The sequence below is a fragment of the Gymnoscopelus microlampas genome, assembly GCF_963454915.1.
Source record: "Gymnoscopelus microlampas genome assembly, chromosome: 3".
Lineage (NCBI taxonomy): Eukaryota > Metazoa > Chordata > Actinopteri > Myctophiformes > Myctophidae > Gymnoscopelus > Gymnoscopelus microlampas.
This window is the reverse complement of record NC_139940.1, coordinates 20,851,876-20,996,054: the sequence shown is the minus strand read 5'-3', so window position 1 is coordinate 20,996,054 and position 144,179 is coordinate 20,851,876. Positions and strand designations below refer to the sequence as shown.

General features: G+C 41.8%; 7 protein-coding genes and 1 long non-coding RNA gene across 16 annotated transcripts in view; 3 read left to right on the top strand and 5 right to left on the bottom strand.

Moving 5' to 3' along the window:
• LOC311041765 (uncharacterized protein) overlaps positions 1-2,584 on the bottom strand; it is a gene marked incomplete at its 3' end in the record, with an annotated part of 17,379 nt that extends 14,795 nt beyond the window's left edge. Inside the window, exon 1 of the mRNA XM_084052252.1 lies at positions 2,514-2,584. Coding sequence (XP_083908378.1) covers positions 2,514-2,575 — 62 coding nt within the window. The 5' untranslated portion in view covers positions 2,576-2,584. The remainder of the gene's footprint in view (positions 1-2,513) is intronic.
• Positions 2,585-2,993: 409 nt separating this feature from the next.
• LOC311042704 (uncharacterized protein) lies at positions 2,994-14,922 on the bottom strand. 2 transcript variants are annotated; one of them, XM_084053618.1, is made up of 9 exons: positions 14,777-14,921; positions 14,548-14,627; positions 12,451-12,792; positions 10,864-11,130; positions 9,531-9,818; positions 8,980-9,084; positions 7,677-7,738; positions 5,533-7,509; positions 2,999-5,100 (listed from the first exon to the last, which is right to left on the bottom strand). In XM_084053618.1, exons 2-9 carry the CDS (start codon positions 14,585-14,587, stop codon positions 5,077-5,079), a joined length of 3,105 nt encoding a protein of 1,034 aa, XP_083909744.1. In that variant the 5' UTR covers positions 14,588-14,627; positions 14,777-14,921; the 3' UTR covers positions 2,999-5,076. The 2 variants fall into 2 exon arrangements, with proteins under 2 accessions (XP_083909745.1, XP_083909744.1); XM_084053619.1 differs by lacking the exon at positions 8,980-9,084 and having other exon boundaries at positions 2,994-5,100; positions 14,777-14,922.
• Positions 14,923-15,744: 822 nt separating this feature from the next.
• Positions 15,745-23,626, top strand: LOC311042099 (uncharacterized protein). Its single transcript, XM_084052652.1, has 6 exons — positions 15,745-15,768; positions 19,522-19,581; positions 20,468-20,845; positions 21,879-22,118; positions 22,783-22,885; positions 23,147-23,626. The coding sequence occupies exons 2-6, from the start codon at positions 19,530-19,532 to the stop codon at positions 23,208-23,210; spliced, it is 837 nt and encodes a 278-aa protein (XP_083908778.1). The 5' UTR covers positions 15,745-15,768; positions 19,522-19,529; the 3' UTR covers positions 23,211-23,626.
• A 12,464-nt stretch (positions 23,627-36,090) lies between these two features.
• Positions 36,091-85,708, bottom strand: ago3a (argonaute RISC catalytic component 3a). Of its 5 annotated transcripts, none has more exons than XM_084053515.1 (19): positions 84,978-85,708; positions 63,375-63,549; positions 62,154-62,274; positions 61,375-61,583; positions 60,012-60,148; positions 57,538-57,672; positions 57,259-57,361; positions 56,403-56,550; positions 55,452-55,571; positions 53,028-53,171; positions 51,654-51,787; positions 49,912-50,096; positions 49,056-49,215; positions 46,771-46,861; positions 46,002-46,196; positions 44,064-44,198; positions 42,983-43,084; positions 40,961-41,160; positions 36,091-40,730 (listed from the first exon to the last, which is right to left on the bottom strand). In XM_084053515.1, exons 1-19 carry the CDS (start codon positions 84,994-84,996, stop codon positions 40,622-40,624), a joined length of 2,622 nt encoding a protein of 873 aa, XP_083909641.1. In that variant the 5' UTR covers positions 84,997-85,708; the 3' UTR covers positions 36,091-40,621. The 5 variants fall into 5 exon arrangements, with proteins under 5 accessions (XP_083909641.1, XP_083909644.1, XP_083909643.1 ...); XM_084053518.1 differs by having other exon boundaries at positions 53,049-53,171; XM_084053517.1 differs by having other exon boundaries at positions 57,259-57,346.
• A 1,747-nt stretch (positions 85,709-87,455) lies between these two features.
• On the bottom strand, positions 87,456-110,991 carry ago1 (argonaute RISC component 1). Of its 2 annotated transcripts, none has more exons than XM_084053789.1 (19): positions 110,838-110,991; positions 106,430-106,616; positions 103,412-103,532; positions 103,056-103,237; positions 101,740-101,876; positions 101,207-101,356; positions 99,520-99,607; positions 98,465-98,612; positions 97,494-97,613; positions 96,327-96,449; positions 95,532-95,665; positions 94,753-94,937; positions 94,329-94,488; positions 92,970-93,060; positions 91,757-91,951; positions 91,445-91,579; positions 90,852-90,953; positions 90,490-90,689; positions 87,456-90,235 (listed from the first exon to the last, which is right to left on the bottom strand). In XM_084053789.1, exons 1-19 carry the CDS (start codon positions 110,860-110,862, stop codon positions 90,127-90,129), a joined length of 2,592 nt encoding a protein of 863 aa, XP_083909915.1. In that variant the 5' UTR covers positions 110,863-110,991; the 3' UTR covers positions 87,456-90,126. The 2 variants fall into 2 exon arrangements, with proteins under 2 accessions (XP_083909915.1, XP_083909916.1); XM_084053790.1 differs by having other exon boundaries at positions 101,222-101,356.
• Positions 110,992-113,026: 2,035 nt separating this feature from the next.
• Positions 113,027-123,714, top strand: dhdds (dehydrodolichyl diphosphate synthase). 2 transcript variants are annotated; one of them, XM_084053029.1, is made up of 9 exons: positions 113,027-113,053; positions 113,869-113,938; positions 114,489-114,605; positions 115,172-115,314; positions 117,005-117,121; positions 118,752-118,853; positions 119,388-119,502; positions 120,826-120,933; positions 122,885-123,714. In XM_084053029.1, the coding sequence occupies exons 2-9, from the start codon at positions 113,876-113,878 to the stop codon at positions 123,125-123,127; spliced, it is 1,008 nt and encodes a 335-aa protein (XP_083909155.1). In that variant the 5' UTR covers positions 113,027-113,053; positions 113,869-113,875; the 3' UTR covers positions 123,128-123,714. The 2 variants fall into 2 exon arrangements, with proteins under 2 accessions (XP_083909155.1, XP_083909154.1); XM_084053028.1 differs by having other exon boundaries at positions 113,027-113,065.
• A 1,593-nt stretch (positions 123,715-125,307) lies between these two features.
• LOC311041991 lies at positions 125,308-129,402 on the top strand. Its single transcript, XR_014600448.1, has 6 exons — positions 125,308-125,468; positions 127,524-127,544; positions 127,659-127,688; positions 127,952-128,002; positions 128,264-128,320; positions 128,574-129,402. It is a non-coding gene; the product is annotated as an uncharacterized lncRNA (long non-coding RNA).
• A 1,575-nt stretch (positions 129,403-130,977) lies between these two features.
• LOC311042132 (putative nuclease HARBI1) lies at positions 130,978-133,385 on the bottom strand. Of its 2 annotated transcripts, none has more exons than XM_084052685.1 (2): positions 133,148-133,385; positions 130,978-132,276 (listed from the first exon to the last, which is right to left on the bottom strand). In XM_084052685.1, exons 1-2 carry the CDS (start codon positions 133,322-133,324, stop codon positions 131,242-131,244), a joined length of 1,212 nt encoding a protein of 403 aa, XP_083908811.1. In that variant the 5' UTR covers positions 133,325-133,385; the 3' UTR covers positions 130,978-131,241. The 2 variants fall into 2 exon arrangements, with proteins under 2 accessions (XP_083908811.1, XP_083908812.1); XM_084052686.1 differs by having other exon boundaries at positions 133,151-133,385.
• Positions 133,386-144,179: the final 10,794 nt, after the last annotated feature.

The window sequence follows — 144,179 nt, the reverse complement described above, 5'->3', positions numbered from 1 at the left end:
TTTAAGAGTTAAAGCTCTATATTCTGATCGAATCATTGTTATATAGAGTGTTTTATTCAGCAACAGGGGTCTCCTCATCTCTACAGCTATTTAGTAAACAGAAAATACATTTTCAGGTGGGTTTACCAATTTCATTCACTATTGGTATTGTAGGAGAGAGAACCAATTTATTAGCTTCTATTTTATTGTATTCCAATTCAAATTCTGTCTGCTCTTCTTTTTCTTTTCTTTTTTTTATCTATTCCAATGTCACTTGTTTATATGATTTCTCTCTCCTGATTGGATGAAACTGGTATCCTGGCCTGAAAATGTATTTTCTGTTTACTAAAGAGCTGGAGAGATGTGAGACCCCTGTTACTGACCAAACATACTATAAGCAGTGATTGCTATGGGAATATAGAGCTATTTATTTTTGTAAAAACCACACCACCTCTTAATAGAAAATACTCTGCACAATAAGATTTTAATTTAATCAAAGTGGTATGAGAAATAATTACAGCTCTAGGACCTGTATTGAATTTTAATCACCATATTAATCACCTCACCTGCAGTAATTCAGACGTGACCGTCTTTAAATATACCCTGCTGCAAACAACACCATGCTTTTCCAGGATTGTTTGACTGGTGGACTTCTGTCAAGGCTACGTTTGCCTACGGCATGCATTTTGATTTAATGTCATTGAACAAGGAACCAAATCTAATCTGCACAGATGCTGAAGGTCTGAAGGAGGGGCAGTGATCGATTGATAACCTCAAAGCTCAATCCTCTCTCTTGGCTCCCTCTAGTGGGACATGGAGGTGTGGAGTGGAGTCTCCTCGTGTGACTGCACTACATCAGTGATTCTCTACGTTTTTACGGCAGTTTGATATGCATTAGGGATTAGGCCACAGAACAGCATTTGATAAGATTTTTTATCTCTGGGATCCTAATCTACACTGTAAAATCCCCAGTGTTAATTTAACCCATTAAATCCGGGAAAGAATCAGTGTCATTTTAGATTTTTGCGTTGGCTATTCAAAAATAGCAGATACACAAGCTCACAGATTTTTTTTTTATCGCGAAAATGTGTGCAAATCTTTGAATATATACATATTTTAAAGCGAACATTTGCTTCTGGGGGTCCCTGGAACAAAATATTTTGAGATGGGGTTCGCGGCCAAATGCATATCATTTTGGGTGTCCTTGACATGAAAAGGTTTGAACACCACTGATATAGATAGAAACATAAGTTTCTCAGAAAACTGTTAGGATTTAGAAGACATTTGTAGAATCGGCCTCAGGTCTTAATGGGTTAAGTCTTAAGAGTGTTCAAATGGACCCGTAATGGTGCATTTGGTTCCATTTTGTTACAGGCCCGCAAGGGTCCATTTGGTTCCTAACTATCAATAATTTAGCTGGGGACCCCCTGGGGTTCCTCAGACCCCACTGTGCACTACATAACACTTTAGTGTATTGCAGAAAGGGGCTAAATGGCCTTTCAGTCAAGTTTTTCCCCCACAAACCATTAGGTCACCCAGTCCAATTACTTGTAACATCTTATGCCTAGCTTATCTATGTATGCGGATCTCCTGTTTAAATCAGCGCTTATTACACCCTTAGTCAGAAGGACTGTGTATGGGGGGCAGACACATAGGCCTACACCAGGTCGGGCATTCATCAATAGGAAAATGCAGAATTTGCACACGCCACCGTTGAATTATGTTTAGCTTTAATTTATGCCTCCAAAGGGATGCGTAAACAATTACAATTAGTTGCAGCAGTCACAGTAAATCATAGTGAATCAGGGTACCAAAACAACAAGGGTGGATTTACATGCAAATTGGGTCTGGGGAAGTTGGCCGCATCAGCATTTGAGGTTTACTGTATATTCAGAAATGCACTGTGTCTTGTAATTCTGCTCTAATGGCTGTGCTTTATAGAATGTAGTCCATTCACAACGCACACAGTAGCTACTCGTAAGGCCCTACCACACCAAACTGGCTTGTACTTAGGCAATTCTAAAATACTATACAGTAGTAGAAGGTCTGTTGACAAAAGAGCAAAAATATGTTTTCACCCATTTCCAGTGAGTAACATCATATCCTTGACAGTATTAAACCCTCCAGATGCACTTGATACAACGGAGTAGCTTCAGCCAAGAAGTCTTGGCTGCTCTGCCAACTCTTGTGGCAATGTGGCAACTAGTGAGAGATCTATTTTCTTGTTTGTTTTTTAATTCATATTAACAAATTATGCTTTAACCACTTACAAATCCTATAGTAGGCCCGACACATTGTGAGCTTGTAGATCTGCTATTGTTGCTGAATGTTCCCCTACCTCAGAATAGGGATGCTATAGGGTTCATGTGGTTAAATAAAGGGATACAAGTCAGTGCAGATATTTCCAGAAGCTTTGGTAACCACTGTGATTACAGCCACAAGGTGATGAACCCAGGTAGGTAGGCTATGAGGGTGCTCTCATACACCATCTAGGCATTAGTGCTATATACACAGAGCAGCCATTTTGTTCTTACCTCATATGCTGGGGGTATTGGGAAGTGCTTCCAGTGATAAGAGCATCTTTGGAATTGTTCATCAGGGGTGACACTCAAGTGGAAGCTGGTGATTGGCAACCGGATGGAGTGATCCAAACCCACTGGACCTCCACAGCAAGCTGGGTGAACAGATTGGGCTGAAGAGAATCAATAGCAGGCTAGCAGTACACTACATGGACAGGTACTTCATAATTAGCACTACAGATCAAAGTAAACGAAAATATGGAATCAAGCTGGAAAAAAAGGTCTATCGATACAATTAAGGCATGTATTTTCGATGGCGGACTCATCAAGTAATAAGTATTTCAAATAACAAGCAAAAGAAGCAGAAATGAGCTCCTTGTAAGGCATTTGAATGAAATAAGATGTGATCTCTTCTGTCAAGGAAACTGAATTAGAGCTTTACCCTGAAACATTTGTTCGACCAGTGTATTATAACCTAACCCACCCATTTACGTACACGACTAATACAGTAAAAAAGTTTTTTTTATTAAAAGCAAGCATATTTGGCCCATTAACAACCTATTGCTGTTGTATAATCCTAAGATTCATATTTGCAGAGGTAGGCAGAGATTCAAATGTGTTTTACCAATATGGTACAGTATTAACAAATATTTTGTTTTCTTGGCCAATGAAATTAAACTTCAATTAACATTGCAAATGCAAGGTGATGTCAAAGGTTTTGCTCTTTAGCAGCTGAAGTGCCTGCTGTACAGTACAACTGCCCAAATCACCCCATAAGTTCCCAGTAAGTGCTAAGATATCCTATATGGACTGTAAAGGATGAGGATCAAAGGCTGTTTTGGGGTCCTCATTCCTCAGTAATGTTATCTTAACAAAAAGAATAGACGAACTAATCAGTTTTCATAAAACTTTTGGTTATATCAAATGATATCAAAACAATACCCACCTCTACATGTACATTCATGTGCTTAGACAAAATAAGGAATAACAATAAAACACAGTAAATGCATAATCTGTACGGCAACATAATAGAGCTATATGTTGTGTTATCCGTGGCATAAAGAGACTGTCTACTCCCTGAGTGAATTGTTACAATGTGATTTTGTTCAGGGGAAAGACTGGAACACCCGGCCTTTTGTGCTGTGACCTCCTTCATGCACGGGTGTGATTATTTTCCGAGTCATTTAAGTCACATAAAGGCGCTTAATTAATAAGCGCTCATCCATTTTTAGGGGGTCCCCTTCATAGTCAGCTGAGCATTGCGGTCACGCGCCACTGAGGCAAATCCCCCTAATTGAGAACAGTCAAGAGAAGCATCTGTAAACAGGAGACGTAAAATAAATAATTCAGTATAAATACATGGCCGCTACAGTGGGTTTTCCTTCTTCCCTCATCATTTTCAGTTCCCAAGGGACATATTCCTCCAATCTGCCGGAATCCATCGATGGCTCTTTCTCCTTTACGCTCACTGTGAAGTCTGCTCTTAATGAGCAAACAAATATATTTGTACAAACATCTCAAACACGCGTGTGACCTTAGAATCGGAGATCTGTCGGTTTCCTCAACTTCCTATGTAATCAATGTACTGCAAAAACAAACACCAATTCATATCTTGCATCTAGTTAAACATTTTCTTTTTAAAGTAAAAAAAAAGACTATATCAAACATTGGATTGAGATAATATCACTTGGTTCGGTATTCAGCCTGTTTCAAGGTTTTTCTGAATAAAGTGACAAAAATATGATCAGCTCTATTGTGACCAATTAGTCACAGTATGATATCACTGAATATCATAACATCCTCCCGAATAATGTTTCTGTCAGTGACAAGGGCACTGACAAACTGCACAGTTCGATCAATGCAAGTTTCTTTAATAAAACAAAATGCCACGCTTTTGGTCGTCAGGGCAAAGGTGCTTTGCCCATAAGGTCATCTGACCAAAAGCTTGGCATTTTTATTAAAGAAACTTGAATTGATCCAAGTGTGCAGAACCTCCTCCTATATTATATACTGTTCACTTTTTCTAGCACCATGGACCATTTTATAGTCTGCCGTGAGTGCAATGATTTTCTACTGGTAAGGCATATATAATAAAGAAAATCACACCTGTGTGAAGGTAGCGGCGCCTTTGATACATTTTGTCATCAATAAGTGTTTATAATGTGTTTATAGCCACGTGTCACGTGAAGCTTGACCAATCACTTTGTTGACGTGTCTGACCAATCAGAACGTTGACGCAAAAGCCAGGTATAGAGGGCTAATATCCGCTCTATACCTAAAGGTATAGAGCGGCTAGCGCCGCTAAAAATAGATAACTTACACGTTTCAATATATTGACACTTGTTTCAATGACATTCTAATAATATGTTTTACACTAGAACAAGTGTAATTACCTCATCCCAATGTCAGATGTTTTCTACTTGTTAAAGAGGGGGAAAAAAAGGATTTTAGGACTTGTGGGATATGTGGCAGCAAGTCAAGCAAGTCAATCTTGCTGGCTTTATAGTGAATCCAGTCTGTCAGCTGTTGCTTTTGTTAGAGGCTATAGGAAGATACAACGTAGGATGTCGACATCTCATCATTTTGGCCTCCCTCTGTGAGCCTGTTGTTAGAAAGACAGAACAAGCCCTTCATTACAGACATGTCATGCATGAGATGCCATGGTCTACTTTTAACATTGTGACAATCGTACCAACAATTCTGTAGTTCCGAAAAAATAAGACTAAATGCATTTTTATGGCAGGGGGTGGCAGAAAAGACGAGCTTCACTAAAAGATGCTGTCAAGCATCCTTCAACAAATGCACATTCGAAGACAGAAACACAATCTGCCAGAGGGCGTGTGTAGGGGTAGAAGCCTGGCAATAAAAATACACTTTCCCTCACTATGCAAGTATACGCTGGAAAGATGACAGGATATGACAAGCATAAGTGCACATCTGAGATAGAGAGCCATGTGGTGGAAATCTGCAACATCACTGAACATATGGCATGCGTTGGCTACAATATAAAACTATCAGGCTGTGTTTCAGTCACCTGGCGAGGGTGTGCTGGGTGGGCAGGATGCCTGTGGCCAGGTGCATGGCCATGCCTATGTGCATTGCCATGTGCGTGGGCATTTCCAGGATGGTGATGTGGGTTCACATGCATGGCAGCAGGGTGGTGGTGAGCATTCAGGTGCTGGTGCATGTGTGGGTTCCGCTGAGCCATGGGGATGTTAACAGGGGGCCTAGGGCCCCTAGTTGGGGATGTGTGCCGGGTGTGTTCCTTAGGGAGTGCCTGGAACTGGGCCATGGGGATGACCGGAGGTGGGTTTGGAGGGCGCTGGACCCCGGGGGTATTAGCTTGGGGCTGCCGTCCAGGGTTGAGCAGGGCAGCCTGGGTCTGTTGGTTGCGATTCTGGAAGGTTTGGGCCCTCTGTGTGTGCATCTGTAGTGCATCCGATGTGAGGTTACTAGGGCTTGCAGAAGGATATGGGACTGTAACAGTGTTTCCTTGGCGAGGTGGATTGGCACTCTGTAAGCCAGGCTGTGTCTGTGGATCCAGGCCCCGCGATGCCTTCTGTGTCTGTTGCTGTGCCATGTATGCCTGTGGGAGATGATTAGGATCAGCCAGAGCTCTTGTATCAGTGCCCTGTAACACAGGCGGTCCCTGGAGTGTAGTAGCTGCTTGTGACGCATTAGCGTGGCCTATGGAGCCCTGCAGCGCCTCGGGCCTACTGCTGTGTACATCTGCCTGCCTGGGGGCATTGTGGCTCTGAGGCATGCTTCTGAAGTCTTGCTGGGAGCTATCCCTTTGTGAACGAGGTCTTGTGTGCACGCGATGGTCAGCCTCGCGCCGTCTCGTATCAGGGGTGTTTTGTCCCCGGAGGTTGGTTCCATGAGATTCTCTGCCCGTCGGTGGTACAGTTTGAGGGGGTGTACCTCTGCTCCCTTGGGTGGTCTGGTTTGGACGTTGAGGCCGAGTCCTGTGGGGGGTTGTCGCCTGCCGTGTGGGAGGCTCGGAGGTGTAGTCAGTACTATAGCCTGAGGTTGAGTGAGGCAATGCCTGCCCTCTGTGAGCTGCATCATTGGGATACGCCGGTGTCCCTCTGAGACGATCCCATGGCATTTGGCGACGGTGGGAACCGGCACTCACCGAGGCACCGTGGGGCAGGGAGCCGCCATCGCGTGGCACGGAGCTACCATCACGTGGCATAGAGATGCCATCGCGTGATGCAGAGTTCAAATTGGGTGGAATCGTGTGTCGTGTGGTATTAGTTACTAGGTCTTGTGGGCAGGTCTGCGTGTTGCTATGTTGCTGTGCAATGCTGTGCCTGTTGACGTGCGTGTGTCCAGTAGGAATAAGGCCAGCAGGTGGTTGATGATCAGTCTGCTGGTGGTCATCAAGATATGACAGTCCTCTTTGCTCAGTCGCAATCGAGTTCTGTGGGTTACCGTTTTGTGAAGCGTTATGATTGGCTACAGAATTAAGAGGCAACAGGGTTCTGTCTTGTGGGTAATTACTGGGTGGGAGTGACTGATGTGTTGGTTGGCCATTGCTCGGATATGAATTTAAATTGACGTGAATGGTAGGCAGCTGTGCACTGTTGTTTTGCTGGGCAGTTGGTGGCAGAGAGTTAAGGTTAACATGTACCATTGGGGGCTGGGCACCGCCCTGGCCAGTGCCAGCCTGTATAAGAATATTAGAGCTCTGCTGCTGTGTGTGAGGAAGTGTGTTTGCGCTATGAGCAAATGCGTGTGTGAATGCTGGGTTATCTATGCCATTGTGCGGGTATGAATTGCCATTCTGAATGACATTGTGTGGGAGTCCATTTGCGTGAGTAAGGCCATTGTGTTGCCGTGTGTTAGAGTTATGTGGGCCGTCCATTGGTGGCGAATGTCGGTTCCCATGGCCTTCACGTGGGATTGTGTAGAGGTGGTTATGGTTCTGTATGTGTGTGTTGGAGTCATGGAGGGGTGGATTGGGACTTTGTTGCAATTCCCTTGTACCATGTGGCAGTGGATCTGGTGGCTTAATGGGAGGAGAGGAGAGACAGAGTGGAGGGGGGGGAGAGAGAGAGACACACACACACACAGAAAGGTGTTAGTTCTGAAAAGCTCTACAGCACCATCCCATGGTCAAAGGAAAATGGCAGACCAATGATGCATTGTTTGCTTGTCAACATTGCAGTGTCTTACTATAAGCCTGGGGTTTTGCCTGGACTTCAGCACTGGCAAAGAATCTCTCAACCTTCGGTTTGCTGTAATAACAGATATGACAGAAACAAATGTCACTTCAGCACCAGCAGACACAGGCCACAGCCATATTACTGTGAGTACACATTTACTCACACACAAAATGAATTACGTTGACAAAGCCTATGACTTAAAAAAAAAAAGAGAGAAAATTAAATGGATTTGTTGAATTTCGTCAATAAAACCAATCTGTTGTCTGCTACTGTACTTCTGAATAGCAGACCAATGTTTACATTACTATAGTAGTGGAAGCTTGTAAGCTAATGGAACAATATTTTAATCAATATTTTGCATCTAATTGTTCATTTTGTTCGCAAGTAGCCGTGTAATAAGCGAGATAATGTACAGTGAGGCATTCATTATTGGGAAGTAAACCTTTTCACTGCCGCAGCACCAACACTTTGTGTTGGTCCTGCGTCAACCTGTGGGGGTTCATTTCCCAATAATTACCGCATCATTGTACAATATCCCTTACTTAACCCATTAAAACCGGGAAAGCATCTGTGTAATTTTAGATTTGAGCTAAAAAGCATTATTTTATACTTTGTGTTGGGGCGAACTAAATAAGGGAATAGTTCTTGTAGTTAGATTGCTGGTAGCAGGTTGCCCAGAGCGTCGCCGATTAGAACGATACCTCTCGGGAGCCCTAGTGATTGGGGTTGGTAAGATGAAATCAGGTAGAAGAGTAAATGGTTCGTAAGGCCTTCACTCTTTCTTAGTTAGTTATACTTATAGTTACTGAACTGGAATATTTCTGATCTGATCTTCCCTGCCTCAACTCAACCTTATATGGTTGGTAGGTATCATTGTCATGATGTCATCCTACACGTTCGCCATATAAGGACGACCCTAGAGCATAGCCGTTTCGTTTATCATCCAAGTATGGATGCCTAGGAGGTGCCGGTATAGAGGACACCTCTGTAACACTTTGGCTATTCAAAAATAGTGAAACATATAATATATATATTTTTAAAGCGAACATTTTTAACTCAAATCTTTGCTTCTGGGGGTCCCTGGAAGTTGGAACAAAATATTTTGAGATGGGGGTCGGTGGCCAAATACATACACACACATTTTGGGGGTTATTTGAGCACCAATAATATAGCAAAATACGTTTTTCACAAAAGTGTTTGGAAGGCATTCGTAGGATCGGCCACAGGTCTTAATGGGTTAACAAATGGTTAGGCGGACATTAGCAGAGAAACACAGACACAGTCATGTGTGGAAACCCACACAGGCACTTAACTGTTTCTATAGCACACCAGTAACACAATGGCCAGGATGATTAAGATCAGCGCAACCAAACAGCCAATCACGATCCCCGCCACTGCCCCTCCACTGAGACATGTGCCTAAAGAGAGGAGAGGAATTAATAACGATAATGAGTCTGGGCCTCAGACAGGCAGGAGAGGGGTGGGGAATAGGACAGAAGAAAGATTCTAAAAAAGGGTTGATGAATTGATAGCGGAAAGGAAAGGACAACACAACACACAGAAATGGCGAGAGAGCGATGAAAATAAAAGTAATGTGAGCAGAGAGTCAGATTTACTAAGAGATTGAGAGGGAGAGAAGAGAGTGGAAAAAAAAGAAAAGAGGGCAGAGGAGAAGAAAATAATTGAAGGAAAAATGGCTGAAAGTCACTCAATGACTTTGACCAGATTTTGACCAAATCAGTCTTTCGGAGTTACACTCTGGTTCTCCCTCCCGTCATAAAGATGGATACAGCAACAGAGACCAAAAATAACAGCAATCATTACTGCTCACATACAGTAGGAGTTGATGTCCACTGTAACTCACCCACAATGGACAAGTCTGTCCCCTGCTCGGACGTGCCTCCAGTTATAGCATTCCTGGCCACGCAGGTGTATCGGCCACTCTGATTGGCCGAGAAGGTCTGGACGCTGAGCACACCGCTATCTGGCTGGCCGGAAGCCACGGGCTGCTCGTCGTGTTGCCACGAGAAGAGGGCGGGGGGAAGCGAATCCGACGTGCAGGTGAGTCGCACGGTTTGTCCCACCACAGCATCCCCTCCCCCAACACACTCTGCCGGGGTGGCCTTGGTCAGCACAGGGATGTCTGGACCATCTGGAGTCGGTGACAGTGTGAAGACATCAGAATCAGCACCACTTCAACCACTTTCAACCTAGCATCCCCATTTTGGTCATGTCATTATAGGCATAAAAATAATCGACACAGTTATACGACGAAGTATGAAATAGGGTTTAAGTGGTTAATAAGAAGGGTTGGATAAAAAGCCTCTGGGATGCCACATTTTCATCCCTGAGCATTCAGGGAATTTGGTGGAATAATTCCGTCTCCTATGGTGTGTGATGGGTGGGAGGTGACCATTTGATAACCTCTATGGACGTATTGTTCGCAATCTATTAGCTTAGCATTAAAACCAGGAGTTTACATCAGTATTTTCTCTAAGTACTCGTTACATTAGATCAGATTTATTGCTAAATGTAAAGGCATTTATCTTGGTGCCTTTTGACAGCTAACATAAAGCCAGAACAGGGACCTCTTGTTCAGGATTTCACCAACAACATTCTGTACGCACTGCTGGCCACTAAATGAAGTACTGTCAAATCTGTCTTTGTAACAATGTAGGCCCCAGCAAATAACATTGGAAAATTATGTTATGTCAGAATCAGTGATGTGTTCAGGACAACATAAAAAGCAGCAAAGAAGAATCCAAAATTGAGACCTCAATGTGTGGCTTCAATAAACCATGGAAAAAGTTGACTGTTTAGAATGAAGGACACACAACTCAGCTGCTCAGGAGCAATAGGCAATACTGTGAACCACAGGGCCAATGATATCCATCATATTCATCTCAGTGTGATAATACACTCCCTTAAGGGGCACTCGCTACTGTAATACAGCTACAGTATGTGGTGCAAAGTAATTAGAATAAGCAGTTTGTTCATCTACTGGGTCCGCATTGGCTACAGTAGTTTAGCTGATATTTGTAGGTGTTTTGATACACACTAGATAGCACTACATTTTGTATTGAACTTATCATCATGGACCAAAATTATGTATCAAAAAAGGAAAGCATTCCCGTATTAAAGTTGTCCTTTATCAGCAACCCCATCCCAGCATTTGAGAAACACCTGCACTAACTTACAGTAGACGGTGAGGCTCTGCTTAGCAGTGCGGGCGCTGACAGGGTTGCTGACTGTGCAGCTGTACTCCCCGGCATCGCCCCGTCTGGTTGGGTTGATGACCAGTGAGCCGGCTGAGATGGTGATCCTGGAGTCGGGGTTGATGGCTGATCCCCCTTTACCCCACTGCACGCTGGTATCAGTGCCAGCCGTCCACGTGCAGCTCAGAGACACGTTGCCTCCTTCCAGAGCCACTGAGGGAACAGACAGACTCACCCCTGCTACTGCGTCTAGGACAGAGAGTACAATTGTGGTAAATGGCTTCACTGAAGATCGACCAAGGATGAATTACTACTCAGAGAAGGGTTAACAAATGTGACGTTATTTATACATTATCTCAGATGACAGACCAAAGAGAGAACATCAAAAGTCACGAGTGACAAGAAAATGCAGGCTGTATTTTTGTGTTTTCGGCTGAGACTAATTTGGTGCAATCAAAGTAAATGAAGGTCGAGAAAGGATGCATATACAGGGCACGGGCGCAGATGGCGAATAAAGGGGCAGACGGTACGAGTGGTGGCTGAGATGCCACTTTGGCTAGCAGCCTAAGACGAATAATTGGAGTGGGGGAAGGCAGTGTATGGATGGAGGAAGCTGTGACTAAAAAGAACAAGCAGCAAACGAATATATGCAAGGAACTGGTGAGCTGCACTAATAACTTTCGCAGTACATTCTGCACCCCGCCTTTTGCTAAGACCTGTGATCCTCCCAAGGTAAACATTGATGTGTGACACACACACACACACACACACACACACACACACACACACACACACACACACACACACACACACACACACACACACACACACACACACACACACACACACACACACACACACACACTAAATTGAGTGTTACTCAAAATCCAGTGAGGGCTGATGAGTTGGCCTGATATACAGTATAATGGGGGGAAAGGCAGCTGCCCACTGGACTGATGCCACATTAGAAGAATATCTAAGGTAAATGGGTTTCCTGACCTATACATCTGAGTGCGCTAAATCTAAACTGGTTTTGTATGTCACCTTATCATGACTGAGCTTGTGGACAACTGGGAAAACCATCCAAAAGTTATATTGCTTTGTTTTGCTATTGACAACTTGTCCGACACTCTGTCTGAACTGTACTCATCATTCACAAGCAAGTACCACTCAATGGGTGCTACTGTATGTGCAGCATAAAACTAAAATTAGAATGCTATTTGACCTGAAGTCTATTGGTCAGCAGTCCTTGATCAGCTCTCCTGCTCTGTGTATCTTAATTAAGCTAAGCCCAGGGACTGAGTTAAGATGTAAAGCCTTGAATTTGCATAAAAATCTAAACCACTTGTATTAACACCCAATTTTTCCTTTAGTTTTACCTCTCCTACAATGGGTCACTCATTTCATTATACCTTTAACCCAAACACTCCTCTCTTTTCTTCAACCTCTTTCTCCCTCATGTCATTGCTCCTCCTGAAACAGTCTCTTCTATGGAGAGGCCTGTCCCTCCCTCCTCCTTCCTAAGCCCTTCATACCGCCTTCACAAGCGATCCATCCTTTATCTCTTACCGAACACCCTCAGCTGTATCGAACGGGAGTTGGTGTCAAGTCCTGTGGTGGCCAAGGGGGCCACTACCACCGAGTAGTTCCCAGCATCTCGGAGCTGGGCATCGCTGATCCGGAGCTGGGTGGCACTGATGGTGACCCTGCCCTGGTACTGAGCCACGTTGTTAATAGCAGGCCCTCCGTTCACCCAGAGACCCAGGGACGTGTCCCCACCCGGGTAATTCCATGTGATGGTCAGGACGTCTGACACAGTCAGCACCGTGAAGACTATCTCGGTACGGGTCTGGACCAGCACCGGGTCGATCTGAAACCCGATGGGAACTGGGTCTTGGCTCATGACAGCAGCTGGGGGACCAAAACATTTTCAAAGCGATGATGAGGAGAGAAAGCTGGAGGTTATTAAAGTGGGATTAAAGACTTACAAAAAACAGAAAGGAAGACAGTTTTCTGTGGAAGTAGGAATTATTTCTTTCAGTGGGTTTTGAAAAGCCTTAGGATGGAATTATCACCAATATGTTCAATGTTGATGTTTTGTGAGCGGAGATTCTTCAAATATAACTTTGGCATGTCAATATTTTTAGCAGCAGAGATATGACAACTACAACACAAGTGGGGGAAGGAAAGTGTAGGCCTCATGTAGAGGCCATATCCAATGAGAAAACAAACATTTTAGATTATATTTATTTTTACCCACACAGTTTTGAGGTATAGGTATGCATCTTGATGAGACAGATAGGTCTATGAAAATCATGACATATAGCGCTATTACTATATTATATTCTGATTCAATATTCCTGAACCCCGACATAAAGCAAGTTCTCTTTGAAATGCAGTTTTCAGTATAAATGTCAACCAGCATTTTACACTTTCAACACCAAAACCCATTAAAACCGGGAAAGCATCTGTGTAATTTTAGATTTTAGCATTGGCTCTTCAAAAATAGAAGATATACGAGCTGACAGCACATCACTTTGTGCCGCGCTGCAAGCTTGCATATCTGCTATTTTTGAAGGTGTTTAAAAAAAGATCTTGTAAGTGTGAGAACAACTGATTTAGAAGGCATTTGTAGTTTTGACCTCAGGTCTTAATGGGTTAAAAAGTCAATATTTAGCTTTTGCAACCAATTTGATTTTGAATTAAGATGTCCTCCAGTATTAAAAATAAAAACTGTGTTTTGCTTGTGGACCTAAGGTGTACTGTATGTTTACGTTATATCCCTAGGGATTCCACCGAGGGTAATTTTCTGTCAACGGCACATACACTGTGCAAGAAAGCCCACACTATAATGAATTATAGAGAATCAAATCAATATAGTCCTGATCAACCTTGCTGGAATGTGTTTACAAGGTACACGCAACAAAGAGCCGAATGACAGTGTTAACACTGAGATGGATTGCACAGCACAGGTTCTCTGTATTGATCCATGACTGTTTCAAAAAAGTTTATTTTAGTGGGCAATACCTGATTAAAATAATCCAGTCTGAAATGTTTTTTCCACGCGGACACTGGAGTGGAACAAAATAAAGTCCTGAGAGTCACAAATTAAACTGGTAATTTATAGAACAGCAGCACGGTGAGCAGACTGGAATGCAGTCAGGCGGGTTTAACAGCAGTTTAGGAGTGACTTTCTGCTTGTAATGTTTTGTTTTAAAATATGCATGGAATACTGTAGTACAGGTTCTCAACCAGTGGTCCGGGGACCACCAGTGGTCCTTGAGGGGTTTACAGGTGGTCCCCAGCTAAATGATGGAGAGTTTGGTAACCAAATGGATCCTTATAGATATAACTCTTGAGAATGTAAAATGAAACCATTGACGCTCTCAAGAGTTAAACTATTGTTAAACATCTGCATTACTTAATTAAATAATTGTTATTTTGATCAACGTTTGCTTCTTATCTCTCCTATTGGTACCACATCAATAAAGCATGGAATTGTGGGCCAAATCTTAGCCAAGACAACAACAAATGCCGAAAGATAATGGACCTTGATATGAAAAGGGTTGAAAATCACTGCTGTATATAGCTACTGACTCTCTCCGTTTCCCACAGAGGAGTCCAGAATCTCCTGGCTAAAAGGTGGCCCAAGAAAGAGTCTTTTACCTGCCAATGACAGAACGAGAGGAAGAATATGTCCCTTCATCTCCTCAGTAGAGATGCAGTCTCAAAGGGACTGAATGCGGCTGTGAAAGAAAAAAGAAAATATCCCATTAGCCATATTAGTGCTAAAGACATTCATTGTGTGACAAGATAATACACCATAGCATATTCAATTAGCCCACATTTAGCTAACACATTTGTGTCCCCTAAAGCACAAAGGCTTCAGACTTACGAAAGCGTTTAGCCGCAGCCGTCATGTTGTTCATAGTGGCACCATCTCTGTTTATTTGTTTTTACAACTAATCGTCCACTTCACTTCCTGCTCTACCTGCAGTCAAGAAGAGAAGACACACCTGTTGCCTTAAAGGAGCCACAGCCCATATGTGTGATCTAGTATGCATATTTAATTACAGCCTAATAATAATGACATACAGTAAGTTAGTCATTTTGAGGTAGCGTTTATTGTATCATAACAGCAGGATGTCAATTAATGTCCGTTGCAAGTAACCCCTCCCTCCTCCTCCTCTTACAAAAGGCATGTACAGTGGTTCCATAGAGGTATAATATTAGCTCCATAAAGAACCTCTCACTCCGCTATACAGCTCCGAGATGAGGTTCTATGTCGTCCTCTCCCAGGATCGGTCGAACGTCCGCCAAGGCTCCGCTGTTTACCCTTTTGTAAACGTCGTATCCCAAAACTAATGGTAGATTCCAAATCTCACGGATGTTTTAGGTTTGGACCGGAGAATAATATTTTAGGTCCTGGGCCAAACTACCCGTTTAAATCGCTTATTTAGTCAGCCTGTGGCCATGTTTCCCATTCAACCCGGAAACCCCCCCTACGTCCGCTGCCAGTACTGCTCCCGGTTTGGCTACAATGGGAAACATGGCTACAGGCTGACTAAATAAACGATTTAAACTGGTAGTTTGGCCCAGGACCTAAAATATTATGCTCCGGTCCAAACCTAAAACATCCGTGAAATTTGGAATCTACCATTAGTTTTGGGATACGACGTTTACAAAAGGGTAAACAGCGGAGCCTTGGCGGACGTTCGACCGATCCTGGGAGAGGACGACATAGAACCTCATCTCGGAGCTGTATAGCGGAGTGAGAGGTTCTTTATGGAGCTAAATTTAGTCAGGCATAAACAGGTTTAGCTATATTCTAAGGTCCCCTTTCTCACTTCCTGGTTTAAAAAAGTCGGGAAAGCTGTGGAAGCTCTGGTAAGCTTTTTATTTTTTGATAAGTGCACTTAATAACATTACTATCTGGTGTGTCCTAGCCTTAGATCAAGACTATCGTAGATGTATTTAATCGAGTCTGACTTTTACTTTCGTATCTACGAGAGTCTTAGCGACCACCCCCTAGTTTGCCCTGAAATGTCACCAGCAAAGCCCGTATTTCTCCGAACATGTACAAATGCAAAATATAAAGTGCTTACCCGCGTGCCCCAAGTGTTAACTAGGTGTCCGGAGTATTTGTGCAATGTATTAGTCCATATTTTTCAATAAAGAAGTGTTTTAATCCCGTCTGTGGACGATTCTGTCTGAAGTTTCCAATGGGCTGTGGTGACGGAGCGCATCCGGTGAAAGCCGGAATTACACTAAATGTAAACTGGAAATAAATTACGGGTGAAAAATGGCGTTCGGCCATAGACGGGATTAAAACACTTCTTTATTGAAAAGTAGGGACCAATACATTGCACAAATAGTCCGGACACCTAGTTACCATTTGGGGAAAGGGGGTAAGCATTTTATATTTTGCATTTGTACATGTTCAAAAATGTCAAAATCGATAAAATGCATCTGCGAGAGTCTTGATCTAAGGCTAGGTGTGTCCCAACCATAACATGTCAACTCCGTCAGTCCTTTAAAAACAGACTAAAACTTTTTATATGTATTAGCATTTATAGAAGTTTAAGCAACTTTGAGTTGACATCTAAACAAAAAACGGGTTATATGGGTTAATTAACAGTCAACACTTTGATCTGTTCATTTTTATGGAAGACACAAAAAAGGGGATATTTACTCACGACCCATACAAATTGGTCCGCGACCCAAACATTGGTCCCGACCCACTGTTTGGGAAACTGTATATGATGATTAGGCCTACAATTCATGACGACAACTTTCTACAGAACCCTAATTTATTTGTAACAGCATACAAAGCAGAAAACCAACTCAACACAAGGCATAGAAAGGAGGGGGGTGCTCCCTGTAATTACCCCTCTCTATCACAGTGATGCGACAAATACACTTATTACAACACATAATACATGAACCCCATGACACATTAAACCCAATAAACACGTTGCCTTGCACATACTTACTAAATAATAAGCACAATAAAACATAACAGACATAGAACACGCCCTGAGGCATTCTGGGAAGTTTCTCCTCAGCCACTATCAGCCCAGCTAGGACGTTACAGTATGTAATTCCCTTTTATTGAACACATTTCTCATATCTCACTATTATTTTCATTGGGGCAGAGAAAAATACTTATAAAGTTTATAGGATGGAACTAATTATATTGGTTGCTAGTGAAATGGTGTTTAAATTCCATTTAAATTCCATTTTGAGCCATACTACAAGGAACATTTTTCATTCCCCAGAGGAAATATAGTTCAGATGAGAGATGTAGAGAGGTATATGGTATCTCGACTCTAACACAAAGTTAACCTCCAAAGTGAAGCCACTGGAGTTGAGTTGGTGGTGGTGGTCAATAGACAGGGGTATCTTAACTTTATAACACTTTAACTTTTTTTCAGGATCTGTGTGGTTGCAGGAGATAAATTATCTTGGATTTAATTGACTTCCAAAAATATTCCCATTTGTGAACGATTTAGTATTATGACAGAGTCCGACCAATGCCAGATTTTGGGGTCCAATGCCGATCCTGTTTTTGGAGAGTCCTAGACCACCGATTACTGATGTATTGACAAATATTAAATAATAATAATAATGGCCCAAATAACAGACTGATATATCGGACTATACTATACATGCACATTAGATTACAAAACACACTACTGTATGTGCCCTGTATTGTTCCCTGTCCTATAGGCTTGTTTGTTCTTGTTCTATATATAAAGTGAATAAAAAACACTTGCAGAGACTGTGTCTTTGTCAAAGCTTTACTGCTCATTGGTAAGCCATGTGGACCATAAGGATATAGAATAAACGTTATGAATGTTGCGCCAAGAGCCAGATTTATTACCCCAAAACATTCAATGTTATCAGTCTAAGATGCATTACAAAGTTGAGGTAAGGACAAAGCATTTTTCATCTGATATATTAGTGCCACCCACTGGCCATGTCCAGCTAACAAGACCTTTTTCTAGAAGAACAACTCAAAAGAGAGAGACAACATTAAGCAATTCTCTTGTTAATCACATGTCTGCCAGGCCGGGGGGTGGAGATTATATTTTCGCCCCTGTCAGTGTGTCAGTGTGTCTGTCCATCTGCCTGGCACTTTTTTAGTTGTTGATGTATTTTAATTGTTTCTCACTGTGTCACCTCGGGGGGGAAAAGCACTAAGAAGTTTGAGTATAAAATAATACTACAATATGCATAACAATGCATATAACCATTAACACCATATTTTTTCTGAAAGTATATTTTAAATAGATAAAAATGATTCTCAGACTATCCAATCTAGAAGATAAGTTAAGAAACAAAACAAAACATTTCATGCCATAACATTCTAACATTTTCAACAGCTAACCTTTAAAATAATGTAATTTTTTCCATTCTATTTTATTTATGATTCTGTTTTTATCTACAGGTCTGTTTGATAACAGTGACTCAGTATGGCTGGAATCCACATCCACACAATCGAACTTGTTGCATTGTTGTGGGAGTGTGTGCTCGGCCAAGCTGCTGATAGAGGTTGGGGATAGAAGGAAGGGAGTGTGGGGGGTTATGTGGGGTTATGGGTAGGGCTGTTATTCCACTAGAGTGTGTAACTATTTAAAACTCGGCGCAATAGCGGTGGCAATTACTGTACAGGAAGGGGTAGAGGAAATCGCACAGCATGGAAACTAGTTGACGCCTAAGTACAGAACCTCTCACTGCATGGACCTGACACACAGACAAAAGCTCAGAGAAGCACAAGTTCCTGGGGCCTTTAGTTGTGCTCAAATGGACATTTTGTCACATGCCGTAAACATCTAGGTTTTGGCATGCTATATTCCTTCTTTGGAGCGGATATCTTCAGCTATATTTTGTCCCTGGATATCTTTTGTTGACAGAATGGCAAGTACATTGAAGACCTGTCTGATATTGTTTTATTTGGGGCCATAAAACTGCAAGCAGACATTGTCCCACACCTTACCCCTGGGTAAAGTCTTCTGAATGTGGAGAGGAAATTCTCCCAAGACTCAGAACAGCTCTGACTCATCTGTAGTGTGTATCTACGTGCTGGGAAGGTAGGTGAATTCCATTTTAGCAGGCTGGCTTTTACCTCCTGTGCAAATTACTGTATTGAGCTGGACAAATTGAAGTACCGTTTTCATATAACACCCTTCAAATAGAACATGACATTTCAAGTTACAGATATTTGTCTGTATAACAAAGCTTTGGCCAGTGTTCCTCTACTACTGCTGGGAGTGTTTTCCCTATGATTTTGTGTACTGTAACAGCAGTGCTCCAATGTACCTCATTTGTTTTTGGCCCCATACACATTAGTCTCTGTTCTGGTTTAAGTTGTGGTTCTACTGCAGGTTGCAGTGCTGCAAAGTGGTGGTGTTTATAATGGAACACATTCATTCTAAACGTTAGGAGAGTACTTAACAGGGTAACCAGCAAAATTGTAGTGTTTATTTGTAATTCTTTGTATTTTTGTGTCTGGAAATGGTGTTAGTGTCCTTGCTGTGCTTTGCACAACACTCCCATTGTGAATATAGAGAAAAATTGTTGCAAAAAAATGTGAGGTCACAGACTAATTCCTTCAACACCTTTTCTGTCTTTCATCAGCAGGTATCATGGATCTTCATTATTTCCAATGCTGGAGAGTTGCCCTGCTCCTTCTCTTAAGTAAGGCCTTTGCAAAAAAATAAAAACAGTGTTGAGGTTTTTGATTAAATCAGGAGTCTAGCCAGGTTATTGTCTTGAAATATAATTTCCTCTATGTACTTCACCCAGTACTACCGTTCATTCAGTGCTGTAGATTGTTTAAGTTCACTGCAAGGGAGACATTGCAGAGCTCCCTCTGAGGTCATCTGAGGCTAAGCCATAGGTTTCTGTCCACATGCAAGAATGTAAATCTGTTTGTAGATAATAGATGCCAGTATGTAAATGCATTGTAGATTATAGATGCAAGTATGTAAATGTATTTAGAGATTATAGGCACTTAAACAGCCTTTTACATTTGTAACCCGAGTGCATTACTTAGCATGTCCCTGTTTCTCATGTTTCTACCAAGCTACTGCACACTGGGGACGCATTATTAATAATTTCCCTGAGTGAATACAGACCTGGTCCACTGCAACTCTGTGAATACAGAGGGGCTTACTGTACCTGGTCCGCTGCAACTTTGACATAGATTTTAGCGTACTAATGTGGTTTGATGGATATCACATTAGGCACAGCTGTCGTGGTCCATAAATCACTAGCTGACATTGCCTGACAGAAAACAGGCATACATATTCATAAGGCTCATGCTGAGGAAAAAGTTGTGGAAATGACATCCTGGTATGCCAGTCTAAATTGACAGAACCGTGTAGATTACTTATAGCAGCTGGCAGTTTTAGTCGTCGTCTCAATGCACTTCCCCTGGGCGAACCGCCAAAAGCATATAGAATGTAAGTCAACCACGTAGTCAACTATTCATTTATCACTATACAAGTGCACAAGTAGACAGTCCTCAGAATGCCGTTATTAGGCAGGAGAAATAACAATGATACTCAATCTCTGTTGTCAGTGCCGTGTGGGTACCGGAGTATGTCTGTGCACATCGTGGATGAGGACCCTGTCCATGTAATCCCTGGCACCAGTCTGGTTCTCCAAGCCCAGATCAGCCACGGACCCCTGGAAGAGATCTCCATGGTTACCTGGGAACGGGAACCCGAAACTGGAGGTTCCCCCAGCAAAGTGACAGTGGCCACGTGTCCTGGCAAAGACATAAAGTGCGCTGATAAACTCCCAAATGCGCATGTGAGTGCAGAACTGAGTGCAGAACAGCAGGGGACAACACTGAAGCTGGAGGGATACACCCCAGCAGACAGCGGTGTTTATGCCATAACCGTGACGGATCAAAAAGGAGTGAAAACCACGGCACAGTGCATTGTCAGAGAATATGGTATTATCAGAATCCCCTTTTCTGCACACTACAATCTCCTAGGTTTTGTTTCTGGATTATTTCGTCATGCTACGCTTATTCGTTTCCTCATGGAGGATTAGGTTTTCAGTCAGTTCTGGTTTAGCTATTTTCCTTTTTAAAGTATCCTTGCTCTCATTTTCATCAGCCTCTGCTACCTCTGTCAGTTTATCAGTTCTACTGTCCCCTTTTTATCTATCATCTCAATTTCTGTGCTTCTCCATTTCATTCCTACCCCTAACATGAAATCACACTCATCCCTTTTAGACATCCTTCTACTTTTATCTGAGGAATATGCACACTTTCTCTAGTAATAAGATATTCTCCATATCTCACCATCATCTCCACGCATTACAGTTTGATGGTCTCCAGTTTACACCAGTTTAGTTCAAAAGCAAAGTGATACAAAATGAATACACAGACAGATGTAAGCTGTTAACTTTTTATTTTATTTTTTCTAACCCCACAACTCCACCCCACAAAAATCAAAAAAAATTGTGTAAAAATGTGCAAAAATGCGACTGAACTGTGTAATATTTGCAATTGAAAGAAACTGCAACTATTACACAGGGGGGGGGGGCAGGGGTACTTGAAGGGGATCCAGGGGGTCCCCAGCAAAATTAGTTTATCATTATATCGCACTCTGAATCCATGCCTCTGCTTTTCATTTCCCCCCCCCCTCTCTGGCCATTCATTTTTAATGCTGTTTTACCCCTGCTTCTGGTCAGACAGACTGAATAAAATACATGCATTTCCTTTGGGGAAATGGACTGTCTGATAGGTTTGATATTTATATTTGGTAATATCATACGTAAAAATCTATGTATATTAGCCACATTAACCCTGGCGTCCCTATTTTGGGCAAATACATTGTTTTCTTTCCCAAAAATAACGGAAATAGATGTGACATGTTGGGAGCTTGCAGATAGGGATTAAGCGGTTCATTAAAATGTCCACCCCTCTGTCTACCCCCGCCCTCCCCAAAATCGAACTCTGCATCTATCTATCTTTGCAGAGCCTGTGCACCACGTCTCAGTGAGCCTTAACGTCTCTCACTCCATCCTTGTCTGTGGAGAAGCCTGGGGGACGGACCCACACTTCAGCTGGCTCTACGAGAGAGACGCCATCAGCAAATCTGTGGGGAGTGTGTCCAAAGATGGGAAGACCCTGTATGTCTCCAGCACGCCCATCTGTGGGCACTTCACCTGCATGGTTACTAACAAGCTGGGCCACAGCGTTGCCACGTACACAGCAGGTACTGTATCGCTTCAGGCTGGTTCACTGACCAGTGCCATCCATCTGCTGTTAGGTCAGACGCTAGCAATGCGGCCCTTGTTATGTGCACGGGGTTCATTGCATTTTATGTTAAAATTCTGAACCGAATGTTTATTCGGTTCAAGAATAAAATGGGGAAAAAATACCTTTTGTTCTGGTATGTGCATGTTAATATGACACGCATCAAATCAGTTTTATAATGTTAATAGAGCTTCAGAGTCTTCTGGTGGCTGTCTGTGTAGTGTCCTAATATTGTGCAGTGTCTTAAAAGTGCTTGGTTGTGTGTATTATATCATAGCTGTTCGTGCTATAACGGGATTTTCCGATCTGGGCTCAGTAACATAATAATACAGGGCGTAAAACTGTACAACCAGAAACTGCTAATGCTAGAAGCCTACTGCTGCTACCAGCACTACTGCTGATACTGTAGCTAATGACGCTAAATAAATGCACATCTTCCCATCTGGTAAAGCAGCAGTGTCTTAGCAGCGTCACTTTCCTCTTGATGCATTTACGGTAATTAATGAATTCATTGACTGGATAGTGTGTTCTTTTTCTGTCTTCTGTGAGAGTGTGTGTAATGTGGGTGTATCTGAACTCTGTCTGAACTGTTGTATGCCTTTTTCTGTGCCTGACACCGACAGCACCATGTGAGACAGAGGGCAAGGGCCGGGCTACGACGGCGGCCGTGGTGTGCCTTGTCATCCTCGTAGCGTGTGGAGGAGTATTGGCTTTTCTCCTGTGGAGGTACAGTACGTTTGCCTGCTGACACTGTGGGCCAGGAGTCACACTGCACAGATACACATCTCACTTCAAAGCCGCTCTTATGTTAGAAGCTTAAAGCACTGCTGTGAGAAAATCTGAATGTTGCATAGATTCTTTCCATACGGTCGGGGAAGCGATATATGAGACATGATAGTACCGTCTTTGTTAATTATTATGTTTTGTGAAGCTGGTGTATCGCGTGCCAATTCTGCTTGATAATGATGTATTTTGTTTTCTCTTTAGGAGGAAAAGACGACACAATAGCAGGGGTGAGCGGCTGCATGAATATTTGTGTGACAACATCTGAAAAGATGCAGCCTGCACATTTACCCCCAGTGCCTTTGAAATTGGCAAGCTACTGTATACGTTCCGGTTTCTCAGCCCTGCTATTGGTGCCGGGGGACTGAAAATGGACCCCACTCCTTGGGAGGAACCTCCAGTCCTGTGAGCAGCATGACCTCGTGCTTGAATTTGACAAATGTGAAGAGTGAACTGCTTGCCGGCAAATGATAGTGTTCCATTAATAGATTTGTCAAGTATTGTCTGACTCCTTACACTGTGCCGACATCTTGTCCTTACATGGCCTCTTGTTGAGCTACTACTGCTGACATTATTATGCATGCAAATATGAAATAGGAATATTTTTTATGAAACAATATTTGTTTTTACGTACTGTGTATTGTATTAAGCTGCACTGTCCTTGTAATAAAACCTTCAACAGCATGGGTATTGACTCAAATATTGATATTTGAATTAGCTAATTCAAATAGAAATCTCCACAGTGGCATGGATGGGTCTGTAGTATGTTAGTCTTGTATACAGTATGTATGTATGTATCTGGAGAGCATCAACTCCATAGAAGAGTTTCCCCAGAGGGTTCTGTTCTCTTGCCTTTGGGAGTGAGATGGTTTCTTTTCCATCCCAGAATGCAACGTCTCTATTTACAGAACTCGTTACCTGAAATTCATCATAAACTCATCCTACTGTATGTACTTCTTTGACCGGTGTCCCTCAGGGGTCAATACTTGGCCCTTGTTTTCCCTCTACACCAACTCGCTTAGCCGAAAATAGCCGATCGACAAGATCACGTGTTGCAATGCAACGTCGCGTGTTGTGAGCTTGTAGGTCTGCTGTTTTCGCAAATGTTATGACATGTACAGAATAGGGATGCTGGGGGTTATGTGGTTAATCCTTCCAAGTCAGCCATCCAACCCATGACCCAAAATTGCATTATAAAACAAAATGCCAGACGCCAGAGGATTTTAACAGGATTAGTGCCATGTCCTAGTGCAAGTGTTCCCAAAACCTTTAAGGCTGTGACACCCCAAACTAATCATATTTGAACTGGGGACCCCCCACCTTGACAAGCACTTGGAATTGTTGGAGTTGAGGCATTAAATGTAGTTTGACTCGGTTCCACAGGTAAATACTGTGAAAATAGCCGAACTAGGTAATATTTTACAATTTTTGTTTGTTGATTACTTTTGACGTACTTTAGTAATGTCTCATTAGTTTATTTTAATTTATTTTAGAGGTATCAAAAAGGTCTTAAAAGTCCTTAAATTGTCACTTTAGAAATGTGCAGGTACCCATACACTTATACTGTGTTGGTTTGTTTACTGTTGAGTGAAAAACAATGTTGCACATTAAGCTAATCATCTGGGGACCCGCCTGGGGGTCCCGACACCCAGAACCATTGTCCAAGTGTACATACTGAGCTACAGAGGACCACATGCAGGAAAACCTACACTAACCAAGCAACCAAAAGTCAAATGATGGATGAGTGTGGGGGAGGGGGGATGATAGAACATCTGCCATGAAAGTTTAGGTGTTCCTCTGGGAGATTTAGCTAAAGATCTTGTCTGCTTAAATTGCTGACGTTTTGGGATCAGTCAGGGCTATATGGGGCTCCATTTGTTCCATTACCAGGTCACCTTACAGGACCTTAACTCAGATCCAAGCAGAGCACACCACAATAGTGCCTGAGGAACGCATCCTGTGGGTAAAAAGGTGATGATGCAATATAATGAAAATAAAACGAACACTGAACAGTGCGAGGGGGCGTGTAAGGCAGGAGGATTACACTCTCTTATACTGGATCAGTGTTCAGTTTCTATGGAGGTCTGCGTGTCCTTGTTCCGACTCTGATCCAGAGGCCTAGGATGGATGAGAACGAAAAGAGCACAAAGTGGACACGATACATCGACTTTTGAAATCCATGTCCTGCCTGGCACAGTCTGGGGAAAACTAACATGTAATTCTCCTCCCTCAAACAGCTGCTGCTGGATTGGCATTTTTGCAGTCAGAGAGATGCCCAAGTTGCTCTCTATCGAAGGTGTAATTGTTCTGGGTAGTTTCTAAATGTGCGAGTGTGATTTTGTGTTTAGTACTCCCTCTCTTGCAGATATTACGTACACAAAGTCATTACCATACAGTAAATAACATTGTGAAAACAAAAACCCCACACAGGTTTCTAGAATGGTCCATTATAATTCCTACAGCCCAGAGAATAAGTCAAGACAAATTGAAAGGTCTACTGTTACGGGTCAATATCTTATCATTATCTCAATTCTTCGTGACTCTTACCCGGCCCACCAAACACAATAGATGATTCATAGTTCCTCCTTGTTTGGGGAGATGCATTGTACATACAGGAAGCAGTAATAAAGAGCAGTCCAGTGATCCATTGCACATTCATGAGAAACATTGGCAGCCACTCTTCCCTGTGTTGAGCCCACTTGTTTAATGTCTCTGTGCATTCCAGTTTCTGTTCTTGTTATTGCTGCTGAACTTCCTTCTCATAACTATATGTACTCATGTTTATAGAGATAGGGACCAGTGGGGTGCCAACAAAAGGAAAATAGCTGGTGAAAATGGCTGTTTTGATTAGAGCGCAGATCGGTGGAGGAAAGTGGCATTGGACACACACAGACAGCCATGGGGGTAGTGTAGAAAACCTGATAATGTTGTATATGCTGATAAGAAATCCCTGCCTGAAGGAAGGAAGGTGTACATGTTGGGTATCTTTGATAAGGCTTTTTGTGACGGCCCTTGTGAGAACTGCATGGTTATGTTAGTGCCAGGACGCCTGTATAGTAGGGCGTTAACAAGGGCCTAAATGTCGTTGTGCTTAAAGCTAAAACATTTGACAGAGACAGTGTATTGATTAAAACCAATTTCTCTGCAGTGACATGTACTTGATTAACCTCTTCATTAAATTTGCAATGTCCCTATAAAGGCTCCATCTCCACTTTTCAACTGTCAACAACAAAATTCAAAATGGAAACAACACACTCAAAGCCAGACAGTGAAATTGCATGTTTACATATACTGCATATTTTGTGTAGATACGATGATGTTGTGTACATGGGTGGATTCACCGATACTCCCCTCTGCTGCAACAGAGAAGGGAAATTACACCAGAATCAGAATGAGGAACTGTTTATTTGTGCTACAACATCAATGCACAAGATACAGTAGATTAGATTAGACTACATGTCCAGCAGAGGAACAAGGAGCACAACTGCACATAACGTACAGTATACATATGAAAAGAGGGCAGCAGGGACTTAAATGCAAAGTGGTACATTATAGTGTGAATAGTACAGTAGCTGAGGTGTATATAGAATATAGTATAGATCAAATCAGACACATTTAGATAGGGAATAGGAACTTCATTTAAGGCATGCAGTAAAGTAAAATCGCTGCAGACTATGATCAATATAGAATAAAAACAAGGCACAATACACAAGTAAACATTTTTTGCAGCAATAGTGATGAAGTAATAAAGTGAAAGTGTATCAAGTAAGTGTGTAAAGTGTGTCAGTATGTACTTCTATGTGCATGTACAGTGTGTAAGTGTATCCAGGAATAACCAGATTTGTGTGGAGAAAAAAAAGGAAAAAAAAGTATCAATACAGAGAATTTATATAGCTGCTGCAGCCAGAGGAAAAATATACAGAAAATAATTATATACAGAACATAATGGGAGAATAAATTAGCAAGCAGGATACTGTATGCATCAGAAGGGTGTCCAAAAGCATACATAGGCCTAGTGCAAAAGTACATTATGTGCATGAGATGTGCAGCAGAGGGCTCATCACACAATCCTTGGAGGCTCGGGTGTATCTGCCCACCACCTGGCAGTCAGGAAATATAGGATCCAGGCACACGGCGAGTTCAGTCCCAGGTTAGATGTCTTCACAGCAATCCTGGTGGGGACTGAAAGAGGCGATCAACAAGCTCTCCACATGTAGCAATGCGATGCGTTGAGAGGTTGTATTTTGCCTATTTTCGTCAAATTTGTTGTAGAGGGAAAATATTTGAGGACAAAATATCTAAAGTATAGGGCTTAACCCATTAAAACCGGGAAAGCATCTGTGTCATTTTAGATTCTAACCACTTTAACCATTATTTTATACTTTGGCTATTCAAAAATAGCAGATATACAAGCTCATAGCGCGTCACTTCGTGCCGCTATCACGGTGCGAGGCAGAGCAGAATGCAGAGAGAGACGGAGGCTGGACAGGTCAGTTCAATGGGTTTATTAACTCAAAACGAAGGTATACAAACTAATAGGAACGGAACTCAAGACTATAACACACCTAACATAGACAATGAACTGGCAAGGACGCAGTGCAAACACAGAACATGTCACGGATCGTGACAGCTGCGCTATATATAAGCTTGTAGATCTGCTATTTTTGAATATATATATATATTTAAAGCGAACATTTTTAACTCAAATCTTTGCTTCTGGAGGTCCCTGGAACAAAATGTTTTGAGATGGGGTCCGCGGCCAAATACATATAACTTTGAGGGGTCCTTGACATGAAAACGTTTGAGCACTACTGATATAGCAACATTTCAGAAAACTGTTGGGATTTAGAAGACATTTGTAGACTCAGGTTAAGTGGGTAAAAGCTGATCCGAAGTTAATATAGCTTAACTTCCCCCCCAACTTGGTAAGGTTCTGGGGAGAGAGGAGCAGATGTAGCCCTTAACTAGCGTTCTTGGGCATGGAGACCCATGCGGCCCTCATGGAGCATGTGGGGACAACAAGATCATTTCAGGTCTTGCTGACCTGCCCGGAGATGCCATCTGGGACAGCTGCTTTCCTGGTGTCCACCCGTTTCAGCACCCTATCTCTAAAATGTAAACATCAATATCCTGCGGTAAAGAGAGCACGTACAGCTATATCGTATATACATAGTGCGCCTTTGTTTAGGGAGATGTAAAATGAGGATAGGCTCCACTTAGTGGAAATCATGTCATGCAGTGACATCCATTTCCAGTCCACAAATCTCCACCCACACTTCCACACTCCCTCGTGTCCTTTTATGACTCCTGCTATGTTTCAATCTCAGCCTGGATACTGATTTCCTCCAGGATTAACACAGAGCCTGTCCTCATATACACCTCCCCGCACAAGGGCACACAACGTAATGTAGCCTAGTAAGCCTACTGCTGTACGAGGCCTTGGGAGTTCCCCAGCAGCTCAGAGGCCTGTGTCTCCTCTTCTGCACAGGCCAAATTGTTCTTGGTGAAGTGCTCCTCCTCCTGGTCTGTGATGGGACTGCAGGATCAGTACAACTAGAGTCTGACTGTAGTTTAGTTTTTATTTTAAAGAGGTATATTGGAGGTATGTCTGCAGTGCAAGCTCATACTTGAATTCATACTACCTGCTAAATTTGTTTTTCTCCAAACAATCTGTTTACTTGCTTTACAATTCACTTCGGTGTTCTCTGCTAATATTATTCACTATTCCAAACGAGTGTGTATACTGTATAAGATACATTAAATAGGCATACGTTTTTAAGCAAACCCTAACGTCTGATTTTGCATGTAGCCTACTGCATATTGATACGGCAGAAAATATATTATAGGCTATTATGTCCTTAAGGAGGTCAATCATCTATTCCCCACTAAGTGCCACTATAGGGGTGATCGTTTTGTGAGGGACAAACCAAATTTATTTAGGCTCTAGTGTAGTATGCATCGGCAGACAGGCTCCTACTACATGGACCATAGCGGTAGTTGGAGCCTGTCTTATGGCTGATGCATACTACCCTAGAGCTTAAATAGTTATGGGTTTACTCATATTCTTCAGGCCAGAATTGATGTGCAATTCCCACTCACACTTTGCAGATTTTGAGAGTAAAAAAATCCCCATAACCACATTAAACCTGATGTCCCTATTTCTTTTTTTCAAAACGTTTAAAACTTTCAAATGTATAATTACTTACTTACTTTTATAGTGAAAATAGCCGATATACAAGCTCAATGTGTGCATGGCCCACAGTATAAATCAGGCTTAAGTGGTTCAACTTCCCACTCATTTAAAATGCGTTTTATTTTATTTTAAACAAAACATTTGTTTTAAAAGTTAACCACTAAAACCCTGCAGACGTAGTAAACTGGACCCTAGTTGGCTCTGTCCAGAATATGAATGCAGTGGAAAAGGTAGTTAAAGCTCTACTGTATATTCTGATTGTAATCATTGCTATAGACTCTATAAGCAATGATGTAATCACAGGCAATGCCAGTCAAATATCCTGGACAAATATCTGACAGTACATCCACACTGGGTCCTTGAGTACGGTATCTAGTCAATAACTGCACACCTTGTTGAGGAGTAAGCCTTACATACAGTATGAACAGCTTTTTATTTTTAATATATTACAAGGCCTTTGAACGCTAAATATTCTTTCATTTGATCCCTCTAAAGTATGACAGTATCACAGGGTAAAGCAAAGCTTTTTATTGCGAGTATTAGTGAAAGATACACTTCAAACTGAAGCAAAGCAACACTAAAAGGCCAACAACCTAAGAGTTATAAAACAAGATAGAGAGACATTGAACTGAAAACTGAAAAGAAATCAAAACCGTTGGTACAACGAGTCTTTGCAACATACAGAGGGACAGAGACATGGATCTCATGATGGTAAAAGGTCACTGTTCGACGCAAATCCATTTGCTGGTGCCACACTCAATGGTATCAGAGCCTACGACCTTCAGTTTGAATTGACAATGATAACCAAACGTCATGCTACATTGCATATGCCCCCAACAATCGAAGAATGGACATACAGTACAGTCACGCTTAATGTAGCATCCTTGGCCACTGAAAAACATCACCCTTCAAACCAATGGCCATATTCACATGGCAGCCCTTTTGCTCTTAGTTATGCATGTCATATGGCTGCCATGTGAATATGGTCAATTGTGTACACGTGGGAAAAAAACAGCATCAGATAGCCTAATCTCTTGAGCAATATTTGGTTCATAGTCATTATTGGAATGCTAATGGACTGAAAATAAATTAACATCTGATAGCTCAGGGAAGTAAACATTAGAGTAAACATACATTAAACCAAAAAAACAAAAACAAAAACAAGATTTGGCTTAATGGATTGAGGTCGGGCCTATTTGCTTTTAAAGAGGATTGACAACCCTCCAAAGCTCCATGTCTCTGATCCCGTGATGAAGAGGGAGACAACCAACAGACATCTAAATTAAAAAGGAACAATTCATCATCACAACACCTTGGTTCAATATACAGGCACAGGGTCTCTAATCCAGCACTTTGAGGAACACCTCTGGTTCCAGGCAGACCCATAGTCAAATAGCACTAATAGTACTTTTCGTGATTTGCTCTATTTTCTGGATGCCACGTCCATGGAGGTTGCCACATGTTAGGACAATATAATGAGTGTTTCTGTGACTGAGAAATTAGCTGACGCGGTCAGAACAGTCCTGATGTGGCATACTCCACACCGGCAGCATCCATGCAGGCTTAAACAAAGACGTTTTTTTAATGTAAAATACAATTTAACTGAAATGTGGTTCCTGTTTGCACAGCCATTTAAAGCATAAAGATGAGTCAAGTTTCAAAAAGCTTGCACTTTTTCATAATGTCAGAGCTCACCAGTACTGGTTAGTGGTTAAAATGAAAGACACAACCAAGATGCCTATTGGGGGAATGAGGGCACACACAGTAGGTAGTCTTCCCAGGACAGGAATCCCAAAGTCACACATGAATCTAAAGAACCCACTTAAGGCGGAGGCATGTATTGTGGAATGAGACCTACTTCTGCTGTAAAAAGTTCTGGCACAAGAAAAGAGCTTGACAAGAGACAATTAAAGAGGACAGAAGCAACTCCTACAATAAAAAAAAAGACCATAGTTCATATACTTCTGCCGTTAAAACAGTTTTCGTTCCTTCCCGCTATTCTCTATGCTCTCCCACCAGCCCTGTACTGGCTTTGGGATTTACATGGCTAATGTACAAACTAGCAGCTTGGGATGAGAAAGTCAGCTTTTTTTTAACACTCAAGTCAGTGTGGTTCAGAAATGGTTCCCTTCGTCAACAGAGATGAGCTGCAACATGTTGGGGGTTGGCATTCTGCCTTCTCAGATGGTTAGAGAACGATGGAGGGTAAATAGTACCAAAAAAAGAGGAGGGTGAAGAACTGACCCGTTCCCTTTTCTGTGACCAAAAGTGAAACTGCTTGACACAGGGCTATATGCCTGATAACAGGTCACCTCAACCCCCTCCTCAACTCAGACCCCTTCCATGTTGTTGTGCTTGCGTGTCTAGTAGGGAGAATAAGGCGTCAACATGGAGGGGGAGGGGCTTAAGGCCTCATCCTCCAAGCGCCGCCCCCACCATGCTGCAATGTGATGCGGAGACTCCAGCCGCTTATATGCACTCTCAATAAATACACCATAAAATATTTCGCATATATATTTCATATATATATATTTAAAGAACAACACATTTAAATAGGACAACAAAATAAAGTCGGCTCAAGAACATGTTTTTTCGAAGTCGAATAAGTGTTAAGACAAAACAAAGAAGATATTTTACAGTTATACTTTTTTTTTTGTCTCTAAAATAGTTATAAGAATATCGCAACCAGGCATTACTCAAGCATTGAACTGTCATAATAAAAGCAATATTTGCAGTTTTCTCTCATGTAGTATAACATATGCAGCATACCTAGGTAAGTGAGGTGCAGTGTTTTGAGATCTCTTGTATTAGAAAGTTTTAACCCCCTGGACTCACAAGGTACCCACAGAACGACAGACCACCCTCAGTCTGCACACTACCGCTCCAGGACAAGAGGAACTGCTGTGCTCCCACCACCCCCAACCCTCTAAGGACAACATGGCAGGGCATTGCACTAGGATGAAAGAATGCCATGGGCTGTTACTAAGGCTGGGTATCGTTGAAGAATTTGATACCAATACTGGTCTGTCCCCCCCCCCCCCCCCTCCCATACTCGACATGTTGAGGACATGTTCCATCATGCAATAAAGTAACTTAAGTTTCACATCCATGTATCCGATTCTCGACATTGTACTGCTTATAATTCCTCAGAAAGATGCCCGTAAACAGGAACAAAATTTAAATTCTTTCTCTAACAATCATCCATTTTCAATGCCTTATGATGCTTTTTAAAAAAAAGCTAAACGAAAAAGCAAGACAAAATCTGTAATGACAGTAATCTTCTTTCTTAACACCCAGCCCTAGATGTTATGAATTGTGGTGTCCGTGTGAGTTGGGGGTACTCAATCGAGCTGTCAGTGAGGTCACATGAGCATGAGGCACACTTTTAATGACTGACTGCTTTGTTTGGTATCACCATCCCTTCGGCTCATCATTCACATCTTTGAGTCTTTGATCCTTTCCTAACTTGAACCTAGCACGAAGGGATTGGAGGGATAGAGATCAAAGGCTCTTGGCCATGTGTCTGTGTGAGAGTGGCAGTCTATAAAGTGCTGTGCTATGTTTGTCATTCATGGGCTGGGATGCGTCACACCACACCAGTGTTACTATGCCCTCTTTTTTTACATTTTATTTGAAATTCCCTCAATGCACATTCTACTGTACCAACGACACCATTGGTCCAAGACACTAAATGCAAACACTAAGCAAAAGCTCAACCACAATCACATACTTGGCATATAGTCTACTTATATGTACGCTTTAAGTCTTAATATTTAGGAACGCCAGTTTGCATCTTCAATTCATCTCCAGAAAATAAACTGTGTACTGTATACGCGTGCGTGTGTGTGTGTGTGTGTGTGTGTGTGTGTGTGTGTGTGTGTGTGTGTGTGTGTGTGTGTGTGTGTGTGTGTGTGTGTAAATGCAGCCATTTCTGCATTGCAATGCGTTCTTGAAAAAGGTTTTTCTTTGAATTGATGTTTGTCTTTCGTTTGCAGCACCATCAAGAGGAAAGGCACTTTCAGTGGATTTTATTTTCTCACTTCTTTACTACCTTCCACACCAAATACAGAAAAACCAAAAATCTGGGATTTTTACTCATGAAATACACCTTTACTTAAGCTTACGGTGACATTTTCAAATTGTATTTGGGCTATTTTTCTTCCCCAGATGTCTGTCACATTGTGGGAAAGGTTTGCTTTCACACCCAAATGTCAAACCTTTATAACCACATGACAAGTGTTGGTGGGGAAAAAGGCCACAAAAAATGTCTAGTGTACACAACAGACCCCAAATGGTCTTTCTCATGTTAGGTCACTTCTCCACTAGCTAGCATTTGCAAAGCAGAACTGATGGTGGTTTCGGCAAGTTGTAAGCCAGGCAAACACATTTGCTATGTAAACATGTGTTCAATTGCACTCAAGAGTTTAGTTTGGACACAACTGCATCAACATCCATCAGAAACAGCAGATATTCAGTTTTAACGGCATACCAATACTCGCATATATCAAGAACCTTCAGTGGCATACAGACCAGACTTCTCCAACAAACAACATGACCAACCGCACACACTCAGAACAAACTATAATCAGCATAGATTCTGAACGAATTGCACACCGTGCTAGAAAATACCACAGAATCCATTGGATCATACACTTAGGCTCTGTGTCCACCGGCACAACTTTTCTTTAAGCAAATAGCACGAGACATATACTTGGTGGAAGCGCTCCGAGCACCAAAGACTTATAACATGCCATGCTCTCAGCACTATTGCAAAAAATGCATTGTTTACATTGAAACAGTGCATTGTTTACATTGGAAACAACAAGGTCAACAATCCCAGGTACATACTGCAAGCCAGAGCCGCGCTTCAAAGGGGAAAGGCAGAGCTCTAAAGGGGACGGGCGTAGGTTCAAAGGAGGATGGATTGGCAGAATTTTCACTGACTAGGACCAATCAAGGCTAGCCTCTCTGTTCCAAATCAAATGTTTTTTTGTTTTTTTTTTACAAATGCATTGAAGCAGGTTGAGCCCACTTCAGTGAGAAGGCCCCTCTGTCAACTCAACGTCGCTAAAAATAATAAATAAATCCAAGTTGCATACTGATAGGTGGAAATAATTTACAATCAATTTTGAAACAAACCTACCAGAGAGAAGTTTGCAAAGTAGGAGTGTGAATGTTGGGTATGTGTGTGCACTTGTGCCCTTGTGAAACAGCATTTAGCATTTAGTTGTTTGTTCTTATTGCAGAGGTTCTATTTCTTTCAAGAAAACATTGGCACAGAAGATTAGACATCAGAGGAAGAATGTTGAACCATTCTGTCTCAATGGCTGCCTCGACTTAAGTTTTCAAAAGAGTTCTCATTTGAAGAGAAAGACAAAGGATATTATGATAGTATCTTAGCCAACCTCCCCAAAGCCCCAGAATTGAGGAAGTGGTTGGAAGGCATTACTATACTATTATTAGCGTTTGGGAAATGAACAGAAAGGAGCGTATTGCCTTAAGGTTGGAAGGTACAGAGAACGAGGTACACCCATCTCTGTCGCCCAGCCTGATAGCCAACCGGCTTGAGTTATAGCTGGTAAAGCGAACGATCAGAGGTCTTGGGACGAAACTATCTCAACTTAATCTCAAACTTTAAATAGGTAAGAGGCCCAGCTTAATGGATTGGAGTGGGCCACTTTTGGTAAGCAGAACAGGTGCTGCGGGATTAACCGGTCCCAGCTTTTTTTGTGTTATGGAGTACCCTAACCTAAGATTTTCACAATGAATGTACTCGTACATCCAAGTGACAATAAACTCTCTGAATCTTTGGGTGATGGTGCAGCACAAGCAAGCGGTGTGACCGTCCCGCAATGTCTAGTCATCCAAGAACCCTCTGAGGATTCCAGCCACCAGGGATTAGTTATCCTACTATAATCCTACTATAATTCTAGTAACCTCTGTGCGTGCGTTTGTAGTGGTGGTGGTGGTGAAGCTACCCGGTTCTCCCCACTGGCTGGACCAATTGCTCTGATTTTGCACACAGCCATTGACCATTACCATCTGAACTTAACTGTGAAGCCCGTTTTTCAATTTAATCAAATCTCAGCTTCTTATTAGCGTTTTTGTGTCAAAGAATGTCGTCCCATAGCTGCGGCTGCCCAGCTATGGGACGAACTGCCTCCCGGGTTGCCAGATCATGTGCGTATATCCCCCCACGGCTGCGCCGACCGGGTATGGTCTAGTTATAGATAATTATTACACGGCTTGGTTGAATGCTCGATTCTGATTGGTCAGTCATCGGTCATTATTTCTCGATAATGACCGCTGAGCTCAATAACGGACCGCTGTCTAATCAGAGACTCAGAACATCTGCTCATATCAACCTGCGCTGCTTGATTTTATGCTTTATCCAACATGACAGCCATGTAAACAAACAACCAATGTCATTTACAACTAAACGTTGCTCTCAAGAATGTTTTTGAAAACATTTGAAGTGAGAAATAGACGATGCAATAACCGAAAAGTCATGATCCACTACGCTTCCTTGTTTATCGTGGCGCAACAACGGGGGAATACCAAAACGCTCGCCCCAAAACACAGTCGCCCCGGGGCAAATCCGGCGGTATTACAGGCAAATCGGCAGTAAATAGAATGGGGGGCGAGTGTGTTTTGGGGTGAGTTTTTTTCCATTTCGTCATTTGTTTTTGCGAGGCGAACTTGTCCGCCCAGCCCAATACTTATGGAATACTTTCATTGCCGTAAGCAAGGAAATACTTCGTTTTGTTGTTACTTTTGGGTAAATGTATCTATGTATTTATTAAGTAGCCGTGTAATAAGCTGGATAATGCATGGGGAGGTAGTCATTATTGAAATTTAAAGCCCTTCAGGGCGATTAACCACCTCGGCTGCGCCTCGGTGGTTAATCGCCCTGTCGGGCTTTAAATTTCAATAATGACTACCTCCCCATGCATTATCCCTTGCGTATAAGTATATAGAAAGAGACTCAATGTTGGCCTGCTGGAGAGAAAGAAGATGAAGGCTGACTACGTTCAAGTCATTGAGGCGGGAATCAACACAAAGTCACATTACTATGGAGTAATGGACCAGTTTGAAGTGGCTAATGTGGCCCGGGAAAGGGAAGTCTGGGATTCTCTGTTGCAGCCGTTACCGCCGTAACCCTACTCTGGATAAGCCGACAAAGATGGATGGATGGATTGACATTATACTTGAAGAAAATAAATGAGACTAAGTTTCATACGGATAGGGTGGGAATCAGTTATAATCAATTTCAAAAGTGCACATACTGTAGTACAATAAAAGTAAACAAGACTAGGTTGAGTTGACAATGTTTGCATCTAGAAATGTTGATATGAAATGTATTTCATGACATACAGGCGAAATAGAGATTGACAAAGAACTTAGTTATTGCCTTCCAGTTTTTACTTTGTGTTAAGCTCTACCCCTTTGGAGCTCGGTCCCTCCCGTTTGGAACTGCTCTGAACAGCAGAACAAAGAATAATCCAGAGATGCTGCCAGGTGGACACATGACCTTATACTGACCAAACCTCACTTCTGTCCTTCTATCCTAATCTTTCCTATACATCCTATGGGATTGGATGGGACCCCACTGGCTGTGGAATGTAGTCCTCTGGCATTGGGAGTGAACAGTCAGCAGTGAAGGGAACCATGAGACAATATGAGATCATAGTCACTGCAGTTGTACTTTGTAATGCACATGGAAGTGCTCAGGTGAGGAGAGGAGGAAAACAACCAAGGTTACATGCTGACATAACCCTACATTTTAAAATAAAAACAACAAACCCCGCCGGCGAATTATTCTTTCATCATACGTTGTCCTTGAGACGTATCAAGGAGCAGCCGAGAGCACCAGTTGATTAAAATAATAATAACATAACATTCAAGAGCAGGAATTATGCTCTTTTAATTCAAGCTACCCCATTTATACTGTACTGTATATCATTACCATATAATCACAATAGGGAGAGGCTTGCAACAATACGTTTCAAGATTCCAATATTCCGTACCACAGACCTCTCTCTGAACAACTACAAAAAAGGGACAAATAAGAATTTAGAAGCTCACCATCTTTTGTTTTTTCTTCTTCCAACAAAAGCAACAGGTGGCCAGTCCACAACCTTACTAATAAGAGCTTAACAGTCCAGACACGCTTTACTAATAGTAATAATAACCCCATAATTGTACATAGAAATACACTATACGTAATACAGTGACACAGGAACAAGTCAACAGTCTATTGGAATAATAAAACGTCATTATACTTTTTAACCGTAAATTATCATGATACAATTATTACTAAGATTAATAACTAGACTACATTTTTTAGAACTTTTCTGTTAGCAAAAATAAGTAGTGTGCATTACATAATTTAAAATGTACAAATATACTTTCAATCTGGCTTTTAAAAAGGCTTTCGGACACTAGTGAAAATCGTGAAGGCTCAAACCCCTTTGGCTTCCACAGCGGGAAGGCTAGCCTTGGAAAGGCATTCAAATGCAACAATGCAGGACAACGGGGAAATGTACCCTAATCCTACGGTTACATCTCACTGTCCAGCCAAGGGGCAGTCTTTGCCACTGTACCATTTACAGATTTTTGTTTTTGCTGACTGTAACTGCTGAGCAAAGTCCTAAATCCAGAGTTTGTCTGCACAAACAATACCGGGAGGACCTTCTCATACACCCCTCAAAGCATTATGTTAGCTATTTTTATCTATACGTTTTTGTACCGTGCCCACCCCCCACTCCCTCTCAACGCAGAAACTCCAAATTCAGAGTGAATAGCACCACGCCTGTGTTCAGTCTGATACACATGCTTCATTTAGTGCAGATTATCGTTATAACTCCTTAAAACACCACAAGACAAGCTTCAGACCACAAAGAGCACAGAGGAGCTATGTGGTGAGTACATCCTCCAACACAACCCTGTCATTTCATAGGAGTTCTGACAGCTGGCTCCCATTAGATAGTTAGGTTTCTTCTAGTGAAGATGCAGTCAGCCACTTGGATCCTCTGTTTGGGTCTGAAGCCAGTCCTAAACCCTTACTTACTAGGGACTGGTTTCACCAGACATGGATTTCAACTAGTCTTCCAAAGAGTGACCTCCACTGAAATAAATGGCCTTTGGTCTTAGGCTAAGCTGAATCCATTATGTGAAACTGTCCCTATAAGTACTAAACAGAAGATAGCAGCCGGATCCATGTCTGATGAAGATTAAACAAACGCCAGTGCAGCTTGCTCTGCTGGAATCTGCTGCTAAGCAAAGACGACAGCTTCAACTGTTGTATAGGCAAACACTATACAAATTTGTCTTGGGACGATTAGAATGAGATGTATGGAACAGTCAGGCGATGGAATTTACTGCACAATCCAAAGCTCTTTGAGGAGAGTAAGAGGCAGTAGCAGACGCTGGCTTACTCCAAACTGAGTTACGCTGCCCATTTGTTCAGAACACAAGTTTGTTCATTTAAATAGTTTCGTTCCATAATGAAAAAAACAAAAGGGACATTTTCCATTTCAAACTTATAACACATTAAAACAATGGTATTTTGTAAAGAATTATAGGTCATTGAACTATTTAATTGATAACATGATGACACTTAAACAAACTGGATCCTCTATGTTTTAGAGATGATAAACTTCAGGTGATGTTTTCCCTAAGTGGTTGAACAGCGTTTTAGAAATTAACTCCTAATTTGTCCCTATTGAAACGGGACCCTCTTAAAAATCAGTTACACCGGTTTCAAAACACTAAACCCTTCCCTCCTTCCAGGCACTTGACTACCACCCCATTATGGCATAAATACACTGTGTATTGTTGCTACTGGGTGAAAACCTTGCATCTCCAAAATGTCAACTCAACAGGAATTAAGAAATGCCGCCTCGTAAGGCCGCCTGCCATGCATTTGTTAATTTATACATTGGTTTTAAAGGGGCTTCATAACATCAAGGTCAGAACATTTTCTCAACCCAGAAAAGGTCCATGTAATCCTCCCATTCAAGTAAAACATGAAAAATCACCAAAACTAGAGTTACCGGGTTTTCACCTAACAATGTAACCATAAAAAAATAACTTCCTCCAAGGACCAATAAATAAAAGTGCCTAATATGTGGCAAACTTTGTTTTGTTTGTAAGAAAATGCGTATTTGTCAAATGAGATGTGCTACTTTTCTTTTGATCCACTACACTCCCCTAATATCTCCACCCCTCTGTTAAATGATTATTGCACTAGAGGAAACTCTCAACATGATCTGTTGAACTAATTAACCCACTGCCACAAACTCTGGAGGTTTGCGCAAGATAAAATAACAAGCACAGAGGGAATTAAAGCAGCAATGAATACCAATAGTAAAAACACAAGCTTGCCGGCTTGAGAGAATTAATAAATATTGAAAAGCCTGATTATAAAAATAATAATACAATTTAGTTTCATATAGCCATGTTACACATTATAAAGCCCCATAGATGGCTGTTATAGAGCAATTGCTATTATACCATCATCCAATATGATCTGTGCCACTGTTTAAATATGGCAGTTCACTGCTCAATGCGAACGGAAATGAACCCTAAATCATATAGAACAACCCCGTTAATTGGGTATTTAAACCGTGTAGCCTAAAGGTGGCACTGTACTCCAAAATAATAGCTTGTTTTGTACACATAAGTGATGGATTGACACTCTCGTGGCAAGTCCCCATGGGCTAAAACAGATTAGACACAGGAAAAGAAAACAGTGGATGTCTGGTGCACCCATCATCTAATGCACCGAAAAATACGCTATAATCACCACTTTATCACCCCAGAAACTGACCTCTTCTTATTCTCTGCTTCAACCATTCAAAAAAACTAAACAAACAAAAAAACTCAAAACAAACAGTAAAACTGACAAGAATGCAAAAAAGTGCGGCTGCTCAAATTGACTTTAGGTAATGTAAAAGGGCATGATATTAAGGGGGGGTGGGGGTAGATTTGTGGATTTTAAGTAGTGTGCCAAGCCGCAGGCCAGCCGTTGAGGGGGGAGCAAACAAACAAGAAAGAAATATCTCCTGGACCAGAAGTGAAGTGAAGGCAGGCAAGGGAGGGAACGTGGGCGTTGGATCGAGGGGCCCTATATGAGACGAAGGGAAAATGAAATAGTTGGCTGGTTTAATATTGCATAATAGTGCCAAGTTTCTCTGGTTTTTAAAGCAGCGTTTGAATCCTCAGTCCAGTGTGGAGGGGACAGCCTCCTCTCCCTCCCTCCTCCCTCTGCACAGTGTCAGGTCCGGATTGACTAGGTGTATGGGTGTGTGGAAGGGGCATCTCATACCTACAAGGACTCCTTGACTGGCAGGCCAGCTGTGTTATAGGGGAGTGTGTATATCTGTGCATTTATGAGAGATGCGTGTGTGTGTGTGTGTGTGTGTGTGTGTGTGAGAGAGAGAGTGTGTGTAGGATGGCGATATCTGGGGAGGTCTGATGTAAGCTTAGGCGAAGTACATGGTCCTCAGCGTGTCGTGGTGAATCTGAACAGCTTTGGCCAGCGCCTGAGGGTCCCGGCCGTTACTCTGACCGGATACATGGCTGCCCTCCGCGCTGAGGACAGGAGAAAATGGGAAACAGATGATCGTTAATCACAGTCCCCAAAATAGAGAAGGGAAACGAGTGCAAACAAGGTCGCGAGTGCAAGCTGCACCTCCTACGATGAGAACTGAGCTATAAAGCGAGCGTAGTGGGTGGAAGAGGAACCTAGGAGACATAAGCCATGGGTCTATTTTTAGCTCCACCTCCACTCCCTTGCTACAGTACCTCCTTCACCGCCTCACCTGTCGTGCTCTTTGTCCACCAGATGGTAGCGGGCACGGAAGGCCACCAGGTGTGCGTAGTAGGCTGGCGCAGGGATGGAGACAGAGCGGGTACAGCGCACATAAGTGTGGCACAGCTGGTAAGTGAGCAGCTGGAACTCGTCAGCGGTGAAGCAGTTGTCGTCCCACAGCACATGGTAGTGGGAGGGCCGACTGGTGCCCTTGGGAGAGGCAGATCACATGTGGTTATGAAATAGAATGTAAAATAAATACTGTTGGATTGCACACAAACGCGCGCACACACACACGCGCGCAATTTATAAATATCATTATAAACTCTCATGTTGGCGGGATTTCAGCAACCAAAGAGCTTTCAATTCTTGCTGCAGTAAACCCCTATTTTCCTCTTTTTTTTGCCTATGGGGTTACCAGATTGCCTCAGACCAACTGTGTTCTACTCTGTGTTTTGGTTCCAGCACAAACGAGGGCTAAGATAATATAGTGGTTTTAAAATATTGTGTGCCCAAGCCAAAGCACACCAATGGGCAAGTAAAAATCTCAAGGCACACCTTGAGTATTCATAGCAAAAATAACAGACATGCCGTGACGCATTGTGAGAAATTTTCACTATTTTAGCCATCTTAAAAAAAAATAATAATAATAATAATAATAATAAAATACATTTAAAATATTGGCCATGATCAAAACAGGGACACAAGGTTAAATTGGTTAAAATATATATATATTTTAGTATAAAGAATTGCCTCTGTATTGGACAAATATCAGCAAAATACTGATATAGTCATTACAAATATTATAACTGTTTGTATAGTGTAAATTGCAATAATAATCTGTGGTTCTCATAAATTCCAAAGGCACACCTAGACTTGTCTCACGGCAGACAGCACACCGTTTGGGAACCACTGATGTAACAGTTGCAGAAGCACAAAGAAGCTGTTTGGTCTCTATTGTCTTTACATTGGCTGGTACGCCTCCTTTTATTCTGGCGTGTTACACATTGACTAGGGACCTCTAGGTACTTTCTAATAGGAGATGTTGGAACTGTGGCGAGTAGGTCAGGCGTGAATCCTGAAATCAGAATAATTGAGATTCCTACTTAAGACACGAGAACGGAGAGATTCAGAAACCGCAGTCCATCAATGTCATGCTCTCTGACTAAAAGCTACATAAAAGGTACTAGGCATTAGGCTACATACAACAACAGTCTTTCATCAAAAGAGAATGTGAGGGTTCCTCTAATATAAGTCTTTACAGTATGCAAGTAATTAAGTAAGTTCAGGTAATAAAAAACAAAATGGTAGTAGCATCCGCTGCCCCCATCCCTCCTTTTTCTGTAAATATACCTTTTGCTACTACTGAGCTTTTACTGATATGTATTGTATAGTATTAGCCTGGTTCCAGATGAATCTGCCATTGCAAAAAAAAAACGCCCGTGGCAGATTAGGTCTGGCCCCTCTCAATAGAGATTGGATTTCTCTCCCTCCGAAGTTGTGAGGGACCAATCAGGGCCCAGTAGGCATTTCTTTTAATTTGCCCCTCAGAAATGCAGGTTCCACACAGAGATTCCAGACTAATATCTACGCAGTGATATTAGTCTGGCCATGCCAGGCTAGTATAGTATGTACTGTAAGTAGTCTTACTAATTGAGTACATTGGACCTGGGGCTTTTTGTGTTATCCTTTTAGCATAACCTTTGACTATACTACCTTAACTATTAACAATCTTGCAAATAAAGTATTCAATCAATAATCAATCCACCATCAATACAAAAATAACAAAGTAAATAAATACTGCTTTTAATGAAATTTCTCCCAGACATTTTTCTGCCTTTCTCAACTCATGTCTTACATTTTTTAACGGTATTTTTAACACCATTTGTCAACTAGAATGCATTGCTCCACAAAAGCACAGAGCCTGCAGTCTTTCTGGCGGCTTTTAATTGGATTTCAGTGATGCACACTGCATTGCAGATTAGGTAGACGGGCTAGGGAGAGCAGATGGTGCATGGCTCTACGCCGGTACCTGTATTCCAGCGTGACTGCAGAGGTAAAAGTCAAACTCGTAGGGGTGCGTGATGTCCGTGTCAACGGTGGTGCCGGCAGGAATGTTTCCACTACGTCCGACCTGACAGAGAGGAAGAGGAGGACTGTGCGTTAAAATCAGGGTTTCAATTTCTTTTCAACACTGGCCCCTTTCCAATGAATTTTCACAATTCTCTGTATCAAACTGAATATAACTGGAAGAGTAAAATTAACATAAAGCCAGGAGACTGGTCCATTTAATCATGTCTGTAAATGAACTAATTGTTTAGTGGTTGCTGTAGTAACGCTGACATCTTCATAAATGGAACTATGTTTGATTGACATGTCCTGGCGTCAGCTTAGTGACTACTTCCCAATCAACCAATTAAAAGCCTAATTCTCTAGTGAGTGGTTTGGCCCACTGTTTGTGAGAGCCTGCACTGTAAATGAGGTTGTTAACTAAGGGGAGTCTTGCTGCGGGGACCTTAAGTGCCACTCCAGAGCTCTGGGTTTGCATTGGGCCCTAATGCTTTAATCGAATATAATTACAGGGGATGGGGTGGAGATCAGACCCACTGACAGGAAGGGTAATTAAGGAGGCCCATTTCCAACCATTAAAGTGCTAGTAGGGAACAGTGCCCTAACCTCAATGGGGGCCATTTCCCTAGCCTGGAATCCAGACTGATTTGCTCTGTTCAGCTGACTTTTTTTTTCTCACTTGGCTTCTCAGTCTGGTAAGCTTCCCATGTGCAAGGGACGGTCTCGGACGCCCAGGCGCCAAGGGCCAAGGATTCTGATTGGTCTGTGAGCAGGGCGGATCGGAGCCTTCCAATGCAAAATTCAAACCACAGAAAGAAGGGAAGTCCCTTCTTTCTGTGATTCGTTGAGCACTATCCAATCAGCAATGACATGCCTACGTAACAGGTGACAAAAGGGAACTGTTCTGGAGGCCAGAAAGCAAAGTAAAAAATAAAATAAAAAGTTTGCTGAACGGAGCGAACCAGTCTGGATTCCAGGCTACCATTTTTGTGGCATTTGACATACCGGTACTCTGTGTTAGTTTGTTTGTGTGTGTAGGTTACCCTCTCGTTTCGGTCGGCACAGAAGAGGCGTGTATGGTGGCGTTTCTGCACAACGATGTAGGTGATACCTGGCTGATATTCCTTCTCCAGGGCGATACAGGCCTCACGGATGGCCAGCAGCTCATAATACAGCACCTGGAGATGAAGAGATGAATACAGTACATTTATATGTTTATTACACATACCATGATTGGCTTCAAAGAAAAGAATAATACAAGAAAAACTTTTTTAAGGCACACTAGATTCCAGAAGAACAGGGTTTTTTTCTGTACATCTCCACAATAGAGTGGTCCAGGATGACGTATTTCTTTAGTCAGAAGACATTCCTTAGTTGGTATCTAAACAAAAGTCAATGCTTGTGTGTTCAGCATGATGGGGTCTGACTCTTATGTCCTCGACAACGTCTGTAGTGTCATTTAGCTACTTGTCTTTTTTTGAAAGAAACATAAAAGTTTTCAAAAGTGGGGTATTTATTTACTTATGTATTTACTAATGTATTTACTAATGCATTTTATGTCGTTGAACAAAACGTGACAATTCCTTAAGCCTGTGTTAAACACAGACCTTATTTCAGGCAATTAACCAAAAGAAAACATACAACAAACAACAGACATAAGCCAGATTCCAATACTAACATTTCTGCCTCCTCGCTTCTATTCTGGCGGTGTTACATAAATTGAAATGGGTGACATGCCGAAATCAATCATCAATGTCCAAACATAAATCACCGCTGTTTATTAACAGTTAAAACTAGGCCTCGTAATGCAAGACCTCAATGTGTGTTATGTGAAGTTATCTTCCTGGCTGCGTGTGAAAGTGTCGATGAGCAAGATAATTTTTTCCCTGCGTTACAAATAAAATCTATTATTATTACTATTATTACACTGAACTCCTAACTGCACCCTATGAGCAGGTTGGTGCCTTGCATGGTTTCCTCCACCATGATGTGTGTGAATGGGTAAATGTAATGCAAATTGTAAAGTGCTTTGGAGACAGGTGCTATATACAGAGAATGCACCATTTTACCATTTACCAAATGAGGCATACAGCCATAAACCTTGCCAAAACTAGAGAGGTGTACTGAGTAGAGCGCAGAACTCTGCCAGGCGGCATGTCTTAACAATAATGTATGCAGTTAAATTCCCAAAGACAGCCATGAAAGAGTAACACAGCATGTGATTACCAGTTATACATCGTCTCTGTCTCTACTCTCTCCCTCATACACTGTTGTTGCCTCACACCTGGGACAAGTTCAGCAAACAGGACAAATTGTAAAACAGTCGAACATGAATGCCAAAACCTTTGTAATGACTTAAGATTGGAGGTTGGCTGCGATTGGCTAATGCTGGTCCATAGTCAGACAGGACACTTATCTCATAGCCTAGAGAGGTGCAATCTCTCTGCGATTATAAATACAAAAATAATTACATACAGTACTGTAGTTGAATGATTAAAAAAAAAAAAGAGATCCTTGGCCTGCTGACAGACTGCACAGGAAATATGACACTGATCAGCCAAGTAGTATGCAAGATTAGATGTGGATACGCACGCACGCACACACAGATGCAATCTACTGGCAAAGATAATGAAAGGCTCAAGATTCTAGTCATGCTGTTGTTTAATATACTACAATCAGGTAGTCACCTGTATCAATATTTAATTCTACAGTATCTGTACAGATGTTAATTCTTAATTTCAGGGTTAGCTATGTAAAGCCAGGCCTTTATTGGGGACAGACTGTTCACCAAAATATGAGGATATGGAACTGATGATAATATGAGTTAACTGGCTGTACAGGTGTAATAGAGTACGCAGCATTTTAACTTGAAATGGACACTTGGTGAGGTCACGGGACACGTTTTCATCTGTGGACAATTGGGTATGCAACCATCATCTTAGGGAGCTTAGGGACAGGGTCACTCAGGGCCAAATGCTGACCTGTCTGAACTGGCCTTCCGACACTCCGTCCCTGTAGAAGATGATCCTGGTGGGCTTATAGCGGGTCGACTTGTAGAACTGGATCAGCAGCTCACGCACCATCGAAGCAAGGTCCTGGATCACCTCCTGTCTGGGCCTCTGGACCCTCACTGTGGCACAGTACCTGCTGGGGTGGGCATCCATGCTGCCTACCACCTGGAGGACAGCGGGTAGAGCAGTGCGTCTCAAACATTTTCATGTCAAGGACTACCAAATTGACCAAATTGTGTTAGGCCGCAGACCCCCATTTTGTAAAGATTTTGTGCCCGGGACCCCCATAAGAGAAGTTTTTGTGGCGTTAAATCTTTTTTTAAATCCCCCCCCAACAAAACTATTACGTTTCGAAAATAGCAGTGTGTCGTGATGCGACGCATTGTGAGCTTGTAGATGGGCTATTTTTTGAATACCCAAAGAATAAAAATTGGTTAAACAAATGTTGATGCTGTATTAATACATTTGCTGGAATCCCCTCAAGGAACCGTGGGGTAGAGACTAGAGAGTGAAATTACGATGAGAGAGATAGGGACAGACAGTGTAGTGTGTAGAAGGCAGAGAGTGCATCAAAGAGTTGTGAGGGAGCAAGAATGATTGTGACGACGCGAAAGCTAACCACTCACTTCAAGATGCTGCTCACAAAATCCCCTACACTGCACTGCACTTTTTTTAGAAAGAAAAATGTATATACTGGCAGATAAGGAGGGAGGGTAAAAAAAGGGAAGCTGAAACTTACGGCTGCGATAGAGGGCTTCTTCCCGTCTCCTGCAGGGGGATGTGTGACGTCTGCCCCGAGGAAGATAACTGGCTGCTGGAACACTGACGGCCTGTGAGACGGGACACACAGTCAGTACAAACAATATTATAGTTGTTTATTTATTTTACATATCTTCACTGAAAGAAAAAGTGTACGAAAAAAAACCTGTGTTCCAATGTACAGTAGCTATTGACAAGCTTTTGTCCATATTTTTCATTCGTTAAATATTCATTAAACCCACAGGCAGACTTTTAACCACTTTCATGCTGGCTTTCCTATTTTGGGCATATGATTATAGATGAAAACTTTCGACATTTATTAAAAAAATGGTCAAAGTAACAGATCTTCAAGCTCACAACGCATCGCATCGTGTTGTGAGCTTGTAGATCGGCTATTTTCACACAACACTGTCATACGACAAAGTATAAAATAGGGCATTAATTTATGGGGAAAAAAACACAAAAAGATGAAATATGGAGTACGAGATTTCCCCCCGACAGCAACGGTATACTAGATTGTCCCCTGGCACCCTATATGAGGTCCTGTTGACCTTGTACTTGCACTTATTTTTCACTGTAGATCGTCAACATATCGAATTGCACCTGCACCAATGTCACCTACAAAACCCCTGCACACTTATGGTACATTTGTTATCATGGAAAACTGGCAGAAATAGACTCGAGACCTTAGTCTCGAGTCTCGAATGCTATAGCACTGACGAAGGTCCCAGGACCGAAACGTTTGCTAATTTCATTCACCACACACTATGAGCACAGAGCACTTTATGAGCATATAAAAATAAAAGAAATACTATTTTCTTAAGTCTCTGTCTAAGGAGTTTTCCTTAATATTTTATGCAGCGAGCGAGTCTTTTTCTGCCAGTTTTCCTTTATGTTTTTGAGACCAGCACCTGCAGTCAACCCTGAACAAAGGACAAAGAAGGGCGCAACAGTTTTCCCTGTACATTTGTCATCATGACAGCTCTGACTTATCCAAGGCACTCTACAGCATGGGTTCCCAAACTTTTCAGCCAGCGACCCCAAAATAATGCGGCCATTGACTCGTGACCCCACCTAACCCTGGAGGTAATTTATGCACATAAACTTGCACGTTCGGTGCGCATTTGTAATGTATTAAAATGGTAAAATGAACTATTTGTAATTTTTTTTTTTGTTTGTTTGTTTTTTTAATGACCCCAAATAATTTTGCGACCCCACCGTCAGTGTCCCGCGACCCCAACTTTGGGAACCCGTGCTCTACAGCACTGGTTCTCAAACTTTTTAATGTCAAGGACCCCTAAATGAATGTGTATTTGGCCGCGGACCCCCATCGGAAAAGATTTTGTGCCAAGAACCCCATACAAGATCTGTGGTGTTAAAAATGACAAAAGATATTCAAACGTTTTCAAAGAATGTCAAGATATTTAGAAAATAGCTGATGCATATAGGGTCCTGGGGGTCCCCGGACCCCATTTTGAGAACCCCTGCATTAGACCATCGACCACCATCTCTGAGTTACAGCCACATGGGTCCATTTAGTTCCTAACTATCCATCATTTATCTGGGGACCCCCTGGAACCCCCTCAAGGACCCCTGGGGGTTCCCGGATCCCACTTTGAGAACCACCGCTCTACAGCACTGGTTCTCAAGGTGGGGTCTGGGGACCCGCAGGGGTCCTTGAGGGGTTTCCAGGGGGGTCCCCAGCAAAAAATGGAACAAGTTTAAAAACTTAAGACCTAACAAAGACTTAACAAATGTTCTCTTATGGGGGTCCCTGTCACAAACTCATTTCAAATGGGGATCTACAGCCAATAACAATTTGGGAGTCCTTGACATGAAAATGTTTGAGATCCACAGCTCTACAGTAACACAAGGTACAGTTTTTTATTTTCTTTCTTAAGCATGGGTGGTAGTCACCTAACACTGGGCAGTGTTAGCTCTATGCTCTACGCACTGACCTACAACACTGTACTTAGCCAACAATATGATTCTGGTTGAAAAATACAGAAAATAGCAGATCTACAAGTTCACAATGTGTCGCGAATGCGATGTGTTGTCTGTATTTTTGCACAACACTGTCGTACAATGATGTAGAAAATAGGGCTAGTTTTAGTCAATTATAAAAGATCTATTGGATTCTTTACGCGTCGATTCATTAAAAAATGTTAGCGATAGAATAATCGCCAAGAAAGTAAATCGATAGTTGCAGCCCTAGTAGAAACGCTGATGAGAAGTGATGAGAAGGAGAAGAGTGGTTTCCCTGACCGTTGATGAGGTACCAGGATGTTGTTGATGCCTCCCAGCTTGACATTGATTTTGAGGCAGAGGTTGGAGAGGGTCTGAGGGGACGTCTTCACCACATTCTTCACCTGGACGCACTGGGTGGCCATGCCCAGGAGGGTGTCTCCCACACGCTTCACCTCCGCTGTGAGTAGGAAGGAAGAAAATTAGGTTAAAGAGACAAGGAAACTGTACCCAAGGAATAGCTTATTTTGTACTCTCTCTGATGTTCCTTTAAGTGTGTCTGGCAATACACAACTGTGGATCTCCTCATTTAAAGTGTCAGGGAAGTTCAAAGTATTTCATGAGAATCAATGTTTAGTCCTTTGCATGGAGATTGAGAAAAGCACAGGCATCACTTAAGCCCTTTTTTTTTTTTATATCTCCCTGAGTGCCAGGATTGCCAGAATTATTTCAGAATTGATTCTGAAAAGTGCCAGAGTTTTTTTCACAGAAAACAAAAAGTGCTTAGGAAGCGACTATTTTTTCAAAAACACGTTAATGGCACCCAGCGCCATAGCGGTAAAAACACGTGAAACACGTTAATGGCACTCAGTGAGATATTTGTTGTCCAACGGTGTCATGCAAAAAGAAATTTGGTCTATTTTTGAAAGATTTTGAAAGTGTATGAAAAACATTTGTAAATCTTCGCCTATGACGACATGCATTTCACAAGTGGTGAAACCCAGTAGGCATAGTGGCTGAGGAATCAGGATATGAAACAGACTTCACCAGTACACACAGTTTGGGGGAGTGAACGAAAAAGGAAGAAAGTATAAATAAAAGGAGAAAAATATAACACAAGTCAAAACACAAAACTGCTTTCAGATACTGTTCCTACCGTAGACTGGAGTCTTTCCCGGCAGGATGACGATAATGAGCTGCAGTCCAGAGTAGGTGTTCTTCAGGTGTCTGAACATGGGCTCCACACTGTCGGCCCCCTGGGCATATTTACAGAAACATGGCTGGCCCTGGATCGGCATCCCAGCATCCTTAGAGATCTTACGCAGCTGGTCTGTGAAACCCCTATACGTATACGGTGCAAGGAGGAAGAGAAGATGGAACCGTGTAAAGAATAGTATCTCATTTAGGTAATGTGCAGTAACCAGACCCTTAAAGGCCATTCTGTGGTATTTTAAGATCGTGGGGGTTAGTAATAAATACACAAAAATACCAGGTCAATACTTGTGAGCTACAGCTAACTTGGTAGTGTTTCTCTTAATGGCCCTTAGTGTTAAGTAGTTATTTCATTCAGCCTTTAAACTGTGTAGAAGGGGGAAAACACGTGTTGTAGAAGCCATCATGACTTTAATATACTGCAACGAGCCAGTAAAAATGTCTAGTTAGATAACGGTACTGTATATCCCATTGGTGCATTGGCAAACATCTAAAGATACACAGCTAGGATGAAATGTTAAACAGAGCCAACATCAAGTCAACAACAAGTTGTGACGCAACGAGTTGCATCTTGCAACCACCTGCAATAGAATCCTAAAACTGTGGTTTGCAATGATGTCAAACTGGACAGTCCACACCCAGGCGCCAAGGCATGAACGGCCATTATGGTATATAAACAACAGACTGGGCCATCCATAAACCGGACAGTGACAGTCGGTGACGGACACATCAAGGCAAGGAACAGAGATAGTTTACCGTTTCCATTAATCTATTATAAATATATATATATATATCGTATACAATGTGATATCATAAAAATATGGAATAATGATATGCTCTCTTTCCTTTCTCCCATCCGCTTGCTCTATTTCTCTCTTCCCACAGGTGTGTGCGGTAAAAGAAAGAAAAAAAGAGACTCACGCTGAGAGGGAGAGAGGAGAAGAGAGGAGAGAGGAGAGAGAGGAGAGAGAGAGAGAGAGAGAGAGAGAGAATATAACGTTACTATGGCAAATTAGCGTGTGCAACGTGTTTGTGCTCAGAAATGAGTTGCATCTTGGTGCTTGCGATTAGACAAGTTGAATCACTTGCGACTCAATGAGCCGGCATGCACCGACATTGCAACTTATTGGTGTGGACTGGGCTTCATGCACAACATACTAAAATATACAGTATATGAAAGAATGAGTTTTTATTTTTGTGTTCTCTCTTACGACCCTACACTTTGAGGATTATGGGACGCCCTCAACAACCGCAGAGTAAATGCTTTACACAAAGAGAAGAAACATTGAAATAATAGTTGCATCGCATGAGCCAAAATAAATGTATGACAGATAAATAGATGGAGAGAGAGATAGAGTGAGAGAGAGAGAGAGAGAGAGAGAGAGAGAGAGAGAGGCAGACGCTAATGTTATACAGCAGTGGTTCTCAAACCTTTTCATGTCAAGGATTCCCAAATTGACAATTATTACGGACCCCCATATAAAGGAATTTGGGTCTCTGGGACCCCAATTTATATTGTAAAATCAATGTCAATTTAACTCAAATGGACCCGTACGGTGTCCGTTTGGTTCCATTTGTCCATTTGTGCTCCCTCAAGGACCCCTGGGGGTCCCCGGACCCCACTTTGAGAACCAATGTTATACAGAAACGCGGTTGTAAAAAACGGAATCAGTGAGTAGTTCTCACTTGAGGATCTCTTCCCGACACTGCCTCTGCGTGGCGAAGCAGGCGATGGCCCACATCTTGATCTCCACGCCCGTGTGGAACTGTTTGCCCCTCATGTCCCACACCCCATGGCTGGGCGTGGCTACGGTGCGGTTCTGAAACAACAGCATGCCGTTGATCTGCTGCCAAGCCTCACCGGAACATGCATGACTGATATATACTGTGTTATGCATGATATTATATGCATACGTTCACATTCGTACCATCCACGCACGCTCATACTGTATTGTGCTTACACAGACCCACAGACACGCATGCAAACACACACACACACGCACACACACACACACACACACACACACACAAACACAAACGCACCTTTTAGCAGAATATTACACACCTTTCAGTCCTCATCAATACATTCAAGCACTCATTTTTATACATGCACACTCAAATATAAGACATATATAAGACAAATGACTGATACAGATGCTACACACATACAAATAAACACGGCAAACCTAAATTTAACATGCATATTGTATGTGGGTAAACTAACTATTGTAACAATGTATATATGTTGTCTTTTTTAGCCAATGCCTAAAATGTGTTTTACATGTGTATTTATTACTGAAATGCAAAGCTGGTATGATGCATGGTTTCAAAATCAGTTAAGAATATGCACACTCAAAGAGTGCCAAAAGTGTCATAAATAGTTAGATATAGAAAAGCACACACCTAGAAGTCCAATAGTAAAAGGTGTGTCTCCTTACACAGTGCATTTGTAACTCTCAGAGAGTACAGATGTACATACATTTCTACACTCAGAGTTAAATGAACACTGAGGGTTTTTCTTTGTATTGTTTGCGCAAACTAGATAAGTTGAAGAAGTGAATGTTAATCCACACAGTGGATTCAGTCTCAATGAGTTGCTTCTTGATTGAGTTCCAGAAAAAGAACTTGATATCAGTCACAAGACGATTATTGGTAAATGTTTTATTTTGTCTTCTACCTCTTTTTTTGTGTAAGAAGAGGTATAAAAGCAATCGAGCCGGCAAAACTGCCCTGATAAATGAAAAAGTCAAATTTCCATCTGTTTTTATCCCCCAAATACATTTGAAAAAAAGACTAACAAATTAAGGCCCGAATCAAATGAATAAATAAATCAAGGCTATACTTTTGAGACTCAACCACATCAATAACAATGCACCAAACAGACACACAAGACGGACGGACAGACGGTTGCATCAAGTCCAGACAGAAAGCAAAAGCCTGCATGTGTTAGTGTCCTCAGTGAGAGTGGAGAGAGAGGCCGCGTGGGGCCGGAGGAGGAAGAGGAGAAGCGTGTCAAACAAGACAAACAGAGAGAATGGGCGTGATTTAAAGGAAGGGTACCATAAAGTGCTCTGTGCTCACCCTGCCGCCGTATTGCAGCATGGGGGCGGGCAGCACACGGCCCGTCACGTGGGCCATCTCGTCGCGCACCTTGAACTGGAACTCCTGCACGAAGGGATCAGCCTCGTAGTTGGCACTGCGAACCTAGAGGTGACGGGGGAGAGGAGGAGGAAGGCAAAAATCAAAGTGAGGCCACACTGTGAGTTGGAATCTGTGTGTGCGTGTGTGTGTGTGTGCGTGCGTGGTGGAAAAAGTAATCAAGTTTTTTACTTAAGTAAAGGTATCAATACTGCAATGTAGAAATACTCTGTTTCAAGTAAAAGTCCGGAATTAAAAAATGACTTGAGTAAAAGTACAAAAGTATTGGTATTAAAATGTACTTAAAGTATCAAAAGTAGAAAGTACTCATTCTGCAGAATGTCCCATTTCAGAAGTTTTCAAATGTATACAAATCTTTTGAAAATAGCTTGTAGATCGGTTCTTGTTCTTGGAATGTTTTTTGTTGGGATTCTTTTTTGTCTTCCACCCCAAAAGTATCTGGCTCTCTGGAACCTATAGTTAGTTAGAAAACTTGGCAGATGGGCTCAAAAGTTTCATCTGCTTAACACATCTTTCTCTAATGGTCTCCTTCTGAGTCTGATGCATATGAATGTCCATATTTGATTTTCTGCCATTTTGAATTTTGTCCAAACCGGTTTTTCACTGCTCTTCCAAATAATTTTGTCCAACCCCTCTCCAAGTTTGGTACACCTTCTCTTTCCACAGCTTTTTTATATTTGATACTATATATTCATTTTAGCTATACTTGGCTTCCAAAATCTGAACAAATGCTGTGGGGGTTGGGCCTATTTTACCAACACTGTCATAACTCATTCATGCATCATGCCATCTTAACCAAATTGTGCAGGGATGGCTTTGAAGTGTCATGCAGAATTGGTGTAATTTCACCAATAGATGGCGCAATAGCAACATAACTTTATCATATGTCATTGGTCATAATAGCAGTAAGTAGTAAGTAACAAATAACGATTCCCTTTGCATTTTTGCACAATTATCATCTTCTAAAAGTCATCTTCAGGCAGACGTTTGCTGCATGTCACTCCCCAACTCTCTTGTTTCCTGCCAATCTCCACTGTGTTATCATCAAAGGCAGAAATGCCAGACAAAATAACAAAAAAAGTAATCTCAAGTCACATTGGTGTATTGTGCTTGGATCCCATTAATTGCTGCTCGCAGCTTGATCTTGTTTTTTGATCACCTATCTTCATAACATATTACACAGTATGGGGAAAAAGAGAGATAACCCATGATGTAGAAACACACATGCCCGCCTGCAAGGTTTTGTGCTCATTTCATTTCTAACGCAGCTTATCTCAATGTTTTGTCCTTCACATCTCATCCACTTTCTGCAATACCATCAAGTTCAAGGAAGCACACATCTAAATGAAAACACAGACGCAGTGCTGTCTCTATCGCGTTATCTTGACAGCAGGCCCAGTCTTTTCATTCCCGAGTTGGAGACGTGAGGAGAGCCTGTTTTAATAAGGTGACAAGGGCCTGGATATAAGTAAACAGCACTAATCTGATGGTGGTTGGAGGCAATGTACTGTCTGTGTCAGTCCATCTCCGGACAACACACTGCAGAGACAGCAGCGCAGTGACTTCATACACATACACATTAAATCCATTATGGCCAGGGCAATCTTCTGAGCCAGGTAACTACTGGCATCCATAATACAGCAGTGCTGGCATTTAATTGTGACACTAATGCAGGATGAGCAGTAAGTAACTACTGTACAAGTACAACAGTTTGACGATGTACTGTAACCACGAGTGGCGAACGCCACAAGAAGGACATACTGTATACTGCAGTAGCATCATATACTAATGTGTTCATTTGTCATGGCTATACAGTCAAATCCTCAGTGTTCATTTAGAGTATACAAATGTACACATGTGCTCATGTACAAAGGGATAAATGATCAGGAATTAATTTACTTTGTAGGGTCAACATTCAGTTGGGCATGTTAATAATGCTGCACTGCTTGAGTGTAGTACGCCGGAAGGTGACTAGTTCTGCATACTAAATCCAGCAAGTAGTAACGGTTTTGTTACAAGGAGTTGCGACTAATTGCATTGGTGTGGACTGGCCTTAACCTTAACACTCCAAAGCATCCTACCCCCCCCCCCCTTACTAGTAAGAATTAGTAAGTAAGACATTAATCACACTCCTTTCCATGCAGTATTTTTTTGGATCATTCAAAATTAAGCTAAAGTACAGATACAGCTTAATATAAGGTAAATCCTACTACATTTTGATATCATGTTTGAGGAATACATTTGGAGGAATTGGAGACGAGTCTATGACTACATCCATGAGGGCTTAAAGCAGGCCTCCGTCCACTTGGGGGCTCCACCACTCACCAGTCTGCTGATCTCCTCCTGCCTGTCGGGTGCAGAGCGAGCTGTGGCTTTGATCATAGTGGAGGTCTGATTATCAGTCAGCTTCTTGATGCACCGCTGACCTGCTACAATGTTACACACCTGCAGGGAGACAATGGCAACATCTTTAAGAAGTAATAACTATTTATAAGGTATTAAAATGCAACATATAATCATGACTATGTGTATATTTAAGCCCATATTCATTTGTTTCGACTGTTTTTAGCACTGCCCTGCTTCATGTGCATACCGTTATGCACATTAACATCTTGGGAACCACCCAGTACAAAGCATACAGTAGCACAGATGTTACTCTACACATCATGGGTCTTCAACAGGGGGGCCTCAGAGTTACTTAAGGTGGGCCACAAAATCTTTGTGTAATATGAACGTTTTTATTTTATTTTCTACATGAACCACTTGAAGCCTAGCATATGTATTACGGGGGGAACATCCACTGAAAATAGCCAATCTACAAGCTCACAACGGGTCGCAGCACGAAGCATTGTGAGCTTGTAGATCGGCTATTTTCGTCAAAGAGGTTTGGTGTAGAGGGGGAAAAGAGCAGACCAAGTAAAAAGCCAAATGTCAAGTTTATTAAGTAAACTGCAAATTAACATGAATGCAACATTCATAGAAAAGATGTGTAAACAAACAAACAAAAAACATCAGTATGATGACAGTATCATGACAGTACCATGGTCAGTATCATAGTCAGTATCATGCTAGTGTCGTCATGTCAGTATCATGTCACTATGAACTTGAAGCTATCAATGAAAAAGTTGAATGTGCAACACAATTTTATACAGTATGTAGTGGGGGTCCCTGCTTCATCTGTCTCTCAGCTAAGGGGTCCTTAACCTGAAAAGAAAAACCGTTGAAGACCCCTGCTCTACATGGATTGGACAGTTTGAGGTCATTGTTTTTCCTCACCTCCAGGGGCAGGTAGGTGTGCTTCTGTTCCTGTCCCACCTGTAGACATGGCAGGTGGGGGTATTTCAGCTGCAAGTTGTACTTCTCCCTGAAGTACTGAGCTACAGTGCGCTCTACTGTCTGACCATTCTCCAACTGCAGGGGGAACCTGTCCACAACAGAACAGAACACATATTTAAAAATAAAACAGTGAATCAAGAATTAACTGTTCAGCTCATCCACCTTATGTTGTTTAAATAATGTATATCATAGATGGCACAGACTATTTACTGCCGTCTGCTAAGAGCATAGAGCAGAACCTTACAAACGACATGATAGGAGGACGCATGTTTAGGCGGGACATTTGCATTTAGACCCTATGGGTACATGAAAATGAAAACAAAACAAACACTAGGCTATCATTCACAATATAACTGTTTATATACAGTCTCAACGGCCCAACCAATATGGTAAACAGACATATGATTTACTGTGATTTTATCAGAACCACCGGTTTAGCTGTAGAGATGGCCGCGTGGTGATTAAATAGTCTGCAATGAATAAATAAATAAAAATCATAATAGTGTCAAATTAGCCCTGCCTAAAATATGACACAGCAAAGAGACAAGCAGTTGCATGCAATAATTACCCATGATTTATACTTGGTTGCTCGCGGTGCTAAGTAAGTTAACATCACTAAAGGATGACTAATGCCTGTTTTCTGGTTTGGCAATCGCATGAGTCAGCCATTATGTGGTGTTGTTGGTGAATTGGTGATCAGACCCTGTCCCACTCAAGTCACCACACACACGCTCACGCAGCCCCACACACACACACAGAGAGCATCCTCCTCTGGCCCCTTCCCTCGCTGACTCACGTCTGATGGCTGGCTGGCCGGCGGGTCACGTTGCACACCCGGTACTTCCTCCGCATGGTTCCACAGTGCGTCACCTCCACCTTCAGACCTGGTGAGTAACAGACTGGGTTGGAGTAATGTGGGAGGGTGAGCATGAGCCACATGTTCAGAGTACACAAACGCACGTAAGCGCCATCATAAGCATATACACAGTACACACACAAACACAAACACACACGTGCCATCATCACGCCAAAATGAACGATCAGCATGGCAGTGTTTTTGAAACATTTCTCTCACCCTTGATTTCTTTGGTGAATTTGACCCGGTGTGAGTCGGTAAGGGGGCGAGGCTGCTCATCTATGTTGTGGATGTCCAGTACTTCACACATGAACTGGATCACTGGCTGGGCTTTATAGAAGGCGGTGGCAGATACTGCAGACAAGAAGATAAAAGACAACGGTCATCGACAACATGGAGTTTGATCAAGCTTTAATACAACAGTTCTACTCTAAACAACTATTTATCAAGTAATGGGATACAACCACTTATGATCCACCAACAGTTCCTTCAGCAATCCATCAACAACATAAGCAACAAATAAACAGTTAGCCCCAAATGTTAGCTAACCAAAGCTAGCTAACCAAATGTTAGTTAACCAAATGTTAGCAAGCAGAATAACACATTTAATTAATTAAACACCAAGTCTTTTAGCATGACGAGATTCAACAAATTTGTATTTTAGCTTATAATGTTTGTCTGAGGTCACGCAAACGAATTGGTTCAGATTCTAGGAAGTGGGGCATCTCCAGTGGCCGGACATACGGCTCTGCTTGGCATTCATGCAGGAGAGAGCAAACATGGATCCAATGCTTCGTATTCATAACATCATACGTTCAAGATGGCAATTTGCCAAGCAACAAATTCTGAAATCTCCACTCAATAAAGTTACACAGATCCTCTCAAGTGTTTCATGAATATCAAATGAAGACAGACACAGGAATTGATTTGGTAAGCAAGCACGAATGTGTCCTGTAGCTATAATGCTATTGTTATTTAGGTGCTGACAGACAGACAGACAGAGAGAGAGAGAGAGAGAGATGCTGTTAATAACTACTAATCTACCAATCTGTGACAGCATGTGTGATGACAGTGCTCTCACACACCTACACACACTGCTAGCCTGTTTCAAAAGGTCTCACTACCATCAGGAAGCGATATCGCTCATAATTATTTCCTCGCCCACGTTTCACGTTTTGTTTTGACAACCATTTGTTGATCTCTATGAGTCAGAGATGTAAACTTAAACTCCCAAAGGTCTCACGCCTCACTAATCAAAGCCTTTTTTTTCTACATCCCCTTTTGATTATCAGTGACACCGCTTGTGGATGATGGCATGCACAGGTGTGCAATGAAACGCAAATAGTTTCGTCGTTGGCTCCCAGTCGGGGGCCTTCTCATGAGACCGGTTTCATTGCTTGAGCACACACTGGCAAATTGAAGATGGGTTAGGAATAATTTGTAGATGTTCAGACACTTTGGGGCCTCTTGGTTAATGTTTGAATTGGGGTGGGGGGAGACCAACGGATTTTATGGTGCAGTGATGGCGGGAAAACGAGACACAGAGAAAAAGAGACGGACTAAAACAGAAACAGCACTCAGAGTATAAAACAAAAGCTTTTTTTTTTTTAAACGCTCCCCAACAGCGTCGCTGCCCTGCTAACCTTGGCACCACCCACCAGTCTCACACGCTGCCCTCTGTCTCCACAGCAACCGCCTAGGCAGTTCCTATTCAGCCAGTAGCCCACCTTCCTCCATGTTCCTCTAACTAACGCATGCACACATACAATCAATTTCCTACACTCTCTGTGGACTTGCTTTCCAACAACCACCTGCAGAGAACCGAAGGCAAGGCACATTCTTTAACATGTTTAAACCACTAATGTCACTAATGGTGTTGGTTGACGGTCTCGAAACAAACACAATTTAGAAACGGTTATTTCTTAAAGGTTAGTTATGTATTATTTGTTATTTAAAGGATCTTCTTTGCATATTTAATATGGCAAATAACACTGGTACCCAAGCACCATCAGGATATGACCCACCCCTTACTTTATCAGATAACACAGGCAATAAAGTACAAATCATGAAAATAAAAAAAATCTGATAACACAGTTTATCTCCCTACAACACCAACTCGTGATTGGACAGTGATAAAAAGCGGTCCACATAATAGGTGCATTTCTGAAAAAACAAAACTTCAACTTTAAAAAGCGCTCCGTTCCGCCACAAAAGGCAAAACTCTGACTAGCACCTTCTAAAAGTGGTCGGTATGTGGTCGTATTTTGTTCATTTCGCATAGGGTTTTATTTAAAAAGGTGGTGCGCCTATTGTTTTAAAGGACCATAGTCTGCACTTAACACTACCCTATGGGCCCTATTTTGCGTGCCTTAAGTACCAGGTCTTATGACTTAACTTAAGACCTGGAGGCGTGGCCAACGCTGTTTGGCTGTTTTGAGTGGCCAAGCAGCATTGGCCACGCCTTTGAATATCTGCTATTATTGAATAGCCAAAGTATAAAATAATGGTTTAAGTGGTTACACAGATGCTTTCCCGGTTTGAATCGGTTAAAGAGATACACATGGCATTATAACTGTGAAATTGTTCATATATATCTGATTGCCTGCTTTCCCTCTTCTTTTCACACAACCAAATGCATTCAGTTTTCATTCAATACAGCGCTGGGGACAGGACAGGACAAGTCTGATCCTCACCATCAATGTTGAGCATCATCTTCCACATGGCCGGCCGCACAGACTGGTGGAAGCCAAACCACACCTCCCTGCCACCGCCCAGGGGATGGTCATAGCCCTCTGGAGCAGAGAAGAAGGATCGACCCACTGGAGTGTACCTGAGTGGAGAGAGACGAAAGGGATAGGGGGGACAGATGGGTGGAGGAGAGGGTGAAATAGATTGAAAAAGGAAAGGGCATCGGGGGAAGATAAGAGGTCAAAACAAGAGCGAAGATGATCAGCATTAAATGTATAGTATGAAGGATCATGGGATGAGGGGGCAGGAAATGGGGAATTAGTATTAGTTGACACAACCTGAATTGATAATGTGGGTCAATGGCAGTTTGTAGAGTGTCACATCTAGCCACAGTTCAATACATCCTGGAAACGCCTCAATGAAATGAGATGGCGGCGACGTCGCTCGCCTGGCTTTATCGACATCTTATCGCTCGGTACAGGAGCCACATTAATAATGGTGCATACGACCATGGGCCTCTCCGTGTGAATCCCGGGCCGGACAATCTATCATGATGCCAATGCACCCTGGCCCTCTAGGCACATGGCAAATAAGAGTCAAATGAAATCTGTCGATAATGCCCACTTTTTAATAATGGCACAACAGATTTTCATTAAAAGGGCCTCTGATATTGGCTCGGACTCTGGCGTGATATTGTGGGGTTCAGGTACAGCATGCAATGGGATCATATTTAAGACACATTTGATTTCCACAGGGATTGCAGTATTGATATTTGGTGTGGGTCGTACGAAAAAACAAATATTGCCCGTGGTATCAGAAAGATCAAAGCACACACAGTGTGTGTTAAACTACTGGCTTCCCATGTCTGTAGTTTTAACAGCTGTTGACAAGAGGCGGGTCAGAAGAACGTACAAATAAATACACACTACACAGACAGTACTATATTTCCCTTTAAGTGCATATTAGGACAGTAGGCCTACATGTAGGAAGTGAGGGGTGACTGATCAAAATGGCCAAGATGGTGTTCCGGAAACAGTAAATCTTCGTCATGTTTCAGGGTTTCTATCTGGCAAGCTGGGCTCCACTTCCAACACATTTCAAAATGTTGCTGTCGGGTGGAAACCTTGTATGTCCAAAACCGTTCCTTACAATAAAAATAGCAGATCTACTGAACAAGCTACGCATCACATTGTGAGCTTGTAGATCAGCTATTTTCACTACTTTTGTATGACACTCTTGAACGATTATTATTTTTGTTTTGAACACAGTGAACATCATTCACAGGTGACAATGACAGACAGTCAAAAATAACTCTGAGAGCTACTGTATTTGCAGCATAAAAGCTCTGCGGAGACATCAGTGACTCACTTCATGGAGGGTAGGTGTCGTAACACCACGTCCACAGCATGCACAGGGTTGGTGCTGATTGGCTTGTCCAGCTCCAGGGGCTCAGGCATGCTGCGGCCGGTCAGCACCTCGTGCAGCATGTGCCAGCTGACCAGAGACACAAACTTGATGCTGACTTTAAAGGGCCTATCCTTCCCGCCCTCACCTGGAAGAGTAACATCCAGGTCCACCTGAAGGGGGAGAGGACAAAAGATTGGTGACATGCCAAAGATGGTACAAGCGTCATATTATGCAATGTGTGTGTATGCAAGTATGTGATATTTGTCATTGGAAAGTAAACTAAATTACTTGGTGCTGCGCTATGAGCTAGTAGATCTGCTATTTTTGAAACATACACTTTTAACAAAAAACTTTCCTTCTGGGGGGGGGTGGGGGGGGGGGGTCCCTGGAACAAAATATATATTTTTCAAACTGTTGGGATCTAGAAGACATTTGTAGAATCCCCAGAAGCAAAGATTTGAGTTAAAAATGTATATATTCAAAGATTTGCTAAATTTTTCACGATTTTCTCTTCTACAAGCTCCTAGCGCTGCACTCAGTGCCGCGCTACGAGCTTGTAGATCTGCTATTTTTGAATAGCCCAAGGTATAAAATAATGGTTAAAGTGGTTACACAGATGCGTTCCCGGTCTTAATGGATTAACAAACAGGGTCAACATATCATGTGGTATCAAACCAAATGGTTTTCGGGTTTTTCGGGTGTTGGCAGTAGAAACAAGTGTGTGTGTGTTGCCTCCTCACCCCGGCGGGAGCCACGGGCAGTGGGTTGGCTGTGTACAGACTCCTCTTCCCATCGTAGACTGGCCTGCGATCCCCGAAGATGGTCACCTTGAAGTGCTGCACCATGGAGTCCACCACCTCCCTGTACAACAAGCAAAACAAGCAAACCCCTTCATTTACAGTTCAATGGAAATGTCTAAACTAGTGCTTCTCAAACTTTTTCATGTCAAGAACCCCCAAATTGATATGTATTTGGCCGCAGACCAGCCATCTGAAAACGCTAGGGGACCCCCAGAAGAGAAAAATTCAAAATGATTTAACATTTTCCAAAACATTTTTGAGATTGCTAACATAAGTGGTTAAAAAGAATGTGATGCTGTATTATTTTTTTGCTGGGGACCCCCCCCAAGGACCCCTGGGGGTCCCCGGTGCTCCCGTTGTGCAAAACCTCAGGTCACATTTAAGTATTTAATTTTTTCAAGTTTATTTGGTTCCTTATAGGCAAACGCAATTTTCCTCCGCCCTGCTAAATCTCTTCAGCATGGTCATTAACCGGAAAATAAGGCTGTTACTCCAAGAACTACTGTATGTTTTTTGAAGACAGTAGTGATATCTCACAATACAAAACCCAAAATATAACGGCCAAGATGAAGATACAATAGAGATGCTATTAGCTTAGAATTATTTGTGCAATAACAACCCAGAAAGAATGGTGATCAAATATAATAATGAAAACAGTAAGATGAGAACTAAATTAAATCAGCCATCTGTCCAGGTGAGTAAGAGGTTTATAAAACTCCTCTCACTGTGAACAGCAAAAAATAAAGCAAGAAGCAACAACAGAATCAAGAATCTAAATCAAGCAAGCACAGACACACTGTTACACCATGTGTAAAGTGAGTTTCAGTGTGTTCACTTAGGCCTTTACACATGGTGTAGTCTACATCATGTGTAAAGTGGACACACTAGCACTATACCATGTTTAAAGTGGGCTCATTGTAACACTATACCATGTGTAAAGTGGACACACTGTAACACTATACTAGGGATGTGTAAAAGTGACCAAAATGAAATTTGATTACTTTAATTCTATTAATAAGGATTATTCGAATATTCAACCAAAACAAATATTTAATCATATTTTTTTAATATTAGATTTTTATCCTAAAATCGATTATTCGAATATTTGATCATTCTGACCCATCGCTACACTACACCATGTGTAAAGTGGGCACACTGTACCTGTTGACTCGTCGTGGGCACTTCTCCGGTTTGATGTCCACCTCATAGAGGTAGACATCCATCTTGGGGATCTCCACCTGGAAGCAGTTGGCCAGCAGCTTGATGGGCTTCCCCATGGTGCCATAGCCAGGCCGTCGAGGCACGGTGAACAGGGACTGGGCCCCAACGGCTCCTGGGAGTAGAGAAAGGGAGGTGGGGAGAGGGGGGGGGGGGGGGGTAAGAAAAAGAATGATAGCAAGACAGAAGAGAATAATGTTATTGCAGCAGGTCTGATCTATCTTTGCCACTTAAGCATAACATCCTGTTAACCATAGTTTGCTTAACCCATTAAATCCGGGAACACGTGTCATTTTAGATTTTAGCTATAACCATTATTTTATACTTTCTGCGCTATGAGCTTGTATATCTGCTATATTTTTAAGTGTTGGAAATTTTTGAATATACATATTTTTTTTTAAAGGGGAACATTTGTGACTCAAATCTTTGCTTCTGGGGGTCCCTTGAACAAAATATTTTGAGATAGGGGGGGGCTGCGGCCAAATACATATCATTTGGGGGGTCCTTCACATGAAAAAGTTTGAGAAACACTGATATAGTAACATAGGTTTTTTTTCAAAAAGCTGTTAGGATTTACACCCCCATCTCAAAATGTTTTCTTCCAGGGACCCCCAGAAGCAAAGATTTGCTTCTAGAAGCCAAATAAATGCAAAATGACAGATATGCGTTCCCGGACTGGTTAAAGTAGGGGTCTTCAACAGGGGGTCCAGGACCCCTAGGGGGTCCTCAGAGCTACTATAGGGGGTCCGCCAAATCTTTGTGTGATAGGATTTAGTTTTTTTTACATTAACCACTTGAACCCTAAAATTCCTTTTCCGAGGGGAACATTAGCCGAAAATAGCAGATCATTTAATTTAATCTGAAACACAATTTTATACAATATAGAGTCGGGGGTCCCTGCTTCATCTCTCTCTCAGCTAGGGGGTCCTTGGGCTGAAAACGTTGAAGACCCCTGGGTTAAAGATGTACATAGCAGAGTCTTGGAGTGGGCTGTACTGCACACAACAGAACGCATCAGTGGCTCAGGAGGTAGAGCGGCCGCGTGGGAATCAGAAAGGTTCCCGGTTTTCGATCCCCGCCCGGGCTCCCCCTCCGCTGTGTTACTGTCCAAGTGTCCTTGAGCAAGACACTGAACACCTACAGTAAACCTCCTCCTGGTGAGCAGGTTGGTGCCTGCTCTGCATGTTATGGTTTCCTCTGCCATCGGCGTGTGAATGTAATGCACACTATAAAGCGCTTTGGATAAAGGCACTGTATGAATGCACCATTTACCATGATGGCTGACATTTAACAACTCTTAACCTGGTGTCCTTATGTTTTTACATGACAGGCAGAAATAATACTCAACTAATTTGTTTGTTTTTCCAAAAATGTGGCACATAAACAGGCTATTTTCTCGATTTTACAATAAGGCTTAAAAAGGAGTAGTTCACCCAAAACATTACTTATTTTCTATCAATTACATGCCCCATAAAGCCTTGAATTCATGGGGATTTTTTTTTTTTTTTGTGGCATTTCCTAAGCCAATAATTCTATGACCAGCGGAGACTCAAAGAGTCTACTACTGAGTCTCCTGTTGACTAATGACCTGGTCATCAAATAGCTCAGGAATACGACAGAAACTAAAAACATCTCCATGAATTCAAGTCTCCAAGGGGTGAGTAATTGATAGAAAAAGTCATTTTGGCACAGGACTCCTTTTATTCAATATGGAAACCACTTCCAGTTCAGTATAACTTGGCAGCATGCAAACATTAATGATTACACAGCCACAAAAACAAATGAGTGTGTTAGGGACACATATAGATTGCATAGCCTGCCAGTATTTTCCTTCAGGCACGATTTCATTTATTTGGCCGTTTGTAATGTGACGTGCAATGCTAACCACAACCTAGCAAGGTAGGTTGCCACCTGGTAAAGGATAACAGTAAAGTGAAAATCTTTGAATATATATATATATTTTTTTTTAAAGCGAAACATTTTAACTCAAATCTTTCTATTCTACAAATGTCTTCTAAATCTTTTTTTTTTTTTTTACTTGTTGCTATATATCAGTGGTTCTCACACTTCTTCATGTCAAGGACCCCCAACATTATATGTATTTGGCCACGGACCCCCACCTCAAAAAAAATAAAAATATATATATATATATATATATATATATATTCAAAGATTTGTACGTATTTTCACGATTAAAAAAAAAATGCAAATCTGCAAGTGCCGTGCTATGAGCTTGTATATCTGCTATTTTTGAATAGCCAATGAAATCTAAAATATGAAACGGATGCTTTCCCGGTCCTAATGGGTCAAGAGAATATACTGAGCTGCCTACCATTTAGAGCAGGGGTTGGCAAGCACCCTTTTTGATCTACCAGGTGATCAAATAGGGCTTTTGGGATGATCAAATGAGTTGATCAAAAACAACCATTATTAACCATTACTGTTTGATGTGTACTCAGTTTGTTGTTTTGCACAACATTGAACTCAGTTTATTGTTTGATGTGTGCACTCAGTTCAATGGACCACAATGGAAAATAAGCTCTCAAGCTTGTAGTGTTTTATCATTTTGACAGATAATGTACAAATATATGTCCATGTATATGCATTTCATATTCACTTGTTAATAAAAGACAATCAATCAAAAAATAAATAAAAGCTTTCTAGAATGACCTTTATCATTCATATTAAATGACTCTTTCTTAAATGATTGACTTATTCTTTACATGTATTATTCTAACTAGCAGCTTATAATAAGACATACGTAAAAGCAAGCAACCAAACAAACAACTAAGTGGTCATGTGCGACGAGAGTAAACACTGACACGTGCTGTGTGTGGCAGTGCATCACTCACATACACATCTGCATGTGCACACACACACACACACACACACACACACACACACACACACACACACACACACACACACTGACCACAGAATGTTTTAGACATGAGTCAGTTTGATCCAGAGACGCTGTTCCGTCCCAACATTTGTGCCACACACACACTCATCTCAGTGCTATTTTTGGTATGCTGACTGACGCTTGCCGTGTATTTGCATCATACTTGAGGAAACAAAAACGCTTTCACTGGGTGACTGTGTGTGTCTGTGTGTGTGTGTGTGTGTGTGTGTGTGTGTGTGTGTGTGTGTGTGTGTGTGTGTGTGTGTGTGTGTGTGTGTGTGTGTGTGTGTGTGTGTGTGTGTGTGTGTGTGTGTGTGTGTGTGTGTGTGTGTGCGTGTGAACGCACTGTTTGGTTTGAACTGGAGATGCTATCAGACGTTCTGCTATTCTTATGCAACAGCCATCTGAAACCAAAGCTCAGATACCAGGCATTTCAGTCGATTTGTTTGTTGCACTCTCAGTGACACTTTAATTCTTTTGGTTTTGAATACACTCCCTTACGCCTACCCCCACACACACAGACACAAGTTTCCCCTTGGCTCAGTGCTCTCCGGTCTCCACCAAAAGAAGAAACTGCCCAAATGTGTCATTGATAAATGAGAGTCAGTGTTGAGAGTGATTCATCACCAGTATTGACTCACAGGCTCACATGCGTGGGTGATGGTGAGGTTTTAGGGCCCCGGTGGAGAGGGGGTAATTTTAAAAAAATACACATGAAAAAAGAAAAACACCTTTAACAGTACATAACAGCAGTAGTGGAAAAAGTAGTCACATTTTGGACTTGAGTAAAAGTATCAATACTACTAATGTAGAAATAATAATAAGTCTGTAATAAAAAAATCACTTTAGTAAAAGTACAAAAGTATTGGTATAAAATTGTACTTAAAGTACCAAATGCAGAAAGTACTCATTATGCAGAATGTCCCATTTCACACATTTTCAAATGTATAAAAATATCTTAAAAATAGCAGATCTACAAGCTCACAATGCGTCGCATCGCAACGCATTGTGAGCTTGTAGATCGTCTATTTTCAATTGACCGAAATGTATATAGGGCTGAACTGAAGTGGTTAATGTAAGTTTTGTGATGATAATCAAAATCTACAAAGTAACTAGTAACTAAAGTTTTCAAATAATTGTAGTGGAGTAAAAGTACAATATTTATCTCTGAGATGTAGTGGAGTAGAAGTTAAAGAACTGCAAATTGGAAATACTCCAGTAAAGTAAAAACAAACTCAAAATTGTACAGTACTTGAGTAAATGTACTTAGTTACTTGACACCACTGCATAACAGAGATCCCTTCTTTCAGGTCACGGCAGAATGCTATGAGCCTGTGTGGCATGAGTGACTCGTGTTTATTTATGGTCACGCTTAACGAAGTGCAAGCTTTTTTGCCCTGCTCCCCGCCTTCGCGTTCCGGTGGGCCTACGGCGCAGAGGGGGCGCAACGGGGTGAAGGCTGGTCTTGATGTTTGAAAGAAACCTGCTGGAATGTAAGGACAGCAGAAGGAGAGAGAGACAGAGGCGTGTGTGGAATTCCAGCCACAGTTATCTCCTTTTGTATATGCACATATACACTTATGGTCCTTTCCAGTGGGATATCAAACTGAAGTGTGTGAGATGTGGTTTAGCCTAACGTAGGGCTGGTTGATATGGACAACAATATCAAATATATCACAATATTTGAGAACAGACAAAAAGTCTGGAGTAGAAGCCCACATGTGAAGAAGGTTGATCCTGTCATCAACAATGCCCTTCGGATCTTAACTGGCTGCTTGAAGCCCACCCCTGTGTCATACCTGCCAGTCCTAGCTGGAATTGCCCCGGCCGGCCTCCGACGAGAGGCCCGTTACCCTTGCACTCGCAAGGAAAGCCAAGGAACATGACTGGCATATCCTGCACGATACAACAACTAAGGCAGCGTCCCCAAGCAGACTCAAGTCCCGTCACCCCTACAACAGGACAGCACAAGAGATTGCTTTGTTCCATCCCTGAGGACCTGTCTACAAGGGCATGGCTAGCAACTTCCTGGAAGCAGGAATGGGAGTCGGCCGAGCCCTACACGTCTGCACCATCACATCCAAGACCCGGGAGATGGAGTCGAAGGAGAACATCTACCACGCCGGCATTGGACCCTGCTGAACCGCCTCCGTACAGAGGTTGGTCGCTTCAAAGCATCCATGAAGGAGTGGGGCCCTGGCAGACAGCGCAGTATGCGAGTGTGGCGAGCCTGAGCAGACTGCCGAACACATAATCCCCACCTGTCCTCTGTACAGACCTCCTTCAGAGGCTGGCCTCTTCCAAGTATGGGACCAGAGACAAGAGTGTGGCTTTGCGACACTGAGCTGGACATATGACGAAGATACACGAAAGAAGACAACAGACACACCTCAATATTGATATTGTGACAATAATGCTAGATTCTAATGAAAATATAATATATATATTATAAAAATAAAATATAGTATAAAAGTATAAAAATATAATATAAAAGTATTAAAAAGTGTAAAAAAAGTGATTAAAACCAAGAAAAGACAACGCTTGTGCGTCTGTTCCATATCACGATATTACGATATCCAAAATCCTTGATATGTAGTCTGATATCACGATCGATATGTCGATGTAATGCCCAGCCCTAGTCTAACTTCATACATATTCACACACTGAGGGATAGAGCGAGGACAAACTATGACCTAATATTTGGTTGAGGATTCTTATTAGTTGTAGACATAGGCTTACATGTAAATACACCACATTAAAATCCTGTGATTCTGTGAACCTACCAAATGTTCTGTCCGTCTGTCAAATATGTTTTAACCACATGAACCCTGTTGCAGGGCGAACAATTCCGCGAAGATAGCAGATCTTCAAGCACACAACGCGTCGCAACACTGACGCACTCAGAGAAGGTTCTCCTGTGTTGTGGTGGTGCTGGGAGAGTGAGCTAGGGTGGAGTAGGACCATGTAGCAGGGAGTGGTGGAGTTAAGAGAGAGGGGGCAGGCCTGGGGTTTTCATGCTTTCATCCGCCTCTCAGACAGCAGGCAGGCCTCGTACTGAACTGGCGTCCACTCAGCAATGAGTCACACAGCCAATATAAGCGAAGACACACTGACACACACAAACACACAAGCGTCCAACAGTACTTTTGGACTCAATGGACGAAGCACTACAACAACGGCTGGGGCTCCATGCAGAGTGAAAAATAAACACTATAGTGGTTTTTAAGTTTCGTTATTCCATTAACCCCCCCCCCCCACAGAATGAGTTTTTAGATAGGATATTGTAATAAAAAGAAAACGTCTTTTATTTGCGTATCATAAATAGGCTAAAAACAACACACTATATCTTGGTATTTGGCACACGTGGTCTCTGTTGTTTTCCCAAACACAGAAGCACACACACACACTCTCTGACGCTGCACACACGCAACATGCTTTTTGACGTGCTCTCGGGCGCAAAACCGGTTGAGTGGCGCACACCTGCGCGGCATCAATCTCCGCCATGCTGCGATGATACAAAAGAAACTCCAAGGCCGTGCCAGAATCGAAATCTAAGCATGAAAGAGAACAGAAAATATAGGAGAGAAAAAAGGGAAGGGAGAGGAGTTACACAGCCGGCGCCATGGCAACAGTTAGAGGAAAACGCTGCGTTGCTGGTTAGACGTCAGCGGAATACAAGACAGAATAAGAGGGATCAATAGGAAATTCAAACACAAACGTCTGAGTCTCACAAGCTCCATTAGAAGTCCAAAATGAAAGCACCCTTTCTGGAAATTGTAAATTAGATCCTAATTTTGAACTAGATTAGGTCAACCTGTTGTGAGCTTGTAGAACGGCTATTTTTTTTATTTGAATCCTGAAAAGTACGTTTTGGACAGCAACGATATGCTTTAAGAGTCACAGAATTGTGTCAAAAGCTCTGAAACCAAACTTAGAGTAGGCTTCCTTTCTATCCATCGGTTATTTTGGAAGGTTAGCACTTAGAATGGATTGGTTTGCAAGTCAATAAATAAACAAACACGGATGGCGGAAGTTTATGCATTGGTTTAGACATTGTTATATTTAGGCATTGGTTTTGTGGGATACAGTTAAGGAGGTCAAGGTAAGGTTCTGGGAAGGGGGTTACTTTCTATTGCACATTTGTGGCTATACTCGTCATGCAATTCATGCCGAGTATCAGAATGTTAGGCTATGCATTCTAATGCAACAAATAAGGTGTACAAACTTAACTTTTCTACTAGTCACATTGGCTGGATAATTCATAACTTACCAGTGTCTTTAACATTACACCATGCAAATGTCTCATCAGATTTGGGGAAAATAATTATCTGCTTCAGTGTTTGGTACCTATTAAAAGGGGTGGTAGGACAGACCAACATACCAGTTACTCTCATAGCAAATGGCCGGTGGCAATATGCCAACCTGCAAACAGGCATCAAAACAAGCAAGCTGTGTGTGGGCCAAAATCAAAACCGGCTTCATCGCCACAACATTTGGCTCATAGCACTTAGCATTCCCCAGCTTCCTGTCATTAAGGAAGAACTCTGGGCTTTCTGCTCCTCACAGAGATGCTCCGAGTTCCCATCTGATATGCTGCTAAGTTAACAATGTTCTTCATATAATTGGGTCTTTTTACATGCAGCTTAAGTTAAGCCGACATTTAAAATGTGAATTATGCGACTTGAAACTGTAAAGTTACGATTATACGCATTCTCTTCACCTGCCCCTATTGTATGCGTCATCCTTTAAACTAGTCCATGGCTACAGAAAACACAAAAAAGCGTGACACATTGTGAACTTATAGATCTGCTATTTTTGGTGTGCTATACCCGCACACAACTAAGTATAACTCAGGCTTTAGGTTCCGGTTACTTAGCCAAGTGTGTCCTTAAATCCACTGCCACCCTTATAAAGGTAAACTCAGGATCAGCTGAGCTACAATAGAGAATCAAGTGTGCTTCATCATGTTAAACCTAATCACACTGGAGATTGATGATTCCGATCAATGGGCATACAGTATATAGCTTATAATGTGACTATGCTGTTTTTAGACTATGGGGAAAGCAACAAAATGTGTGCACATAGATCTGATTAGTGAAGCTATTTTGTGTTATGACTCAAGCACTGACCTTGATCAGAACTGTCAAAGTGGTTATTCGCAGGTTTTGCCACTTCAGTCTGAATCATAACATTCAGAATACAGGCTTTAAACCTGCCCTGATTCACAATTACGATGTTACCTTTTATATGATTGTCAAACACTTTATAAACTCTGAGCTATGGAAACAAAAGTGCTTTTGTTACAGAGTCAACCCACCAAATGCAGCCGGTCTCAAGCTGTGCCCACAGTGCCCAGCTTACCTGGGATACCATGACCTTGGCTCTAATGTGGGCACACAACACAGCTGGCACAAATTCTGCCAAAGCCCCACACAGTATTAAAGGGATAGTTCACCTCCAAAATGACATTTTTTCTATCGATTAGTCACCCCATGGAGACTTGAATTCATGGATATGTTTTTGCTTTTGTCGCATTCCTAAGCCAATAATTTGATGACCGGCAGCGTTTCCGATGGGAGACTCAAAGGGTCTCCTTTGTATCTCCTACCTGAACGCTGCGTGCGCGCGTGCGAGACGCACCGACTTCCAAACTGTTGCTCCTGAATAAACGTATTAAACGTTGAAGGACTTTCAGCCCAATTGAAACGGTTCTGAATTCTCAGTTTTTTACTTTTTGGACCATCGCATGCTTATTGACCGTGTATTACGTGCCACTTTAAGGCTTTGATTACGCAAAAATCCTCTCAAACTATAGGTCCAATTCTACCTTAATATTCAACAAGTTGCTATTAACAAACCAATCTAATCAAACAATCAAACAGCATGTCATGTGCTCTCTAAATGATAAGAGATATCATGATTCTTTAACCTCCCAAGGCAAATGGTAAGAAGGGTGTGTACAAATTGGCACTGCACTTAGGCCTGTCACAATTATTACATAATCATCTAATCGCAATTATTTGAGATAATCGCAATTATTTTGTCATAATCATTTCCATGTTAAAAAGAATTCATACCTAAAAAAAGCAGAAATAGCTGATCTACAACACGTCACTTTGTAAGGCTTTTTTGTATAAAATTAATCCATGTCAGTAATTTATTTGAATATTTCAGTTATTTGACCTATCTTCCCTGTGCAATTTTAAAACATTTCTCCCCAGTTTAGTCATTTCCAATTCCCTCCCTGGTACCGGCAACTCTGGGAACGGTGCAGAGACTGCAGACAATCACATCTTCTCCGATACACATGGACTCATCAGCCGCTTTTTCTCAACCGACAGTGAGGAGACTCGCTAGGAGGGTGTAATGCGGAGGAGCACACTATCCCTATATATACTATAGTGGTTCTCAACCAGTGGTCCGGGCACCACCAGTGGTCCTTGAAGGGGGTTCCAGGTGGTCCCCAACCAAATGATGGAGAGTTGTCTCTTGAGTGTAAAATTAACAAATTAATTTTACACTCTCGAAAGTGAAATTATTGTTAAACATCTGCATTACTTATTTACAAGAAGTCTACACAATTAGAGAATGTAGAATGATTGTTATTTTGACAAAATCGTATCCAACGATAACAAAATATTCTAAGTTTTGGGTCTGACAGTCTAAATCTGGTCCAGTCAAATAGTGGTCCGTGGCTCAAAAAGGTTGAAAACCACTGCACTATCCCATCCAGTTCTGGTCCCTGCTTAACAGGGCACAAAATACTAGGTTAGTCTTGGCAGTTGCTGGTGCAGCGACAGAGAATCCTGCCATCCGCTGCATACACCCTCCTCTGCTGGCTGCTTCTCAACCCGTGAACACGGCCAATTGTGTTTGTTGGAGCGGTCCGGCCAAGCCGGAGGCACCGCAGAGGAATCAAACCCCAGTCTCCAGTGGGCAGGAACTTTACGCCTGCACCACTTGGGCACCCTTCTTGTTCTTATTTAAAATGACTGACGAGCATAATAAAATCATGGCTTCTGGCTAGCACCGACCCCTATTAGATTAATCCATTAAGACCGGGAGCATCTGTGATTTTAGATTTCTTTGGCTATTAAAAAATAGCAGATATATACAAGCTCACACCGCGGCGTGAGTGCCGCGCTATGAGCTTGTAGATCTGCTATTTTTAAGCGAACATTTTTTAACTCCAATATTTTCTTCTGGGGGGGTCCCTGGAACAAAATATTTTGAGATGGGGTCCTTGGCCAAATACATATAATTCTGGGGGTCCTTGACATGGAAAACGTTGGAGCACCACTGATATAGCAACCAAACAACAAAAAGTATATGTATTTGGCTGCGGACCCCCATCTAAAAATATTTTGTTCCAGGGACCCCCCCAGAAGCAAAGATTTGAGTTAAAAATATTATCTTTAAAATCATATATATATAATCAAAGATTTGCCCAAATTTTCAAGCTTTTCAGCTTGTAGATCTGCCATTTTTGAATAGCCATAGCATAAAATAATGTTTTTTTTAGCTCAAATCTAAAATGACACAGATGCTTTCCCGGCCTTAATGGATTAACTTAAAGCTGACTTATATCAGCTGTCTTTTTTCTAAGTAATGAAGCCTGGTCACTAGCCAGGGGATCAAATCCATTGTACGTAATTTAGACATCTAAGAAACAAGTGTACAGCTGCAGTTAGGGTTGCCAAGTCAACATACTATTTGGACTTAATTACAAACTCCCGGCCAAATTCTGGAAAGCCACCACTCCTCTTCCCCCAAGTCTCAAACTTGATGGTTACTTAGCGTCAGGACCGAATGATGTCTGTTCAGGTTTTTGTGCCGCTATTGCCCACTTACTTGAGGATAGACTCGACTGAATCCTTCCCACAACTAATGACCATGTGCATGTGGTAGCCCGGAGTCCCAGTTCTCCATTCATTTCCCTACTAATCTTGTTCTGGAAGCACTGCAGGCCATCAATATCAGGACGAAAGATAGTGAGGATCATTGTGACCCCTTTTTCTTAAGATTATCTGCACTTTTCTTTTATCAAGGAGCACATCACATACTTAGGATACTGTGCGTGTGTGCGTGCGTGCGTGCGTGCGTGCGTGCAATCAGCCCACATGGTCCCTGCACATGTATGGTAATATATCGCCCAATTTCAAAACGGTCCCATCTCTTAAAAGTCATTGAATCATTAGTGAATAAACAGCTGAAGTCATTCCTCTCAGAACATTATATCCATCCTACGTCCACATCATTCTGGTTTTAGAGCTAACTACAGCACCGCCACATCTGTCATACTGGTATTAAATGATTTGATTACTGGTTTAGACAACATGGTGCCTTTATATGCATAGATTTACCTTTGATTGGGATGCTTGCAGCTGGTTTCAGAATTACTTATGGAACAGACATCAGTGTGTGAGGATGGGGGGAGCCCAGTCTGAACTGAATTCCTACTGGTTAAAACGGGCATGCTGTCCATTCTATTCTGGGCCCTGTCCTGTTCACCAATTATATCAATGAAATTGTCTCTTCCCTGCATGGTTGCCAAATTAATCTTTATGCGGAATTGCGGATTATACTAATTTATCATTTGCACTGTATTGCCGATTCTATCCAATTAGCCAGAGAGAATATGCAACTCTCCTTTCATGCATTGCAACACGATCATTAATCTTCAACTTATGCTTGACGTAAATGAAATCAAATTCATATTTTTCTTGAGATCCATAAAACAGACTACTGTAATTTGCATATCTCTCTACAGTCAACGTTCAAACATTGAATGGGTTAAAAATAAAATAATGTTGGCATCTGGGTTGATAATAGTCTACATTTTAATTCAAATACCACCACCAAGATTGTCTCTTCATATGGAAATAAAACCAGCTTTCCTCTGATTTGATGAGGATTGTTGAAATTTCTTATCATCGGTTCTGGATTATGGCGATATAATTTACAGATATGCCGTTGCCTCAACACTTGGATGGCCCTGGATGCTGTGCTCAGTGACACCACTAGAGAAACATGTCACAGCTGCCCATTTGACCCCCATCATTTACTTAACATTAGCGGCAGCCCCATTTACGTGTTTTGTTGTTTGTTTGGGAATTTAAAGGCAACAAGAACAACATATTTGTGTTCTTGGGTTTCAGAGTTGTCCAAGAAGGTCATTAAAATAATATATATGTTGTTGATAAATCAAACTTTTGTTGGATGGCCTTGGCAATGGGACTTTGGGTTTGACTCAGTCCCACTGTACACAGTGGGCAGTGAGCCAGGATATCTGGATAGTGAGAAGCCAGGCCCACATCCAGTCCCCACTAAACCCCCATATACAAACGCTGAACTCGTTCACTCTCTCTTCGCTGCCAACAAGTGCACACGTCCATACACACACATGCACAGACGCAGGCACACACACACACGCAGGCACACACACACAATACAGCTGTTGTGTGTCTAATCCAGAGAGGCCTAGGCTGTGGGAACAGGGAGAGTGCTCAGTGGTGTGGCACAATGGCGTCAGTCACAGCAGGCCCAGCCCAGACACACACTCATATGTACACACGCGCTCACGCACACGGATGCATGTGTCAACGCCGTCACACAGTAACGTATGTATGCACACATGCAGCATCACAGATACTGTTTCACATCGCTCATACATTGCCACTAGGGTTGGTTGGGATCCTTTAGGATTTTAACGATTGTGGTTCCTTAGCGATTCCCTCTAAACGTTCCGATTCCTTAACGGTTTCCTTTAACGATTCCTAAAGGGGGGTTCCAAATTAAACCTTGCAGGATTTGGTTCCATTTGTACACTCTTAGAGTTATGGTGGTCCTAGAAATTAAAATGCTTGAGAACCACTGGTATAGTAATTGTATAGCAGACGTGAAGTCCACAGAAGTTTCGATCTGTGCTTCTGGGGGTCACTGGAACAACATATTTTGAGATGGGGGTCCGCGGCCAAATACATATCATTTTTAGATATATGTATTTGGCCGCGGACCCCATCTCAAAATGTTTTGTATGAGCTTGTATATCTGCTATTTTTGAATAGCCAAAGAAATCTTAAAAATGGCACAGATGCGTTTCCGGATTGAATGGGTTAACTGGCTAGGAGGGATTGATGAGCATCTCACACACTGCCGATCTCTTCCCTCGTGTTTCCCTCATCCGTCTCACAGTGGCAATCCCTGTGGTGCCCATGGGAGCCACTGCCACTCTGCCACAGATAAACAGCAGCTGGCGGCCAGGTAGTGAGAGGGACTGACTGAGAGAGGGGGGCCAGTCAGTCACAACAACATGAGAAAATATCTAAATCCCTCTGAGGAACAGAGAGAGACGGAGAGAGAGAGAGAGAGAGAGAGAGAGAGAGATGAGGGAGAGTGTGTGAGGACGAGAGAAAGACAGAAAGGAGCAGTAGGAGCAATAAAAAGAAGTGACGAGGGAATACAGAGAGAGGTGAGGAGAGAATGAGTGAGATGATGAGAAACGAGAGAAAAGGGAAACATCAGTGGAGGGGAAAACAGAGTGATCATGATGATGACGACCAGGGGAAAACAGTAGATAAATATTTCCAATCAGAAGACAAGTCAAGTCGAGTCTGAAACAGAGGCAGAGTGTGTGTGTGTGTGTGTGTGTGTGTGTGTGTGTGTGTGTGTGTGTGTGTGTGTGTGTGTGTGTGTGTGTGTGTGTGTGTGTGTGTGTGTGTGTGTGTGTGTGTGTGTGTGTGACGGAGTGAGAGAGTCTATACAGAGTCTATACTGTTCAGTCTGTAGTAGTATAGAGACACGCGCGCACACACACACACACACACACACACACACACACACACACACACACACACACACACACACACACACACACACACACACACACACACACACACACACACACACACACACACACACACAACATTCTAGCTCTATTAAACTGCTTGAGGATTCTGCTGGGGTAGGTTAAATGGAGCTCTCTGTCTTAGCAGGCAGGGTCAGCATGTTTGGAAGAAATTGGAACATTGGGGTGGGGGTGAGGTTAGGATGAATAAAAAGTGTATGTTTATTAATGGCCAAGGAGACCTAAAGACTGCATTTAGGAGACATGTTGTGATAGTGTTCATTCATTCGCGCGCGCACGTGTGCGTGTGTGTGTGGACATCAGCCCACATGGTCCTCCCTATGCACAAATGTGGAGATGGCAGTATATTGTGTTGTGTTCTTCACCGATAGCAAAGCTCAAGCAGTAGTAGAGCTCACAAAAGAAGATATATTTGACCATATATGAGAAATAAAGCACAAAAGGAAAGACATTTTTTTTATATCTCTCCTTGGTGATTAAAAGAGAACACACTGAAATCTGTCTACACAGTAAAATATGTTATGTATGTGTTAATGTGTTAATTTAACTCCTCAGAAAGTAGTTAATATTCTCACACTCAGAGTTCAATTAACACGTAAGAGTTTACTGTGGAAAACAAAACAACGACGACAACAAAAATGTCTGCTCGCGCTCCTTCTCTTCCTGTCTTTTAAATCCCCCCTCATACTGTGTGTGTGCCCCTCGCCGTGCCTCTAACAAACAAACCCCTGGAAGGGAAGGGAAAGATTAGCCTGGTGTGGCCTCCACACTCACTGACACATCACAGTCCATGGCCTTCCTCCTCCTCCTCCTCCTCCTCTTCCACGGCCTTCCTCCCCCTCCCACAAAGCGCTTCTGTATCACGCCCTCCCCCTCAGTCGCTGCCTTGCTTCGAAGAAGCCCACCCACATCAGCAGGCCATCAGCTCATGCACTCCAACAGCATGTGCTGAAGCCACACTGCCACAGTCAGTGCTGCCTCTGCCTTGCGCGCAAACAACGAACTGTTTTAATTAAGACTTGTTAAGGAAGATGAATAGGGACATTCCTTTCGAGGCCACAGGGTCACACTTTGTAGCCCCGTGGAGAAAACACAGCCCATCTTGGTGTTTGAATCTGAGGTGGGAAAAAGAAAATGAGTTCCGCTATGGGTAACACTGTACACAAAGGGGTAGAAGTGAGCAGGGTGTACAAGAACAGGTTTGGGATAAAAGAGAGCATAGACTAGAAAAGGACGTTCCTCAGCGCACAGGTCTTTGCCAGGCTGGGTGGCCTACCCAGGGCTGTGTCAGTTTTGGCCACAAATCTTTAGCCAATTACAGGGAAACGATGTGGAATATCAAAACCCTGTTTGACGGCCATTGTCACATGGCTCACAAGGACATTTGTACTTAATTTGGTGCAACAAACGGTGACAAACTGTAAGGCCCCTTGATGTGTGATTAAAATTTGAGTTAAATCAGACATTGTGTTCAGGATTTGTGGCATTTTAATGCTAAACTGGCCCCTCTCGCAAACTTTGAAACCAATCGCAATGGAATCTGAAAAATATGACTTATACAACTTTCACATGACTCTAGAGAGAATGTGCACCAATTTGCATGTGTTTTGGACTAATTCTGTAGTAGTAGCAAACATGTGCGTGCAAAGTTTCACACCGATTGGTCCACTGCCTGAGATGAGCTGTTCACAGACAGATGTGCACACAGACGTACAGGGGCAAAAAAAACACACTCTTCACCTCCCAGTCTGACGGCCTGGCGAAGACAAAAATAGGGTTGAATGGAACCCAATAGATTTGAAGTGAATCAAGAAAAATATCAAAAGTGATATTTTTGTGTCAAAATAAAACGTTGCTATAGAATGTTTGTTCAATGACAGGGATCACTTACCCTACCTTTACATTAGAATAGAAAGCAGAAGAATCTTTAATGATTAATGATCTTTCCTCTCACTTGATTGGTATTTTGGAAAAACAGTAGAGCTAAGACTCAGTGGCGGGAAATTTGAAAACAACAATTGAATTAAGTGTGTGTGTGTGTGTGTGTGTGTGTGTGTGTGTGTGTGTGTGTGTGTGTGTGTGTGTGTGTGTGTGTGTGTGTGTGTGTGTGTGTGTGTGTGTGTGTGTGTGTGTGTGAGGATAAAAGAGGTTCCCGCTTTGCTTTAATGAAGAAAAAAAAGAAAGCAAGAAAAATGAACAGACAACTGTAGCTGTAGTCAACTCCTCACAATAAGCCCAAAGACCAACGGCAAACTGCACTCTCCATAGAAACCTGCCACAATATGCCAGAGTCTGCCTTATGGGAGGCTGGGGACTGGGGGGGGGGGGCGTCTATTGTCACTGGGCTGCTTGAATGAGCCAAGAATTATACGAGGAGACTGCAAATCAAGTTGTCTAAGCTCAAGGCCTTCACCACACAGAGCCACCCTACCGGAAGAACGACAGAGAAGTCAAAGTTCCCCACTGAGGCACAGACAGGGAAAGAAAAGCTTTGGAGAAAGCAAAGCGACAAGAGCAAGGGGGGGTGGAGAGGGGGCATCTGTTAGTGAATGAAAAAGAGCGGGAAGAAACTGAGTGAGTGTGAGAATGGGATTGTGGGGGACAAGAACTGGAGTAAGACATCAGAGAGACAAAAGAGCAGAAAGGACATGCTCTACAATGTATTCATGTAAGGAGTGCCACTTGAACCTATCCCACCACCATTGCTATATTTAATTCATAGCAAGCTGACTCATCTTCAGCCACATAAATCCTACACTGTACCTGCCTGGCTAGCAAGTGTAGTGTGACAGGTTCGGGGGGCGCCTATTATTAAGTGTCAGTGGCATTTATTCCCCCCAGTAATGCCTGCGTGTGTGTGTGTGTGTGTGTGTGTGTGTGTGTGTGTGTGTGTGTGTGTGTGTGTGTGTGTGTGTGTGTGTGTGTGTGTGTGTGTGTGTGTGTGTGTGTGTGTGTGTGTGTGTGTATTTCAGAGTTGTAACATTTTATCAATTTCCAAAACATTTTCTTGATAATGCAAAGTATGTAGAGATTTTTGCACATGTAAAAAGTTAATAGCACACCTTGTGTATTAAAGCTGTACTATCTAACTTCTTTGGTGAATATTATTATTAATGTTTAGTGTTATTTTGTTCAATCTGTACTGTATGTAAACTAAAGGCCAGTCCACACCAATGCACCTCCTTGCAACAAAACAGTTTTAGAGACCATTGCAGCGGTGTGGACTGACCAGCTGCAGACTGGTGCCATTTGGGGATAATTGTTGCAAGTAGTTGCACAGAGTTGCATTGGTGTGGACTGGACTTAATTAGAGTATGTAGATACAACATAATCTACTATTGAGACATTTAGATCCTGTGTCTGGTTTGACACTGAAGGTCAAAATTCAATTTCTCCCCAGAGCAAGCAGATGGGCTCTAGAAGCTCAGTCAGCGGTAGAAATTTCAGCACTTGTGCGGGATACCCGGGTTTGAGTCCGGGGTTGGACATGAAAGTTACAGAGGGCAGCTTTAAATCAATCATCAATCAATCATCAGCGTCGGAACAACTTGTCAAAGTAATATAGTAATTCCCAAAATTTTGGGAGAGTTGCTTCAATATTTCCCCAAATTCCCACAGCTTTACAACCCAAGTGTAGGTGCACAATGGTTGCTATACCACCAGGCAGCATATCCATTACGACAGGAAGCACCTGTCTTCATGCACTGTTAAACGTGGGTTACCCAACCAAACTGACCAGCTGGGGGAGAGGATCTCTCATTTGGGTTATCCTCATATGACCGGCATAAAATAAACTCTGGCTGGACATGAGGCCACTAAATGCCACAGTGACTGACAGATACTGTAGATTCATGTTCACTTTCTGGCCAGGCCACGAGGCCAAACATTTATTTGATTACAAAAAAATGTTGTGTTAAAATGTGTGTCTTCATTCAAGGTTAAGGGTAACAATGACAATAAAAAGCAAGGGTTTGTGTAACAATAAGCTTTCTTTCTTTACATGAAAATTGTGCCCAGCAACTTGGCTAGATAGCTACAAACATTCGGTATTGAGTGTTGAACTATTTGTCAGCCTGAGATCCGAATACCACAGAGTTAGCACATCAAAATGGATTAGATTTGCCTATGGCTCAAAAGCCCCAACACTCATTTTATCCCTAGTGCTAATCTGACCAGAAGAGAAGTTTCCAATCTGCATGCATGCTGGTCAGACTTCTACTGGTATGAAGAGTGGCTGTTAGCAGGCCGTGTGATCCATTTGCATTTTCTCACACCGCTCTCTGAAGCGCTGACTGACTTGACTGACAGAGGGCCCCCATTCAATCATTCACTCAAGGCGGTTAACTTTTGGCGGTTGGAGATGCACATTTACGTGCAAACACACACACACACTAACACCATGACAGACTAGAGCCCAAAGTTATGCTTTGTCACATGAAGGTGTTGCTTCACTTGCTTGCTGAAAATAACAGTTTTTCAGCTAGTGACAACATCGTAAGACAAAGCACACATGTGTAATCAAATGTTAAAAGTGTCTTGAAATTGGAACACACACACACACACACACACACACACACACACACACACACACACACACACACACACACACACACACACACACACACACACACACACACACACACACACACACACACACACACACACACACACACACACACACACACAAACACAAACACACACACAAACACACACCTTGTCCAGTCGGTTAGCCATTAGGTGCTTGGCTGATGGAAAATCCCTCCTGTTCTGTTACCAACCCTGGGAACTGTCACACCTGAGAGGGGCTCAGAGGTCACTCTGTCAGTCAGTTAGCTGGCAGAGGGGACTTCTCCGGGGAGGAGGGAAGGGTGAAGGTGAACAGTTTTGCCGTATCACATGTCGCTAGCTGTTCAGAGGTACCTGCCATCCAGTGTATGGTTGCATAAGTGGAACGCTTCCGTTAGTTCAGACAAAGCCAGGCGAGACAAGTGTAACCGCCACTACAATCAACAGGGAGACACTTTTGCCGCCAGTGTGCTAGGCCCGGGATTTTTTATCTCCAGCTTCTGGAAAGGAATTTTGCCAGGTTTACTTGAGGTCACTGCACTATTCAGGTGAGGTGGTGATAGTTAATGTTAAGCATCTGACTTCCAAACCCAGTGTGGCTTGGTGGCTAGACGGACCACATAATAACCAAAATAAATGTCAGAGGGGTTAATGCCCACAACAGCAAAACATCTGTCAATCAACTGACATATTCAATATTATTCATTTAAAGTGCACCTAAGAATGACACTAATCCTCTTACCTGCTCACTTATTATAAGCTGCTTTGAGTAGAAGCATCAGCCAGATGCCTAAAATCTGAATCATCATATGCACATAATGAGGAGGACATTCTGAAAAACCTGGCCTACAAACCTACACCATACCTGGCAACAAGCTTGGCTATATTGAGTTCAGGCTGGGGTCAATTGGTTGATTCTCATGAAATGTAATTACATACCATGGCGGCAGTAATCATTTCAATATAAAAGTTACAAATTAGTAATATAATTGTATTATGTTAAATATAAGTGTTCTCCTTCTTTCACAGAGGGTTCTTTAGATTTGAAAGTTATTTTCATGCATTTTCAGCTGAAATTCTCATTAACACTTAACAATTATCCTCAGCTACATTGTGTGTGCTCCTGTTAAGACATGAATAAAGTTGGATTAAATATCCCATTATTCATCACAACGAAGAAGCTGCTAGATGGAAACTAAGCTAGCTAGTCTATTAAAATTTTAACACTTTGAATTATGAAATGATAAATTCAGCACCTGTACATGATGATATCGATTGCATTTACTTCAATATGAAATATTCCATGTTTTGACATTTTTATTATATATATTTTATTATAACATGCAGCTCCATCTTTGCCAGAAAACACGATTGAGCAGTCAAGAAGTAGGAAAATAAACAAATAAAACATGTATATTAAAAAAAACATGCAAAAATCTGTAACGAATTGAAAAAAAATAATGTGTAATAATGTGTGTGTGTGTGTGTGTGTGTGTGTGTGTGTGTGTGTGTGTGTGTGTGTGTGTGTGTGTGTGTGTGTGTGTGTGTGTGTGTGTGTGTGTGGCGTGTGTGTCTGAACCTCCGCAGAGACTGAATGCATACTTAATTGTCTTTAGATAGTTAAGGTTATAGCATAGCTAATATGAAGCAAGATGTAAGGTCAAGCCAAGGTAACAAGCTTGTCACATTATATTGCTTTAGCAACTGTAGCATATGTTATTATCATTAATTTAGCTCAATGAAGACTCACTCTGTCCTCACTCACACACTGCAATCACTCAGTTTGCTCCATCAATCCAGGCAGCTACTGTATAGTAGTGTCATGTGACACTAGGGCAGCTACTCCTCTCTCCTGTTGTCATTGCCCTATCACCTGACATCTAGGTTTTAAAATAAGTGGGATTTCATTATCATCATTACAACAATAATGGCAGCAGCAAGAGCAAAAGTAATTGTTATAAAACATATTATGATGATTTATTTATTTGATCCAGAGGGGAATCCCAGCCAAAGAGGGCTACAGCCACCCCTTATGCTTGGTTGACTGAAATTAGTCATATTACATGTTGCATGTTGATATTTGCTCTATTGACTGTATAGAATTAGCCTTGCCTTAGTAGAGCAAAAGTATTAAAGAATATTTAAATACTTTAAACTCTTCAGTATTTGTTAGAATATTATGTTTATCAAACCACTTCATATTTCTTGGACAGTTCTCAAAGGAAACATGCTAATCTTGTTTAATATCAATTCCAAAACAGTCAGCTTAATTTCCAATTATTTGATAATGACAAAGTAATATGTGGCTTTAAAACATTGCGTTAAAAATGTCATGCAAGTCTGTACAGGATGGTTAATCAATATCCAAAAAGTTTTGGAATGTAATTTCATGGGTTTTCAAGGACATGGTTTTGAAAATGTGCATAAATAGCTAGGTAATATATTGTCTATAGTATACATGTTTTGTAATTAACTAGTCAAGAACCTCAGAGGTTGCTTTTTCATGCTGCAAAATCAATGTGTTGATGCATTTCTTTTGAAATTTGTTAATCTTTGCATTCAGGATTTCATGACAATAACAAGCCCTCGAAGAAAGTCCTGTCAAATAATTAATATCATCAATATGTGATGAAGATATTCAAATCAGCATCTGATTCTGTTTAGTTGTGGACTTAAATGACCATGAAACAAACACCATGAAATACCAGCGTAGGAAGAAAATCGAGATGATTAAGTTCAAGTGTGACCACAGCACCAGGAGGTAGGTGTAGTAACCCACACACCAGGATGCTGAGGCTATCATTAGTGGAGAAGAGAGCTGTTTGCATGTTCATCAACTAACCAACGTTTGACTAAATGAAACAAACAAGTTAACAAAACAGCAAGAACTGTCACATTTTGATGCTTGCTCAAAAGTAAACTCCCTGCTTGGTGACAGCTAAACCAAAAGCACCTGGCAGATGTCATGTCAAACACACCTGAGACAAGATGCATAACCCACACCTGCCAAGAGGGACCAAAAGCCTGGCATGTTACAAAATAGTCAATCATGATGACAATGACAGGTTTAGTAGTTTTAACTTTTCTGTTCAAAGATATTGGATCAAGCCTATCACAGATGTGATTAGTCTTGATCCAAGGCTAGTTCAAAGACGTGATGTCAACAGTTTGTAGTTCGGGGTAAACAGACCGACAGGTCAACACATTTTACCTGTAGTTCCGATTTCCATTCATGAGGTCCCTGCCCGGTTCACTACCCGGATCACAGTTGTCAAAGGGCTGGCTGGAGGGACTCTATCCCTGCTCGGTGTGCACCGCCTCTCCCTCTGAGAGGGCTGTCAGAAGGCCCCTTCCTCCCCTCCGTCCCCGGAGAGTCCCGTTAGGCCGGCGGGGCGGGGGGGGTCTTTGTGGTGTCCCCGTTTGTAAGACCCCGGTCCAGGGCAACTTAAGTATCCAATCAGGTCTCACTGCCACGGAGAAACCTCAACGATCGCTGGCAAACCGTCGCTAGCCGCGTTAGCTCGCGGTACCCACTGGCTTTGGCAAAGTGGAGACAGAGACAGTCTGTCAAGATATCATAAGAGCAGCTCCGTTTGACTTCAGATTCATCCTTAAAAAGCGCTTTCCGAAGCCACCCCGACGGCGAAAATGTCCCACAAAAAGCAAATCAGATTGGGCTAGCTTATGATAATTAACTAGCTTGGCTTGGGCTAAAAAAGGGTCTGCTGGATAGTTGTAAATTCTGACAGAAGATGGCCACTTTTATCGCTATAAAAACACAGCTGTTGCAGCCGGATTCCTGCGACGTCGTCTTGGTCGTGGTTCACGTTAGTGGTCGCGTTAGTGTCAGATTTGAGGGCTGTCAACAGTCTCCGGCTTGTTTTTTCAACCAGTTAGTGTGAAGATTTGTTCAGCCCTGGGTGACAGATCCACTGTGTAGGGGCTCCAGCAGCCTGAGCTAAATATGGTGAAGTTGCCTTTCTGACACCGGCAGGAAGAGGTGGGCTCTCAGTCACCGTACGTCACACAAGCGAACTCCGCCTCTTTTTTTTTAACCACTTAAACCCCATATGGGTAACCGGAGTGCCTCAGGGCTCAATACTAGTATATTTCTGTTTTCTGTTGTCTGTTGTTGTGGGGAAAGCTTTCACCGAAAATAGCCGATCGACAAGCTCACAACGCCAGGCATGAAAGCTTTACCCACAATACCAATGCTGGGGTTTAAGTGGTTAATTTACTCCATCTATGATGGTGTCCTGCAAGAAAAACAGCTGATCTACAAGCTCACAACAGGAGGCATAGCATCCGAGCTCACGAGCTGTGAGCTTGTACTGTAGATCTGCGTTTTTCTTTATATAAAAGTACAAAAGTATACCCAAACAAAATCAGGCTTTCCCCAAAGGGTTACCCCGGGCTCAAGGACTTTTTTGGCCGGACCTTTTAGACAAAGGCATTATAAATGTAACTGTGTTGTTTTACATTCTTTTGCCTAATAAAAATGTCAATCAATCAATGTGGAAAAAGAAAAAGAGAAGAAACCCATTTTTAGTTGAGCTGCAAACAAAAATGAAACAATTGCACTGGTGTGTTGTTGTAGAAGAGCAGTATCCATTCCACACTGACTCAGTACACACCATCATCATCAAATCACAACCCAAAGCCACAAAGCTTCATTTTAATTATCTAACTCAATATGGTGCAATTTGGTGGTCAAGGTCAAGAAGGTCATCTGCTCCATGAGCCACGATGAGACTCAGCTATGCACATGTCTAGGTTTGCCCTTGTCTGTCCACAAATTCATCAATTCACATAAAGTACGTTTTCAAATGTAACTCCATGATTATCTGTTCTGATACTCACATTGTCATGAAATCTTTGAAAGTAGTAATGAATAGCTCACCTGAATGAAGAAAATCTAAGTAAACACAACTCTTGGTGTATATACATTATAGTATATCATCGCTGTCGGGCAGAAACCAGATCTCCATTTTTCAACTTTTTATTTATTTATAAATCAGTGCTATTGAACACCCTTTACGTCTGTGTGTGGATTATACAAATATTGAACCAATGAAAAGTATTAAAAGCGCTACTAAACCTCCTAGCTCCATTGGATCCTCAAACTGTCGGTCAAACCACCTCACTCCAACTTGTGGAGATAGTTGTTTTGTCCATCATTGATTAGAATGATGAAGTCAGACGGAAAAAAAAACCTATCTCCACATTAATGGTCAAAAAGCTCCTAACTCCACTTGAGCTGTATTTGGGTAAAGTGATGACAATATAAGGACACATTCAAGTATCTGACAATGTATGAAGTCACCATACTTTGATGAGGCAGTATTGTTGTTCTAAAAACATGTTTTTCATTTGGACATAGCTGGTTTCTGCCTGACATACCGTGTGTGTGTGTGTGTGTGTGTGTGTGTGTGTGTGTGTGTGTGTGTGTGTGTGTGTGTGTGTGTGTGTGTGTGTGTGTGTGTGTGTGTGTGTGTGTTCTTGCGTCTCTTATCTTTCTTATCTGTGTTTTTATCTGTTCTTTCTAGGGTTTTTGTATGACTGCTGTAACTGCCATGGTGACTGAATTTCCCTTGTGGGATAAAGGTCTGTCGATCTATCCATCCATCTATTTATCCATCTACCTACCTACCTATCTACATATACTTTAAACAAAAACCAAAAACCAAAGAGTAATAAAAAACAAATTTATTTTCTTTAAAAAATAACCCTCCCCAACAGAGTCCCCATACTATTACATACACAGAGCCAAAATAAGTTGCTTCCATGTCCTTTCATTCAAATCTATTGGGAAGTGCTATGACAGGGACTGTTCTTGTTCAGTGGCTTCATATTGCTTAGTCAGTGAGGCTGGGCGGAGAGGAGCGGACTCTCCTGTGTCCACATGATGCGTTTCCAGGGTGACTCCTGTTTTGTCCCCCTTCTTTGCAAGGTGCTTGGTGGCTTCAGTGAGCGAAGAAAACTGCATCTGGATTCAGCGGTGCCGGGACTTGCCCACCAGGCTGAAATCTTAAACACAGAGTGGGGGGAGTATTGTAACACTGGCCCCAACTGTGAAAAAGGCCCCGCTACCGGTGAGCCAAAAAATACATAACAGGTTAATATATATTTATATATACAAATCACCTTGGACACAATGAAGGATCAGAAAAACGGTGTACAAAGGCATTTGATTATGCAAGTTAATAAACATGATTCAAAATCAAACTAATCTGATTTACATCATCATAGGATCCCTTTCGGCTCAAAGGGGCTCTACCCATCAGATAACATTTGAGGCGCTTTAAGGGCAACTGAGGTGGAAATCTGAGACTGTCCCCACAGTGCCCTCTTGAGGAAACACTCTGACACTAGTCACAATAATCATAATAATCATAATACAGGAAAATAAAAGCAGTCTTCAACCATAACACAATCGAGGCAAAATGACTGACAGGCAGCGGTGAGCACGAGGCTCCTATCTCTAACGAAACCAAAATAAGGTGGCTCAGAATATCCAGTCATAAAAAATAGTTACATGCATTTTTTTGTTCCATAAAGCCAGAAAGTGACGAGATGTGAAGGCAGGGCATATAAAGTAGTAATAATGACCCACCCAGACTTATGCAGCAACCCCCTATCTGTGTTGCTCATGCACACAGCGCACCAATGGGGAATGTCTAGCACAGACTGGGGGGGGGCGGGGCAAGGAATGACACAGGTAGATGACGTTAAAAGACAAGGATAGAGAGCATAGGGCCAAGCTAGAAAAAAAGGGGGGTATTTGTCCATGTTTTTGGGGTTAGAGGGAGATAAGGGGCTAAGTGCATTTGAAAAGGGGGGATCTCTACATGCTAAGAGCGGAACTGAGAGGCTGACATGTTAATGTGCTCACGTTGGCGAGGCTCAGAGTAATCAGTGCCTGTAAAACACCTGCAATGGTGTAGGCGGAAGAACTTAATACGAGGTGTAGGTGGTGTCTGGATTATGGGAAGGTGTGCGTGAGTGGATGTTAATGGTGTCCACCGTTTGGTGTCATGTCCAGTGATACATATTGGAATGTGGAGAATGATCATAGCAAGGTCAAGTGCTGAATGTGGTTTCAGCTTTGCAGCACTTTAAGTGATCACAGGCTTCCATTTGCCTGCATTCAAATCTACAAAGGAGATCTGACCTTGCCTATTGCCTTTGTTGCCTTTTGTTCACGCTATGAGAGGGTGAGAGGGAGCGATTTCCAGGCAAATTGTGTCTAGCCACATAAGACAGGTATCCCCAGTCAGAAGTGAAACAAACCATAACGTAAATTTAAAAAGTGCCTCGTAATTCTTATAAGAGCTATGCATACAGAAACAAAAGATTATCTTCCTGTTTAAGTGCCCCATTTCCATTGGTTGGTATCACATTTGGCTGGTTAATAATGCTGGTTTAGGTGCATGGGGTGCAAGTATATTTGATACACTCTATGCAAATGGTCCCTCTATCGTTACACTAAGTTTGCCTCTATTGGCTAAATGATCTAAGGGACTGGCCAACCAGCACATAGTGTGTGGCAGGAATTTACTCCTGTATCTACAATAATGCTACACCTGCTCTTCCTCTGTATTCAATATTATAAAGACCAGAGGGCTAGCCTCACACACTAACAAACTCTTGTGTGTGGGACTGGCAGCGTCTACATGCTATCGCTAAGTGCTAATGTACCATACCACTGCCTCATCAAGGCCTTAAAAAACAAACAAAAACATTATTCAAAAACATAACAAAAGCAAGAATGCAGTTCATGACAATGTTAAAATTATGATAAAAGGTGTAGTGTCCATTACCACCCCTCTGAAGGGGCCCCGTACCAAAGAGCTTGGAACACTGGCATCCGGCATTCGGATGGGTAAAGAGGCAGCATCGTGGTGGCAGTCAAAAAAGTTCCATCATCGTCTTTTTTTGTTGTCATTTACCGCCCGTTGTCCTCCCATCCATATTGCATACTTACATACATAGGAGTGTGAAGGTAGCATACAATACAATAACAATAATATAATACCCACATTTTAAAAATTCAACATAAAAAAGAGCAATAGTCCTGGTAAGGTAAAAACAACAAAAGGACAATAATAACAATAATATTCATAACCATTTGTGAGTGCATGAGGCTGTAGAGTCTGCCTGCGTTTTACAGGAGAAGGATTTTATGCTTTGTTTTTCCTTGGGGGGCTGACTTGGCTTTGTCAGACATGGGAGGTCTGTGGAGTATGTGTAGGCCGTTGCAGGGAGGAAGGGATGGGGATGAGGTGGTTGGTGCCTTACTGTGGGCTGTATGCCCACTCAGGTAGGAATGAAGGCGGGACGATGGCCATGGAGTGTGTGGCTCAGGCGAAGTACATGGTCCTCAGCGTGTCGTGGTGAATCTGAACAGCTTTGGCCAGCGCCTGGGGGTCCCGGCCGTTACTCTGACCGGACACGTGGCTGCCCTCCCCGCTAGATAAGATGGAAGACATAGAACAGCGGTCACCATCGTGTTACAACGCATTCTTCATATTTTAAATGAGAAACAACTATTTGATCAAGAGCCTATTCTGATAAATTAACCCAGCGCTTATCAAAACAAAAAGTGAACTTGTGCATTGTTAAGTGAAACCTGTCATTACCATAAAATTGTACTGCTTCTCTTTCCTTTAAAATTTGAATTATTTGTAGATAACATCTGACATAAATCCTGGATAAGCACACACCTGTCATGTTCCTTGTCCACCAGATGGTAGCGGGCACGAAATGCCACAAGACGGGCATAGTAGGCTGGCGCGGGGATGGAGACAGAACGGGTACAGCGCACGTAAGTGTGGCACAGCTGGTAGGTGAGGATCTGCAACTCGTCGGCGGTGAAACGATTGTCGTCCCACAGGACATAGTAATGAGAGGGCCGACTGGTACCCTGGACAAACAGAACAGGCAATCAACAGAATAAGCAAACAACTAAACATTGGTTATGTAAAACAACCTAATTAGACATGAAACGATTATGGGTCTATAACAACATCCTATTTAATTACATTATCTATGGATCAATGCTCAGAAAGATTTATATTAATTTTACCTGTATACCAGCGTGGCTGCACAGGTAGAAATCAAACTCAAAGGGATGAGTGATGCTGGTGTCCACAGTGGTCCCTGCAGGAATATTTCCACTCTTCCCAATCTAGGCATAGACAATACAGAATGGTAATTATTAAATACAACATGCCTACCCGGCGGCCACAAAAGTACAAAATTGTAAACAATAAAGCACTCAAACCAAATGAGACCAAAAATCTCCTGTTTGTTCAAGTCTTCCTACTCTTGTCAGCGTACAAATATAATAGCATAAATCAGATTGCTCAAACAAGGGATTGCATAAGACTTTACATAAGACAGAAGGAAATAATACGCTGGGGAAATGAAACAGAACTCAAACAATATCGTGACTATTCACTATTCAGCTCATCTTTAACTGCTAAATCTGTCCTCGCTAGAGGCATAGAACGCTATGAACACTGGTTGTGTGTTGCTGATATTCACTTTACTTTAATACTAACAAATTCAATACTAACAAAGGCCGATAGCCTTGTGGTTAAGGCACATACCAAAAGGCAGAAAAGCCTGCACATTCAGATTATTCAGAGCAACACAGGGCTTGTGAAAGGAACTCACTCTTTCAGACTTGTCGGCACAGAAGAGGCGTGTGTGGTGGCGTTTCTGGACCACAATGTAGGTGATACCCGGCTGATAATCCTTCTCCAACTTGATGCACGCATCTCTGATGGCCAGCAGCTCATAGTGGAGAATCTGCACAACACAAGCCCATGACTCATTCACCAGAGTAGTAATAATGATTACCAAAAAAATAAAGCTACGGTTCATCTCACAAAGGCACAAAGAGAGGGGGAAAAATGTATTGTGTATTAATTCCCAAAACATTAACTATCGATTTAAATTTAAATTTCAACTTAAAGTTGTACATACTTGTGGCAGCTGCCCTTCTGGAACTCCATCTCTGTAGAAGATGATCCTGGTCGGCTTGAAGCGGGTTGACTTGTAGAACTGGATCAGCAGCTCACGCACCATGTAAGATAGATCTTCAATGATCTCCTGTCTGGGCCTCTGGACCCTCACTGTGGCACAGTATCTGCTGGGGTGGGCATCCATACTGCCTACCACCTGTCATAAGCCAAGTGGAAGGAAGGAGATGAAAGAAGAAAAAAATCACAACAGAACACTAAGCATAGACTCCAAACCTACATAGTTAGTGGGCACATTTTGAGTGGTGCTAAACTGCCCTCACAGCTCACGTATTGGACGTCTACAGTAAATGCTCAGAGTGCTCATGAATATTAGTTTATAAGCATCCTCCCTCCCCCGCTAGTACTAAATTCATAGCTATAAAGATCTTTTTATTCCACTTGGTTGACATGGTCAGATACATCAGGTTAAAAAAGTAAATTACAGTAGGGAATTATTAATCATAGAATTCATAGAATCATAAAATCATAGAATTCACTAAAAGAGCTCAACTTTTTACTGTTCCCAGTTATTCTATTGGTGTACTAGCATCCCCTACAGGCTGTGAAGGCTCAGTATAATTAAACATTTATAGTGCAGCAAAACCACCACTATACTATCATTCCTGGTTAACATGCTTCTCCTGTGTCAGCCAGTCAAACCACTCTAAACCTAACCTCTCGACTGTGACTCAAGTGTTTGTCATAATCGCTTGGCAACTGTGAAGTCAACCACAGCCAAGCCAACATAGGGATGGCGAGGCTTGCGGTGACGTCATTTCCTCTTTGGACAGTGAGTCAGGGCTGAGTCCACTCTTCTTTCCACTTATCCTTCTACTTCCTCTCTTAAGTAGTCTGTATATCTTGTTCAGCCTCATTTATGGTGAACCCGAGACACACACATATATATATATATACAGATGAAACAGCATTTCGCACTGAGATCCTGACATTCCATTTAGACACTCACGTTGGCTGACCACATTAGACACTAGTCTGCTCAGCTAACTTTAATTGAAGACACCAGACAAAGAACCACATGAGAGGGGGCATAGCAGTAGCAGTTGACCAGTTAGGAGATTAAAGTGAATGTCTTCCTGGCTTTTGCCCACCCCATATTGCTCCTCCCCACTGCACCTGCGTGGGGAGTAAAATGGCTGTAAAATGTTGAGACTTACAGCAGTAATGGAGGGCTTCTTCCCATCTCCAGCAGGGGGATGTGTGACGTCTGCTCCCAGAAAGATAACTGGCTGCTGGAACACTGCTGACCTGGGAGCAGGAAGGGATGAGGAGATAGAATCACACTCATTCATTACGAGGCTACTGGGTCACTTAATTTGAAGTCATCAAATTATTATTTCAGGCAGGTGTGTGGATGTGACCAGGGGAGAGGCACAAATGTAACTGAAATGCTAAATTATCAAATCATAACCTTCCTGCACAGATAACAGTAGAGAAGAGCTATTATGTAAACCGTTATCAAATAGCTGTCTACCATGCACCTTTTATCTACTAACTTGCGCTCAAGATGCATTAAGTAGATGCAGAAACATGATGACGGAAACATAACTTAATACAACATAGGAGTGGCAATGCCTCTTTTATAGTATCACAGAGTTAAGGTTCCTACATTCTCCAAATGAATCCATCCACCCACCAAACTCACTTATTCACCTAAAGTTCCTCCTATAGATAAGACACCATCATACTCCTTTGCTGTTCCGAACGCACCATTAGAGAGGTGGGTGGGTGTAGAGTAAAAACAGCCACGTGTGCCGAGGTGACCAGTGACCACCTCACCGTTTATCACCACTGCTCAGTGACGTCATTTTGTAGTAATCAGATTAATTTGGAGCATGTAGCTGCCTTTAGTTGGTAGGACATGGTAGGACACTACTTGTGTATTGATGACACCACTTCACCAAGATACATAAATTAATTTAGCTCGCCGACTTACCATTAGGGGTGAACCTAGCTCAAGTTATAATGATGAGCACATTAAAGTAATCTATTTTTTGGGGTGGAGTCTATCTCAGTGGAATATTGACAATCTGACGGACAAACATCTTGATCACATGCGTACCGATTTGTGTGAGTTTTGGACAAAATCTGTAGTAGTATTAAAAAGTGTTTTGAAGAAAACGCAAAATGGCCTATGTGGGTAGTTGCGCCATGAGCCGAGGTATCCAGGAAAAATAGTTTTTGACTGTACGACCAATAAATATGGACCAAAAGGTGAACCAGGCTATAATAGCACCACCATGAGACCAATTTGAATGTTGGGGTAGAGGTTCTTATCCAACTGGGACTATGCATGCTAAGTTTCATGCTGATCGGTTCAGCGTGCCGGAGATTAGCTGTTCATAGATGGACACACAAACAAACAGACACACGGACGGACATAATCTCTGGCCTTTGGCCTGGCAAAAAAAAAAGAAAGAAAGACCAACGGACGAGTAATGTTAAACCCTGCTTTCATATTTATTTGATTAAAGCAAACTCATTTCACTGTAGTCAAATGCAGTCAGTACACTCACCGTTGATGAGGTACCAGGATGTTATTGATGCCTCCCAGCTTGACGTTGATCTTGAGGCAGAGGTTGGAGAGGGTCTGAGGGGACGTCTTCACCACATTCTTCACCTGGACGCACTGGGTGGCCATGCCCAGGAGGGTGTCCCCCACACGCTTCACCTCCGCTGATGGGGATCAACAGACTTCAGGTGTCAAGAACTACATGCAAGTAATGTAGCCTGTATTGTTTTATATTATGTTTTAACTCTATCATCCTCCTATGGTGGTCAATATTTCAACAACCAGGCATGTTTTGAGATAGATTAATTTAATTATGGTTTGCAATCTTTTCCCCTCTCTTCTGAGTTTTAGTGTATATAAATACACAACAAATAAAAAAACATTCCTCACATGGAAAAGCCTGGTCATGTACAGGTGAGATATCCTACCGTAGACTGGAGTCTTTCCCGGCAGGATGACGATAATGAGCTGCAGTCCAGAGTAGGTGTTCTTCAGGTGTCTGAACATGGGCTCCACACTGTCGGCCCCCTGGGCATATTTACAGAAACATGGCTGGCCCTGGATCGGCATCCCAGCATCCTTAGAGATCTTACGCAGCTGGTCTGTGAAGTTCCTGAGAGAAAAGAGGGATCAAAAATCTAAACCTAAACAAGCAAAATGTCTACACCGTCGACACCAATTCCTGTACAGCAGGTACATTTATTGTACTTTGTATGTTTCTTCCTGGGTCTGTAAATACCATGATGTTGATATATAGGTGTAACTCTATTATTCAAACCCGGGTCCCAAACTTGGGAAACCAAACATCATCCGCTCAGCCCAAGGGCAATCACCCTTGACATGGGGAGATACGAGCTGGCCGGGGCTACTCCATTACATTCACTCCCCTTTCACCTCGCGCAGGGCTACTCCGTTACAATAGGCTATTCCAAGAATGTTTCGGATTAATGCACATTTGCCACTGAACCAGCTACAGCAAATGCATAACAGTAATTTGATGTTTTTTATTTCATTTCATTTTCATTTGTACAATTATGAATTAGATTTTATTTTATTGCATTTATTTTACGAGGTAGTCAGTTGAGCTCAAAGATCTCTTTTTAGAAAAAGACCTGGCCGAAATGGCATCATTTAATTATTATTTTTTTAAATCACAAATCAGTGTATGATGACAAATCCTACACTGATTCTTCTATCTAGTACTTACTTGAGTACCTCTTCCCGGCACTGTTTCTGGGGGGCAAAGCAGGCGATCGCCCACACTTTGATCTCTATGCCGTTATAAAACTGCTTCCCCCTCATGTCCCACACTCCCTGGTTGGGTGTAGCTATGGCACGGTTCTGTGGATGAAGGAACACAAGCAAGAAATATTCAAACAAAACTTCAATGAGCCAAATCCAATAGTTTTGGTACATTGAACACAATATAACAGAACAGTTAGCTGAAATATTGCTGGTTACAGATATTTGCATTTACCACTGCCATAAGCAAATTAAAGCCTATCAAGATTCTGCTCACATTTGATCTGTTTCTTAGTAATTAAAAGCACAATCATGCAAACAGCCTCTAGATTTTGGTTTTAATCATGGATGAGATGTTTGGTTTATGTCCGTGAATTAGAATGTTAAGGAATTTCATGAAATAACCCTCTTATCCATTAGGGCGGCAGAAATGTAGGCGTCTCGCAGGTTTGGGTCAGCGCAATGAAAAATATGCTGGAGGTGTATGCAGTGATGGGTGGTGATGCAGCCATATTATAGTCTGATAATCCTAGCGCAGGCAAACAGTTTAAATATTTTTGCAGTGTGGCAAAAATGTCCTCTGTACACTGTGAGGTTTGGGCAGATGTCTAACTGAAAACAATGGGACCTTCAGGAGCAGCAGAGTTATTGCCACTATAGTGTGAAAGGGGCTTAAGTGGTATTGTATGCAAATATCAAAGCCAAGTAACATTAATCAACAAAACTAGGGACAAACAACAGATAGTGAGTCATGACTTACCCTTCCTCCATACTGCAGGATGGGGGCAGGAAGAACCCTTCCTGTCACCTCAGCCATGTCATCCTTTACCTTGATCCCAAACTCCTGGATGTATGGATCCAGGTTGAAGTTTGCGTTCTTCATCTGTGCAGAGTAAATTGTATTTTTATTGCATGTTCAATAACTGGGATAGAAATAACTTACTTTTAGTATGCATTAGAGCTTGCACAGTATGAGGACCAACAATTTAAGCCTAGACTAACCAGAAACATTGGTCTAGTATCATATTCAAACCCAACCCGGGCCTAATTTTCCTATAGGCTATCACCCAGATTCTGCAGAGTGCAACTGAACTGTCAGCACAATATATAAATGCTGAATTTGTCAGTATACCTATACTGAACTATATGCAAGCAGTCTAGAAGCATGTTTTCATATAAAAGACCCTAATTCTAGAAATGCTTTAATACAATGTAATGAACCTTAACCAATCCCTGCAAATTACACTGACAGCGTACATAACCTGCAGGCAGGACACCATAGGTCTAAAAACGAGAATAACTCACAAACTTGAGCACTGTCTGTCACTTTAATCTGCAATCCATAAGATTTATGATCTACCCGGGATTCAAACCCTCGTCTCCCACACGAGGGCCTACATTTATAATGCTCAACATTTACATACTGCTGAGCTAATACAGAACGCCTGCTTATCCGGGGGAGATATTGCCCTTTGAGCTTCAAGCAATACTTCTTCTCAACCAGTAGTATACCCACTACTGCACTACCACTGCAGTTGCCTTTAACATACTCTACTGAACAGATTGGTCAAAATAACATGGTATTCATTCAAATAAGTTCCAAATGGCGTATGGCATCACCTGACCAGTTTTGCTAAATTAATTGGTGAGATTTATTGCAAACAATTAAAAAACTACAAGCCTGAAAGATTTTTTTTACAAATACCGGCCCAAACCGCCAAGCCCCATCTGGTTCGGGCAGAGATAACAAACTCTATGCATATCGCTGCCTTAAGTAACATTAAGCTCACTACTGTACACATGGCAACTATTACTATGCATCCGTTGTAACTTCCTTTCATTATGTCCAGTGTAATTGTTGGAACACTTGTGCAGTATTAGTAGACAGCTGTGCAGCCTCTACCCACTAGGGGGCCCCACCACTCACCAGCCTGCTTATCTCTTCCTGCCTGTCCGGTGCAGAGCGAGCTGTGGCTTTGATCATAGTGGAGGTCTGATTATCAGTCAGCTTCTTGATGCACCGCTGACCTGCTACAATGTTACACACCTGTAACGAGCAAGGTCAAAGTTAGTGGTCTGTATGACTGGTAATTGAGAAATTAGGACTACACATTCAGTAATGCCATTATGTATCATTTTTTTTTAAAATGTTTAAGGCCATGTTCTCATTTATGTTTGGTTGTATTCTCAATCATTCATTAGAGCAGGGGTCTTCAACAGGGGGTCAGGGACCCCTAGAGGGTCCTCAGAGTTACAACAGGGGGACTGCCAAATCTTTGTACGATAGGATTTTCGTTTTTTACATTAACCACTTGAACCCTAGCATTCCTATTCTGAGGAGAACTTTAGCCAAAAATAGAGCCACAAGCTCACAATGCCTCGCGCTGCGAGGCGTTGTCAGCATGTAGATCGGCTATTTTCGGCCTAGAGGTTTGGCTGAGGGGGAAAAAGAGCAGACCAAGCAGAGTGAAAGGTCAAGTTTACTAAGTATTGACGGTTTAAGGTGGTTAAATGTTTGAAAATACACATTAACATGAATCCAACACCGATGACAGTGCTGTCAAATAAGTCTATGAAACTATCTATGAAATCTATGAAAGCTTTTAATCTGCAACACAATTTTATACAACATGTAGTAGTGGGAGTCCCTGCTTCTTCTCTCTCTCAGCTAAGGGGTCCTTGGGCTGAAAAACGTTGAAGACCCCTGCTTTAGAGTGTAAATTGTAATACATCACCTGAAAAAAACAACCCTCTCAATAAACTCAAGTTTGTCACATCACAAGTTGACAAGTGATAAAAGAGTGGGTGTTATTAATTATTATCCATTGATGTCTTTAATGATGAATGCATTCACTGTATGTTAGGCTTCCATATACAAGCTCTTTTTCTTCTTCTCACCTCCAGGGGCAGGTAGGTGTGCTTCTGTTCCTGTCCCACCTGTAGACATGGCAGGTGGGGGTATTTCAGCTGCAAGTTGTACTTCTGCTTGAAGTACTGGGCCACTGTACATTCTACTGTCTGCCCACTCTCAAGTTGGAGGGGAAACCTGGAACAGAGCATGAGAATACAAACATTTCAATGTCTCATCCCATAAATGTGGAATAACTAAGCATTACTATTATGAATCACGAATATTATTTGGAGTGAGTATCCCACAACACTCAGTAGGCTATTGGTACATTACTTTTTGATCCCCACTTGAAGCACTGGATGATTCGTTTTTCGTATCACCACATCAGGTATAATCAAGTATAATAAGCATAATCAATCATCAAGTATAATCATGTATCCCAGGCTTGCTTTCTCATAAAGAAAGCCTGGGAAACGTTGAAGTGAAAAGTGGATAGAAGGGGAGGGTGCCGCAGGCCGTTGAGAGTATGGACAGGAGCTGTTCCACAGCGGAGGAGGGGTTCGACAAGGTGCGCACACCAATATTTACAAATTAAATTACTATATTCAGCGGAACAAACATGGTGACTGCAGCAAGTAACATTACGCCAACAAAAGCTGTTGATATAAATTCGTTTATATTGTGCAGTGCACAGACCTCAGGCATTGTTATAATACTTTTCTCTTCCAATTGTGCTGATGGATATACATTTTCGATAAAGTTTTGGTTCGCACCCGGTTGGAAAAACACAGACGGACTCTGTTCCTGTCACCACTCACACAGTCTACCCACAGCAATGAGCTGCTCGCTCATTCCATCCACTGTTTCAAATGAAATTTTCTCCAGACCTCCATTGGGAGTGGAGCGAGATTAGAGGTCTGGCCACACAAGACTAGGGCATGTACAGTACAACCCATCTTCTCTCCATTATGGGTATGTGACTGCGCACTTGTAAGTTTAGTTCCAGATCCTGAGGGTTTGTTACTTTGTGGGACAAATGTCATACACAAACCATATACTATCTATGTGGTTATGTGCATATAGACTATAAGAGGACATTTACGTTTGGTGGCTTGCAGGACGTCGGGTGACATTGCATACGCGGTACTTCCTTTTCATTTGACCACAGTGAGTCACCTCCACCTTCAGGCCTGAACACCAACCAAATGCAGGGTATGCGCATGCACACACACACGCACACACGCACACACACACACACACACACACACACACACACACACACACACGCACAAACACACACACACACACACACACACACACACACACACACACACACACACACACACACACACACACACACACACACACACACACACACACGGCAAGTACAGGTTAGTGTAACAGAGCAGATCAAAGAGCTACCCAAGTCCCAGCCTAAAACAGAATATAAATGTGAAATTTTTAATATAATGAACTTAGCCTAACATTTTTATCACACCAAACTTTACAAAGAAATGTTCCTAACCAGAAGTAGAAACGATGGGCCAGATTCACTAAGCTGTTTTGGCCCAGATTTTGTACGAATAGGAATTTATGCACATTTCCACGAGTCTGATTCATCAATCTTTTGAATTGTGAATCGTGAATTTTGATGGAGGTCAGCTCTTTCTCACGTCTGCTCGTAGGCAAACTTACATGCGTATGTCATAAGAATGCCTTATTCTTCATGCGAAATCAATTACTATAGTGCCTAACCTCAAATAAGATATGTATGTGGCCAACATTTATCAACACATACAAGAATATATATACATATATATATATATGTCAAACGATCTATGGCTTGTATGCATATTATAGACATGATGCAAATTAAACCGATTTCTTTTTCTTTTCAGTTGACACATTTAGAGCCGAATTATTAGATCCCTCGGCGTGTTTGCCGTGTGGCCACAGTTTCGCCTATTGGGCTTTCATGCCAACTCCAATGTCGCGCTATTAATTTATAATATTGACCACATCACATGAGGCAGTCTCACCATCAGATGACGATACAGTATGGATGAAATCTAGCTGTGTCCATTACTCCAATTCCAATTCCGATGTAGGACAGTGGAGGGTTCGTCCAAAGGACAGATTCCCCTCAGTAATCAATAAAGCAAACAACAAAACAATTACCGGATATTGGCGGATTCCAGCATCATCTTTTTACCTCGGCAAAGGTGAGTGAGCAATTGTTCAGTAGAAAGGCTTATGCAATATCCATTCCAGGTCTTATTAGCCTTTGGTCGTGAGGTTAAACTTTGTAAACGAACTCTCATTACACGTGAGAGTCGGCTATTTACTTTATTAACGTTCGCTGATCTACAAGTTGTCAAGTGGGTGCGACCGGTGCGTCCTGCCACGTTGTAATCTTGTCCATTTTGAGGAGTGGTGACGTTTTTCTTCTTACATACAACATTTTCGGTTGCCTTTTATGGTCTTAAATGGGGCGTGGAGCAATGCAAATTATTCTCCATGTGAACGTTCCCCTTTCAGACAAAAATGAGGAACACCTGCGATACACACAAATCAAGGCTGTACACTAGCTTTTGTGAATCGCACGTCAGACTGTGCTTAGAGATGAATCTACACACCCACTTTATTTAGGCATTATTTACGAACAGCTTAGTGAATCAGGCCAAGTATATTTTAAAAGTGGCGTGAAATGCAGAAATCATATGAAATGGGGACTAAAAGCTGCTGTAGACATCTCTCAAGAGGTGTGAGGTGGCAAAATAGTTTCTTACTGTTAAGTAGCCCACCTTTGATCTCCTTGGTGAAGCGGACCCGCTGGGAATCGGTGAGGGTCTTGGGCTGCTCGTCTATGTTACGGATGTCCAGGACTTCGCACATGAACTCGATGACCGGCTGGGCTTTATAGAAGGCCGTAGCAGACACTAGAGGGGGACACAGAGCAGCATTGAACCACTGGAGGTAGAATTCATCGAACGATTACGATTGTAATTTTATCCCTTACTTTTAAAAGGCATTTAATTCACACGTCCAGAAATACTCACAAAAGGTCTAATGAGTAGATATGCATTAAATAACCTGATATTGTTAGTATATTTTGAGTGCAATTCGGCTTTTTAATTTGGCTTGAATGTTTCTCTCTTTTTTAATCACTATTTGCATTTAGTCTTTCTGAATGAAAGGTTGCTCCGTGTAAAGTTTTCCATCTAGACATCACATTTTTATATGTTTACGGGTATTGAGGTCATTGTCTGGTCTGCGAGATATGAGACTCTGTTCACTGATGAGTTCATCTCCACTGACTCACCGTCAATGTTGAGCATCATCTTCCACATGGCAGGACGCACCGACTGGTGGAAACCAAACCATACCTCCCTCCCCCCGCCCAGGGGGTGGTAGTAACCTTCGGGAGGGGAAAAGAAGGAACGACCCACTGGTGTGTACCTAGTTGATAGGAGAGATTGGGAGAGGGTTAAGCGTGGGTTCTACTCCATCACACGATGGTGTCACCACAAATAATGGATTTTCAAGTTATAATACGTGATGACCTCAGTGTGAGTTAATGTTCCAGTAAAGCTTCTGTCCCATAGGGGAAATTTCAGAAGAAAGACACACTCATCGCTGACATCAGGCACAATCTTTGTTTATACAAAATTGGCACCTTTTTAGAAAGCAAGAAAGAGTCATGTCTGCATATTTTCTTCAGTGATAAAACGGGTTTTGACAGCATTTCATAAGGTATTATATTTGAATCCTTCCACACAAGTAAATCCAGGAATATAAAAAAGACACAAACGGACCCTTCCTTGACATAGTGGTTTGACTACCAGGTCAAGCGTGCAAGCAGTTAAACTGCTTGCACGCTTATAATGCTTATAACCGCTAAATTACATGGTATCGGATTGGTACATATAGACTTGTGTACTCGCCAATACCAGCAAACTAGGCTGTATTGGGGTATTGGAACAACTCAGCTAACAAGCATCTTTTATTTGTTGACTCAAGAGTCCTGAAGCATTGAGTCTGATCCCAATGAATGTGTAGGGAGCACCCCCCATTAACCTTGCTAGCTGGCTGATGTGGCATGTTTTAATGTAGCACACAACAAATAACCGTGGAAAAAGCATGCACAGAAAGAGAGAGGTTGAAAGTAAAATCTAGCAACTGTGCCTCCAAACTACACAAAGAGAAGCAGAGGGCAAAAAATGATTTATCATTTGGTTATTTTGTGCGTTTTTGTGATTGGACTGTACTATAATCAAATGCCATTAAATGGGGGTCCATAGCCCTAATGCATGTCAAACTGGGGGTCCTTGAAATTAAAATGGTTGAGATTCACTGCTAGAGCCGTAAAAAAAAAAACGCTCTTATGGGGGTCCCTGGCATATCTTTTCAAATGGGGGTCCGCGGGCTAACAAGTGTCAATTTGGGGGTCCTTGACATAAAAACGTTTGCGAACCACTCCACTACACAGTACAAACTCACTTTCGATCCCTGATACTGTCTGTTCTCAGCGCATAAGCCAAACTGCACACGTTGGGTGCTCATATTCCCCTACGGGTATGGTCTAGTGTGAATAAATACACCTGACCACCGTTTGGGTGGGTACTGTGCATGATGTACCTCATAGAGGCCAGGTGGCGCATGGCTACATCTAGGGCTTGGACAGAGTCCAGGGGGACCTGCAGTCGACCGCTGACCAGAGTCTCCTGGAGCAGGCGCCATGACACCTTGGCCAGAAAGCGGATGGACACCTTGAAGATACGGTCCTTGCCCTCCCCAGGGATGGTCACCTCAAAATCCACCTGGAGGGAATGTGAAGGGTGAGATAGGAGAGAGAGAGAGTGAAAACAGAAAAGACAAATGAAGCAATGAATGTATGGCATCAGTGGATGCAAATAATAGACAATACTGTCAAAGGAATATGGAATCTCAATTGTGTGTACACATTAGCAAATAAAAAGATGTCGTACAGCTACCTTCTCACACCCGATAGGAAGTGCTAGCACCGTATAGATGTTCTTCTTGCCATCATACACTGGCTTCCTATCGCCAAACAGCTGGGGCTTGAAGTGTTGCACCATGTATTCCACCACCTCCCTGCAGGGGGCGGCATAGAAAAAGAACACTGCATTGGTATACGGACAACTACACTGCATCAGAGGCCCCAACAGATGTCCCTTGCTACAAATTAAACCCATCATCCTATCAGGATGTTCTTTTGGATAGGGGGAGGGGGGGTTGAAGGTGATAGGATATATCGATCAACAGGATACAGCTGGTGGAAGCAATATCTCATGGTCGTGGGGGAGTGGCAAGGACAAAAGAAGTAGGTGTGCGAGGGGCCCCCACCTTTCAATGCATGGTGCCACTGCCTTGGCCTTCATATAAATTCTGGGGGATGAGGAGACACTTTCAATGGGAGAGGTCACGCGGGCTTTGACCTTTGCATGCCTTCTTGGACCCTTTGTCCCCCCGTGCCTAAAAGCTGGCAACTACCTCATGGGAAGAGAATGAAGTGAAGTTCTATGATTCTTTTAGTGTTTGATAGAAAATCATGTTTCAGATTGCAACAAGCAGACTTTTTTTTCTCCAGGGGCTTTAGTTGTATTTTTTAGACAAAAAAACTGCCTTTTCCAATGAAAGGTTTTCTCTCTCCCTTTGTGTTTTTGACCACATCCAATACAGACAGACTGAAGTTCAAAGACTCTCCCTACTCCATAGAAAACTGCTCATTTGTTCAATCAAGTGGAGAGAGCTATATAAGGAGTCTGCTCCTGGGTCATGGTTTTCTCAATAGACAGAGATAAAACATGTTGAGTTATGCCTTTCAAGGTCTCCGAAGGCTGAGGTTAATCAGTGTAAGGCAGATCAATACCTGGCCATGGAACCAATAAGGGCCTTGACTAATCTTTAAACGACGATGGCCACACAATACCATGATTCTGAAAACACGGGTCCTTTCTTGCTTTGTTAAATGTTTTTAACAAGTTATTTCAAAGAAAGCAGCAACCGAAGATATTATTCTGTGATAAGTTGGGAGACACAACTCAGGAGGTAGTTGACCAAAACTAGATGTCCACTTTTGTATCTGTATAACTGTTTGTTGTATATTTTATTTGAATTCATACCAAATTATCTGTCATTGTCTTTTCTTGTTTTATATTTTATAGTTGTTTATACTCTGATGTGTTTATCATTTGATTTTACTAACTCTCCCAATAAAAAAAGTATTAAAAAAAAACTAGATGTCCACTTACAGTGGGAAAATGTGGCTCTTAAAATCTGGCACCAAAAATAGCTCTTTTTTGTTTTCTTTTAGATATGTACATACTGTATATTCTGTTCTAGTTACACCAAGAACAAAATTCCTATGTTACCATTATGTAATTATTGGTTTATTTAGTAGTCATAACTAAGTAAGTCATAAATAATATCCCACACATTTAATGAACAACTTTAATTTTGTTAATAATCTGTCAGATAACTGAGATAATATTTCTGTTCATTAGAGTCATGCTTCATCGTGTCTCAGTTGTGTCAGTTCTGTTACAGCAACATCCATTAGGTTATAACTCCCTAACTACATAAGCAAATCAATGACTGCATCTAGATTCTGGATGAAACATTCAAAAACATTGTGATTTTGTCTACATTTAATATATTGTCTTTTGGTCAAGAACGTCTAACTAATGTCAAACGTAAAGTTAGTAGAAACATCTAATACAAGACACCCACAACACAGTTACAAAACATTTCGACTTGCATCGTTTCAAATGTAGGCCAAGATTCAAACATCAAACACAGGATCCTCGACATATCAACATCAGTATAACACTACAGGGTGAACAACAGCCAAGGTTGAAAGGTCAATGAAGTTAGGATTTACTTTCCACTCTACCATCTGTTCAGAACAATCATCATTTGCAGTGTTGCCATGTCCACTTATTCTAAGCGACTTTGGGCTTCTTTTTCTGTAAAGTTGCTTGTAAATATTGGTAGTTGCGGGTTGCGTTTTTTTTTTGGTCTTGTTTCTTAAATCTAGTTGCTTATTTGGGCTTGCTTCCAAATGTTTTAATTATTATTTAAACCAGTGGTTCTCAAATATTTTAATGTCATGGACCCCCAAATTGATATGCATTTGTCCCTAACCCCCATCTGGAAATGTTTTGTGCCAGGGAGCCCCGTACCAGATTTGTGTTATTAGAATGTTTCAAAAATATTCCAAATATTCCACATTTTATTTCAAGATTTTTTGCTGATGTATACAGTAGGTTTAAAGTGCTCATGTGGCCTATAGCCACTTCTTTTGGTCTTGTTTTACAATGCTATTTCTCTCACAAAATCTGGCAACACAATCTGGTGTGGAGGCTGCTGACAGAAAGGCCTGCTTAGTGACTACCAACCTGCCACTTATACTGTCTGCTTTGTGAGCGATAGCACCAATTATAGCCTTGCTGCCACATATACCTTCATCCCTCTTAACTACTTCTACCCCCTACTCTGATCAAAAGCTAATATTAACCCTGTAGACTCAACTTTGTAGTAGAAATGGAAACATAATTGCAACTTTCTTGATTACTACTACCACCTAATTTTATCTGATGTTAACAGTAACCTCCAACACATTGCCTTATATTTAATCAAAGACATAATCAAAGTTTTAACTTGAGCGCTATTCGCTATTCATGACCTATTACTGCTGCTAAGTGAATGCACAATAAAACCTCTGTGTTCATTTAACTCTGAGACCGTAAGACAGAGTTCAATCTAATTGTAATTTAACTTGACTAAGTTGACCATTGCTTCATTGCGTAACACTGAGGAACTTACTGACAAGCACTGACAAAGGCCAAAAGGGCTGAAACACATTTGTTCCTGATACATAAAACATACTGTATGTAAACATACTGCTCTAGAAGTGTGAAAAACATATTTCTTCACTTCAGCTTGGTCTTTAAGATTTTGCTCCAAGTTTTGTGAGTTGGTCACTTCACCTGTTGACCCGCCGTGGGCACTTGTCGGGCTTGATGTCCACCTCATAGTGGAAGACATCCATCTTGGGGATCTCCACCTCGAAGTAGTTGGCCAGCAGTTTGATGGGCTTGCCCACGGTGCCCATGCCCGGCCGGCGAGGAGCCTGGAACACCTGCTGCAGTGGTGGGGGGAAGGCCCCCATGGGCACTGGAAGGATGAAGAACGGGTCCACGGGGGAAAGGTGGGCATGGGTAGGCAGAGAAGGTGCACAATGGCAGGGAAAAGACAGATTTTTTTAATTAGTGGGTGGACAAGTACAGTCATTAGAGTGGTGTACAGAGGGCAGAAACATCAGTTTATGAGTATCAGTGCATGTATGGGTTGACCAGGAAAAGTGTGGGATGTGGTAGAGTAAGCAGAGGATGCGGTTTTGGACAGCGGAAGATGGAGCACAGATGGGGCAGCGATGCGGGCATAAGTCCAGGAAGGAAGCGTAGGTGGCAGGGGCCAAAGGGGCATGATAGGTGGGCATGAGAAAGCCAGACGGGGACAGGAAGAGGAAGTCAGAGATGAGCAATGGATCCATGTGGGGGAAGAAAAACAGTTGAGAAGCAAAAAGAGCATGGTGGGACAGTGGAGGGGAGAGATATACGTCAGAGAAGTGGTAAAAAAGTGACAAAAGAGATAGATATTGTCGAGGAATAAAGAAGGGAAGGGTGAACAAAGAGATTAGGGAGGGTGTGAACAGAGGAGAGGGGTGAGGGACGATTGAATGAGAATTAAGGGGGGGGGAATATATTAGAGTAACGCTTATTTTTTACAATAGTACAGACATTGAAGAACGCCAACAAATAGCATTCAGTCCTTTTCAGCAACTGGTCAATGCTTTCAACAGACGTCTTTACAATTAATTGTCTCATCAATGGCATCATGGAGGATAATCTCTGTCAAGCATACTGGCCTACATCAGTGGTGTATTTTTTGGTTTCTGGATAAATCTGTTTCAAAAGACAGATTCCTGCATTGTCTGTTCTGGATCACACCGATGCTATTTGTATTTAGCTTGCCCAATAATATAGGCTACACTATATGTGTGCAGCAGCTATACCCTCAGCCTCTCAGGTAGAAGTCCATTAATAGGTTAGACTGCATTCTCATTCCTTTCCCAAAAAATAATTCTATGTCCCTCTTGTTTACATCTATAATACTGTAGTGCAGTGTTTTAACACCCAGGCTTTAGGCTAGCCACAGCTTGTACAGCCATGGTCTTACTAGGCAAGTTTGCATTCTTTCAATGAGTTTCCCCTTTTTCAAAACAATTTACCGTTCATCAGTTTAACTGATAAATGACCGGCTATACGACCACAGCATCATGCATGTGCGAAAACAAGTCTGAGCCAGGAGGCCTAGCAAAGAGGGGTCTGGACCTGGCTGCTAAATGTGAGGCTAGCCGTGACTCCTGCCTGAGAGGGGCCCTGTGTCTTAACCTCTGGGCTCCCCAGAGAACAGCCCCCTCCACCACAACAAAGACCCCAGCTGCCCTGCTCCTCCATCACACACACACACGTATGGATGCGAGAGAGGGAGTGCCCCTGTGCTAAGGCGAAACACACACTCACATACACACAAACATAGGGGGCCCCCTCCACATTCTCAGCCTCACCATGGAGACACCACAGCAACACATCATTGTCATGGAGATCAGGAAACCTGTGTGTATGAGTGTGTGTGTGTGTGTGTGTGTGTGTGTGTGTGTGTGTGTGTGTGTGTGTGTGTGTGTGTGTGTGTGTGTGTGTGTGTGTGTGTGTGTGTGTGTGTGTGTGTGTGTGTGTGTGTGTGTGTGTGTGTGTGTGTGTGTGTGTGCGCGCGCGCGCGTTGGGAGTATTTGTGAGATGGGGGTGCCACTGTGGTCGATTGTGCTTAAAGGGACCTTGGCCTTTTAGGTCCTCGAGTGATCTTGTTCCCACATCAAGCCAAGGCTCTCATCAAACTACTGAAGAGTGGAGGAGCTCTGCTTTACAGGCTGCTCTGGTCAAACATGGTCCCTCGGTCATGTTTACGGTCATTATGTCAGTTTTGGGGTGCCTGAAGTTTGTGATACCCGAAAACTGAGATGGAGAAAAGCATTAGACTTTTCAGAAAGGTGCTTTCCTTTTTGTTAGGCATGTGTATGTGAGTAGCTTCAAGGGATCACTTTACAAACACGGTTGACAGACATGTCCAGGCACTGGGCATGTGTTGATGACACAAAGTCTGTGGGCGTACGCATTGCACAGACACAGAGAAACACACGGACGCGCACAGTCACACGGACACACAATAACACACACGTCACCCTCGCGCCAGTGAAGACAGATGGTGAGAAGTGGAGCCAGGGCTCACACATATCCCCAGACAATAGCTGTCTTTCCCTGGCGCTGGGTGCTAAACTAAAAGATGGCTCGAGCCATGTCATCTCTGTGCTTTAATGCAGCATCCCTGGATCTCATATAATATGATAATGGCATTTTTATATTGTATAATATGGAACTTACTACCTGCTCCTTTTATAATTATAGGACCAGGGGTCCCAGGTCGATTGCCCCTTAGAGAGGAAAGACTCATTTAAAAAGAAAAGAGGATATTTTCCTGTTTCAGTGCACTAACTAAATCTAAAGTCATCTAAAAAGGAGTCAAATTTTGGCTGCTCTGCGACCTTTGTTCAGCACCACTTTTTATTTTCAAAACCCTCTAAGAGTATATATACACGTCATAATGATGTTATTACATTCCGTCTTCCGTGTCTGACTAACTTGCAACCTCACTATTGAGGGGGGGGGGGGGGGGGGCTGAGTTTAGTGGTGCCAGTAGATCCCTATGGCAGATACTGTTGGAGGTTAAAGGAGGCTGATACTGAACCTTATAGGTTGTGCTTACTTAAAGGGCAAAATGTTCACATCATTTGTGGGAGATGTTTGTAGAAAATTCCCATCTTATGCTAGAGGGAATCACAAGAGACTAACTGTAGAATGAGATGGAATAGCCCATTACGTTTTACGCCCATTTTGGCTAAACAACCTGGCTCCCCCTAGTAACTGGCTATCCACCATGAGATAAACATGGTCAGTTCATACTTCAAATACAAAAAAGCAGACATGTACATGAGGGGCCCCCACAGTACACTCCTCCATCCAAAAAAAAAAAAAAACCCAAATCATTGATATTCTAGGTTCAACATAATACTGAACTGCAACTGACAGCTACTTTAAGTCAATAGGCTGTTGATAGTTATTATGACCATGTCCATATAGAACTAATTCACAACAAGAACATAGCTAGCTATTTGGGGAAAAAGCAGATCATACATTTTGACCTAAAACAACTGGACTGCCATGGACAAGAGAGTTCAACGGTGCATTAATGTAAGTGTGCAAGGGTTCAAGACTTTCCAGAATTGGTGGACTTCAGACCACTAGCTAGTTTAATAGGTCATCTGTATCTCAGCATCATTCAAGAAACCTGACTAAATAAAGAGATGATTAATATACTTAGTTATTGCATAGTAGTGGCTATAAACTTAACAATACCAATGTTATTACTAACTGCATTGTCAGCAGTCTACTCTACATGTGCCCAAAAGCCCACTGCACACAGATGTGGATATTTCACATTGTGCTTTTTTTCTTTTTTTTAAGGTTAGATATAGATAAATAATTAACCAATCACTGCAGATGTGAGGCCTATGCTCTCATGTCTTGAAAGAGTGCATGTGAGGTATCCATGTTGTTAGACAACATGTAGGCTGCCAAAAGCCTGTGAATCACCTGGCAGGGATGGGGCTGTGTGTGTGCTGCAGGGGTCACGGTGTGGCGTTTTCGGGTGCGTGCGTGCGTGTGTGTGTGTGCGTGCGCGTGCATGCGTGTGTGCATGCGTGTGTGCATGCATGCGTGCCTGTGTGTGTGCGTGCGTGCGTGCGTGCGTGCGTGCGTGCGTGCGTGCGTGCGTGTGTGTGTGTGTGTGTGGAGGCTGCAGCCAGCTGCTGCTGCTTGAAGGCGGGCTTTACCTCGTGCCTCCAGCCTCCTCAGTGGAGATTCCCACGACCCCCCTGCCCCCCCCTCCCTCCGCCCCTGGCTCAGGACATTGATGTCAACGCCACCAAAAAGACCACCGGTGCCATGAATCTTGATAAATCATTTCGATTCGTACAAAGTGTCGAGCATGCGTGCAATAGAAACCCACCACCAACAGATAAGATTTCCCAGCAGCAGCCCCCAATCTAACACCTCCATGATGCCATAAGGGCCACAGTGTCCTGTTTTTAACCAGGCATAATGTCTGTCTTGATGCATTTACACGCGTCTAGCCCAAATGAAATGACCACATGAACCCCCCCCCCCCCCCCCAGACAGAGAGAGAGAGAGAAACAATGAAAGGTAGAATAGAACCTACCAGCGCCAGACGGTCCCGGCTCCATCCCATTCACTTAGCCGCACAAGCTTAGCTAAGAGTCCAGGGTTATGTCTAGTGGCCACAACGCCGGCGGCGGCCCCTTCCTTCAGGCTGGAAGCGGCTCCTCAGACCTCCAGCCCTCTCCTCTCCTCCTTCACCTCTCCTCCTCTCTCCTCCTCTCGGCGTACCGTGCAGGCTGCTCCTCTCTTAGGCTGCTCCTGTTCCCGCTGGCCCCCCCGCCCCCTGCAGCCCCCTATAATAGCAGGCAGCAGACAGCAGCAGAAACCCCCCCAGACCCGCAGTTTAGAGCTGCCTTGTCTGTCTGTCTGGAGACCCAGGAGGAGCTGCTGTAGGAAAGGTGTGTTAAAGTGCTCCTTCCTTTCCACTGGGGGGTCTTCCTTGGTCGGATCTGTCCGCGGCCGTTGTGTGCCTCTTGGACGGCCCTCTGTCCTCCTGCCTCACCGTTTCAAAGCAGGATGATTCTCTCCAGTGGAACAAAAAAAAGGGCCAGCCCTCCCTCCCTCTCCTCACCCCCAAAATCTGAAGCTTCTTCTACTGCCTCTCCACTCTCTGACAGACTGGAGTCATTCTCTGTAATCACGCCCCCCAGAGGAGGATAGTGGAACATGCGCCACAGATTTGTAGCTGATACCGTTACACGCTGACAGACGTTGATGCAGTTAGTCCATGAGCCAGAGCCCCAAAATTGAGCAATGATTATCGAAAGAGTGGGCAAAACTATACCTATATTAAATTGTTTATAGGGTAAATATAAGTAAATCAATATATGATAACCTTTCCACAGGAGCAGCTTTTTCATATTTATCACACATTTGTTATTTTCCCATACAATGACAACATTTAAAAAATGGTTATCATAACGAACCTTCCTCAGTTGATTACTTACATGAAGACAATGATTTATCGTATTACAAGTTTTCTGAAATTGTATATTTAAATATGCAAATTAGGCATTAGGAAAATATGCCCGAATTTGTATAACTTTCCAGAATTGGAACATTGGACAAAGTCCAATGTTCCAATCAACATTCTTATTTCATTTTGTTAAGATGTTGGAGTCAAAGGTTTTTAACGAGGGAATATTCAATATCTGGCTCAATTTTGGGGCTCTGGCTCATTGACTAAATGCCCAATTTGCATATTTAAATATACAATTTCAGAAAACTTGTAATACGATAAATCATTGTCTTCATGTAAGTAATCAACAGGGGAAGTTTCATTATGATAACTATTTTTTTTAATTTTGTCATTTTTTCACCTGTCATGTACGTATGGGGAAAATAGCAAAATGTGTGATAAATATGAAAAAGCTGCTCCTGTGGAAAGGTTATCATATATTTATTTACTTATATTGACCCTATAAACAATTTAATATATGTATGGTTTTGCCCACTCTTTCGATAATGAAATCTTGTCTGGCTCATGGACTAAGTGGTGGAAGAAGTACTCACATTTTCTACTTAAGTCAAAGTATCAATACTGCAATGTAGAAATGCAAAAGATAAAGTAAAAGTCCGGCATTAAAGTGTACTTGAGTAAAAGTACAAAAGTATTGGCATCAAAATGTACTTAAAGTACCAAAAGTAAAAGTAATCAGTATGCAGAATGTCCTATTTCAAGTTTTCAAAATGTATAAAAACCTTTTGAAAATGGCAATCTACAAGCTCACAACGAGCTTATAGATTGGCTAGTAGACCGAAATATATATATAGAGTGGTTAATGTATGTTTAGTAGTAATACAAATCTAAATCTTCAAAGTAACTAGTAATTAAAGTTTTCAAATAATTGTAGAGGAGTAAAAGTGTGCCTCTGAGTCTCTGACTCTGAGATGTAGTGGAGTAGAAGTGAAAGTTCTGAAAATTGGAAATACTCCAGTAAAGTAAAAAATATATACAATTATATATATATATATATATATATATATATATATATATATATATATATATATATATATATATATATATATATATATATATATATATATATATATATATACTTGTACTTAAGTACAGTACTTGAGTAAATGTACTTAGTTACTTTACACCGCAGCCTTACACACTGACAAACGTTGCTGCGATACAAAAAATGCACGTGTGGTCCATCCGTATGATATACAGATCTACTCCGCCAACACAGGAAGTAGTCGCATACGTCACTTCACTCCAACCAGGAATTGAACGTCATCGTAAAAGCTGTGAGTTGGAAGGTCTGTACATTCAATGTGTAAAATAATAAACACCAATAGTCTTTATATGCGATCGAGCAATCCAGTTGTTTACATTTAACGAATGAAACCATTGTCATACTGTTGAAAGGTTCGGTTGTCAGTTTATGTCTGAATACAGCGTTGAGTTTCCCTTGCATCATGTCTTGTAAGCTCAGCTGACTGCTTGGAAGAAATACACATGATGTATGATCATTAGGAAAGATGTGTGTTGTTTATTTTGAGCTGCAGTGCAGAAGCTGTACAGGTTTCTAAAGTGCAGTTTGTTTCCCGTCTTTATAGAAGCATCACTTATATTACATGTATTTGCTTTTATGATCATTTAGCCATCTTGATTTGTACTAGCCCTAGAATGTCTGTGATATTACATGTAATATCATATGTATATGTGTATACATTGTGTATACGCGCGTGCGTGCGTGCGTGTGTGTGTAATATCATAGCCATCCTAGGGCTAGATTTGTACTAGCCTCGGAAACCCAGCCTTTTTTTGTTACAGATTTGTACTAGCCCTCTAGCATAGCTGTGATATTACACACACACACACACACACACACACACACACACACACACACACACACACACACACACACACACACACACACACACACACACACACACATACAATACATGTAATATCACAGCCATTCTAGGGCTAGAATTGTACTAGCCAAGACCGACTAGCCAAAATTGCATGCTTATTTGATCCCATCTGTATGGTGCAGAAACAGATGTTTAAAATGTCTATAAATTGTGCATTCTTTTTTTGTTTTTTTTGTTCAAAGGTTGAAGATGTCCTGGATTAGAGAAGGCGAGCTGAACTTCATTGAGAAACTCTCAGCCAACATACTCAAGGTAGAAGAATAACACACACTGCTTGTAAATAAAATGTTTTGCTGGTTAAAGAGTTTTTACTCTATGGTGTTTGTGATATGAAATGTAAGCTTACCATAATCACAGTAAACATTATCATGTCTTCAGTCATATTCAAGGGCTTTTTTTAAACTAACTCCAGTCACCTTCAGTTCAGCACAGCTGAGGTGTGGAAATAACTAGGCTACACTTGGTTGTTAAAGTCAAGATGAAAAAATAATAATAATTTGGATTAAACTGATTGGGAATACGTTTTTAAAGAGAATCTATTTTTTTTAAATAGTTTTGAATAGAATCGTGACCCCAAGAATCGGAAAAGAATAGAGAATCGTTTTGATTTTAATTTTTTTTTTTTTTTTTATGGAACTGTGACCCCAAGAATCGGAATCGAATCGGTAATGTGATGTCAAGTGTTTTGGAGAAGACATGTGGTTGTCTACACGCTCACTAAGACCAAAACAGTACGGGTCAGCAGCAATTACTAAATTGTGAGAGAGAGAAAATGCCATGTCTATTTGTCTCTCTTGAACAGGCTGGTCCAACACCTAAGCATGTGGCCTTTATCATGGATGGCAACCGACGATTTGCCCGTAAGAAACACGTGGAGCGACAAGAGGGACATATGCAGGGCTTCAATAAACTAGCAGAGGTAAGGAAATTACCCTCATTTTCCCTCAATGCCTTATTTCACTACTCTACCGGCCATTCTGGAATGTGACAATCTAGAGATGGACCATATAAAGAATGGACGACGTATGGGCCAATATATCCACATCTGTATTTGTTGTCAAGGACGACATGTTGCTGTGATATGTAGGACCTATATTTGACATTACAGTTTAACACTAACAATATAACTTTTAATTTTACATTTTTTCATTTTATGTATTCTTTCATGAACTTGTCAGTAATTTACTGATACTTAACAAACAGTACTAATGTTTGTTTGTTTATTTGTTGTTGTTTGACATTGTTCATAATGCTAATATAATATTGTTATTACCTTTGCATAGTTACATCAGTGCACAATCCACATTGAAAAGTGTGGTTATGATGAATGATGTACAGGGCTGGTGGATTTCAGGCTTTTCAGGATGCTGCTACCAGTGAAGAAAAAGCTTCTGTTTCTGTTTAATAATAATAGTGATCAAGGCCATTTGTCTGAGATCCTTTCACTTCGCTAACATATTAGTGACATTTTGTTTTCCCCGCCAGACACTACGTTGGTGTTTGCATCTGAACATTCGTGAGGTCACAGTTTATGCCTTCAGCATTGAGAACTTCAAGCGGTCCCAAGATGAAGTGGATGGACTGATGGAGCTGGCCAAGCAAAAGTTTATAAAACTGTTAGAAGAGCAGTGAGTATCAAAAATGATATTGATTGGATCTAAAAACCCGTCACAGCGATTAAAGAGATCTTCCTGTACCTAACCCATATTAGTAATTTGGTCTTCTTTAGAAAATAACATTGCTTTGGCCAATAAAGGAATACTTCACCCCCAAAATGACAGTCAGTTACTCACCCCATGAAGCCTTGAATTCATGGAGTATTTTTTATTTGTGTTGCATACCTTCCTGGGTGAATGAAGACAAAAGAAAATATTCGATGAATTTAAGTTTATAGGTTTCCAAGATTAACAACAGCAAAACTATATGAACTAGAAAAAGTGCTCCTCAGATCTCCGCCAGGTCATGTAGGTTATTGTGGGCCAGCAATGTTCGGAATTCGCCAATCAGGATAGAATATGAAATGTTTTTCTCCTGGTGGAGAAAGAAAATCAGTTTATAAACTCTCAAACAACAGTATTATCCAAGTGTTTTCAATTAAGTCTTCAATCGTTTCGCCGTTCATTGGTATTTCCATTTCCGCTAAACACTTGGGTGTGTGAACAGTCTGATGCACAAAGGAAGAAGGCGCCTGGGCATGCGTGTGGCTTTCAACACATGCTGAGTGCGCACTTGCACTCACTCACCCAGATGTGTTCCTCGTGCGTGAAATTTGTGTGAGAATGTACTACTAAATTGCAGTATTTTTTTAAGTACTGAGCATAAGATTGCATACATAACATTTGGATTAATTTGTGTGAGTTGTATGGGAGATTTTTGTATTGTATTGTAAGTATTTTCCTTCTTTTTTGATTCTTCATTCACTATGCATCACAAACAAAAAATCTCCATGAATTCAAGGGTAATTGATAGGAAAAATATATATTTAGGGGATGAAGTATTCCTTAAACCACTTTCAACTTGGTGTCCCTATTTTGGGCATGTAATTAAAGGTGAAAATATTTTACAAATTGTAAAATAGTGAAAATAGCACATCTACAAGCTCACATTGTTTCGCATTGCGGCGAGTTGTGAGCTTGCAGATCGACTTTTTTCACTATTTGTCCTACGACAAAGTTTAAAAAGCTTAAGTGGTTAAAGCAGCACTATGTAACTTTCTAGCAACTATATAGCATATTATGTCCCACAAAATGATAAAGTTACATGTTTAAGCATTAACAATCATCCTGATCCTAATGAGTTTCATCCTGGCATTTGCCAAGGCACCAAGGCAGAACTGCCAGTCAAAGCGAAGACTGGCCAATCCCAGCACGTCCTCGCCGGATAATGCTTGCACAGACTCTTGGGTATTGAAGTCCAAGACGTTGGCTGCCATGTTATTTGTGTCCAAAGTGGCCACTGATACCCCAAACTACATAGTGCTGCTTTAACTGAGTTGCTTCAGGGACAGCCAGTTACCATAGATATTGAGAGACTGACAAATAACTGAATAGTTGCTGGTCCAATTCTTTGTACCCACATGCAGGTTTATTACAGGTTTGACTCAGCAGCCAGACGCTGGTTTGTGTAGGTTGTCCCCCTTCCCCACCACAAGGGGAGAATTTAATAGATATGACCACAATGGAAACAAGTCCTCAGGACTTTTTTGTGTTATACTTTTAGGTTTAATGTCTGATTGTACCACATTCTGTTTACATGTCTGACTAATAAAGTATTCAATCAATTTAAACTAACCACCTACCCTCCTCCCCCTTTCCCCAGAGAGAATCTTGAGAAGCATGGTGTTTGCGTCCGTGTATTAGGAGACTTGACACTACTGCCACTGGACCTTCAGCAACATATCGCCAAAGCTGTGGTCGCAACCAGAGCTCACGACAAGTATGCAACGTTTTGTTCTTTCTTACATGTAAAGGTACCCACACACTGCTTTCATGTTACCGATCATGATCACCTTTTATTGCATTGGGAGGGCGTTGGTGATCACATGAACACATCTATATTTCACCTATACTGCCCTACAAAGCCAAAGTGCAGTAACTAAGCGAAGAATCCAACTGATAAAAAAGGCTTTAATGTGTTTTAACTGGCCGGCCAAATGGGTTATCGGTATATTTGTGATATTGCACTACTTGCATATCTGTTCATGAGGTAACTGTTTTACATACTTGTTATACTATACATAACATTGTGATTAGATAATTGTTCCAGTAGGTTTTAGATGTCCTACAAAATGATGTTTTCTAAATCATGTAGATAAGTGAATATGATTCACCTGTATACACAGAATATCACATGATACACATTGTTATATTTCACAGTACTAGACTGGTGCCCGTTGGGCACCGGCCTACTCGTGAACGATACAAGTTAGGAACGATAAAATAGGGAATGAATGCCCCACCTTGTTATGCAATACCCGTGTCAAAGTACCGGTTGTAGCAGTCTGTCTGTCTGTGTCCCTTTGGGGGGTGGTTCTAGTAAATCCTTGTGCCTGGTAAATGCACAGTTTGCGCTGACTGGAAAGTGGACTGACTAAGTAATCAAATGGCAGGTGTAGGGAATTTGCCAAATCAAGCTTAGGCTGGGGTTGCCATGGTAATCAATTAGCTCTTTTGGGCCAAGGCCAGAGCCTTTTCTGGCGGTTCTGGACAACCGCCTATTCGACCGCCGAGAGTTGAAACAAAAGCAGGAGAAATGTTATGTCCAGTCTTCATCAGGTCAGGTTGGTCACATGATTTCCCCTTTTTATGGGTAATTAATATACACCAAGTGAACATATACATATATACATATGATGAATACAAATGTTTGCTCTTGCAGTTTTATTTAATTATATATATTAATGATTCATTAATTTATTTAAAAAAATAAAAGGGATCCAATATAGAAAAAAAAAAAGAAAAGAAAATACTCATCTTAAACTATTTTTTATTATTGATTTAGTTGAATGTATTAGGTGCAATTCATGGCTGGGACTGACAGATTGTAATACAGCTGCTACAACTAAATCAACTGGATGTCTCGTTGTGGGGCATGGTGGTGGCGCCCTCACATGGATGTTAGTGGTTGGGACAGGGGACTTGAGACTTGCCATATTGTGCAACTCTTTTCTGTGTTGGATTCCTTTAAGTACCTGCTATTTTTATAAGAACGGTTAATTTTATTTTAATATAAATATTAATTTGCTTCTAAGTGTATACTTTTTCATATTTAATATTAATTATGTATATGGGAGTACTCAGATCACCTTGACCTGATGAAGACTCACTGTACATAACATTTCTGCTGCTTTTGTTTGAACCTATCTGTGAAATGTAACACTGTGTGTCACCTGCCAATAGCTTACATGTGCCTCGACTTTGTCATCCTGAGTACAACCCTTCTCATCTGTGTCTCAGCTTTACCCTGCACCCCACCACCACCACCACCACCACCATGACCACCAACTCATCTCCTGACAAAATGGTTAACATATGAATGAATTATTGTAAACTGTCCTGTTCAACAGATGCTTCCTGAATGTGTGCTTTGCGTACACCTCAAGACATGAAATCACCAATGCAGTCAGGGAAATGGCTTGGGGAGTTGAGCAGGGTCTTATCAAGTCAAGGTAAGCATCTGCTTCAGATACACTGACTGCTGTCTTGTGAATTCATCTTTTCAGCATCCCAGGCACATATACATGTCGTTCATGGTATTCTCATCATAATGTGTTTTGCTCTACAATACGGCGCAATGCCATAGCTCAGTGGTTCTCAAAGTGGGGTCCAGGGACCCTCAAGGAAACCTCAGGGTGTGAAATATGAGAGTAGTTACTATGAGACCCTTACGGCTCTATTTGATTTCCATTTGTACGTACACTCTCAGCGTTATGGGGATCCTCAAATAAAGTTTTAGAACCACTGCCATAGCTCATCGGTTCAAAGTTGACAACCTTAATGATAATCACCTCTTATTTGATTTTGATCACCTGCCACCAAGACATCTGTGATTGAGTGCTATGAATAGCTCATTGTGTACCATGACTGACCGTGTGTGTGTGTGTGTGTGTGTGTGTGTGTGTGTGTGTGTGTGTGTGTGTGTGTGTGTGTGTGTGCGCGCGCGCACGTGTGTGTGCGCACGTGTGTGCGTGTGTTGTGCTCAGTGATGTGTCCGAGGCCCTGCTCAGTGAGTGTCTGTACAGCAGCAACTCCCCCAACCCAGATCTTCTCATCCGCACTTCAGGAGAAGTGCGCCTCAGTGACTTCCTCCTTTGGCAGGTGATTATGGGACTGGCCACTTGTTAAGCCTGATTTATACGGGGGACTACCACTGTGTCCCACGCCAAAAATAGCCAATCTACAAGCTCACACCGCATTGCATTGCAACAAGTTGTAAGCTTTGTAAATCTGCTCTTTTTGGCAAGGGACACTGTTGCACAACGGAGTATAAACAAGCCATTAATTAAAGTAGGATGTACATGTTTTTGTAAGATTAACTACTACTCATTGCTGCCCATTTATGTGTTCATTTATTTATATATTCACTTTTTATGCCTGATTATATCCTTAACCCATTTAGACCTGAGGCTGATTTTAAAAACGCCTTCTAAATCCTAACCTAAGTTTTCTGAAAAACATTTTTATTCTATATACATAGCAACATCTAAAATGACACGGATGCTTTCCCGGTTTTAAAGGTGTAACAACCATGTACTGTAAAGTGCTTTCCAGGTCTTAATGGGTTAAAGGAATATTTTTTCTATCAATTACTACTAAAACCTTCAATTCCTATACAAATTTAGTTTTAACTTTTGTTTTAGTGCATTTTTGTTTTAGTAATGTAGCATTACTTTGTGATGGATATAGAATCCAAAAATTAAGAGAATACTTCGTGAATCGACAGTAAAACTATATAAAAAATCAATTTATAACTCTTACATAGCTCTCAGAGTATGCCTGGGCGAACACATGCATGTGATCTCAGATGTGTTGAAGCCCACATGAATGCCCAGGTGTGTTCCTCATGGGTGCATGTTTATCCCACAAGTGTTTTAATACTTATGTTTTGGGAAAATAGATCCTTTATAGTAATTAACATTATTGTCCAACTCAATATAAATGATTGCGTTAATGACGTGTACACAATCATTTTAATCCAGTGTTAAATGGCACCGTCTTGTAAGGAATAATTGCTCATTCCTACGAGCAGAATCAGGACTAAAAGATGTTACCATGACAACTGATCTAACTCATGTCTCAAAGTGATTTCTACGAAAAGCTATTCCTTGCCAAAAATATATATTTAGCACTGAATCTTAAGCATTATCTTGTGAATAATGTCCCTAATTGGCCTTAGCAACAACTCACAGAAGACATTACAAAATAATCCATATTGCTCTCAGATGAAGTTAGTCATACAAGTGTGTGTGTGTGTGTGTGTGTGTGTGTGTGTGTGTGTGTGTGTGTGTGTGTGTGTGTGTGTGTGTGTGTGTGTGTGTGTGTGTGTCACATGTTTCACATCACTTAGTTCTTCTGCATGCCTGATGTAGTGTACCAGGTATTCATTTTCTTTTAATTTTCCTTTTTTCCCCCATCCTGCAGACCTCTCACTCGTGCATAGTGTTCCAGTCAGTTTTGTGGCCAGAGTACTCATTCTGGAACTTGTGTGAAGCCGTCCTCCAATATCAATTCAATTACAGATCGATTCAAGTAAGTACGCTATGTTATATTCAGGTGAAATTTGGTTGGTGTTGCACAATAGCATACCTGCATTGGAGGAGAGCAGGGCTTGAACAGTCCGTTCTGTGCAGAGTAAGTAGGTCGAAGTGGCTTATTGTCAGTATCAGCCGAGCAAGAAAGGCGTCTTATCCCCCTTACAAGGCTCTAGACCAGAGAGGTGGATTGATTAGGTGGAACGCCACATCTACCGTCAGCTCCCAGTACTTACTGCACGTCTTTGTTACCAAGCCGTGCTACTCATATGCTGAGTTGGTGGTGCCTGGAATCGAACCCCAAAACTTGCATTTCAAAGGCGAGCACTCTACCCTAGCACAAACATTATCAGCAATAATATTATTTTAATGTTTACGTTCTTGGATTCTACCCCCAACATAGTGTTTCTTTTTTTTTGCCATTTTGTTATCTATAGTATTTTATTTATCCAGGGTAGACTTGGTGAGTGTGAAGGCTGTTTTACAGCAACGCCCTGCTTCACTGTCATACAGTTGCACACATTCACACCTGGGACTGGGAGCTGCTAAATACAACCACAATGTTATACTGGAGCAGTTAATGTATGCAATATGCTCAAAAACACATTATTTATGTGCTACTGTTAACGCAAATAATACAATTTACATCAGGTAGGCTAAGAATACGCAAGGTACATGTCTTTAGCTTTCTTCATATTTACTGTCCATATGAAATTGTTTCACTTACAAATCAAACAGGATAATTGCCTTTGACATAATCTGGCAGTCATTGATTTACCCTCCATCACTCCGCTTTTGACCTTGCTGTAAAATAAAACTGTTGGTACTACATTAACAGACTTAGCCTAATTCAAACTTGTAGCTCTATCAAATAACCTACTAAAGAAGTAACAATAACACACACACACACACACACACACACACACACACACACACACACACACACACACACACACACACACACACACACACACACACACACACACACACACACACACACACACACACACACACACAGGAGTTGAGGTCTAACTCTAGATAATTAAGCTCTTTATACAGTACATATCCCTGTATGACCCTCTTTAGAACAGAGCAGAGTGACCTTGGATTGCATGCAAACTCAGCATACTGTACTATGAGCTCAAACAAGAATGCAATACACAGAATAAAACTATTTAAATTAAATTATTAAAACATAAACATATCAACATTTCTTAGGTAATATTTTATATCTCATTGTGATGTTCCACAAACATAAGATCCTCCTTTGGGTTATTGTAAATAGCATACAATAATTACACATTGCAAGCAAATAATAGAATAAAAAAAGATCCTGAATAATGATGGGATATCCGTGGCTTCATGAAATCAAGCGTCTAGTCTATACAGGCAGCCTGGCTGCCGTACAGTCCATATTGTGTATTCAAACGTATGAAAAGAATGTCCTCTGGAGAATTGGGAAAGACTTCAGGCATGAAAATGCATGTTGCTTTTGGAGCATGCATCGATACAATGAGGTACACTGAAACACAGATCCTTACATTTAGTTTTCATTTCTACTTCTAGTAAATATCGTTAAGCAGTTCAGAGCCCTGGAGGAGAGTAAAAAAGATCAACCCCAAGGCTAATAATTCTTATCAATTGAACTTTAATTCATTGAATTTAATTAAACTACCATGTATAGTGTTATAGCTGTTGCATGACATAACTGCCCATTTACACTGGCCTATTGTCCATGTACACGCTGTGTTTGCTAAATTTGTATCAACAAATCAACAAAACTTTCCTGTACATTTATCAAACATGAAATGAAGTAAAGCTTTTAGCTTTCTTACGTGACCATATTCACACAGCAGGCATTTTGCTCTCATGTCATTCTGCCGTAATTCTGTGTGAATATGGTCAATTAAACTAACCAGATCTGAGCAGTGGTATCTGTGGCTTTGCAGAAAGCCAGAGAGCTCCACAGAGAAGAGCAGGCTCGACTGCAGCTAGAAGCAGATCGTGCCTGTACAGCAGAGTTCCTGCAGCATCATGGGAATGGGAAGCCAGCTGATGCCCAGCGGAGACAGGAACTACTGTTAAACTACACTGCCCGTCGGGAGGAACGGGCTCAGGACTTCGTAGGAGCACTGAAGCATAAGAGGAATACTTTCTTCAGTGATTTATCCAGCCAAGCTGCCATGGCATAGAGAAGCTACAAAGAATAGACCCCCATGTTGAAATGGGGCTAAACCCTCTCCCTTCCTCTTTCTTAATACGACTGCCGTCGAAAAGGGAAGAGCGAACATGAACTTGCAACAGTTTGTTTTTGTATTATTGATTTATACAAAGATGAGAGGGTAATTTTTTACCCCTATGGGGCTATACTGTAGGTAGTATATGGGGGAATATTTATGGCTATAGATCTAAGTCTTAAAAGGACATGTCTGGTCAAGATGTAGCTTAAAGATGTATATGTTGTATAAATTGTGTGTCAAATACATGCCACATACTAGAATATCAGGTACTGGGCCCAGGTTTTAGATACAAATTTGAAAGCAGTTTGTGATTAAGGTCAGAGAAATATAAACCAGTACCATTGAGTGCTTTTCTTGTGGCCAAAAATGCTATCTCATTGTTAATTGTTAAATCTGTCTGTGATGTTGACAATATACAAAACTATATTTTGACCAGCTTTCTTAGTGAAAATAAAATTGTGATTATCTGTATGTTAATGCCATGTTGACTCACTTAACTCTTTATTTTTTACTATGTTGCCATTCATTAAAACAACTACAATTGGCTAGTTGTGTGTGTGTGTGTGAGTGAGTGAGTGAGTGAGAGGGAGAGAGACAAACGCACACCCACACCATTAGCGGCGTCATTTTTATAGAGTACAACATACCCAAATACAAACATTATGGTTTGATTTGATTTGTCAAACTTGTACCGCATGAATCTAAATCTCTTGTGTGATTGACTTGAGTTTGAGGTGATTGGTTTTTCTCCATAGTGGTGTTTATCATATTGGATTCTTCCATCAAACCAACAGAAGACGGCCGCTAGTACTTGCACCCTATATTTTACTAAAACTTGATAACCTATTAGCTAATATGCAAAAGATATTAGTAATTATTCTGTGTTTTCAAGTTATTGACATGTCAATTTATGTTTTTACAGGTGGATAGTACTACGTAGTGTAATAAGGTTCAGCCTTATTCAATTTAGTTGCAGTGAGCTAGAAAACAATACAAAGACAACTTATTAGACATACTAAAACCACACATCCACAAATTAAAGTATAAAACAAAATGTGCTGGACGTTTCCTCAGAGATCATGATGACACCTGTCTTGAGTGTGAGTTGAGCAGGCTGATGGGTGAAGGTATGTATTTAGATATTTATATAAAACAGTTACATGTAATTTTATATAGTAAAGGACAGCCTTTTATCAATCATAACCAAGTACACAGGTCTTATGGTTTGTTTGGCCTGGGAGAAACATCTTACTATTACTATTACTTACTTACTACTATTTGTATTTATTCCAGTCACCTCTTATTTAGGCTATTGGGAACTTGTAATTGTCTGTGTGTGGACATATATACTGTAATAAATCTCCACAGAGAATAATATAGTAGTATGATATAGTATAATAGTATTTCCAATTTTCAGTACTTCTACTCCACTACATCTCAGAGGCAAAATGTTTACTTTTACTCCACTACAGTTATTTGAAAACCTTAGTTACTAGTTACTTTGTAGATTTTGATATTATTACAAAACATGTATTAACCACTTCAGCCATATACATTTCGGCCATTTGAAAATAGCCGATCTACAAGCTCACAATGCATCGCATCTGCTATTTTCAAAAGATTTGTATACATTTTATACATTTGAAAACTTGTGAAATGGGACATGAGTACTTTGTACTTTGGTACTTTAAGTACATTTTGATACCAATACTTTTATACTTTAACTCAAGTAAATTTTGAATTCTGGACATTTACTTGTAACAGCTAGAGTATTTCTACATTGCAGTATTGATACTTTTACTTAAGTGCAAAATGGGAGTACTTTTTCCATCACTGTCTGTACTCACTTTTAATTAATTTACCCCTACTCATGAGGGAGTTTTGTTCTTCAACTATCAATATGAGATTTAATACAAACTAACTAACGATTTGCTGAGTACAAGTCTTTTCAGTCAAACATGAAATACTGGCTGTAATACTACGCCCCCTTGTGACATAAATTCATATTTCTTTTTTTAAAACTGCCTCTTTGACGTATGGGTGGCGCTTAAAAGCACGTGACACGATGGCATCCAATGACCGACTCCAAAATATAAAACCGGTTCGAACCGGTTTCGTTCTTATATTTCAGTGTATAAAGTATTAAAACATTCAGCTTGTTATACATTCGCCATTATACCCGCTCAAACGTATAGCCGATATCTCTATTTCCTCTTGGAGGGAAAATAATTTGCAGTTTCATTTTTTTGAAATTTTCTACTCCTTTCCCGTCCTCAACATGCCCAAAAGAAAGGTAAGATTATTTTATTTGTATTTTTTTTACTTTTCTCAGTTATAGCTCATTCTGTGGCCTTAAAGCTTCTCGTGTTCTTAGATCGAGGTTAACGTTTGATTTGATTTGTACATCAGAAGAACGTCATCACCGTTAACCCACTGACATGGCTGCTCTAGCAATGGAGACCTATTTTAGTCATTTTGATGCATCCTCTCGTGCGCCGCCTATTAAAGCTTAATACGATATTTTACAAATGCATCGTCAACACTAAAGTCAACACTAACGAATTTAACTCTATTAAATGTGCATATGTTCATGCAAAAGCACCAGAATCGTGGATCGCGCCTTGCAAAAAAAAAATAATAATTCTGGCGCTCATCTCCTCTCCTCTCCGGGGGGATGTGTGTGTTTTCTGCCAGCGTCAGATTGTGCTTTTCAGGGCTGGTACTATTAACGTTACACGCTGTGCACGGGAATGCAATGCTTGTTGTAAGTTTAAAAAAAATAATACGAGTAAAATAATAGTGATTGCAATAAGTATTTCGACGTTATAAGCGGAGTGGATGTGTGGCCGGGGAGGGTTTTGGGTGTGTACATTAGTCACCTAGGAGTCAAATAAGTTCAGCTTCCAAAGTTGACGAGGACGTGGGGGGAGGGGTGGGTGTGTGTGTGTGGGAAATGCAAAATGTTAGTGGCGGGCTGGCGGCATATCACTTTTTAAAAAACAAATGTATTTTATTAGTTTTTTTTAAATAAAGAATGATGGCATTTTATGTCCATGTTTCTTTTTATAATGTTATCAATCAAAGCTTAAAACGACACTATGTATTTAAACCGCATGTGAGGGAAAATGTGAGGTTTCCTTTTTTTAACTGAGGTTGTCGTCCTACTGCATGATTTAAAAGTGTTGTATTTAAATATACCGGTAGGCTATAATATAGGCTATAATATATTTAAACAATAATACAAAAAATACAATACAAAAAAAAATACATTAGGAAAAAAAAAAGTCTACTCATCAATTCTTACATTTCTTGCGGTTGATTGTTTAAAAAAAATTGCTAACGTCTACGGGTTAGTTATTTGGGGCCCATATGTTGTGTGGAGATAAAGATTAGCAGCATTGTTACGGTTAATCTTATCATGTTCTTAACAGCTGTCGGGCGCGCAGACTGGTGCAAAACAAAGGAAGTGTCAAAGCCTCATGTATGCTTCGTCGCACGACGGTGTCGCGCGCCTAAAATAGCAGACCTACAAGCTCACAGCGCGTTGTGGACGCGACGCGTTGTGAGCTTGTAGGTCTGCTGTTTAAGGCGCGCGACACCGTCGTGCAACGCAGGATAAATGGGGATTCAGCGCGCCAACGCGGTGTCATCATGACACAGACGGGCCAGATTTCAAATTCGAATATGCGCGGGAGACAGCGTTGCCAGGTTTTGCAAGAGAAATAATCAATCAGGTCTAGGAAAACAAGCCCAAAAGAAGCAACTATAGGCCACATGATTGAGCACTTTAACCCTATATACCATTGGCTATTTGAAAATAGCCAATCTACAAGCTCATATCAACGCGTTGTGAGCTTGTAGATCTGCTATTTTCAAAAAACCCTTGCAATAAAATCGGAATATTTGGATTTTTAAAAAAAAATAAACACCACAAATGCTCCCTTGGGTACAAAACATTTTCATGAAAATATTTGAGAACCACTGGTTTAAATTACTTATAATAAAGGAAACAACACTACACAGAAAAACAAGCCCAAAGTTGCTTATAATAAGCGGACATGGCAGCCCTGGCGGGAGATCCTTTGTCACAACAGCCCAAAACACTAATGATGTTGTTTCTCCTCCCCTTGATAGACCGCCTATGACGCGTTACACTCAATAACCAATAATAATTGAGCGGTACATCAACTGCCACTTTGTGGCCTTTAGAAGTATTGAAGGGTTAATTTAAGATTCTCACATTGTTTGTGGAATAGTTTGCAATTTTTTTTAGAAAAGGCCTGGCTATATCGGCAATAACAATTTGTATCTGACTTTAAAATTGTTTCTTTTGGATTTTCTGTTGCAGGCAGCAGCAGGAGCTGAAGTGGTACGTATGTGTTAATATTGTTGTAAATGATACAGCAGCCTATATAAGAATTAAACACTGAAATGTCATCTCTTCATTTAAAAAAAAAAGCCTGTCTCCCTCTTTTCTCTATAGGCTTCCCGGCGGTCTCCGCGGTTGGCAGCGGTGAGTTATATTGATGTAAACTTAAGCAAATTACACTTTGTTTGTCACATTTGTGATTACTGTTATTATCATTTTCATTTTTTATTATTTATATGACACAAGTTTGTTGTCAGTAAAGTAAAATGTGTCATTACTGTTTAGTAAATGATATGTTTCAAAACCCAAACGCCTATAAGCTTGTACCATGATACTGTAGATGCATGTTGTCACTCATGTAATCTTCATGGGCTAAAATCTTCTTCTTTTTTGTGCCTCCCCTGCAGAATCCAAAGCCAGCAGCAGCAGCTAAGCCGAAAAAAGCTGCAGCCCCAAAAGTATGGAACAGACTGATGTCAATCATTGCTTCTACCTGCATGCTTCAGCATTGGGTCACACAGCATGTGAAACTAATTCATGACCTTTAGTGTTGCTCAGCTATCAAGTTTGACCTAGTTCCAGCTCACGAGAAAGGGCCCTTGAGAAACAATTTAGATGGCTTGGTAGCCTTAACTGAGCTTTGAAGCACATGATGATGCAAAAGCAAAGATTTAAGAAATAAGCATACTAACTGGTGATATTATCTTGCTATCTTCCAGAAAGCAGCCAAAGGAAAAAAGGCCGCTCCAGCTGAGAATGGGGATCCCAAGGCTGAGGTGAGTTGCATACTCATAGGTTGTTCCACTATCGACACACACACACACACACACACACACACACACACACACACACACACACACACACACACACACACACACACACACACACACACACACACACACACACTCACACACACACTCACACAAACAAATATACATGACCGGTCACATTAGAAGGGGCCTGTCTGTCATTGTTTAGTATAAAGCTTGAAATCTAACACTGCAGTGCTCTTCTTTTTCTTGTTCCAAGGCACCAAAGGCTGAGGCCGCTGCAGATGCTAAATGAATAACAGTTCAGTTTTGCTTATTCTGTGTACTTGGTGATTGTACAGTTTTAAAATAAGTATTTTTTACCAAGTTTTATATTATAGATGTCATTTATAGTTTGTTTTGGGCTTGCACTTGTTGTATTGAAGCTGTTCCAAGAGAGTGGGGGTGGGATTTCACATTTCATATCCATTTTTATGCCATGTTGAAACGATTACCGTCCATATCCTGTAAAAGTAACATTTTTATCTTTGTCTAATCCTGATTTTTTTTTTTTAACTGCTGAATAATACAGATATTTTCCTACGTTTTGGATTTTGAATATAATTTTAAAACCCAAATAATATCATGAGGCAGCTAAAGTGTGTTACTTAAACGTTTAGGGAGAATAGGAGTTTTGCCACTATCTCCTTGTATTTTATTGTAAGGGTAATAACTAATGCAATGCTTACCAAATGTTTTGAAACACTGTACGTCAACATGAGACCCAGTCATTGGAAATACCATAGAAAAATATTCTGTAAGGAGAACTTGTATTAGGTCAACAGTTAAATACAACCAGACAACGAGTTATGTTGTGAACTCTTGTCATCTGAAAATATTCTTTTGCTTCTTAAATTATGTTCTGTAACAGTGGAAGGAAGGAAGCTTTTCTGATTCCTATGGGTTTCAATGTTCTAAATGTTATTGAATAAAACAATCCAAAATGTCAATTTGTTTGTTCCTTTGCATGTTTTTTTATTCAATTAAATTCCTTCACTGACATTACCATTGTTGTAACTGCAAACAAATAAAAACATGTGCAACTCCCATTGATAAGATTATTATTAGTTAATGTGTTAAAATAATCGGAGGGGGCGGGGGGGTTACATGTTAAAGATGGGGTTTTATTGTATCTGTCAATACTAGTTTTACAGCCCTTTTCTCCTGTAGTTGTGATCATAATTTATGTTCAATGCCATTAAGACTCTTTACTGTTTTAGGACTAACAAAGGAAATACATAGATGTTTCAAACTGCAACTGCTTATTGAGTCCATATGAGTGAGAGAAATGTATAGTGTATTATAAACACCAGCATTACCACCTTTATTTGCTGTATGTTCACCTACATTGTTGACACATGGGCTTGTGAAACCCTTTGAGACCATGCACATCAATTCTTACAAAAGGACTGATGAAACCCTCTTGACTAATTCAGCTAACTCAAGATGATAACCTGTCTACAGGCAAAAGGCACATTTTGTCACTGCATAATTGTGTTGTAAACTGAACTGCATTCTTACCAGTATAAATTGCAGAATCACATCAATTTGTATACATCCTTGAGTTAACTTTTAATTTAATATAACCCAAATAACGTCTTTGTTATAGTCTCTTAATGTTGATGGTGTCACTTGCCTGCCTTCATTGATAGTACACAGTGAAGAGAGACAGGAAACAGGGAGAGTCGGGAGTGACATGCAGCAAAGGTCCACCGGGCTTGGGAATCGAACCGAGGACTCGATGCCAGGCATCAGAGCCCACATGGTATGCGCCCCAACCACACAGTCATCGGCGCCCCAAACGCAACACATCTTAACATAAGCCACACTGACATCAGAGGTGGACCGAACCATTTTGAGACTGATCAGCACTCATCCAACAGTTGTTGAGGAACTAGTTGTTTCTCAGCTGGCATAACCCCCCTATCTTTTTTAACCACCTCCCACCATCATGTCCCCTGACGCTACCTCAGGTCCAGGGATGCCAACCTCCTAGAAATCCCCAAGTGCTGAACCTGGGGTGATGGGGCTTTTTTCAGTTGCCAGCCCCTCTGTGGAACTCATTTCCAAGTAACTCACATCATAACAGCCTCTCTTCTAAAACTGCCCTCAAAACCCACCTCTTCAGACTTTCCTTCCCCACCTAATCCCTATCTTTGCAGTCCCCATCTTTTTATTTTGCTTTCATTAATTGTGTTTATGTTGTTTGTGAAGCGTATTTGAGTATCCCCAAAAGCAATATATACTGTAAGTCTATCATAAACCCGTGTCAAATAAATGATCTGTGTACATACAGTATATGTATATGAATATGACTCACTGAAAACATTGAACATAAGTTTATCCATATTAAAACAATATTTCCAATTGTATGTCATTCTCATCCTAGAGTTAACATGGACACACATACAGTATATAATATATACTGTACATGTATAAAGATACTATATAGGCATGTGGGAAAAGGAATTCATAAATAAACAGATCAGGTCAGTGTTTGAAAGCACAGAAGTTTAATTCAAAAATATATTTTTAAAAAGTTCACATTTACCTATAATAAGCCACAATAAAGAAAACAAGACTAAGGTCTAATAACAGTGTGGCTCCTATGAGGATCTTGGTCTTTGTGGTCTTCTATGATGCATCTATGATACTGTATATGACATGGGCAAAGTTTCAATAGCCATTCACTTCCAATATAAAATAAAATAAATATTTCAAGGTGGGGGAAAGGTGTGGAGGTAATTGCTTGGTATAACTGGCTGGCACTGTGCACAAAAATGTGGTACTGATCGGTCCAGCCGTTTGCGAGATCAGCCCCAGACACACATACACACACACTTGTAGAATCAATGCTCAAATCCTACAGAACCCATGGCATAACAAAACTATAAATAATCATGGTCAGCAAGAGGAAGTTGGCCTGCCAAGCTGTCTCGCCGACCATGCCCACTTTGTTCCCCCCTCACCGGACGAGGTGGCGGAATAGGCACGCTGTCCTCATTCAGAATGGGCTCAAGGGTGTCTCCTGAAGTCAGGCAGATGTTATGGAGGACAGCACATGCAGTGACGACAGTGGGGACAAATGTGTGGGGCACGTCCAGAGCCTTGAGGAGCAGGCACTTCCAGCGCATCTTCATCATACCGAAGACTCGCCCAATAATCGAGTGAGCCTTGGCATGGTGGTGGTTAAAGTGACTCTGCCTCTCCTGCAGCGGCTCCCGATATGGAGTGAGGATGGCTACAGGACGGTCGATGCAGGGGTAGCCACCATCCCCAACAATGAAGTAACCTGGAGGAGGGTACAGAGTCTCTTTATATATCCTACTATTCTTCAGGACTCTGGTGTGGTGGACAGAGCCAGGACACCCCACAAAGGTGTTAAGGAGCCTTCCCTGACCATCACATACTGCTTGCAGCTGTATGGATAGGAAGAGCTTCCTGTTGAGGTAGACCTGGCTGCCTGGCACAGAAGGGGTCTTGATGTGAACATGGCATGCATCTATGGCACCCACACACTTGGAGAAGGCCGAGCTGTTGGCCAACTGCTCAAAATTTTGACCAACCTGGTCAAGCTCCTCAGCAGTGGGAAGGCGAATCACCTCATGGCGTAGGGCTGCAATCATCTCTGTTCCTCTGTGGACCAACCTGCACAAAGTGGATCTGGGAATGTGAAAAGCGTGGGACACAGCACTGTAGGACAATCCATGTGCCAGCCAGTACACCGTTACCAACACCATTATGTGCTTTCCCCAGCCATGTGTCCCCTCCTGTCCTGGCAGCAGCCTAATAAGGGCTTGAATGGAGATTCTGCTCATACGGTAGTCTGAAAGGAAGTCCTGTTCCCCATTGAAAAATTGTTGCAGCACCGGCAGAGCTCTATTGACTCTAGCATATTTCCGGGGTCCTGGAAGATTGTTGCCCTATGAAGGAAAATTACAGTGTGATTGTTGGCATATATACATTATACATCAATGGCTATTAACATGGCCATGTTAATGCATGCATGTCATTTGCTTTTTATCCAGATTTCGAATCTGACCTTATAAGTGCTAGGTGTAGGCTCCATGTTAGCCCTAGAATGGCTGAAATTCCATATGCTGACTGCATGTATTCCATAGCCAGAGAACACGCAATGCATTTTTGTGGGGGGTAGTTATTAGGTTAGTGCAGTGTACTCACCTGCCAACCAGTAGTACAGTACACATGGCAACAGGTGGAATCCCGACTCCCCAGCCTCGACAAAACGCATTGCGTCTTCTGTGGCTGGAATAGGCTACATGCAAGAGTAACAGGATAGGTGGGCACTAGGGACATCTGGGCACCGGCACCTCAACGTAAAATGGTCTATTTTGTCCAAAATATAGAAAAATGGTCTTAAGTTAAGTAAAGTACACATGATTAGAACTTGCTTAAACATTCGACAATTAAGGTCTAATATTTCTACCTGTATATCCAGTCATTTTGGGGCATCAACAAGTTGAAGGATACATTTAAGTCTGATAATGATGTACCATGGTCCGTGCATGTTCACATCATGTATCATGTATACTTTACATTACTTATTTCTTTCATGTTTTTTTATTTTGCATTTGTACATGTTTTGGAGAAGTACGGGCTTTGCTGGTGACATTCCAGGGCAATCTTGGGAAGGCTAAGCTTTGGGTATGATTACATCCATGCATTTTCCTACCGCCTTTTATGTTTTATTTTTAATCACATGTCATGCAAGATTGGCACAGCCAATGTCTTTTAGCACAACTTATATGTTGAAAGTACATTGTGAGCTACTACTACCTCCTGTAGGAGCAGAATGGCGCGCCGCAGCCACGCTCTCCTGCGCGCTGAGCGCCGTTGTTCCTGCAGTATCTCCTCCCATATGCCTAGGACACACGCTATGGCGGCCGTCTTCACCACATCACGAGAGAAACCCAGACAGTACAGATGATCAGAGTCTGGAAAACGGACCATACTTTGTTGTTGATGTATGACTATGAATGAGTGAGTGCATTCGAGAGAGATCCAGCTGTGCGTGTATTACTACGTCATAAGCGATTGACCCAGTGTTGCCAGATTTTGCGAGAGAAATAAGCAACCTATGAAAATAGGGCCAAAAGAAGCGACTAGGATACGGCTATTTGAAAATGTATTTGTATTTGTTGGGGGTGTTGAATTATGCAAACCAAGGACTATACTACAGGACAAAATGCTGCTCCTCTCATGGAAGGAGAGACAGTTTGTATTTAGCGGCCAGGTGCTCCCAATGCACCTGATTGGCTTTGATTGATTGATTGAATACTTTATTTAGAAAGACATGGTAAAAGTACATGGAGGTACAATTCACAATAAAAGGTCTCTAAACTGGATCGCTCATAAAAGTACTTGGCCTATTTAAAATGAGATGAGGGCCCCTGCGAGAATCTTCAGGGTATTCTACTGACTAGAAAGTTGATCCTGTACAGGATCAACTTTGTGGCACCCCACATTACTGTAGCAGGACATGAGTGAAGACAATGTCAGACAGGGGAATACACACACACATGCCCTAATAGCTAGGCCAAACAAACTACAAAGCCCCCCCCCTACAAAGCGAGGTTCCATAAGGGACCGAGAAACTAACAGAATAATCAACATAACATACTTAAACATGTGTCATTTAGTAAAGAAAGCTAGAAAATAATATTACTTTGAAAATGTGACTAAGACTACCAAAATTTGGTTGGCAGTTGTTTTATCCGACAGAACTGAAAACATGAGATTGCCCCATTTATATAACCAAATACAAATAAGGCAAGATACAAAATATGCTTGCTGAAGTTAAAACGTTTTAAAAGTGACGGTGTTAGGCCGAGGGTACGTCCTGACAGCTCTAGCCCTAATGCGCATCAGAGGTAGAAGGCCAGCTGAGACTATTGAGTCCCCCCAGCATACGGTAAATATGACCTACCGACGGCACCGTGCTCAACCAAAATGAACCAAACCAGTGTTAACCAAACTGACATAATTTACCTAGGATAACTATAAACTAACAAGTCCCCAAATTATCTCCACTCCAGCCAGTCCCATCTGCACCCAACACACCAGGCCCTCCCTCAGCAACTAAGATTACCGGTATTCTTGAAGCATTTAAGAGGAGAGGAACAGGGACAGAAGGTAGGAACGAGACAGAATCAGGCAAGACTTGAAGATGACAAAACCCAGGTCACGTTGTCCAACATATAAGACACTCCCTCAACATTTTCTGATTCAGATATACAAAATCCAGTCATTCAGTACACTTTAATAAGGCCAACCCGAAAAAAAAAAAACAGGGTGGAGGCTCCTCCCAGGCTGTCCCAGCTCACCAGGAGTGTGCACACAAAGCACCACACCGATCCATCCAGCGTCGCCCGAGACCGACCATTCTGGACTGGCAAGACAAGACTCACTTCGGTATAAAACAAAATCTCCACCTCCCAGCCATCTACGGCCTGGCAGAGAGAGACAACACACTGCCTCCCAAGCTGCACCGGCCTGGTGAAGACCACTCCTGACATTACTTAACCAATTATAAACTGATCTAAAGCTCCCACACATGGAGCTCTCACAAGATTTAGGTACTGGACCAAACAATTAGACAGAAAGGGGAAAACAATGTGGACAGTGACCTATTAGATTACAATTAAACAAAACAAATGCTCTCTCTCCAACCCTGCAAAGCCAGGACAGGTGAGACAGGTGCGCCTACAGGTGCGGTGTTCCCCCCTACCTCAGCTGCTTCACATAAAACTAAACTGAATCACTCAACCCTGGTCTTCAGTGGCCCTCCTGAGTCCCCCTACCACACAAGGCATCCCAGTGGCACCACCCCGACTCCGTCCCATCTTGTGTGGAACAGAATCTACAAAGATAAACAAACAAACACAAAAGAATACTACAGGGAGTCCCACAGGGGGAAACACTGTTAATCCTACGCGGGGACCACCACGCCTCAGACACAACGCACTTGTCACACCCATCCTGACTGCTAACCACTATATTGTGCAGTGATACCAATTAAATTACAGCACAAAATTACACCAAACAAGACTTCAGGAAGTGACGGACCTCCTTCCGTTGTACCTGTGCTGAACCGGTGACTTAGGGGAGGCGATAAACCAGTTCTTTGTGTCTTCGCGGAAATGCCCCACCTTCCGCCTCTCGCCGTTCTATTTCCAGATTTACCTTCACATCCTGGAGACCGGCACCACACCCGTGCTGACCGCCTATCTGCCCACACAGGCCGCGCTGGCCGGTGCCAAGTGGGAGAGAATCGAAGGTACCGGGAGTTGTGTTGCTACCTGCGAGTCGTGTTGTGTGCTAGATCCCGGACGTCGGACGAGCCCCCATTTTGTTACGACCTGGCTCGTAATGCAAACCAAGGCCTAAACTACATAGGACAAAATGCTGCTGCTCTCATGGAAGGAGAGAGATACTGAGTGGTGGGGCCATAGCCGCCACACCCAGCATTTTATAGTGCACACTGGGAGCACCCAATACACCGGATTGGCACCCTACATTACTCGAGCTAGCTGGACCTGAGGGGAGACAATGTCAGACAGGGGAAATACACACACACACACATGCCCTAGTACAGAACTTTTTCGTGCCAACGACCCCCAAATTGATATGTAAATAATATTGATATTCGATATGCCCAGAAGCAAAGATTTGAGTTCAAAATGTTCTCCTTTTTAATTAAAAAAATAAAAATAAAAAAGCAGATCTAAAAGCTCATAGCGCTGCACTTGGTGCTGTGCTATGAGCTTGTATTTTTTATTAGCCAAAGTATAAAATATGGATAAAGTGGTTAATGATTGTGATGCTTTATTAACAAATGTTACTGGGGACCCCCTGGTACCCTCCCAAGGACCCACTTTGAGAACCAATGCCCTAGAAGGCCAAACTACAGGGGCTAGCTGACACTTATAATAAGCGGACATGGCAACACTGACAACGTCCCTTCAAAATGACGCTTCACTCGCGTCATCAGGTAGGAGGAGCTAATATGTACAGGGCTCCTCAGCAGTGTTGCCATGTCTGCTTATTATAAACGACTGGCTTACTTCCTAAATGTTGTTTAAACCAGTGAAACAACGTCAAACATTTTCATGTCAAGGACCCCCCAAATTGACCTGTGCAGTGTACTTGTCTGCGGACTGAAATATTTTGTGCCACGGCCACCGTGTATCAGATTTGTGTTGTTAAAATATTCCGCATTTTCCAAATTTTTACCAAGATTCTTTTGAAAATAGCAGATGCAACGCGTTGTGAGCTTGTTCGTAAATTGGCTATTTTCAAATAGCCAACGGATTGATATAGGTTTAATGTTTAAAGCGTTCATTTGGCCTAATAGTCACTTATTTTGGGCTTGTTTTCATAGACCTGGTTGATTATTTCTCTCACAAAATCTGGCAACACTACTACTCTTGCTCCTGCCTGCCTGAATGTTGTGATTTGTATTGTGTGTTCTACCGAAAATAGCCGATCTACATGATCACAACGCGTTATGTCTGCGCGTTGTGAGCTTAGTACGGCTATTTCCCCAATGTGTTACAGATTAAACAGGATGGCCTGCAGTGCTCTGGTGACATCAAGTAATGAACAAGACACTGGATAAACCGTAGAGGACATAACAGTGGCAGACTACAAAACCAGTGAGATTGGAGCATGGAGACGTTAGGGCTAGGCCAAAAGTTGTCATGTCATTTTCTACCCAGTAGAGGGCTCTCTTCATTCATTGCCACCAAACTAGGTCAAAGTTTCTAGAAAGATTGCTTTGGACCATGGGAAATAATTTGCCACGGTGGATGTACACACCCTTCTTTACGTGGTTAATATCTAACCATTGTCTAATCTCAATAGCACTCAATTACTGTGTATCTGTGACTGTCTGACTCTCTGTCCCATATAGATCTGAGGAGGCAGCAACATCAGCTGTTCTAAATGTGGGTCAAATTGGCAGTGGTGGAAACAGTACTCTCACATGTTTTACTTTAGTAAAAGTATCAATACTGCAATATAGAAATACTCTGTTACAAATAAAAGTCCGGAATTCAAAATGTACTCGAAGCACCAAAAGTAGAAAGTACTCATTGTGCCGAATGTCCCATTTCAAAAACGTTATAATTTATTTTTGATGCGATGCATTGTGAGCTTGTAGATCAGCTATTTTCAAATGGCTGAAATGTATAGGGGGCTGAAGTGGTTAATGTATGTTTTGTAATAATAATGAAGTAACTAGTAACTCAAGTTTTCGAATGAGTGTGTGGAGTAGAAGTAAAAGTATTGCAAATTGGAAATACTCATACCCCCACAAAAAAATACCTCAAAATTGTACTTAAGTACTTAAGCTCTACAAATACGGGAATACGTTGTTTTTTTGCCATTCACACACCACCACTCACAAAAAGAGAACCAGTCCAGTAGTTGATACAAATGTAAATATCACCTTTCTGGGTATTGAAAACTTCAAAAAAGAGTGTCACTATCCACACAAAGCCCTTGAGTGTATACAGTAGAAACAGAGAGCTAAGCAGGGCAGAATGGGGAACATGTGTCCTTGATGTGGACACATCAGGACAACACAGGACATCAATCAAGGATGTCAAATGTATAGTAAACCTATTACATTGGCCTGAGGTGGGTGAATGCTGAGTAGAGATAACACTGTTGATTCTGTTCTTGTGAGGTCTCAGAACATCTTAAGAGACAGGTGTTCATAGCTTATTGAAACACAGTTTGGTTGTTTGATGACTGAGCTTGAGGAACTATTTCCCTCCTCACTTCCATCAGTCAGGAGGACTGCAGTCAGTCCCCATCTTCTGCCTTGCCGCAGCAGTCTCGAATCTCACATCTTCAGACTCTACCACCTCATCTCACTTACAATAATCTTTTCATTCCTGCTTGTTGACTAAATGCTAGTTGTGTTATTTTAGATAGATGTTATTTCCATAGTTCTATGTTGTTGACATCCCTGCTGAAAAAGAAAAGAAAATTCACTCTGGACTGAGTCAGCTTTATCAAGCTGGTCTGGTCTGGTCAACCAGCTTGACCAGCTCAGAAATGTTACAAAGCTGGATTGGTCTTTAGCCAACCAGCTTGACCATCTCATAATCTAAGCTGGTTGTTCCAGCAAGGATATGTCAAGATAAATCACAAGTTTGATGTCTATTGTTTGTTATTTTGTAGCACAAACTTTCTTTAGCGCTCTTACTTGGCACAACTCAATTACTGCAATTACTAAGTTACTCTGGCATCTGAATGCCAGTTGTAACCTGGGTCAGGTCAGGTATACTCAGAAGCAGCCTTGAACATTTTGTAAGGATATGTGTTTCTGGTGACCTTTCATTGTGTGTGTAGCCCGTCCGTGGCAACTGGCAAAATTCTAGTTTGATGAAATGTCCATCACAAGGAGGACCCCTGCCAGGCTGCTCAACCACCACAGACCCCGGCCTGGGGTCAACCAGTTCATTCTTGCGTCCTTGAAACAAAAGTCACAAGGAGGCGACCAGAGGCGTTCTAACAAACATGTGTTGTATTATTAAGATGTTCACAAAATAGTTTGTACAGATTAATTACACCCCCCCCCAACACTCAACGCACACACACACACACACACACACACACACACACACACACACACACACACACACACACACACACACACACACACCTCATTAGCTTCAACCAACATAGTGATGTAGGCATATGTCAGTCGTGCAAAATGACAAATTATGGGCAACTTTTCCAAGAAGGCCCAATTTAAGCCAAATGTTTACATTGAACCCCCAGCTGAGAGGACGAGTATAAATTCCTCAGGGGCGCATACTGTATTCAATGTTGCCAGATTGTGTGAGAGAAATAAGCAACCAGGTCTAGGAAAACAAGCCCAAAAGAAGCGACTTAATAGCCAAGGAAGGCCAAATGAGCACTCTAAACCTGTACATACATCTGCTATTTGAAAATAGCTGATCTACAAGCTTCATGCATCATGATGCGACGCTTTGTGGGCTTGTAGATATGCTATTCATTATTTTTAAATCCAAATTCCAAAGATTTGGAAGATTCTTGAAACATTCTAACAACACAAATCTGGTACGGGGCTCCCTGGCAAAAACATTGTCAGACGTGGGTTAGGGACAAATTGACAGATACATACTTTAGGGGTCCATGACATGAAAATATGTGAGAACCACAGGTTCAAAAAATAATTACAAAAACTCTACACTTTAGAAACAAGTTAAAAAAAACGCAACCACCAATATTTACAAGCAACTTTACAGAAAAAGAAGGCCAAAGTCGCTTATAATAAGCCGACATGGCAACACTGGCTGTATCGCATGCCATTCACATGTGCTTGCCTGCCTGGTGCAGCAGAGCCCCACCCCCATCATGAACGTATAGGCTGGCCCATGCAGCTTCCAGTTCCTATATAGTTTGCATTTTGCACTGTGTGTGAACATTGTGTGCTTATCCTCTCCACAGGCTGCTGCGTGCCTCAAACTGCTCCAAACAAGCCCAGCTGCAGGTAAGCACAATCTATACATATGTTCAAATTATAATTCTGTGCAAAAGTCTTCAGTTTAGGGAAGAGATGTTCAATGTTTCAGAAACTGCCTGGTTTGTTGTAGCGCGTTGGTGAATTTGGTTACATGACACACAGACAATGAGCGTTCTTCTGCTTTTTTGCTTTAATAGGCACAGCAAACTTACACTAAATGCTGTAAAGTTTACGGAGTAATCTTTCATTTTTAATTTGCAGTAAAAAATCAACAGAGAAAAATTACGTCCGTCAATTTCACCTGCTGTAACATCACTGGTAGTTGAATTGGCTCACCAATTTTAAACTTTTTAAGCTCTTTACGGGTCATATGTTTGCTTTTGCTTTTCATAAGTCAAAACATTGCAGTTGCTGCTTGTAGTTTATTGCTTGGCTTATTGGTAAACTTAAGACTTTAGTGTGTATTTGTATTGCAAACGCAATTTGGCTCAATGTAGGCTAATTAATAGTAGTTCAATTATATGATTTGATTAATTGTCAAATCATAAATTGTAGGTTTAAGTGAGGGTTTGTGTGTGTACTGGATTATTTAGGGCAAAAGTGAGTTATTCATTTTTTTATTGGCTATTATAAATAGTTATAGAGATTGACATGCAAAGTAGCCTACTCTGCTTGTGTAATATAAACATACACTGGCTTATTAAGTTATTTGCGCTTCTTTTGCCTGTATGTATACTGATCAACATGGGTGAGAATCATCTGTACATTTTGTACCCACCGCTGCAGTTAAACAGCTGACCATTGTCTGCAGGGATACAACCAGTGTTGCCTGGTCTGCTTATTATAAGCGAATTGGGCTTGTTTTCCTGTAAAGTTGCTTGTAAGTAGACCCACTGGTGGTTGCGCGGGTTGTGTTTTTTTGGGGGGGGCTTGTTTGTAGTGTAGTTGCTTATTTGGGCTTGCTTCCTAATGTTGTTTAAACCAGTGGTTCTCAAACGTTTTCATGTACCCACTTAACTTGGCCACAGATCTGAACATATTTTGTGCCAGGCACCCCCATTTCTGTATTTAAAATGATTCACAAACATTCAGATTTGTCTTTGAAAATAGCAGATCTACAAGCTCAAAACGCATTGAGCTTGTAGATCTGCTATTTTCAAATAGCTGACAACGGTGTTCCTGTGGCCTGCTTCTTTTGGCCTTGTTTTCATAGACCTGGTTGATTTATTTCTCTCGCAAAATATGGCAACACTGGATACTTTTGGTAGCGCTGGTTGTGGGGTTTAAGTAAAGTTGTAGCTTTTGTTGAAAGATCCACCAGTGGCAGTGACTGAAATGGCATTGAAATTATGAATATAGGTTGATGGTAACTGTAATTTAGTTCCTGCAGTGTAATACATTCAGCCAAATTTGAACCATCAAATTATGGCAGCATTTTCTAGGCCAATAATCTCAAGGACCCCCATAACTCTTGAGTGTGGCAGCATTTTGTAGGCCAATAATTTCAAGGACCCTCATAACTCTTGAGTGTACAAATGGAACCAAATGAACCTGTGTACGGTTCCATTTGTACGCTCTCAGAGTTACAGACCTGTAACCAGGGTCCTTTTGGTTCCATTTGTAAGGGGAGACCTTGAAATGTAAAATATTGAGAATCACTGCTCTACACTAGTGTAGTAACATGCACACCTGTAGTACATGTCTGTCTCGTGCTGAAAACGAATTGTACTTTGTCCTCAAAACATCTACACAGACATTATGCGCACCTCTTACTCTCTGACTCCTGGACTGTGCATCATGACTGATGCTATACATACCCCTTACTCTCTGACTCCTGGGCTGTACAAGACTACATTAGCACTTAGGACTGTTTGGGAATACAGGTTTACTAAAGTTGAAGATGAAGGCAAATGTCCTCGCTATTGTGACTTTTCCTTGGATCATTGCGGGGAATCACCCTTATTCTTTTCTATGTGACCTCTGCCCATGAAGACTCAATTGTAAGCTCTCGGTCGAAGACATATCTCTTCACCACGTGAGCAAATCACAATAGCTGAAATGAAACTGCTCTCGATTTCAAGCAGAGGCGCTGGCATGTTCAGTATGAGGAAACCATGGAAACAGCTGCACGTGTTCACACTACGGTCATGTGTGAGGAGGAGGGTCTTAGTCTGCCCAGGCTGGGGCAGGGTTGCACAGCTCCACTGTCAATCAAGGTCAATGGTGATGTAATCTTTACTCCGCTCACTGTGATGCTATCAGATTAGGGATATTTTTTATAGATTTTAGTGTTACGGCAATAGTCCTACCACAGTAGCTGCTGATGCTATTGTCTCTTACCCTGCCATTGTTCACAACTGAGCCCAGCCCTCATGCTGTTGAGACTACTCTGTTTGTATTGATTTGGGTTGAGAGTGACAGTGAGGAGGTGGGATTAAGAGAGGAAACCTAAAGGGTTTTCATTGGCTGTGAGCACTGGGACATTGTGTACCCGATATATGTATTTTATTAGCCTGGTGCAGAATTATGAATCTAATATGTTTTTGTTTTTTTTGCCATCTTTGTGTGATTATGGGAATTTTGTGTCAGTCTCCACTCCAGCCCAAACCCTGTCTGTGTTTTCACAGGCATTCTGTTCAGTGTCTGCTGGTCTGAAAGCAAGGCTTAGTGCATTGTTTTTTCCTGGCTTTGCTGGCGTCAGTTTCATCCACAGTTTGGAACCTGGAAAGGACAGACAAAATGCTTGTGTGTCCCAAAAGAACTGTGTCCTATGTTGAGACTTCTCAGAGACACACTTCATCTCAGGGAAGTCGAAAGCCTGAGGTATTAGGATTTCAAAATCATGCTCTTGAAATATGAGCTCCTCCTTCCTACAGAAAGTAAATGCCAGACAGCCGAGTGATGACTGCATATGTTTGCTACATGTGTGAGCATGGCTTCCTTGAAAGCCATTTGTTGCGCTTGTTCCCAATGTTTGGGAATGTGACCACAAAGCCACACCAAATCGGTAACACCCTTGATGCCTTAGTATATCTGCATAGTTGACAGGTGATTCACCTAGGTCCATGCTCAAGCATGAGAATAGTAATGATTATTTACATACTTGTCAGGTAATGCCTACCCAAGCTTAATAGCGTATGGTATGCTATTCAAATTGTTCATTTGCCTTGGGCAGTGCCTCTCCACTATTGTCCAACTGTAAGATTGATTTATACTGTTCTCCATGTCTCTGTAATCCTAAAGCTCATTTTTTGTTGTTGTAACTTAAATTCTGCCAGCAGAGGGTGGTAAAACATCTTGTTAAGCTCATTTTCAATTGCTTGGAACCATTTGCCCTTTTTATATAAACTTTATTGGCAATTGTGTTTTTCTCTATCTAATGAAACTAAAATTGCATTAAAATGCTTGAATGAAAGGCCTCTCCATTGTTACATAATCAGAGGAAGATCAGTTAATCTTTATTTAGGCTTGTTTTTGCAAGTTGCCGGCAATTAGTATTGGGATGCATGTCCTAAACCTACCCCCATGTCTACTAAGTGTTGATTTAATCACCTTATCGGATTGTTGGATTTAAGTGGTCAGCTTGTTTAAAGATCATTTATAACGCCCTCTATTACAAGGAGATTAAATTGGCATTGGATTGGTCTTTGCTGTGCATTTGAGTGAGGTACATGATAATTGAAGATGAAGAGTTGTACCTTCACACTTATTTAGGGATGAGGGAGTATGCATGCAGTATTGCTAAAGTAATCTGTCATCGTGTTTAGTAAATGTATGGCTAGTACCTGCTGATGCTGCTGTAACCTGTGATAGAAAATAAATCTACACAAGGTGAAAACATGTTTATTTCTAGAAGAGGAAACACAAATCCCTAAGAGCTCCTCTCACCTTCCCTTGACCAACCAAAAGTCCCTCAAACCTCCATCTGATCTCAGATATTCAGGGCCATACCTTAATGGGGTATATATGCTGTCTGGGAAACGGAAGGCCCCTGATTTGCCCCCCAGCCCTGACTTTGTGTTAAAAGTGTCCCTGAGCAAGACAACCCTTAACCCTGAATACCCCCTAACTTCAATCAGATCAATCTAAAAGCTACCCCTGTGTCTGCCAGCTTTGTCAACATGGGTTGCATTCCACAGCAGGGGGCTGCAAGATAAGGGATGGTGAGGAGACAATGCAAATGGGAAGGCCAGAACATTCCAATGGAGGGACAGGAGGAGACCTTTGTTAATCTTGTGCGGGAAACTCTGCTTCACCCAGCTGATTGCTGATCAGATGGTATTGATGAGCACTCGGGTAGACACG

Bases quoted from the DNA above. Each gene is read 5' to 3' on its own strand.
- LOC311042704 (XM_084053618.1), bottom strand. From the start codon at position 14,587: ATGAAGGGACATATTCTTCCTCTCGTTCTGTCATTGGCAG. The intron at 7,510-7,676 runs GTAAGACACTGC...CCTCCCATTAAG, and splicing joins GGCAAAACCCCAGGCTTATA to CCACCAGATCCACTGCCACA. The intron at 5,101-5,532 runs GTGACTGAAACA...TTCTAACAACAG, and splicing joins ACCCAGCACACCCTCGCCAG to GCTCACAGAGGGAGGCCAAA.
- dhdds (XM_084053029.1), top strand. From the start codon at position 113,876: ATGTCCTGGATTAGAGAAGGCGAGCTGAACTTCATTGAGAAACTCTCA. The intron at 115,315-117,004 runs GTGAGTATCAAA...CCCTTTCCCCAG, and splicing joins ATAAAACTGTTAGAAGAGCA to AGAGAATCTTGAGAAGCATG. The intron at 118,854-119,387 runs GTAAGCATCTGC...TGTTGTGCTCAG, and splicing joins CAGGGTCTTATCAAGTCAAG to TGATGTGTCCGAGGCCCTGC.
- LOC311042132 (XM_084052685.1), bottom strand. From the start codon at position 133,324: ATGGTCCGTTTTCCAGACTCTGATCATCTGTACTGTCTGGGTTTCTCT. The intron at 132,277-133,147 runs GTAGTAGCTCAC...TTTCCTTCATAG, and splicing joins TTCTGCTCCTACAGGAGGTA to GGCAACAATCTTCCAGGACC.
- ago1 (XM_084053789.1), bottom strand. From the start codon at position 110,862: ATGGAGCCGGGACCGTCTGGCGCTG. The intron at 91,580-91,756 runs GTATGTACAACT...TGTGTTGTGCAG, and splicing joins CAGAAGGGCAGCTGCCACAA to ATTCTCCACTATGAGCTGCT. The intron at 90,954-91,444 runs GTGAGTTCCTTT...GTCTATGCCTAG, and splicing joins GTGCCGACAAGTCTGAAAGA to ATTGGGAAGAGTGGAAATAT.
- LOC311042099 (XM_084052652.1), top strand. From the start codon at position 19,530: ATGGATCTTCATTATTTCCAATGCTGGAGAGTTGCCCTGCTCCTTCTC. The intron at 19,582-20,467 runs GTAAGGCCTTTG...CTCTGTTGTCAG, and splicing joins TGCCCTGCTCCTTCTCTTAA to TGCCGTGTGGGTACCGGAGT. The intron at 22,886-23,146 runs GTACAGTACGTT...TTTTCTCTTTAG, and splicing joins TTGGCTTTTCTCCTGTGGAG to GAGGAAAAGACGACACAATA.
- ago3a (XM_084053515.1), bottom strand. The intron at 62,275-63,374 runs GTACAGTGTGCC...CTTGTTGTACAG, and splicing joins TGCCCACGACGAGTCAACAG to GGAGGTGGTGGACTCCATGG. The intron at 46,197-46,770 runs GTAAGTTTCAGC...GCTGTCCTCCAG, and splicing joins AGAAGCCCTCTATCGCAGCC to GTGGTAGGCAGCATGGATGC.